A 141,760-nucleotide genomic window follows, 5' to 3' on the forward strand; every position below is an offset into this window, starting at 1 on the left:
GGTCTTCTACACCTCCCTCTCACCTATCCCTCCCTCCCTGATCAACCAGTGGTGTCCAGTTTCTACCACCAGGGCCAGGACCCAGACCTCCTGGCCGCTTCTCAAGCAGAGAGCTCTGAGCCGACTTCCCTTAACCTGGCTCAGGCAGAGGAATTCTTCTAACAAGGTCTCAGTCAGCCTAGACTGAAACACTTATCTTTGAGACACTGCATAAAGAGGACATCAAAGGAAACCACCAGGGACTAGTAATCTCATCAGACCAGTTTGCAAGGTTCCTGGGACTTCTCAGAGATGCCCAAGATAAGCGCTGACAGGGGGGAAAACTGGAGGCTCTGGTCCCAGGGTCTATATACAAAGAACTGGGGAGAATAGCCCAGCATGCTCTCAGTCTTCCTGGTGGGCCTGGGATGACTGGAATCACCTAGAAGGGAGAATAAGATTCCTGAGCAGTGAGCGTGCTGCTTTACTGAGTACCAGCTCTTCCTTCTGGCTTTTCTCAAGCTTGGGAGAAGTTTAGCAAGGAAAGAGGATGGGAGGAGTGGGGGTGGGACTGGAGCTGGGAATGCTAGGTCTATGGAAAGAGAGGCCTGAGGCGAGAGGGAGGAAGGGGGATAGAAAACAACAGAAGTCTTGGTGGGGAAGGAGGGGCTTCGGGGCAGGAGTGTCTCAAGCTCCTCCTGGATGGAGCTGGAGGAGGGGCAGCCGGGAACCTGGCTTCTTCCCTCTGACATTCAGAGCTGACCCGGGAAGTCACTGGTTCCTACAGTATTCCAAAGACTGAGGACCTAAAGGGGCTCCACATCCCACTGGGACAGCTGCCAGGTAAGTATGGCAAAATACAGGATACATTAGCACCTGGCTCCAATTCCCAGCAATGGTTCTCATCACTTTAACTCCCTACTAAGAGGGGAGCCTTGCCCTAGGAGCCTTAATGGTGGCTCACTGTTCATATCAGCGTTCAGCAGGGAGCCAGGGTGGGAATCTGCAGTAATGTGGGCTATCAGACAGTGACTTCCTGCCCTGCACAGCTAACAGGGCTGGGCAATCAATCCCTCCTGCAAAGGGCTGACACCCAGTGCTGGCTTCTGTTAGAACCTATCTGGGACCAGGATCCCAAATCTTGCGGGTGTCTAGGGCTCCTGTCTTCTTCTGAAGGCAACCCTGAGCTTCTCTTAAGAAAGAGACACCAGAAGTGGCAGGGCCCTTGTATTATGAAAAATTAGCCAGGTGAGTGTTTCTAGGTACAACTAAATCTTCCTTTAGTCCATGTTTTTAATCTCAGCAGAGGTTTAATCTGGATGTGTTCACGGTTAGAACGAAGCTGCTTAACCTGGGGTGGAGGAAGGGGGGGGGGGCTACAGAGGAACAGAAAACAACCTTCTCTCAAAAACTCAGAGAAGGAGCACGCGGAAGCATGAGGGCGGGGGTCCTGGAAGAGTCAGATCAGGCTTGGAAAAGACAGGGAAGACTCCTGCTGGAAAAGCAAGGACAAGCAGGTGTGTGATGGATCTTGCACCAGAGATGAGGAAACCGCTGGTCTCCACCTGCTCACTGACAAAAACGAAGTGGGGGTGGGGACAAGGGTGAGGGTGGGGATGAGGGTGGGGGTTGCTTCCTCCCCGGATACGGACACACACACACACACACACACACACACACACACACACTACAGGAACTTTGTGTGTCTTTCGTTCGGGGCTTCCTCTGACATCATGGGCCCTCGGTAGTCTTTTCCTAGAGTCTTGACATGTGGTGGACGCTGATGCTGCAGCTGCTGCAGCTCCTGCTACAACTGCTGATGGCGCAGAGCCAGAGCCTGGAGAGGCCCTCCCAGGACCCGATCCCCCTCTTCCGACTCACTCAGCAGGGAGACTGGGACAGCCTGGACCGCCACCCCACCGACTCTCCCTGTGTGGGACTCCCCGCCGCGGGAGTCACCACCCTGAACCTGGCGAACCGCAGCCTGGAGAGCCTGCCCAGCTGCCTGCCGCGTACGCTGCGCAGCCTCGACGGCAGCCACAACCTGCTGCGCGCCCTTAGCGAGCCTGTGCTCGGCCTCCTGCCCGAGCTGCGCGTACTCACGCTGCACCACAACCGCATCTCCGTGCTACACTGGGGCCGTGACACGCCGGCCGGGCTGCGTGAGCTCGACCTCAGCCACAACCTGCTGACCGAGCTGCCGCCCTGCGCGGGGCCGTCGGGGAGCAGCCTGCGCTCGCTTGTGCTGGCCGGGAACCCACTGCGAGCGCTGCGGCCACGGACCTTCGCATGCTTCCCAGCGCTGCGGCTTCTCAACCTCTCCTGCAGCGAGCTGGGCGACATCGCCCAGGAGGCATTCGCGGGGGTGATCGGTGGGCCCCTGGCGGCGCTGGAGCTCTTGGATCTGAGCAGCACGTGCCTAGAAAGAGGTGAGTACCATGTGAGGGCTACACATGTGCCTCTGGGGAGGATGGAGGTTAGGGTTGCGTTCTTCCAGAGGTGGCCCCAGAAACCAGCTGCGTGTGCCCAAGTGCCCCACAATCACAGAACTGCTGATAATCTCCAGATTATATATGAGGAAACTAAGGCAGAGAATGGTGGCGTGAGTTTACCAAAGTCTCAAAGGTCTAGCGTGCCTAATGTCCCCAGATCCAAGCCCAAGCATTCCACAGGCAGATCTCAACATCTTAGCCACTGCGTTCTGACTAGATGAACGCTATGGAATGACGAGATGAAGTTATCATTGTGGCCCTTGACAGGCGAACTTAGCCTCAAGCATGCTGAGGAATTCATTGATTCCACCGTCCCACCGCCCTCATTGTTTCTTTGGATGTTGGATCCTTTCAACCGAATGTAGGAGGGAGATGTCTTTGATTCAAGAGCACGATTTTATTGGTCTTTAAAGATACTTCATGTGTCTGTAACTACTGTTCATCACAGCCGTGAGAGGAAGAGTGGCAGGGGGCTAGAAAGAATGAGAAATTCAGAAAAGGGGATGTTCTCCATATATTGGGAAATTACAAAAATTGAGTTCCTGGCCCCTCCTCCAACCCTGTGCCCTCTTGTCCTTTCTTATGTTCCTCGAAAGCTCTCAGCTCTTGGGAGGCATTAGAACTAAGTCTGGCTACTTTGCAAGTGGAGTTTAACCAGAGGCTGTGACAGCAGCAGGCTTGGAGATAATGTCCTGGGTACAGACTCACACCTGCTGTGAGTTGTAGCTGCGAGTTGTCCATTGCTTCTTTGTAATCTTAGCCAACCTGGACTGTAAGAAGGATTAGGTAGAGCTGAGAAAGAGCCTTTCCAGCTGCCCTACTAGTGACCCCACCCCCAACCCCATCACTCACTTCTTTATTGCTGGTTCTGGTCCCCTGGGCCACTTATTTCCTTATTGCTGGTTCTGGTCCTCTGGGTCATTCATTTCTTTATTGCTGGTTCTGGTGCCCTGGGGTTTTGTTCCTTGCTGTAATGGATAATTTCCTTTGACTTTAGTTGAGTCTGGGTGGATCAGAAACCTGCCAAAGCTCAAGTCCCTCTACCTGAGAAAGATGCCCAGGCTGAAGACACTGGAGGGAGACATTTTCAAGATGACTCCCAACCTGCGGCAGCTGGATTGTGGAGAATCTCCAGCACTTACTTCTGTTCACACAGAGATCTTTCAACACACACCCAATCTACAAGTCCTTCAGTTCCAGAAGTAAGTGAACCTAAGCCCAGCTTTTATTACTGGACTGATTTTGCCCATTAAACTATATTGAATTTTTATGACATACTAATCCTTACTGTTTCTGCCACTGCTCTTCCAAATCCTCTTGGGTTTCTGTTCTCCCTCATCTTTCTCGTAGTATCTTATGAAGGTCTCAGACAGTCTCCACAGCCATAATTAGCAAGGAGGAGCCAAGGACACCAGGGCTCTCCACTGGAACCCCATGATGCCTTTTCAGTCCATCCCAGGGTATGAGTAGGGTTGGGATGGAAGACGAGGGGTAGGAAGGCTTAGCATGCAGTAGGACCTGGAGTTGCTCCTTTTATTCTAGTAGCAGGCACTGGCTTGGCTTCTCAGAGTAGTAGGACACTGAGGAAGACCCCAGGCCACCTCCTGTCAGTGGGGCCTACATCTGGGACTTGCCATTTGATGTAGACACATCCTTTTTCTTCCTTGTGTTTTGGTAGGGATGGGAATTAGAGGAGCTTCCAACCCACGGTCCAGCCTTGTCTCCCCTCTTTGAGTTTACAGGTGGGTGATAGGCTAGTAAACCCCATCTCTCAGTCTTCCCTTGTCTTGCACAGGGTATAGAACAATTAATTCTCTTTGGGATCTGGGTACTTCAGCCAGTCCCTTAATGCTCTCAGCCCTTATGGTTTCTGTTGAATCAAAGCCTAAACAGCTCTGTTTGAAATATCCAGTTATTTAACAGTCTGTTCTGAATCACTGACCTTTGTAAAGACACTGAACCTTAGTTCTGCTGCGAGGTTTTGTGTTCCCTGACCCACTTGTACCTAGCACTTTTCCTGGGTCAAAGGCCTACCTCTCAGAGTCCAGTGAGAGTAGCTCAGAGGCACTAAAGGGCTTCCCATATTGTGGATAAGGGTGGTGTCCTGGCTAGCAATCCCAGAGAAGCCTAGGAGTGAGTCTTCCTAGCTCTCCTTTGCTCAGTGTGGGTGCCAAAGATGGAACTATGTTTCCTTAAGAGGGAACAGTTGTCCTTCATCCAGGAACCAGCTACTGAGCACATGTGGGGAGAAGGAAGACACTTTGTGGTTCTTATTTCTTTGAGCTTGTTAAGAGTACAAAGATGCAAAGGAAAAGGAATCAAGCATTGGAAAATGATACAAAGTGAAACAGAAACATTACAGTGGTGCTCTCCCTGGGGCATTTTACATGGGAAAAGCAAATGGGAGCCCTTGAGTCAGTTTCTAGAGTATAGTGGTTGTGTGTAGAATCGATAAAGGTGGGACTAGAGTAGAGGCTTAGAAAGGGGCAAGCGCAAGGACCTGAGTTCTAATCTCCAGCACCGCAGACATGATGGTGCATATATGCAATGCCAGCATAGGGGGTACAGAGACAGGTAGACCCCTGGAATTGGCTGACCGGCCAGCCTCGGCTAAAGGCAAGTTTCAAGTGCAGTGCAGAAACCTTGCTTCAGAAAAATAAGTTGGAAAGTGATTGAGGAGAACATCCTGATGGCAACCTCTGACTTCCACACATACATTCCCACATGCACATCAACGTGCCTATCCCCCACCCAACCCCTGCCACACACACACACACACAGTGGAGGCGATGAGGATGATGGTGGTAGTAGTGATGGTGGTGGTGGTGACTGTATGATAATAATGGTAGTGGTGAAGCTGCTAGTGGTGGTGAAGATGGCAGTTACGACAGCAATGACAATATGGTTCTGACTTCCAAGATGTTATAAAGCAGGTGGTGGTAACGGTCCATCAGGCTGAGTAAGAGAGACTACGATAGAAAGGATGCCATAGCTCTTTGCAGCGCATGTTGCCCATGATGAATTACAACTGAATGTGAAGGGTAGGGAATTAAAATCTAAGAGAGTCAAGAAGCTCAGAGCAAGTGAGGAGCCCAGGTCAAATATTGTTAGACTCCAGGGAAGGAACAGGAGAGAGCCAGGAGTGGATCTGCCATTGCTGGGCGTGAGAAACTGTAAATATGCCGAGTGGAATTCTCCACCATTTCTGCAGGCATGGCTGCCTCGTTGTGATTGCTCATTATCACCTGTTAAAAGCCAGACAAAGCCAATAGGAAGCATCTGGAATTAGATCCCAGCCCACCCCAAAGCATACATAAGACCCTGTCCACAGGGAATAAAGGCTTGAGAACTTTCACCAAAGCTCTTCTGGGAGCATCTGTCATGTAAGCTGTAACACTCTAGGGAAGAGAGTTCTCTCCTGAAGCTTTCACTGCTCAAATCTCACCTCCTGACCTCCTAGCCAACTCCATGTACCATCCTGCCCAGCCAGAGCAATGGTGGCTGCAGAAGAGACCTGGCGGCTGGCCCAGATCTGAACTCCACCTCCCTGCTCACTCCACTCACCACTGCTGTGTAGCATCTCTCTGCTCCGGAGCCACAGGGGCTGCCTCTATCCAACTCCCCTCTCCCTTTCTGAGGGCACAACTCCTTGGCTACTCCAGCAGGGCTAGAGTCCCGAAAATCTCCACAGATAGCATCCGGTACACAGACCAGCATGTAACCTCCCAGGTGGTAAGAGGACCATGGAGAGAAGTCCACACCCAGTTGGGCTCTCTATTGATCATTGTCTTAGTTAGGGTTTCTATTGCTGCAAGGAAACACCATGACCAAAACAAGTTGGGGAGGAAAGGGTTTATTCAGCTTACACTTCCACATTGCTGTTCATCGCCAAAGGAAGTCAGGACAGGAACTCAAGCAGGGAAAGAACCTAGAAGCAAGAGTTGATGCCGAGGCCTTGGAGGGATGCTGCTGACTAGCTTGCTCAGCCTGCTTCCTTACAGAACCCAGAACCCAGGGATGGCACGGTCCACCATGGGTTGGGCCCTCCCCATTGATCACTGAGAAAATGATTTCCAGCTGGATCTCATGAAAGCATTTCCTCAACCGAGGCTCCTTCTCTCAAATGACTCTGGCTTGTGTCAAGTTGACCCACAAAACCAGCCAGTACAGTCTTGTAGCCCTACATGATCTGTCCCCGTGAGGCTGCCCAGACCACAGGAACCAAGCCACCCCAAGAATCATGTGAATGAAAAGAAGGCGTGCGTAAGCTTCCAAATTTAGGTGACATCCTCTATGTAACAAAGGCAACTCAGAAACTATTCCCTGGGTGAGCCTCTTGCAGATGACTTTTAACTGTCAGTTCTTTACATGTTCCTTTTAAAATACATTTAGCGGCTGGTGAGATGGCTCGGTGGGTAAGAGCACTGACTGCTCTCTCAAAGGTCATGAGTTCAAATCCCAGCAACCACACGGTGGCTCACAACCACCCGTAGTGAGATCTGGCGCCCTCTTCTGGTGTCTGAAGAAAGCTACAGTGTACTTATGTATAATAATAAATAAATCTTTAAAAAAATAATACATTTAAAGTCAGGTATGGTGGTGCATGGTACCCAGCAGAGGCAGATAGATCTTTGTGAGTTCAAGGTCAGCCTGGTCCATTACATAGCACCTTCAGATCAGCCAGGACTACGTATCTACCCTGTCTCAAGATAGATAGACAGATAAATAGATAGATTGATTGATTAACGTTGAGATGTGTATTTTAGAGCTCCAAAGGGAAGCTCATATCAGTTAGTCAATAGAAATGGCCGTGGTTTCAATCATTCTCAAAATGCTCAAGGATGCTGCTGCCATCTGTGATATCCTCTTTTGCTCTTCATGTTAAATGTCAATGCTGGCTGTGAGGCTAACAGTAACCAGGCTGGGCCCCTGACACCAGGCAGGGCTGCAGGGCTGCTGGGCTGCAGGGCTGCAGGGCTGCAGGGCACTTCGGCTGCAGAGCCAGTGGGTAGAGTGGCTTCCTGCTGACTCAGCTTTCCTCATAGTTTCCTGTGAGTGAGCTGACATTCCGGACTTGTTCAGCTGTGTCTTTCCTACAGTGCAAGGAAAAGCCTTGGCTGGTGTAGTCCAAGAGGCAATCAGAGTAACTGGTGTAACTCATAAGAGGCAGTCAGAGAAGATGAGGGAGTGAGAGTTAACTGGTACACGAATCAAGGCATTGTATAAGTACTGGCATTGTGCCATCAACTATGGCCCAACTCCACTGCTTTCTCATTTCTGACTACATCACATTTGCTAATATCCTGCTGGCCTAAGTATGTCACCCGTTTCCAGGGGCCTAGAAATACACACTAGCTTGTGATGTGGAGAGACGCAATCACACTGCAGAGGTGTGTGCTTACAGAGGAAAGAGGACCTGTGGCCATTTTTACGAATCGTCCACCATACTCAGCCATGGCAGACCCACTCTCCATCTTTCTTCTCCTCTTTCTTCCATGGAGTCCAACAGAATCTTTGTCTGGACTCGTTCTACTCTCTGGCTGTTGTGAACTGCCCTGGTACTGTTTGTATTTTGATGTTAATTCTGCTTCCTCAAGAGGGGCTGCCCCCAGGAGTGGATCAGGTACTCAGGTGATTTCATGTGAACCTTCCCCCCCATTTTTAATGGTCGAATAAAGGCTAAAGCCTGTGATTGGGCAGTAGAAGGGAAAGGTGGGGCTGGAAGTTTTAGAGAGGGGAGAGAGGAAGGAGGAGGGGGAGACGAGGAGACAGAGGAAGACAGACGAGGTGGAAAGAAGATGGAAAACAAAAACAAAACAAAAACAAGTGGCGGGAGAAGCAGCAAGTAACAAGGGCTCTCATAGCTGGGGAATAGAGTAGTATAGCAGTAGATCTACCCAATCGAGGCATGCAGCTTATGAATATTATAACAGGGTTGTGTGCTATCTGCATGGGCTTATTGGGGTTGGAGACCTATTACAACATCTGGCTCTCATGGGCTTATTGGGGGTGGAGACCTATTACAACATCTGGCTCTCATGGCTTGCCCAGTAGAGTTTCACTAAGAGTTTTGGATTAAGGGTGTGTATAGCTCACTGGTAACATGCTTACCTAGTATGTGTGAGGCTCTGGGTTCAATCCCCAGCACTGCTATATAACAATAGCATCTACTGTCTACTTTTTGTGCAGATATTTGTATTTACACACACATTCATCATCACAGACCCGTGAAAAAGCACTCGTCATGGAGATATTTTCTTTACTCGGATATGAAATAATAATGACAGAGTTTGGTTGGCAATATAGGAGGTCTAAGCTCAATTTAGGTTCTATTCAAACTTCTATCACTAACAGAATTGTTTTCTCCATAATACTGCTGTGTCTCTAGAAACATATTTTTTTTCTTTTTCTTTCTTTTTTTTTTTTTTTTTTTTTTTTTGGTTTTTTGAGACAGGGTTTCTCTGTGTAGCCCTGGCTGTCCTGGAACTCACTCTGTAGACTAGGCTGGCCTCGAACTTAGAAATCCGCCTGCCTCTGCCTCCCAAGTGCTGGGATTAAAGGCGTGTGCCACCACCACCTGGCTATTTTTTTCTTTTTTAAAAATCTAATTATTTGGGGGATAGAGAGATTGCTCAGTGATTACCAGCACTGGCTGCTCTTCCAGAGGTCCTGAGTTCAATTCTCAGCAACCACATGGTGGCTCACAACCATCTATAATTGGATCTACTGCCCTCTTCTGTCATGCAGGCATACATGCAAATGCAGCACTCACATACATAAAACACATAAATAAATATTTTTTAAAGATTTAATTATTTGTTTTTATGTCTGTGCACCACGGACATCAGAGGATGTGAGATCCTCTGGAGCTGGAGTTACAGATAGTTGTTAGCCACTATGTGGGTGCTGAGAACTGAGCCCAGTCCTCTAGAAAAGCAGCCAGAGCTCTTAACCACAGGGCCACCTCAGGGGAACATTGCGAACCTAAAAGCATGATTTAACTGACGTGTGTGTGTGTGTATGTGTCATTTCAGCTGCAACTTGAGTTCCTTTGGTCCTTGGACTGTGAATTCCTCCCAGATCTTGTCCGTCAGTCTCTTTGGCAACCCTCTCATTTGCAGCTGTGAACTAGCTTGGCTTCTCGTGGATGTCAACAAAACCGTCTTACACAGGTAACTCATTTACCAAGTAGATGGCTGTGAGGCAAGAATCAGCCTTCCAGAGCTGGAGCTGCCCCAGCTTGTGTCTTGTCCATCTGACCATACGAGCACTCACCCCAGTGTAGTCATGCTGGGGGGATGGAGGCTCTGCTTGGAATGCAGCTAGCCAGAAAGGGCAAAGAACATGGAGAAATGGACTTAGAAGCGTTTAAAAGGAACAGGCTGCCAGATGCTTACCATTTCCACTCTGTTCACTGGCCAGCAGTTTATGGGCAGGCCACACCTAACTGCAAAGGGGGCTGGGAAATGTAGTCTGCATGCCCTGTGGGCCAAACAAGAACAATTGTGCCATTTTTCCATTTTACAGACAAAGGAATAGAGCCCAAACAAGTGAAGCACTTGATATATTAACTCATGTAGCTGGTGGATGTTGCAGGCAGTATTCATCTCCATCTCCACCTATGCTCTTAATGACTAGGCCCTTTGACCACCCAAGAGGCAGCCTAGCTCTTGACCATTCAGCCTGAGGCCAGTATGCTTACGGAGCTTTCTCCTGGCAGGAAACCAATTCTAAAGGTATCTCTTGGCTTAGTAGAGCTTTTCTCTAAGATACACCAGGGGATCCATACCCAAGCAGGTGTGAGAAGATGGGTGCTAACAATCTAGGGATATCACCGATCGTGAGCACTCCTAGACCATCCCCACCAGCTAATTGCTCCATTTTGGTTTCAACCATCCTCAAAAGTCCAGCTGTGGCGTGGGGCTCCTCACTTCCATTCCCTACTTCATTTCCAATGGTTATCGCCAAACCCCTTAAGAGCCAGGGGCTAACCATGATGTTAAAAAAAGATGTTGAGAGCACAGGCTAAAGCCAGAAAGTCTGGCTCTGTCCCACTTCCTACTGTAGATATGGCTGTGCTCTGCCATTTGCTAGCTATGACATCTTGGGTAGTTAGCTCCTTCTTCCTATTTCCTTTTTTGCCCAGAAGGGATGACAGGACTTCCTTCAAAAGTTTCCTGGGCCAATAAAACGATGTTACTAGGCAATATCAGATAGAGATATGTTGGCAGAGGAGACACCCCACATTGAAGATTCAAAAGCTTGAAATCCAGGTATCTCCTAATGATTGGTTTCCCTTACAGGGCAGCTGATACCATGTGTGAGCCTGCTTTAGGATCCACGGGCCCCTTCTCAGGCCCTCTTTCCCTCTCCCACCTGTCTAATGTGTGCAGGTCAGACCAAAGCACCACCCTCCTGCCTTCAAACCCAGGCCGCTCCGATCATTCAGTTTTTGCACCACGGACACAGGGGCCTTCCATTGGACCGAGCACGGCCCTGTCTGCTCAGCCTGGAGGAAGTCAACAAAATATCACCAAAGTCCCTTCCCTCACCATGGCTTCCTCCACACAAGGATCATGGATGTATAAAGATACTTCAGAGGAAACTGCCCAGTCCACTAACTCTGACCTAGTATATAGTCCTTCCAGGGCTCTGCCTGGTGCTGCCAGTTCAGGGGCAAAGCAGACTGCCACACATATCCTTGAGCCTAATATTTCATCTGCCTCTACCCCATTAGTCAGCAAGTACCTTGAACCCTTGCCTACTTCACCAAATCCCAGGAGCTTACCTCAGACCAAGCAGAGGACACAAGCCATGCCCAGGGCTCTCCACACAGACCCTCCACAGGGTGAGATTCCAGTTTTGCTGTTAGATGATGACAGCGAGGAGGAGGAGACTCGGGACCAGGTGACAGCACCTCGCCAGGACGTCTCTTGTGAATACCACCCCTGCAAGCATCTGCAGACCCCATGCGCAGAGCTGCAGAGGCGCTTCAGATGCCGCTGCCCTGGTCTCAGTGGGGAGGATACCACTCCAGACCCTCCCACGCTGCAGGGGGTGTCAGAGGTGACTGACACATCAGTGCTCGTCCACTGGTGTGCCCCCAACTCAGTGGTGCTCTGGTATCAGATCCACTATGTGGCAGAAGGAGGATCTGGGAATCAGTCAGTAGTGGACATCTATGCTACTGCCAGACAGCACCCCCTGTACAAGCTGACACCAGGCACCACCTACCATGTGTGTGTACTGGCAGCTAACAGGGCTGGCCTGAGCCAGTCACAGACCTCAGGCTGGAGGAGGTCATGTGCCACTTTCACAACCAAGCCCAGCTCTGTGGTCATCTTCTGGGGACTGTGTACCGCCAGTGGCCTGTTACTGGTTAGCACCCTGGTGCTGTCTGTGTGTCTCTGGAGGCAGCGCTGGAAGCCACACAGGCAGTTCTACGACACACACTTGGTGGCCTTCAAAAACCCAGCCAGAGCTGAGGAAGTAACTCAGTGGTAGTGACTTCCTCGCCTGCACAAGGCCTTGGGTTTATCCCCAACATCCTAATCAGACACATTTGAGGCCTTGATTTTCCTTCCAGCAACCAGATTAAACAAACCAGCCTTGACCACCTGCAGAGGCTCCAGAACTTCAATTATCCCAGTGTCTCCCATTTGAAATACATCTGCATGCAGAAACATGCTGATGCCTAAGGACAACATGAGCTCCAAATTCCTTGAAGCCACCACGTCTCAGGCTCACACAGAACTACACTGTGTCCTCCTCTGTTGAAGGAATGAGTGTCACCCTTCCTCCTATAGTTGTTCTCACTATGCCTGTCTAACTAGCTCCTGTCACTCTGTGACATCCTTTACATTGGTCAGCACTCCGTATATCCCTCAATACCAAGTGAGATACTACACGAAGGAGATGGGATAACAGAGAGAAAGCAGTTGTAAGAAGAGACAACTCCTTTGGAAATGCCATCTCTAAGTTTCTTGCATGGACGTTCCCTTGTGGCCCGATTTTAGCACAATGAGTTCTGTTGGCCTTGAGCTGATAGCCAAGGTAAGAGCTATTGTTGGTTTCCTAAGGCCTTCTGGATCCTTACTTGTATTTCAGGGTGTGAAAAAACATGTATTTCCAGATTTACAGTTAAAATTGGCCTTCTGGTAACATTTGTGAGACACAGGCAAAGGCTATTTGCTCCCAAGGTTTTCTGTATTTCACCCATGTTGGTCTCAACTTAGATCCTTCTGCCCCTGTCTTTCCAAATGGTGGGATTATAAACATTTGGAGTGGAGGCAAAATTGAACTCACAACAGTGTTTATTTCTATTGTAAGGGAAAGTTGTTTGAATCCATCTCTCATCTTCAAAACAGGCTGCAGCACAAACACCATGCTGCAGACAGCAAGTATATCAAAGCTGAACCTGAATATGAATCACACTATACATTTCTAAGTGGGTATCCAAGCATGTTTTCAACATTCTAAACTGTATCCTTATTCTCATCAAATATATGCCCAGGAGAATTTGAAAGATCTCTCTAAATCCCACTTAAAAAGTTACAAAGGCAGTGGAGTGGGAGTGGGTGGGGGAGCATCCTCATAGAGGCAACAGGGAGCGGGGGAGAGGGCAGATATGGGATGGGGGTTTGTGGAAGGGGAACCAGGAGGAGGGATATCATTTGAGAAGTAAACGAATGGAATGATTAATAAAAAAATTAAAAAGTTACAAAGGCCAAAATGTGAATTAGTATTAAGTCCTAAGACATATAATTAAATGGCCTCAGTATTTCTAGCCTACTCTCAAGACTGAGTCTATTCTATGGAGACACTTAATAAATTTGCTAATTTGTATACATAAATGTATATTCTAATATTCTCATTTAAATAAAATTCTAGTATGTTTAATGGACAGGATGTATTTTGTAACAATTCAATACAGAAGATCCTGAGGGCATCAGGACTGAAAGAGTAGATACAGAAAAAGTGTGTTGACCAGAGCTAGATCAAACCCTTCATACTAAGGATACTATGGGTCAACAATAACCGCAATAAGCAAATATAATTAAATGGAGTAAACATCTAATTTCCTCCATAGCACTCTGCCATCTTTTTGACATTTCTCAATCACCATCCTGGATGCTCCAGCAGTCCTTCCATCTCTAGTCTCAGCAGCTCTCAGTTAGAAAACTGTTATGGGAGAGTTGAGGCAGAGGCAATGGCCAGCCTTGCCCATCTTTTCTCTTGCCCCTGTGATTCAGTTGTAGAGTTTAGTATGTTCTAAGACTGGTTGGCTACATTACTTCTCTACTGCTGTGACAAAACACCATGACCAAAGCAACTTACATAAGGAAAGGGTTATTTACTTGTGGTTTCAGAGGGTAAGAAGCTGGCAGCAGGTAGGAACGGCAGTTGGAGCTAAAAGCTCAGACAGTTCAAATCCTGTATCACAAGCAAAAGCAGAGAGCAAACTGAGAATGGCATGTGGCCTTGAAACCTCAAAGCCTGTTCCCAGTGACACACTTCTCCTAAACCAAATATTCACACACCCGAGCCTGGAGGCATTCTCATCCAAACCACCACAGTGGCTAAGCTGCTGCTCCGGGATAAGAAGTTAGGACCAGCAACAGAGTTACACAATGCAATAAAGCTTGAGTTTCTGTCCCTTAACTTCTATTTGCACACAGTTCCACAAAATGACTACAGGCTTACTGTATAGTAGCACGTTGGGGAATGTTTCTGTGCAGTGTATTCAAATGCTGAGTTCTGTACCCGGACATCATCTGGATGCAGTCCAGAGTTTGGTATTGTCATCATTACAAAGCATGTTCTGACTCGGTATTTTGTAAGATATTGAGATATTGTTCTCCTTTACCTCTGATTGGTTCAAGAGCTGATCAGCCTATGGCTGGGGAGGAGAGTTAAGGCTAGACTTCCAATCTGAACGAGGGGGTCCTGGGTGGAGAGTGTTGAGTGGCCAGGAGGGAGTTGCCATGAGGACACGGATAGGGAGGAACAGCCAGGGTGAGGCTAGGAAGGTAGGTAATGGGGCACGTGGCTGGGTGGTAGGCAGCATAGCAGGGTTAGAATAAATCAGAACCCTGTCCAGCTATAGTGCAAGAAGTTTATCAATAAATATTCCAGGTCTCCTTGTCATTATTTCAAAGCAAGGGCAGGTGCAGAAAAACTTTTACATCCACATGATACTTAGGTTAAGCTAAGGAGAGAGGGCAACCAAAGGCCTCTAGTATGTGGAGGAGCCTCTCAGCTCCTGACTCTACCTGTACCTCACTTCTCTAAACACACGGGTAGAACAGGTCTTTATGGTCAGACGGTCTGGAATCAGTTTTACAACACAGGGACAAGTGCTGCATCTAAGTGCACGTCACAGATCGGGGAACTTATATAGTCTCATCAACACACACCACAGGACAACCCAAGTGCAAGGCATTTTTTCCAGCTCTTTTATTTCTTTTTTATCATGTTAACAATAGAAGATTCCCCAAAGTTTAAAAAAAAAAAAACTTTGAAAAATAGAAGTTTCATACTATTTACATGACATATGAGCACTGGTTCCAGTATCATACAAACATCCCATTACAAACAGGGAGAAGGCATGATGTCATTCTCTGCCTGTAAGATGCAAAGCGTAATACATGCGTTCTCCCTTTGACTCCTGCGTTATCTGTTATCCTGATACATAAACTATTTGGTACCTGAGAGGCTGGAAGACTACTGGTGAACTTCAATGCCTTCTGTTTTGTTTGTTCTTTTTTGTTTTCAAAACTTACTGCATTTTAAAGCTCTGTACACCTTTACAGTACCCACAGCTAAGTTTATTCTCACTTTTCAAATGATCAAGTATTAATCACATGAACTGTTAATGTATTTATAAATTTAAAATTCAAGCATAAAAATGTATAGACATGCTGTGTATGGTGTGTATCCAATCTTAGGAAATTCCCTCCTGCTTTCCTTTGTTTCCATGTTACCAACTATGTTTTTAAAAAACATAAAAAAAATACCAAGAATAATTCATCTCACAAATTAATCAAAAACCTAAGATTAAAAATTCTACATTATAGTTTTATTTGTATTTAAAAATACACTGGAAATTCTGTATAGGCCCATGATCGAGCTCATTTTCGCCGTACATGTCTTCAGTTTTGAAGACATGGTTTGTCTGACAAGACCTTTTGCAAGCTGAGCACCAAGGTCAGGAAAGTCCTGTAGCTTTCGCTGGCGCTGCTGCCGATGACCAAGTTGCTTCCTTGCTGCTGGATCTGGGTGCTTCTCATTTGCCCTTTATCACCTGAACAGTTTTCCGACCATAGTGATAATAACTGTATGCTGACGCAGCTGTAGTGAATGCTGTACAACACCTTGAAAAGAGAGAAATGGGATTCAGCTGTCAAACTCAAAAACACCGACCGCGGAAATCATGAAGCACACATGTGAAAAGGAGCTAAAAAAACAGGGCTGTGTGGTGAAACTGTGTAACTACAAAATTGAAATTCACGGCTTCCTTTAAGACCTCATTTACACTGGTGATGCCAAATAAAAGCCATCTATAATTACCGAGGGAGGCCTAAAGACAAGTAGTACTAGTGACCATCCTTTCCCACACACAACCCTAGGTGTCCGATGTTCTTCCACAAAAGCACTCTCATACAGACATGAATGGCAGCAGCAGCTGTAAACAGACTGGAGCGATATGGCTCAAACTGGACAGTTCCTTCCGAAGGCTGCTTGGGGCCTAAAGTCATGCAATACCCTGAAGCAAAACCAGGAGATCAGGTTGGATCTGGGTGCAGTGTGAGAGAAAAAGATCCTCCATCAATAACCCAAAATACAAAAGGGGAAAAAAAAACCAACCCCTATATTTTATGTAAGAAAATGAAGTTTAGACTGTATCATTTTAAAAAGTGTTTAGTATAATTTACTTTGATTAACCAATCAACTTTGTTTAGAGCTCTAAAGTGAGTTTTAAATATAATTAAATGTTTACCAAATATCACTAACCGTCAACATGGCAGCCTATTTACAACCTATTTATTTGAAAGTTTGAGTTTGACACATTTCAAGATATTCACAGCTGAGGAATTAGATTCAAAGGGCTCGCCCTGTGTGCCCTCCCACTGCACCCTCCACTAGGCTGGGTCTTTAATACCACTGTCCAGTGTCTCCTGAGCACCCAGCTCTCCTATCAATATGGCTCAAATGACACTTCCTTCCTGCAGTTATTTGTCCCTCTTCTTACTTTCTTTTCCTCCAAAACTCCTAACACATCAGCAATCCTTCTCATCCCTCTAAGTTGTGACTGCTAACTTCTGTCTTCCATGCCTTACAGTAAGACTAAGATAGTGCACGTTGGTTAGTTGTGTTACAGTAAGACTAACACATTGGTTAGTTGTGTTAATCACTATCTACTGTAAAAAGCAGCTGCTCTGATGAGTGTTAGGAATGTACAGAGCAAACAGAAGAGCTATATCACACTCCCGACTGCAAGGCTCAGGGATTAACATGCAAGCAGCAGAGGAAAATTATAAGAGCCAGAGGTAGTGGGCATTTGCCACAAAACAGTATTTATTGGACATGACAAAGACACTGCACACATGAAATTATAGTAGCCAACTGCATGCACAAACCAGCTAAAAATTCTGCATGGACACTGCAGGAACTCAAAGTTCAACTCCTTTTTGAGGAGCTATTGGCAACTGGTGGCTGCTGAGAGAGAGAAAACTTTCTTTAGGACTATGGCTCCTGAGGCTGCCCATGCTCCAGTGTACCTGTGCACACACAGTAGCACTGAGTGGACTCAGTGCACAAAGTCAGGAAAAGGAGTGGGGGAGAGAATAGAAGGGAGAGAAGGATGGTGTCCATCGCTTGTCTACCTCATGTTCATTAGTATTATGCACTTCAAAAGCAAAGTCATTCTAGACTTACCACAAGCCACTGTACTGATATTCTCAGAATAATTCTAAGTTTATCATAGTAAATTTAGTAACTTTAGTAGTTTGAATGTAAATCTGAAGTAAACTTACCATAGTATCTGAAGATAAATGCTGTCAGCATAATTGAAAACTGGAGCTGCCAAAGAAGCTGCCACCAAAATTAATTGGACTGCTGTATTTACCTTAAAAATAAAGGCATTATAAGTCAACATTGTCAAATGGACCCTGCTTTAAGCTTTTGAGGCAAAGGTATTCTCATCATGATACACTAAGCATTCTGGATATTGACTGGCATTATCCATGCCAAAGATGGCATTCCCGCGTGAGAATAAATACCAGCTCAGAATCACTAACTGACCTACCTGCCCATATAGGTACCTGTCAACTATCAGAAAGCATCACTCCTTGAATCCCACAGCAGTTCAATGATGCTATACAATTCTTTGCCCTTGTCCCTAGCTGTCCTCACACAGCTCTGTAAACATCAAACAATGAAGTGGCTTCTCCTTAGGTGAAAGGACACAGTAAGCACTAGAGTAAAACCTAGAACCCAGACTTCCAAGGCCACTTATCTTGCTGCCTGAGTGCCCTGTGAGGTCAGACAACTGAAATTCATCTATTGTTGTGAAATAAATCTTCTAGGGAAATAAGCACTGTTTACCCTCACCAGCACAAAACAGAACCAGAAAGAGTCAGAAGACAGCATTCTATGAAACAAACAGAGCATCGGGCAGTTGAGAAAGGTGTACAGAGACACCCCCTAGTTCTGTTATTTATTCTGCATGACAGCGATCACACTTTGACTTTAAAATAAATAATGTGTTTTTCAGAACAAATGTTTACTGGTGCATTTGTCCCAGAACATCAAGTGACTTTCTATAAAGGGCTACACTCAAACTGCTGTACCTGACACAAAGTCACATGAAGCCAAAAGCTCTGTCTTATAGTGGTAATATTCTATGCAAGGGAGCCTAATACAAAAACAATGTCTCAAAGATATCTGTTACATCTCTGTTATAAGAAATGCAACCGACGGATGGCTTCAGTTAACTTATCAAGGCATTAATATCTTTTCTGTGCAAAGGTTGATATACATTTATGATCCTGAAAAAGACTTAGCAAAACACAATGGACAACTTAGACTATCTATTACTGTCTATTCCCTTTTCATCTAATACTCTTTAAAAATAAAAGGGTTGGGGCTAGATAAGGCTTAGCAGGGTAAAGACACAGGAAATCCCTGGAGCTAAGGCAAGCTCAAGATTCAACTAGGAGACTTTGGCTCAATCAATAACTGTGGAAAGTGAGAGGAAGACTACCAACCCAACATCAGCCTACACACACAATACTATACTACACACAGGCACCTACAATAAAATGGATAAATGAAAGATAGGAAAAGCACAAGAAACTCTTCATAATTTTGCATCTCAATCAAAGAGTACTTACGTCTCACTTTTCACCTGCCCTATGATTTCATTCAAGGTTTAATTCTTAAGACCATCAATAAGGATAAACTGCACATACTAACAATCTGAAAAAATTTAGAAGACAGACATGACTCATTTTCTAGCCCCTCTAATTAATGCATTTAAATTTATCTCATTCTCAAGTTGGTGAGATGACTCAGTAATCAAAAGTGCTATAGCCAAACCTGAGTTCAACTCCCAGGCCCACAAGATGGGAAGAGAGAACTGACCCCCACAAGATGTCTCTGCCCTCCACCCATGTGCACGTACATACTTAAAAACAAACTTTTAACAGTGTTCTCCTTCTAAGCTGCTCCTGACTGACTTATATTCATGTCGTTATAAGAAAAGCTTACAAAGGTCTGACTTCTTTAAAGGGCTGCTGCTATGAGTATCTTACCTTGCTGATGAATGTTGGTTTTAACCTAGCCGTGGCATAGCAAGGATTGAAGTACTTAGCTAGTGTTCGCTGGCAAAAAAAAAAAAAAAAAAAAAAAGTTGCAGTTTATCATTCAGGTTTCTAACAAAGTCACTAGTGCTTACCTTATGCCTCGCCCCAGTGTATAAATATCGTGCTTACTGAGTAAAATGAGCACTATTTACATACTTTGTTGTTATAATGAGACTGTTAAAAATAAGATTCTTCAAAATGTAAATTTGTCAAGTGCTACACAATTTGTATGGAGTCACTCCCACACAGTTTGCTTCATCACATAGTCACAAAAGAAATTTATATTACTCTCTTCTACAGGTTAAAAAGCAAGATAAATAAAATACATCTCCATTTTCCCTGAGAACCAAAAAGGTAATGCTATACTTATGTGCTCAAATATTTACAGTCAACGAACAGTACGTAAGCAAGCTATTCCATCCTTCTATGATAGATCCTAAAATCCACTTTTAGACTGTCCATGGTGAATAAGTGAAGCATTAGACAACCTGGAGACAGGAAACACCTCTAACCTCTGTTGGGGCCTGGCTGCCCTGAGCTTCATACACCATCAACTGAAGAACTAGACTTAAAAGAGAAATCAGGCTTGTGTTTGCTTGTGTTTTCATTAGGATCTCACTGTAGCCTTGTAGCCCCTAGAGTAGTCTCAGCCTCATAGAGATCCACCTGCTTCTGCCTCTGGGATGCTGAAATTAAAAGCATGTGTCAGCACACCCAGCCGACAAATCCAGCTTTTAAAATGGACTAGTCATATGTTCAAATTGCAAGGTATTTTTTTTCTAATTCCTGGTAAATAAATTAAGAAATAACTGCCATAAATAGCTCTCCTAAAGTGAAACTGCATTCAATAATTAAGTTAGAAGTAATCCTAAAGGAATATGCTCTGAACCTTACCGGTGTTGGCAGAGTTCGGTATCTGACATAAAACACAGCAGCGATCAACATTACATCTCTTGAAATTATCATGTAAGTGAGTGGGACTGAAAAATCAAATATAAAATAATTTTAATGAGTTTAAAAATTACTAAGAGATATTATGACTGCATTAACGACTCATTCAGCCTCACACTATTCGATGTTTCACTTAAGTAAGAGTTTGTAGTAAATATTTATTGATTGAGTCCCCTACAGTGAAACCCTGGTCTCTCCACTCCTTCTTGTAATGAGAACAAACTGCAGGCTCTGTGACTTACCTACCTCTAGAATTCCAATCCACTCACCACGTGTTCTCTAGTGCATCTGTCTAAAAACTTGAAGTGTGTATGTAATAGTGTGAGCTACACCCAGCAGCCCCACACCCGACTCTTCTCAGATTTGAGTGTCTGAGAAAAAGACACTGGAATCCAATGAAAAGCAACAATAAGGCGGTTAAAGGCGCATGTCAGAGAAGTTGAAATATCCTGGAAGTCTCAGGATTTCTTGTCTCTGAATTTTAGCCTATTCTCTAGAGTTTTACAAAGTTTCCTGAAATAAAAAAAATTTCCACTCTTGCTGAGCTAGCTCCTACCCAGACATCTGTTCTTCTCCCTGCCCAACCTGTCAATCAATTTTACCACAGGCTGAGTCTTCCTTAGCCAATGTGCTTAGACAAGAGACATTTCAGATTCCAGTTTCCTGAGCTCTGGAATATTTCAGCTGGGCATTACTAATCCCCAAACAATCCAAAACCCCAAACTGTCATTGGGGATCCACAACTCATATTCCTCAGATTTCCCAGCACAGCCCCAGAGCCAGGGCCAACAGGAGGATGTTTTAGATGGGAGGTGAGAGAACTTACTTTAGAGCCTTCTACCATACAAAGTTACAACCATAACCCTATATCTTTTTCAAAATAAATTTAATGGGAAAAATCCTGAATTCAAATCATAGTTCACAGATATCCCTTTCATGGTATTTTCAAACAGCTCAGAGGTAATCCGTGGGTGTGTTTAGGGCCCTCTCCAGTTCTGACATTCTATTGGCTCTGCACCTGCAACTGCACATCAAATTGAATTTGCCTTGGCTTCACCCTCTATTACAGTGCTGGTTCAAAGAGAAAAATGTGTCGAGCAGAGAATGTGCCAGGCTATACTATAAAACATGTAAACCATGATTTATAGATGCATTTTTAAAAATCATTAAACAAATGTTTCTACAGTAAGCACTGGCTGATAAATTAACCACAATCAATTTAAAATGCAGCCAACCTCTGCAAATCAAAATCCATGACTGTAAGGAAGCTGTGCAAGGATGGAGGTGGATGGAGGACTATGGAAGTCTCTGGAGGACTATGGAGGGTTATGGAGGTCTCTGGAGGACTTTGGAGGGTTATAGAGGTCTCTGGAGGACTATGGAGGGTTATGGAGGTCTCTGGAGGACTATGGAGGGTTATGGAGAACTATGGAGGTCTATGGAGGCCTATGGAGGACTATGGAGGTCGATGGAGGTCTACAGAGGACTATGGAGGTCTACAGAGGACTACAGAGGACTACGGAGGACTATGGAGGTCTATGGAGGTCTACAGAAGACTATGGAGGTCTATGGAGGGTTATGGAGGTCTATTCTATGGAGGACTATGGAGGTCTATGGAGGTCTACAGAGGACTACAGAGGACTATGGAGGTCTATGGAGGGTTATGGAGGTCTATGGAGGACTATGGAGGTCTACAGAGGACTACAGAGGACTATGGAGGTCTACAGAGGACTACAGAGGACTATGGAGGTCTATGGAGGTCTATGGAGGACTATGGAGGTCTATGGAGGACTACGGAGGTCTATGGAGGGTTATGGAGGTCTATGGAGAAATATGGAGGTCTATGGAGAAATATGGAGGTCTATGGAGGACTATGGAGGTCTATGGAGAACTATGAAGGGTTATGGAGGTCTCTGGAACTCAAACTTGGGCAGTGAACTGCTCTTGCAGTCAGTCCAGCACTGGAACCTGGCAGCGCCTTTTGGAACGATTTTACTACCTGAAACCATCTGGTGAGCCATATCCAAATAAAATACTCCATTTTCCATAAATATTCAATTTTAACTTATGTGCTATTACTAGCATGATTTTAAAAATATTAAGGTATATATTTACTACTAATAAGTTAGAATTGGGGGCAGGTGGGGTGGGGGTTGAGTAAAACAGGACACAAAGAAGGAATCTTCAGCCTAATCTCCCAGTAACTGATAAGCAGACCAAAAGGGTTTCAAGACATGAAAGAGTTCAACAAGACTGAAAATTACACTTACTAAGCTGATACACAGAGCTTCGCAACATAGTACATCAGAATCTCCATTCACTGAAGCACATGTTTGTAAAAATCTGACTGCATATAGGCTGGAAGACTAAAGTCACAGAGCATAGTCTCTTGACAACACTGTTAAGCTTGAAATCGTTAACAAAAGACATCTACAGAGCTTTGTGCATGCTATGGTTCTGACATTCAGCCACATTCCCAACGTAAGAAATAATTATTAACCAGATAGACAAGAAAATGTTATGAAAGCAGGAAGATATTCTGCACGGACAATGACGGGAGCACTAACACACACAATAGGGGAGAGAGACACAGAAGCAGGAAACACAGCTCAACCCAGCTTCAGAAAAGCTAGACAGCCACCAGCAAGGGGCCCATCGATAAGGCTGTGCTGTCAATACCCACAGCCATGAGTACTGTCAAAACCTAAGAGCTGGCTCATCAGAATGGAAAGATATGGTAAATGCAAATAAACACACGATTTTGAAGTTTTAAACTTCAATTTGGTAATTTTTTATTGATTATATACTAGAATCACATTCTAAACTTTTTGAATTACACTTAAAGCTTTATTTACTGTGTAAGCCTGTGTGGTGGGGGCCATGGCATAGCAGGGCAGAGAACTGCTCTGTGCCTCTGCTCTCTTTCCACTATGAGGCCCCAGGACTGAACCCAGGTCCCCAGTCTCGGAGGTGCCTTTACCCACTAAGTCATCTCACCAGCCCAGCACAATGACATTAACACAGTGGGCTAAATAAAATATTATTAAAATTTTAATCTATCTACTATTTTTTAATATGGTTACTAAAGAATGTTTCATTACATATGATTCCTTTCTTTTTTTAAATATTTATTATATGTAAATACACTGTAGCTGTCTTCAGACACACCAGAAGAGGGCATCAGATCTCATTACAGATGGCTATGAGCCACCATGTGGTTGCTGGGATTTGAACTCAGGACCTTTGGAAGAGCAGTCAGTGTTCTTAACCACTGAGCCATCTCTCCAGCCCATGATTCCTTTCTTAATCTATTAGAAGAACTGGTATACAAAAAAAGGATCAAGGGAAACCCAGAGAACAGAAGGGAGGAGAGTGGCAGTTAAAGAAGTAAACAATCCATGACTCTTTCCAAAACCCATATTTGGTTCGTTAGAAGTCATAGAACTGGCAAACATGTGGCAAAACTAATCAAGAGAAAGACAGAAGGAAACAGGATTCAAGATGAAATTAGGGCATTACTACATAACATAGCATATGCCTTATGGTACCAACAAAAAGTTGCTACAAATAAGAAACTTTCCCCCCCTTTGGTTTTTGAGACAGGGTTTCTCTGTGTAGCCCTGGCCGTCCTTGAACTCAAGAGATCAGCCTGCCTCTGCCTCCCAAGTGCTGGGATTAAAGGTGTGCGCAACCACTGCCCGGCAAAACTTCTTAATAATATAAATAAAATGGGTTGGGTAAGTACCTAGGAACAAAGAATCACAACTTGCAAAATGTACACAGGATAAATTATTAAACTGAATTACTCTAAAACAATTAAAGAAAAAATAATCACATTTCAAAACTCTCTCCAATGGCTTCAACAAATTCTATCAAACATCAAAATTTTAAAAAACCAACATAATGTCACATAAACACAATCCAAGAACAGAAGAAAAAATTAACCTGTTTGATGAGGCTACTAGAGACAGGGACCCAGAGAGAATGGCTATCACCAAGAAAAATCACAACACACTCTGGTGGTGGGAATGCAATCACTATAGAAATCTGTAGGAGCTTCCTCAAGAGACAGAACCACATAACCCAGCTACCCCGCTCTTGATGACACAGCAGGACTCTAGTCAGCATACAGAGACATGCATGTTTACTGCTGTGCTATTCACAAAAGCCAGGAAACGGAACCAGCCTAGATGTTCATAAATGGATGGATAAACAAAATTTGTAAGCAATTAAACAAAAAAGAGATTTATGACATTTGCAGCAACATATTAGGCTAAAAAAAAGCCAGACTCAAAAACAAGGGTTTTCCACGCCTTTAATCCCAGCACTTGGGAGGCAGAGGCAGGTGGATTTTTGAGTTCGAGGCCAGCCTGGTCTACAGAGTGAGTTCCAGGACAGCCAGGACTACACAGAGAAACCCTGTCTCAAAAAACCAAAAAACAAAAACAAAAACAAACAAACAAAAACCCATGGGTTTTCTCTTGTGTCAAACTTAAATTTAAGATTTTTACATGAATGCAATGCATGTTTAGGCATGTATTTGAGTATTTACATACATGGGCCATAAAGCTAGAGAGGAGCTCCTTGAAAGAAGAAGCTCTTAAGCAAGGTGGGTCACAGGGCAGGTAATAATAACATGTGTAACAGGAAGCAGAGGGGGCTAACCTGAAAATGAAAAGGATTCAGGGGAGGCAACGGGACAGGAATGACTGAGAACAATGTGTAATTTAGATGCCATGATAAAACCCACTATATTATAACTTAAAACATTAATTTAAAAACCAACAAACATTTTTTTAAGAAAAAAAAATTTCAAGCTACAGCTTGAGGATTTAGCTCAGTGTCGGATCATACCTATCAAGTATAAAGCTGCTGGCAGAGCAAAAATCACAAAGAGCACCTCCCCACACAAAAAATATGCCAGACTAACTCATGAATCAAATGAGAAATCTCAACAAAATACAATCAAGCCAAATCCACCAATATCTCCAGAATGCACCCTGGCCAAGCTAGATTTCCACCAGGAACCACAGGTTGTTTTAACCTTAAAAAAAACAATGCACCCAGCTCATTAACAGCAGCTTAAGGGGGAGTGGCGGTCCGGGGGAGACCCTAGACCAATAATATACCAAAAAAGAGTTCTCAGTGTCCCATCATAATAGACACTTGGCAAAAATTTCCAAGAAAAACTATTAAACTTGAAGAGAGGATCTCTAGAGGAGTCACCCCACCAAGTGGCTGCGGAAAGCCTTGTCTCAGCCAGGGTGAGTCAGCTTGCTCCTGCTCAGCAGGAGAAACTCAGGGCAGTGAGGAAGTCAGAGATAATAAAAGAAAGTCATTAACAGGGCCAGTGTATACTGGGCCTGGAGACAAGGCAGACTTTAGCATAGTCAGAAGGAGAATGTTGCACTAGACACTGGCTAACATTAGGAAAAAGCTGATTGTCGACATATCAACTAATACACAATAGGCCTTCCACTGGTAAGAACATTAAGAACTATCAAATACTTGAGAATAAATCTATCAAAAATGTATTACTGTCTTGAAGAAAATTATAAAACTCTGAAAGACATCAGAGGAAACCTAAATATTGTAGATACGTGACATATGTGACGCAGAAGACTCTTGTAAAGAATGCCAAAAGTTCCAAAGACAGCTATAAATTCCATGCAACCAAATCAATCAAAACCCAACAGATTTTTATTTACCATGGGGAAATCGTTTTGGAAAAAGCCAATTCTAGTATCATAACTGGAAACAGCTAAGAGTATCTAACTAATATGCCTGGAGCACTTAGAAAACCAAAGACATCAAGCTGGACGAACATTACTACACACTGTCTACCGAACATCAGTGATGGACACTCAAGGACCATATGTAGAACCAGAATGAGACATCATTACAGTCTGCCTACCAGATACAAACAAAGGACACTAATGGACACTAAAAGACCAGAATGAGACTCCATTACACTTCTTCCAGACACCAACAATGGACCAGCTTCTGTTCTCAAACCCTGCTTCTAACTCTTGCTAGGGGATGAGGAAGAAAAACTGCTTGAGAAATACATACAGTCTAAGCACAAAATGAAGAACCAAAGAAGCATGTACAGTGAATGCTCAGAGTAAGAGACCATGAAGTATTCAGATAATGCATTATATATGTATGATTTGAAATTGCACAGTAATAATGTACATTTGTACAGATATCTTCATAGAATCAGAGTTCCCATCATGAATAAACTGTACTTAATAAAGATAACCATGGAGGCTGGAGAGATGGCTCAGCAGTTAAGAGCACTGGCTGGTCTTCTAGAGGACCTGAGTTCCATTTCAGGACCCACATGGCAGCTTACACCAGTCTCTATCTCTAATTCCTCTAGACAAGGGGACCTGATAACTTCTTCTACAGCACCAGGCACCAAGTGGGCACAGACATACATGCAGACAAAACACTCACACATACCATATACATTAAATAAAAACTGAAAAGAAAAATCAGTGACTTACAAAGACTTTAAATCACTTCCAAATATCTGGCCACTAAAACACAATGCATCACCAAAAATTTCTAGAGTATTATGAATCGTGTATTATTATCTCAATTAATTTTGAACAAAGTTATTTAGTGTAACAAAGATACAAATTCTGTAATAAGCAGTGTGACTGTGATAAGCAAAACAGTTTATTTAAAATTGAGGAAACAATTTAAAGTTAAAAGTATATTTTGGAAGAAAAGCCATTTCTTTCAAGAAAAGGCCTAAGCTCACTACCATTGTTCTTCCTTGTTATTTAACGTACACATGACAGTGTTCTTACCTGGAATAAGATCTGCATAGGTCAAGCTAATATATAAGATGCTGATAAGAACTTTATCAGCAAGTGGATCAAGAGCACTTCCCAATGCTGATTTTTGATTGGCCCAGTTTCGAGCAATAAATCCATCCAACTGAAAATAGAAGTGTTTTTTAAATAAACATCATAATTCAAGCAGAATAGATCATTTGAAGCTTAAGAGATACCAAAAAAAACAACTATACTTTCAGAAAATGTCAGTAAAATCTCATTTCTTATTCCCAAACATTCTTACTCCTTTAGTTTTTAAAATAGCAATTAGTCTGAAATGAATTTCACATTTATACTATTGTTCTTTCTCCTTCACGGTGTCCTACTGACTTCTCACTATTTCTATAACGTTCCCATGTGGGATGAACCCAAACATAGACATAGAAATGAAGAAACCTCACAAAACTCACAGAAAGCGGACTGTCTGAGAGGGACCAGGACCTACTCTTTTGAGCCCAAGTGGACACCTTTCAGGACTACTTTTTAACTGTGACACTCAAGCTTTCACATCCGTTTTACTGTAGTATCTGACTCTTGTGGGTTCTTTATTTCAGTGTGTGTGTGTGTGTCTAAGCTACGTGTGTGCGGTGTCCACAAAGTCCAAAGGAGACTGTCAGATCCTCTGGACTGGAGGTACAGACAGCTGGCAGCTGTCTGATGTGGTCTGTGATCTCAGGCCCACTGAACTGGTTCAAGTCCTGGCAGAACCATCTCTCTTATCTAACTCATGGTAAGATTATTTCTCAATTTTAAAATTTATTGTGTTCAAAGGATTAGGCTAGAGTTCAGTGAAGAATACTGACTAGCCAGCTTCTGTGAGGCTCTGGATTTGATGACCTGCACCTCAACACACACACACACAATTTTAGTACCACTATGAATTCAATGTTCTGACTATGCTTTTATTACCTATATTTGAGTGAAAAACTCATCCTCTGTACCTACCCTGGGTAAAATGCTAATACTTAAGTATCTTTTGTTGATTTGTTTGTTTTGTTTTGTTTCTTAAGATAGGGTTTTTCTGTGTAGTCCTACCAGTGTTGGAATTTGCTCCGCAGTTTGGCCTTGAACTCAGAGATCCACCTGCCTCTGCCTCCCAAGTGCTGAGATTAAAGGTGAGCTCCACCACTGCCTGGAGCTTTTTTCTCTTTTCTCTTTTCTTTCTTCCTTCCTTTCTTTTATTGAAACAGGATCTCACTATTACGTAGACCAGGCTGGCCTTTGAACTCACAGAAATTCTCCTATTTCTGCCTTCCAAGAGCTAGGATTAAAAGCATCACCATCATGCCTGGCAAATTACTTTATTATTATTATTATTTTAATTAAAAACAGTAATTTAAAGCACAGATCACACTTAGTTGACAAGCTTTTTACCATAAAAACTGAATCTCCAGCCTTATTTGAAAAAGGGCCAGACTTGAGTCATTGGGGCCACAAAAAGAACCAAAACCAGGTGCTGCCTAGTTACATGGCACAGACGGAAGTGTCCTGTTTACCCAGGCTCTGATGTATGGAACTCACTTTATTTAACTTTATACTTCAACAAATGTTTGCAATTTCTACGAAAACTAACTTGTTTGCAATTAGGCATGATACCCTTTAAAGACAGTACGTCCTCCTCGTTGCAAGTATTCAGGAAGTTCAAGGAGACAGGCCTACAGGAGTAGATAAGAAATTGGCCTAGGCCTGGGGATGATCCCTAGCCTAGCACAGCAAAAGAAAACCCATCCACAACAACACAAACAGAACAGCAGAGAGAACTAACTGGTTCAAGTCCTGGTTTTGCATTCCCTTCTTGCATTGACCTTGAGCAAGGCTGGTTGCCTGGCCTTCCTCCTGTTTAAACAGATGTCACCCACCTACACAAGCCGTGGCTGCCTTCAGCAAGTAATATGATTAATACTTGTCCAGTCTTAGAGTCCTCAAAAAAGGTAGTTACTATCTACTCCAATCACAATCAGAGCAACCTATCAGCTTTCTTCCTCTTCCCTTCCCCTTCCCCTCAGCCTCACCCTCTAGGCTCTTTTTTTTTTTTGTCTGTCCGTTTTGTTTTTCAGAGACAAGTTCTCTTACTCTGTAGCCCAGAATCCACTATGTAGTCTTCACTGGTCCAAAACTTGCAACTATCAGCCTGCCTTTGGTGTTAGGATTATAGGCCTGCACACCTGCTCAGCTATTTTCTTAAGTGAACTAGACATACAATGTCTGCAGCAGGGAGCTAAGGGCTTGGAGACCCCGCTTTCTGTAGTTTGTTCTGCACAGCTCACTTTCACCATCATCTCCCGTATTCACTGTTCCTCTAACTGGCATCGTCCTTTGCAAATGTGTACAACTCCTTCACTGCACCTCACCCCTCCCTCAACACCACAGCCGTGTACTTCAGGCCTACATGCAAATGGATAATCACTGCTCAAGAAAAATACAGAAATGGCCCAACCTCACAAACTCATGACTGCAAACCTATGGGCACTCAATTCCTGGCCACCCTTCATCTACTGACAGCATCTATCTCTTCTTATCATGCTTAGATATTAGGTTACCCATGACCCACGTCATTCCTACTAAATGCTCTCATTCTAGCCCACAGCCATGTCTATTCTCTCCAAGAAGAAAACAGGAAAAGACAGCCAGTCCTCCTCCTGTTGCACCTAATACAGGGATGGCCCAGCTCAGGCGTAGACATATTGACTTCCCTACTTGAAGCCCATCCCTGTTTGTTGTTTTCTCCTCTTCCTCCTATCTCTCTGTACAGTCTTTCCCTCTTCCACCGTGTCTTTTATCACTCAGCTAGTGCAAAATATTTCCCAATACACCTATTTCTAAAACAACCATTCCTTGGCCCTCTTTCTCTGTTCCCCTACAGAGCAAAATTTCCTTAAAAGCAGGGCCAGCCATTACCACCCCTACCTTGCTTATTAGCTTAGGCCAACCTTGCTCCTTCCTCTAGAAAGTTCTCCTGCAGATCACCCATGTGCCATCAGATGACCTCAGCACAATAGCAGCTTTCTGGTCACCATCTCTGGGACACCACCCTGCCCAAGCTTCCCCTCTTGCTCTCTCCTATCCCCTCTCCCCCAGGCTTCTGTTTCTTTTCTACTGCCCACCTCTCTCTCCCTCTCCCTCACTTAAACACTGCCAGCTCCTCTTCTCATGTCCCCTGCCCTACATTACTGTCTCAGCACAAGCAACAGGCATTAGAACCCGTGTTTTCCCCTAAACTGTCCTGTCTCGTGTTCCCCATGCCCCAAAGTGTTACTTGTGTGTACCTTGGTATACCTGTTTCCCTGCCATCACCTGCCCAGTAGATCAGCATAGCAGTACTTAGCTCACTCCCCACACATTCAGATCCCGCCGTTGCCCTGTTTAAAGCTGGTGAGTGCAGAAGAATCAAAGGCTCCACAGAAATGGTCCACAGTATGGCACCAGCTAATTCTGGTTTCTATGCCCACCGGTCATGTCACACTTGTTAATGGGGCTCTTCCTTCACTCAATGAGGCCATTTCATGTGGCAGGTGATTCCTGCCCCACAAAACCCCCACAAATTAACAAATATAAAAAGTGAACCCAATATCTGAAAACAAAAAACTTTACAACTTAAAGCATTCTTTTTTGTTGTTTTGTTTTTTGAGACAGGGTTTCTCTGTGTAGCCCTGGCTGTCCTGGCACTCACTTTGTAGACCAGGCTGGCCTCGAACTCAGAAATCCGGCTGCCTCTGCCTCCCGAGTGCTGGGATTAAAGGCGTGCGCCACCACGCCCGGCTTAAAGCATTCTTATCAGTCTAAAATTCCAGGGCAGACTTTCAGCCCTCCCCAGTAATGGGTGGAGACCGTCAGGGTGCAGTGGGAGAGCAGTAAAGAATGGGGAGAGATGGTGAGAACACGACAGATGGTGACAAAGGAAAACAAACATCTGTCAAGAAAGGACAAGAGTTCCTGTGAAAGGCTGTACCTGGGGCACACTTAGAAACGTCATAAGACAATGCAAATGCTTGCCTCTGTCCGCCTTCAAAACCTTCAGGTAATTCTAGCCTGAACACTACTGCTACTGCTACTAGGCAAGTGCTGTCTCTGTGAACCACAACAGGAAAAGCAAACATTTTACTTTAGAAGACGAATTTTGAGCCGGGCGTGGTGGCGCACGCCTTTAATCCCAGCACTCGGGAGGCAGAGGCAGGTGGATTTCTGAGTTCAAGGCCAGCCTGGTCTACAGAGTGAGTTCCACGACAGCCAGGGCTACAGAGAAACCCTGTGTCGAAAACCCAAAAAAAAAAAAAAAAAAAAAAAAAGAAAACGAATTTTCTAGTATCATTAAATAAATACAGAGCAAACTGTCAAAAAGAAAAAAAACCCAAATAGGGTTGAAGACATAGAAACTGTGCCTCCCAGGCACTCCCTGAACGAGAAGATACTGTTTCCATCTCCACGTGCTCACACTGTCCTTAGCTCTAGTGTTTCCTCTGTCCTTCTCCACCTCTCCCAATGGTGTTTGTTTGTAGGCTTGGAATTTTATAAATCATTTCAAATCGTTTGTGAAAAGGTAAATAATAATACAGCCATATATGATGGTAGTGGTCAGTCAGAAAAAGTAACCAAGACTTCTATTCTAAAATTACTCTCCCAATTTTATATCACACTTTAACTGGCAAGAGTGATCTCAGAGAGAGTCCCTCTCCTTGTGCACATGCTTAGGAAGTAGAAGAAAGCATGTCCAGTCTCACCTCAAACCAAGACCTTCTCTGCACAGTGGTCACAGCTGAGCAGCTGGAGGCCAACCTGACACGGGCCTGCACCGGCTCTCGGGCAGGGCACACCCTGGCTCCCTGGGACAGTAATGAACACCTACCACGTGCACATCAGGCTACTTCTTCCACAGCACACACAAGCGTTCCAGGTCTGCTCGCTCTTTACTTACTTCACAGCAAGCACTCAGCCTGGAGCATTTCTAAGGAGGTTTCTCCTTTGGAAAAGTTAAACACCAGGGCTAAAGATTACCTTCTCCTGGAGTTCTCTAAAACCTTAACACGATCCCTTAAATCTTATCAAGCAGTCCCACATGGATGCTAAAGGCAAGTCCTTACACAAAGTACTAGATCACACTCATGCTGAGAACATCCTTCCAGAAAATGCTAAGGCGAGGCTACAACGGGAGTTACAGACAGCATGGGATTTGAAAGGGAGAAAAAAGCAAATATATTCAAAACTTACCAAATCCGTTAGCCCAGCTAAAGCAAAAACACCTAGTGCAATATTAAAGTCTTCTTCAAGAATCAGGTAGCCCAACACTGGGGCCAGGCCAATTCTTGTCATTGACAACAAATTTGGGATTGTCCATGGATTTTCATACTGAAAGACAAAGACAGCACAATTTAAATAAAATGCTATAAATTCATACTTTTAACTATATACCTTATTAACTGATGAGTAAGAAGATAAACTTTAATTCTTGTAAGCACGTATATATAAATATATTCATATAGAGAAATTTTAAATGTAAAAGATGAGCATGCCTTATTCACCATATAATCTAGCTTCTAATGACTTCATTAAAGCAAAAGATTTGAAAGATCTTCTAAGTAGCCAAACAGACTAGAATTTTGTCAGTAAAACAACAACAACAACAAAAAACCCCAAATTGTCAAATCCAGGTACTCTCGTCAAAAGCTGCTAAATCCAAGACAGAGATAGATAGAAATGGAGAGTTCTATAAATCTGTCAAAAGCAGCAATAGAGATGTTCAGACTCTCCCTCAAGTAAAAGCCTGAGGCAGTCTCAAGCTCCTGCCTGGGATTTCTGGTTCCTTGAAACTTCCTGTGGAGCAAAGCTGTTAGACACTGGCACTACCAGAAGGGCTCCCGGCAACGGCACTGAAGGACATGTTAGACACTGGCACTACCAGAAGGGCTCCCGGCAACGGCACTGAAGGACATGTTAGACACTGGCACTACCCGAAGGGCTCCCAGCAATGGCACTGAAGGACGCCACCACCACCAAAGAGAGAACTCATGAGCGCACTCCAACCTCTAAGCCAGCAAAGCTGCAGCACCTGTGCCACACGGTACACAAACAACAAGAAAATATCTTTCCCTGGAGCCTCAACTGTTTTCTCCATTAGTCAAGATTCCACCCCCTTGAATGTTGTCTTTGAAGAAGCATTTTAGCATCCCTTTAAATCAGTAAGTCAGTAACCAACTTGCCTAAACATTAACCTTTTTAGAAAAAAAAAAAAAAAAAAAAAGCAGGCTGGTGAGCTCACTGGGTATGGGTTCTTACGGCCACTCTGACAACCTCAGTTCCCAGAACACACGTGGAGTGTGAAAAGACAGTCCAGGGAAGCCGAGATCATTGTGTGTGTCAGTAGCAAGTATGTTTGCATGAACCAAAAGAAAAAAGTGGCAGTGCTCACTTCTCAAGATCATCTTTAAACAGCTCATGACCCACCTACCTCATAAGAAAAGGCATTTGATACTAAGAACCCAACAGAAAGCGTGTCGGTGTAGAGGAATAATACGGTGGTTGTTGGAGGCAGGTGGAGAATACTGTCACTGAAAATTATAGAACTTCAAATTCTATAGGGACAATGGCCAAATCAGAAGCTGGAAAATTCTATTCAAGTAGGACTACGCTATATAGTTGTATGAAAACAAGCTCATTTCACCCAGGTTCAAAGATTAGAAATGTTCCCGAAATTTAGAAAAAGTATCAAGCTGGTGAGCCAGCTCGAGATTTGCCCTGACCTTTGTATGTGTAATGAAAAGAGTAAAGCTATTGACCACACTGTGGAACAAAGTCAAATACTGACGCAATATTACAGCAACTCACAAAAGCTGGGAAGAGAGAAAGGTAGCTAGCTCAGGGCTGTGTTAGAAAGCAAAAGCCATCAGACTGTGGCGGCACACGCCTTTTACTTGGGCACTCAAGAGGCAGAGGCAGGTGGATCTCGAAGTCAGAGGCCAGCCTGGTCTATAGATTAAGTTCCAGGACAGCCAGAGCTACACACAGAAACCCTATCTCAAAACTAAAACAAGCAAGCAAAAGCTAAGAATGAAGAGCTCCAAAGTTACTCTAACACACTGATAGAGCACGACTAAATAGAAAGCTGCACGCAGCCTCCTCACTCCCCTTGGTAAAGACACAACACAACTACAGCTGGCTACCGGGCCAGTAAGTGCGCCTGTGCCCTACAAAAAAATGTTCACGGGCTAGCATGGTGGTGGTGCAGGCCTTTGATCTCAGCACTCGGGAGGCTGTGGCAGGTGAATCTCATGAGTTCGAGGCCAGCCGAACAAGTTCCAGGACAGCCAGGGCTGTTACACAGAGAAGAGCTGTCTCGAAAAACAAAAACCTACAAAAAGCTCATTAATATCTAGTTATTACATTTGGACATTTGTGAAAGTCGACAAAGCTTAATCTCAAATTACCCAACCAGATAACCTGTGGCATACTCGGCCAACTGTGCTGGGAAGGGCTTCAGCCAGGTTGAGGGCAACTTCAAAGCATCCGGCGTTCAATCTCCAAGAGTTTTAAAGCTAGGCCTGAAGCTGTGACCCCTGCCGGGGTGTGGCCACCTCAGCCCATGCTGTGTAACTGAGGAGAGCAGGGCAGTACAGTGGCCGCTGAAGACCTAACAATTGAAGATGTAATAATTGCATGGCTTGCTAACATGACATCAAAAGCTGGGCCACACTCATGCTCTGGTGTCACCTGCTTGGGAAGTTATCTTATCAGGCAAGGTGAACAAATCCTTCTGTTACGTCAAGAATAGTCTGAAGCTTTCTATAATACAAAGTTGAAAGATCTTTTCATTACAACCTAAGCCTCCTCCGTGCTACTGTTTAAGATTACTAAAGGCCAAAGGATGCTGTAAATCTGCACAAACGGACAGAAGGGCCGTTCTTAAGGTTCCGCCGAACTTAACCTATACCCTGAAGATTCACTTCAAAAAATTAAAAACAGATTAACTAGACGGGCGATGGTTGTTTTTACCTATGCAACGTGCAGACACCCTCCCAGCAACGGGTGTGCACAGAAGAGGATTACAGTGGGTTCTAACTTGGCCAGAGACTGTACCCGGCGGGGGACCCCTGAAGTTCACCAAGATCGAACGCCCTGGCTGTCCGTAACTTCCCAGAACACGGGGTGAGTGTCGCGACAGAGCGCCGAGCCCGTCACCTGCGTCCCGCCGACCCTCCCTCGCACGTACCGAGCTGGCGGCGCTCGCCGGGACCCATCGGGCGCTGGGGGCCTGCGCGGCGGCACCTCCTCCTCCGGCGGCGGGCTCCGGAGCTGCCTTCCCCGCGCCCGAGCAGTGGGTCCGCGGGCCGGCGCCCGGCAGCCGCAAGGCGAACGCGGCCGGCCGCAGCCGCCAGCGCTCAGCCAGGCAGCCGAGGCAGCAGGCCGCGGGCGGCAGCAGGGCCCTGCGGGAGCCGCCCCTGCCGAGCCGCGCCCCCGGAGGCCGGACGGCCACGCGAAGAGGGCCCCACGCGCCGCGCGCTACGCGCCAAGCCAACATGGCCGTGTGGCCTCCACGGAGTCCAAGAGTCGAGAACTCAAAAGCCCCTGGCACCGGCCGCCAGCTTCTCTAGAGAAATCGAGCGGTGCCGAGGCCGTATGGACAGCTCCATACTAATTTCTACACTCTGGCACTTTCCGCTTATACAGGTGGCCTGAACCGCCAAGGGAGTCCGTTTTCACGACGTTTTCACGACACCCAGCCGCTCTGCTCACCGGCGCCCCCGGGCGGCAGCGGCGAGCACGAACAGCTAAGGCCCGCAGGTTAGGAAGACCTGACTAGTGAGCAGAGCCGCTTGTGCCTGCAGGCTAAGAAGAATGACAGGTAGGGAAGACCAAGAGCGAGTGCCACGTGGCCACAGGAAGCCACTTACATCAGGTCCTGCCTGATGCCAAGTGGCCCGCTGGTGTGCATGGCTCTGTATTATCACTGGGGATGTAAAGCATTAGTGTTGGCATCAAAGTAGCTAAGTACCGACTCTACTTCCTTAGCACTAAATGCGTATGAATAGAGTAGCAAAGGGAAATGTCAATAATAGCAATCACCAATTGTTTACTTGGGAAGTGCTTACTGTATGCGTTATAGTGTCATTATTTATCCCTCAACAACTCTAACATGCCTTCTGTATTTGCCTTTACTTTTACAGGTACACAAACCCGTGGACAGGAGAAACCTGCTTATTCTAAGTCTGAACTAGTAACAAATCAGTTCACTGTTCTAACCTTACAAATGCTCCTACCATTTTGTTATAGCGTTGAGCTTGAACCCAGGGCCTTGAATCCAGGTCGGGCAAGAACCAAACCAGTGAAAGGCCACCACGTGGTGATGTCTTGCAGTCTTTCCACGGTTCTTCAGCCCAGTCTGTGATGGCACACACTCACCTGGAAGTTGTTCGTAAAGCCCAAATCACATTTGATGATTGTAGTCTTAAGGAGCATTTTATCAAGATCATCTTTATTTTGTTTTGGTTTTGGCCAGAGGCCTGGACTTTTTTTTTTTTTAATTAAAAAAGGAAGAAAGAAAGAAAAAATGAAGAAAAGGAAAGAGAAAAATCTAAGCAGTGGTATGAAACAAAGAGAAAAAGAAGTAAAAAGATAAATCCAGGCGGTCGTGGTGCACACCTTTAATCCCAGCACTTGGGAGGCAGAGGCTGATAGAGCTCTGTAAGTTCCAGGTCAGCAAGGGCTACACAGAGAAAATCTGTCTCAAAAAAACAAAGTTAGTTTCTGTTCATGAGTTACAACCCCTTGTATATATAGTCTTAGCCTTTAATACAGTGGTCTGATCGGCCCATTTTGGGATGGATGGGTCAACTGATGGAGCTGCTTGCAGCTAATCTAACCAGCTGACTTTGATCATATTTATAATATCAGCTACCACTTGGTTCCTTCAAGTCAGGGTTTAATATTTCTATGGTATTCTATGGCATATTATCCCTCATTTCATTTTCATTTTGTATTTACTATCAGTTAAATATTCATTGTAAAATATTAGGATTTGCTCTATTTTGGTTACTCAATGCACACTGCTTTTTGTATGTGTGTAGGTGTTGGGGGCAGAGGCTGATGCTGAATGGCTTCATCAGTTCAGGCTGGCCAGGGAGCTTCAGGAAACTGCCTCTCTCCTACCTCCACCCAGCATTAGGGTTACAAATGAGGCATCCTTGGCTTTTTACATGAGGATCTTACTCAGACTTAACCAACTGAGCCATCTCCCCAACTCAGCTTTTGGGTATTTTGGTTTTTTTAGTTAAGTAAAGTTTAGTTTAGTTTCTTTTTTTTTTTTTTTTTTTGGTTTTAGTTTTCTGAGACAGGGTTTCTTTGTGTAGCCCTGGCTGTCCTGGAACTCACTCTGTAGACCAGGCTGGCCTCGAACTCAGAAATCCACCTGCCTCTGCCTCCCAAGTGTGCCACCACTGCCCGTAAGTAACTAATTTCTAATCAGTGTCTGTTAAATGCTAACGTGCTTATTGGCTATATATACAAAGAATGCTTTGGGTAGAGGTCCAGTTCCATTTGAAGACTCACAAAAACATGATGAATTCTGATTTCATTGGTCCTGCCTCCTTGAAGCAGACCACAGGAAACCCCTCAGCATGGAATCCAGCTTTTTCAGGCCCATGGCTCTGTATGTGCTTTCTCTTCTGAGGAGGCCCGATGAACAGTGCTTCTTGCTGCTGCTGATGCAGCAGGCGAGCCATCCCTTCACCTTCCGCAGACACTCTTCCAGGTACAGGGATGGCATCCATGAGGCACAGAGGCAGAACACCTTAAGCACCACGGCGAGAGACTAGTTTTATTTTACAAACTACTGAAGTTTTTTTTTTTTCAGAGATTTAAAAAAAAAAATAAATAAATAAATCAGGGGGCTGGTGAGATGGCTCAGTGGGTAAGAGCACCCGACTGCTCTTCCGAAGGTCCAGAGTTCAAATCTCAGCAACCACATGGTGGCTCACAACCATCCACAACGAGATCTGGCGCCCTCTTCTGGAGTGTCTGAAGACAGCTACAGTGTACTTTTATATAATAAATAAAAAAATTAAAAAAAAATCAGCAGCAGTCAATCTTCTTCTTCTTCCTTCTTCTTCTTCTTAGATTTATTTATGTGAGTGCACTGTTACTCTCTTCAGAGACACCAGAAGAGGGCATTGGATCCCATTACAGATGGTTGTGAGCCACCATGTGGTTGCTAGGAATTGAACTCAGGACCTATGGAAGAGCAGTCAGTGCTCTTAACCACTGAGCCATCTCTCTAGCCCCAGAAAAGACTTCTAATTAAGTCAATAAATTTCCACTACTTTCAAATGAGAACCCAAGTCAGACCCACTGCCCATAACCATAAAGTTAAAAATGAATGAGGAGTTTTTGTGACCTGAACAATTTAGGAGAGCCAAAGTTTAATGTTTTAAGTAAAAGTTCACCTGAACACATACTAATCTGTTTTTGTATTAGCTGAATGCCTGCTAGACATCTGATATACAAAACTAAAAAACACTACTAAAAATATGATGAGTCAAAGCATATGCTTATGCTATTTAGATAAAATAATGGAAACATTTACTCTGCTTACTCTTCTGGATAAACTATGGATACGCCTTTTTTCTGTTATAGGAGTTGTGTCATTTTTCAGAACTTTTATTTTCAGTTTTGTAATTAAGATGATTCTGAACTATTTTAAACCACAGGAAGCCCTGATGTGGTAAAGTCTTTCACATAGTTTGAAGCTGGTAAATCTTTGGGCCTTTCTTCAAGAGATAACCTTGGTCATTCAGTGATCCAATGAAGTTTTCAAAATCAGCAACCTAAAAGCAAACATTAAGAGTCAGCGCATTCAGTAATATGCCAAATATGACTTTCACATTAATCTCTACCCAGAGAGCTTCCTAGGCAAACAAACAAAAACAGTCTATGCTTCATATAGTACTCCATTAAATAAAGAATACTTTGTCTTAATTAAAAGCCCAACTTAGACTAGCTTTTGAAATTGCATGATCTTACATCTAAACTACTTGCCACATTTAAAGTGCAATTACACTGGTTTCCGCTAGAACTCCAAAGTAGGAGCAGCAGGGGATTCACCAAAAGAGAAACCAGAGCCATGACAATGAGTAGCCACAGGACGCTCCAGACAGAGCGCAGGTGTTCCTATAAAAAAGTCCCTCATCGGAAATGCCAAAACCTTTGAGAAGAGGTAACAAAGAATCTTAAAGCTAAAGAGTGACTTTGTTCCCAGGCATGGATATGCCTGCCTTTAGTCTTAGCACTTAGGACTCAGAGGCAGAGAGGCTGACAGAGACAGACAGAGGCAAACAGAGACAGAGACAGATCTCTGAGTTCATGGACAGCCTGGTCTACAGAGTTTCAGGACAGCCAGGATTGTACACAGAGAAAACAGCTAGAAACAAAACAAAACAAAACAAGTGGTTTTGTTCTATTAATAAGAACCTCAGTATTTAGGTCATCATACCTGAATGTTTAGTTCTTTAGCAATCTGACGAAGTTGATGAAATTGAAATATGTTGTTATAAGTTCTTTCAGCAATGCTGTTGAGAGCAGAAATAAATCTTTTTGCTGTTGACCTGTTGCTCATCCCAGAGCCATGCTGGGATCGCTCAAAGTCCAGGTTTCCGAATTCATCTGAGTAAGTTCCTAGCATGCTTAAAGATAGAGAAGAAAGGATTATCTCATATGGCAGGGCTACAGAAATTTTTGGGCTGTGTTTCCAATTCATAGTGGAAGTCTGGGAGTGCTGTGAGACTTAGCCACTTTGAAATTCATTAGGATATATATAGATTGACAGAAAAGTATTTTGAACACAATTAGTGATTTTTTTAGAAGAACAAAACCACATCCAAAACCTTTTGCCAGGAGGAGCAATAAATGCCTGTAGTCCCAGTACTCAGGAGCTAAAGCATAAGAACTCCCTTGAGTTTAAAGACAGCCTGAAATACATTGACAAGTACAGGGCCAGTTAGGGATATGGAGGGAGGAATCCTATTTCAAAACACTGAAACAAATTTGTAAATATGAAATGTAAAAATGTAGAGTTGAAAAGCAGTATTATAAATACCAAAAAACATCATTTCTGATTTATAGAACTAAAATTTGTGAACACAATATTTTAGGTTTTCCTGGGTAAAGGCGTGCTATTTTTTTTTTACCACAGCATCTGCAAAGAAAAAAATGTTTAAAAGTCTAGGGGGGCTGGAGAAATGGCTCCATGGTTTAGCTCACAGTCTGCCCTTGCAGAGGACTGGGGTTTAAGAGCACCCACATGACAGCACGCAAGCACCTCTAACTCCATGGGATTCCATTGTCAATTCTGTCCTCTGTGCAGGCAAAACACCCAGACCCATAAAGAGATCTAAAAATGAACACTCTTGAGAAGCACTCAGCTCGTGCAGACTTGCAGTGGTGACAGTCAGACACTAACCCCACTTCTCCTCTGTTCTCTATTTTTACAGAATAACCAAGAAAGAGAAGTAGGCATTGACAGTGAGTTTTGGCTGGAGTCTGCAACACCCTTTACAGATAGGATTACCTGCCCTGTAATCCAGCTCTACTGCTGATTCCCATCTGTACAATGGGACATCAAATCCCACAGGCAGTTTAACAACTGTTTACTCGGGAATTATCAAATATGTATTGGTCACCCACTAGGACGTGCAGGGCAGCGAACAGAACAGATCTTAGCCCTGTCCGTAAGGAGTCCTTAGGGATGACCTGGACAGTCACAATCTGTTCCTTGAATAGATGAGAAACTCTACAGACCGAAATGTGCATAAAGTAAGGCAGGAGCACATGACAGAAGAATGAGGTCTACCCATTTCCTGATCCAGTACACATTCTGTACTTCCTTCAGGCTTAAGCCACCTGAATTAAGCAATAAATTAATGTTCCTTTATTGCTGGAAATGCTTTGAGTTACTGACAGATGGTGATTGTATTTACCACAGGCACCCTCCCAGCAATCCTATGCCTGGGGAATTATAATTATTCCGGTTTACAGATGAAGACGACTTTGGCATGAAGACAACTTTGGCACATAAGGATGAATGACTTCCAAATGTTACACTACTAATGACTGACGCCTGCGATTTTAATCCATGCTACCTTGTTTCCATTTGGGAAAAAAAAAAAAAGATTTGAAAAATATCTGCCATACTTCCCCAAAGTGAAAAAGTGCTTTTTTTTCCCCCAGAAAGGGAGGAAGGAAAGAGGATTGGGAAGAGAGATGAGAAAGAAAAGGAGAAAGAGAAAGAACAGATTCCTACAAAAATTAAGTAAGGGGCAGCAAAATGACTGAGCAGGTAAAGGTGTCAGCCAGGACTGACATCAGTTCAATCCCTGGGACCCATGCAGAGGAAGAACTGGCTTCCAGAAGTTGTCTTCTGATGACCACACGTGTGATGGAAGCACTGCCTCTCCTCACATAAAAGCATTAGTGTCAATCTTACCTGTGCTTCATAATTTCAATTATATCTTCAGCATCTTCTCTAGTTGCTTCCTCTCTCAATTCTAACCTTGCCCGTGCCTGTGAAAGAAAACAACTGTCTTAAAAGACAAATATTTTCACCATTTGTGCAGATGCTTGTATCAAAGCTTAATCATTCATTGTATAAGGAAGGCTAGGTATTGACTATCATTAAAATACATTGTATGCATGCAGGCAGTTCTCAAAGAATAAAAAAAATTAAAAAATTAGAAAAGTGTACAAATAGCTTAAAATACAGCCAGAATGTACTTTTACCTACTAATATTTTTCTGAGTGCTCATTTCAGGAGATTTGGTTATGAAAATGTTGCCTTTTACTATCAGGAAATCAGTTTAGCTGAACTAAAATAACAGAGGAGTCAACCATATTTTAGGATCAAAAGAACCTTACCATCCGATGCAGCTAACTTTCACTGCAGTAGTACTCGGAGCATCGTGCATTGTGACACACAGTGCTGCTCTCAGAAAGGCTGCCTACACCTACAGACCTGTCACATAAGCAGTCAAGACACGCGGCGGCAGACTCCACATTCCTATATGCTCAAACTAGAAGCCTGGGATTCTAGGTAACCTCCCCACTTCTCAGACACTTTAGAAATCTACAGTGTCATTTAAAACTATAAAAGTTGCTTGGTATAACTGGTCCTTTGCCTAGAAAGATCTCTGTAGCTTTGATATGTTACAGAAGTGACTAAATCTTCAAAAAAATAAAATCTTTAATTCACCCACTTTTGATGTAGAAGGATGATAGTGAAGAAAACCGAGAAAAGGAGAAATCATTATGTAACACACACACACACACACACACACACACACACGCACGCACCCTCAACCTCTCTCAGTGCTGAAGACTGAACCTAGGGCCTTGCACACATTGAACGGGCACTCGAGGCCCCTGAACCACATCCTATCGTTATCTCTTTTCACTTTACAGGCCTCATACAAAGTCAGCATCCTGACTGACTTATAACTGAGCTATAGGTTTGTGTCACCAGGCTGAGCTCTTCTGTTCCTCTAGCCACAAAAACCCTGAGTGCAAACAACGCACACCTCTGTCAGACGGATCAAAGACTCCAGCTGCCGAGTGGTGATGGGTGAGCTGCCCACGCGCTGGCTCTGCTTACGGAGCTCCAGGTAGAAACCCTGAAGGGCCTGAGCAGCGTCCGTAGATAACCTTGGGTGAACATACTGCCGTGCATAGCCAATGTACTTCCTCAACAGCTGATGTGGAATCGGATCTGTCTGTTCTCCAGGAGCCACCTAGACAAGGATGAAAAAAATGGCTGAAAATTTCTAGCTTGTTTAGGTAAATAAAAAAGTTCTAAAACTCCCCCAAATAAACCACGCAGTATGGCTACCGTTCCAGTCACCTTAGTTAGCTCAGCGGTTCTCAGCCTCCCCAGTGCTGTGACCCTTTAACACAGTTCCCCATGCTGTGGTGACCCCTTCCCCCATAAACTTATTTTGTTGTTACTTCATAACTATAATTTTGCTACTGTTGTGAACTGTGATGTAAATCTCGGAAATGCAGGATAGCTGATATGTGACTCCCAAAGGAGTCACGAAGTGACTGCCTCAGATGATTCCAAAGTATGCTGTAAATGTCGAGGTTTATGAATTCTATTGGGCGGGGATAGATGCTGAGGTTTAAGTCCAGAGCAAGCCCTGTGTGTGATAAACACATATACCACTGAGAAAGACTTACAGCCCCCATCTCACACATTAAGTAGAATGAAACTAAATATTTAAGAAACATGTATACCTTTAGTCTTTCTGATAATGGTTTCTCAGAAACCACTTCAAGTACAGAAGTATTTGAGTCTTGACTGAGCACACGAGTGACTGTGGCACTGCTAACCGCTTTCTGCTTCCCAGCTCTTATCGCGATCACATGTTCAGAAAGTAAGTGGTCATGCTGTTCATTTGGCGTATCTAACAAGATAAAGACCAAATCGAATCTGGACAGTAGGGCACTCCCCATCCTAGGAAGCAGGAAAGAAACAGTATCTGGAATCAGCCTTACTAGGGTTTTAAACAATTTCCGATTTTATGGTGATAAACAATGAATACACATTCTACAAGCACGTCTATAGCTTTTGTTAACTACAGTCAGGACTTCCTAAGCTAAGTGGCTGGAATGAACAGAACAGAATGTACACACTAATACAAGGCGGTTCCAACAATCTACACAGTGAGCATGTGTAGATTCTCCCCACTCCCGTAACACTGACACCTGCACCTGAAAGCTTGGCCAGTTCCATGTAGGCTATCAGGGCAAGCTCACTGTCTTCAGGACTTAATAGGTACGTTTCTGTGCATTACTGGAGACCTCTGACTTCTATGAGCTACTTATTGATACAGTCAATTATCCTTCCTTACTGACTCACAGCATACACATTGGAAGACACTTACTTTAAATTCTCAGAAACTGTTCTGGCTTTATTGTAGTGTCCTCCGACTGGATTTGCAGCAGCAATAATGGAAGTTCTTGCAGGGAGGCTGCAGACCACCCCAGCCTTCGCAAGGCTGATACTCTGCTGTTCCATGGCTTCTAACAGGGCTTGATGTTGGTTCCCCATTTTATCAAATTCATCTATTCCACAGATGCCTACAAGCACAGTAGAAAAATAGACAAGAACACCGTTCTCTGGTCAGCTGCCAAATCTGTAAGGCAGAAGTTGCTGTACAATGACTATTTCCATTTGATTCTAGAATTTACAATTGCCAAATGTCAATGAGGACTGCTATGTTTTACAGCAAATATTGCATCAGTCTCATTACAAAACCATGTGCCACTACTTATTCTCCACCCTCCATGGGTAGCACACAATGTGGCAGCCCCATACATGAAGATATGCAAGTCTTAAAATGGATCAAGACTTAACCAGTTAGGTAAGATACAAACATCTAAGAAATGTACTTCCTAAACCACTGGGTAGTAGAAAAGGCAGATGGACCTCTGAGTTTGAGGCCAGCCTGGACTACAGAGAGAGTTCCAGGATAGCCAGTACTACACAAAGAAACCCTGTCCTGGAGGGGGAAAAAAGAGGAAAGGAGGAGGAAGAGGGGGAGGAGAAGGGGAGGGGGGAGAGAAGAGAGGAAGAGGAGAGGAGGGGAGGGGAGGGGAGGGAAGGGGAGAGGAGAAGAGGGGAGGGGAGGGGAGGAGAGGGGAGAAGAGAAGAAAGAAGAGAAGGCTGTGCAGGATTATGTGGTAGCTCTCTGAAACAGAATACAGTTAAAATAGGGGACTAAAAGGCTCACAGAAAAGGTGCTCCTTGAGCTGAGTCTTAGGCAGGCTGTGGGCAGCATGATTTGGGCACAAGAGTATACATAGAAGACTCAAGCATAACAGGAGGTACTGATGGCGCAGGCGGGGACACTTAACCCACAGCACCACTGGTGATGTGTACCGAGGGCTGAGTACCAGGGATGTCACTCCTAAAGCACGAGTCCCGGGCTCCTCACCACACCTTGTGCTTTCTGTTAGGGGTCTCCAGTTAAACTCGCCTGTACTCTACGGCCACCAAATCCTTGCCAGCTGAGCACATAGGAGAAATAACTGCTCATTAGCTTGTCTACATTTCAAGACCTATAGATCTATTTTTTCAGGGCTGGGGCTTGAACCTAAAGCACCTTAGAGTCGGGGCTCTCTCACACTCTTCAAGTCAATCCCAGTGCTACTTCTAGGTTCCTACTTCCTGGAACCAGTTACCCACTGTGTTGTGTTTACTGTGTTACCTCTGCAATCGTGCTCTCTTCTCTGTAGTCACTGGAATTACAATAAGCCTTTCCTCTATATCTATCCTCTCATCTGGCAGGGTCAGTTCTGTGTATTGATCAATTTTGTTTGTATTTTTCAAAATAGATTTCTCTGTGTAGCCCTGGCTGTCCTGGAACATTAAAGGCTTACAGCACCACCACCAGGTGATCATCAATGTTTTATCTAGTAGCCCTAACTTTTTATTTCATGAAATTCATGTTCTCATTAAACATTTCATGGATAATTTTCATTTTTTGCTTGGATTTCAGTTTTGCTCAGACAGGAAACTTCTACTGCACTTTTTTTTTTAAGATTTATTTTTATTTTGTGTGTATGAGTGTTTTACCTGAATGTATATCTATGGATGATGTGTTTGGGTACTGAGGCCAGGATGACAGTCTCAGACCTCCTGGGCCTGTAGTTAGAGACAGTTTAACTTGCCATGTTGGTGCTGGGAATTGAACCTGAGTCATCTAAGAGACCAGCCATCTCTCCAGCACCTGACCCATGGTTATAAAGCACAGACTTCAGGCAACTATAACAATCCTCAACTCTTCTGCCTGTCTGAATACAAATATTAAGTCACAAAACTTAATGCTTAAACTTTTTCTGGGCATTTCATCAGATACTAAAGGAAAATACTATTTTTTAAAATTAATTACTTATTTTACTTTGTATGCATTGGTGTTTTGCCTGCATGTATGTCTGGGGGTGTTGGATCTCCTAGAACTAGAGTTGTAGACAACTGTGGCCTGCCATGTGGATGCTGGGAATTGAACCCAGGTCCTTTGGATTAGCAGCCAGTACTCTTAACTGCTGAGCCGTTTCTCTACCTCCTGGAAATACTATTTTTAAAAGCTTTATATTTTGCTCTTCCCTCACAGTCTTTGTAAAACTTCTAACAAGACCCTGTTTGTTTCTAGAACTCAGTCTGTTGATCTTTCCTTTGTATTCTTCTGTTATACTTGTAAAATCCCTTTTTACCTAACAGTGCTGTCTAGCCACATCATGTTTAGTTTATTTAAATATATGCAAGTTTATTAAAATATATACACATGACACTAACTTAGCATTTCACATCTTAAATCCCATTAGCTGTCTGTATAGCTAACCTCTAACTATCTCCACTTCTAATGAATAAAGTCTGGCAGTTTCATTTCACATCTTAAATCCCATTAGCTGTCTGTATAGCTAACCTCTAACTATCTCCACTTCTAATGAATAAAGTCTGGCAGTTTTACAGTTAAGCATCCTTATCTGCATGCACTATTGCCTTTTCCTGACATCTTAGCAGGCACACTGGAGCTTCTGATGAACACCAGATGAATGCTTGCTTCAGTAGATATTTGTTGGTTATTATTTGTACACCAGTGCTATGTTCTAGGCATGCAGAAAAGCACCAAATTCTTGCCCTAGTGAAGCTTACATTATATGTGGCCCACAGGAGGCAGCCTATTGAAAATGTGGTGATACTTGCTATGAAAAGAAAGGTGGCCAAGTGAAGGACTCTGCCACTGAAGAAGGCTAAGATGAAGTTAAATACAGTGGAACTATTTAAAGTCACAGCTCTAAACTCATGGGGCAATCTTTCTAGAACGAAAGACAGCATCCACCTTCTTTCCTGTTTCAAGGTAACTAGAACTATTTTGAGCTAAGTCACAGTAATGCTGTCAACAAGCACTCACTGTACATATACCACTAGGCAGGAGGAACGAGAGTTCACTGGATAATCCAAACCAACTCCATTCAGAACTCACAAAACTCCAAACAAATGGTCACAAATGTAATATGGTTATAAAGTTGGAGCTGTAGAAACTATTCATATTTTATCGAATCATTTAATTTTGACATATTTTATAAGATTCTGAAAATAACACCAGTTTCAGCTGTATAATAAAAATAGAATGATAGTACTGTATTTTCAATTATTATTTGATACTCATTATCAATTCACTGGTTGAGACAGTATTGTAGGAATAACTCTCAAACTAAAAGTTAATTCATTGAAATGAAGAGCTTGATCAAGAGGAGGTGGCCCATGCCTCTAATTCCAGCACTTCGGTGGTAGAGGCTGCAGAATGTCTCTTGAAGCAATCTAACCTGCACAGCACGGCAACTGTTTCAAGAAGAAAAAGGTGTCAAGCCCCAGAATCTTTAGTCCCTTTGCTCTCTCACCTTGGTCACCAAGTACAAGGGCACCAGCTTCCAAAGCAAAATCTCCAGAGGAACTGTCCTTTGAAAGAGTCACAGTGAGACCAGAGCTGGTGGTGGTATTTCCACAAACATACACACCACGTGGCGCCACGTTGCATGCTGCCTATTTAAAACAAAGCAAAGGTTTAAAAATCATTCAGAGGGCGAAAAAGACGGCTCAGCAGATAAAGTCTTTGCCATGCAGCTTGAGAACCTGAGTTTGGACCCCCAGTCTCCTTTTCAAAGCTGGGCATAGCAGTTGAACGTTCATACATTCATAATCCCAGCACTTCCGGAGTGGAAACAGGCAGATCCCAAGGACTTGCTGGCTAGACAGTTTACCCGAAACAACAAGCTCCGAAGTTTAGTAAGAGGCCACATCTCACAAAATAAGGTACAGAGTCACAGAGGAAGAAACAAACCTGACACCACGACTGTCTCCATACAGTAACACACACACACACACACACACACACACACCAGTAAAAAACAAACAAAACCACTGACCATCATAGTCAACAGCTCAATCCCTACACTTACATCCCACTTTCTTTGCTAAGTCCTTTTAGGTTTTGATGTATATTTATGTGTGTGTATCACAAATGTACTGATGCTCATAAAAGCCAGAAGAGGGCAGTGGATCTCCTGGAGGTGGAATTAAAGTGATTCTGAACCACCTGACATGGGTACTAGGAACCAAACTTGGGTCCTCTAGAAGAGCCAATGGTCTTAATTGCTGAGCCACTTTTACTCCCTGAGACAGGGTCTCACTATGTGGCACCAAGGATGACCTTGAAGTTCTGGTTTTGCAGGAGTTACCACCACAGTAGTCATTCTGTGTGTGCCAGGCAAGCCTTCTATCCACTGAGCCATACACTCAGCCCTCTGTTAGTCTGTTTTGAGAATCCTGACAATGCTGATACTGGGGTGGTTTCCTATATAGGCTATTCCAAGGGCTCAGAACAGGTTAAAGCAGGCTCTTCTGGACAAAGAGACCCAAACAAGGATGCAATGTTTTAAAGGAATTAAAATGATTGGTTTACTATTCAGCCAAGGGGAATAAAGATGACACATGTAAAGAAAGGACGGGATGCCGATGCAATGGGAAGATCACAACGATTCTGTCTACACATCAGGACCACCTTGGGGAGCTACATATATACAAGTACTAGCTTCGGGCTGCCTATACCATGTTCAAAGAGTTTCAAACATAACTGCAAGACACAACCAGAGTGTTCAACTGCTGGATGAAGATTTATCAGCATTGACTGCAACTCACCAAAGGGCCAGATAGACCTTGGTAAGGGGGGGTGAAGGGCATTTTTAAGAAGAACACTGCATCAAGCCTACTAGGTATCACTCTGAGAAAACCACAGCATTCTAACAAATAGCACCTTCTAGGGCCATTATGAACCTAAGAAGGAAACAGCAGCAGGCTCTAGCTGGGACAGACAGAACCTTCTTTGGTGGCTAAAAACTGATTGACCAAAGAAGCTGCTTTGCTTTGGATTTAGAGAAACAGTGGCGATGTATTCAGACGGCTCCTCCCCTTGCCTTTACCAGAATCCTCTGGAGAGTAATAAGAAGCTCATGTACTTAACATGGAGAGAATGCATGACCCAGCTTTATTCCCTTCACTGTCTGGTCACTGATGTAGTCACAGTACAATAGACTAGCATTACCAGGTATAATAATGGTGTTGTCAGGAAAATAGCGTTTCATCATAGTTAAGACCTTCAGAGACCAAGATGCCTATGTAGTCTGTGTGGCAAGAGGCTAGCTTGAAGTGAAAATAAGGCCAGACACACTGTGTATTATTCACACAAACCTCTATACCCCTAGTCAAACTAGTTCTTCTACAACCCAAACATGTCACACTTTGAGAAATGTCACCTGCCAATAATATAAGCAAAAGGCAAAATACCAAATAACTGATTTTCTACCTGTAGCATCTGACTCTTCCCCAAGCCTGGATCTCCAACAATCAGGACATGTGGGTCTCCTCGAATGGGAATTCTGTTTTTGTCATCTGCATACTTCTGGCTACCGCCAAAGAGTGCTAACGTCAGACCTGCTTTGACGAGCTCGAGTGGAAGGAGAGAACAGAGAAAGAAACGTAAAGATGACTAGCGAGAGGCACTTGTGTCTACGGCACAAGGCACTCCTGCATGTGTATGGCACAGGGCACTCTTACATGTCTACAGCACTGGTTTGTCTAGGAATTATCCCCTTTGCAGTGCTGATGGAGCCCAAGGCTTAGTGCCTAATTAGTCAGGTGCTCAGCCCTAAGCTGCACCACCAGCCAGGATACTTTTTAACGTGACTGAATTTTATTGCTTTACAATGAAGCTGAGAAGCAAAGCTAAGCAAGTCTGCAATCCCAGCACTCGAGATACAGACACAGGAAAGTTATAGGTTCAAGGCTTTCTGGGGCAACAAAGCAAAAGCTGGCCTAAAAAAAGAAAAAAAACGTTTGTCTAGAAACAACCTGCTATAACACAAATGATTAAAAACAAAGACTGAGGGCTAGAGAGATTGCTCAGCAGTTAAGAGCACTCTTCCAAAGGTCCTAAGTTCAAATCCCAGCAACCACATGGTGGCTCACAACCATCCGTAATGAGATCTGACGCCCTCTTCTGGAGTGTCTGAACACAGCTACAGTGTACTTACATATAATAAGTAAAACAAAGACAAAGACAAAGACGAAGTATTTAAGTCAACAGGATCTTAGCAATTGCTAAGAACAACTATGTAAAACCACAATCCACTCCACAGTGAGAAACACCAAGCACCTATTGGTGTTTACTTAGTGTCCAGTCACTTTGAAAGGTGTCCATTCCAGTAACTGTCGACAGTTTCAGGGTTTGCCTTCGACATAAACTTACAGATTAGTGGTTCTCAACCTTCCTAGTGCTACAATCCTTTAATCCAGTTCCTCATGTTATGGTGACTCCACCAAAAAATGACTTCAGTGTACAGTACTTCATAATTGTAATTTTGCTACTGTTATGAATTGCAACCCACAGGTTGAAAACTGTATAGAGAATGATGATTCATATTAAAATATTAATGACTGGTAAGAGAATCTCACTACTTTAAAGTATTAAAATTGACAACAATGCACTTTTTAAACTGAAGTAATATACTTACTTCATGACCAAAAATGACAGGACAAAGTGAGCTGAAAAACAGAATACAGCCTTTAAATTCTCACTTGAATTGTATAGGTCCATTACAAGAGCTATTTTACAATCTGCTTAATCTCCTTTATTTAATATCAAAGGGGAGGCAAAGTTTAATCTCCTCAGCCCCATAAGTTTTATTCTTATAGTAAACCTTTTCAAGTCTTATTTAATCTATAAAGAGAAGAATGCTTTAAAATCTATGCTCCAAGGGAATGCCTGAAACCATCTTAAAGTAACTCAATGCACAGCTAATCGGACGGACACTTAAACTACACTATCGTGAGGTCCCCTACACTCCCAGGTATTTGTTTTATGTGAACAGACATTTGAGACCTGTATAGTAAAGTCACTGAAGGGAGAACACTAATGTATGAGCTCAGCACAAACAGTAGTACTCAAAGGTGGTTTAAAATTTCATTCCTTTTCAGTTCAATTCAGAAGAGTCAGATTAAGAATGTGAATATAAAGAAATAAATCTATGGGCTGGAGAGATTGTTCAGCAGTTAAGAGCACTGACTGCTCTTCCAGAAGTCCTGAGTTCAATTCCCAGAAAGCACATGGTGGCTCACATCCATCTGTAATGGGATCTGATGCCCTCTTCTGGTGTGTCTGAAAACAGTGACAGTGTACTCACATACATAAAATAAATAATATTTTTTAAAAAGAAGAGAAAAGAAAGAAACCTCCAAGGACTAGGGAGATGGTTCAGCCAGCAAAGTGCGAGCTGTGAAGGCGTAAAGCTTTCAGACTCCCAGCACCACATGAAAAGCCAGGCAGAGTGATGAACTGCAATCCTAGCACTGGAAGGTGGAGACAGAAGCATCCTTGGTGCTCACTGCCCAGCCCAGTCAACCTCTGAGCTCCAGGTTCACTGAGACAGGCTCAAAACATAAGATACTTACCAAGAGAAACACAAGGAACATACTTGATTGTCAACATAACGCATGCACACATTTTCATGTACATATGTATGTGCGTGCACACACAAACATGGTATTTACATATATACATTTTGTAAGCAAGGGACAAACAACGGGAAAGAACCAGGAGTAAACTATGAACCTCCTCCTTTTTCAATGAGTGTAAACAGAAACTGGTGCCCCTTGGAAATCATCTTTACTATGTTCTAGTCTAATGGCCACCCACACCCTACCAATCACCTGAAAGTCTATCACAGACTTTCCCATGGGTGCAGAAGCATCCTCAGTACACACAAGGGCAGAGCAGAAGTGCTGGGCTTTTCCTCCAGTCTAGGTCCCCATAGGCAGCTAATGGCAACTACCTGCTCATCAGGGCATCCCAGCCCGGTTTCCCTTCTCTGTATTACTCCTGCCTTCCTGCTATTTCTAAGTTCTTCTCCCAAATAAATGGCATTTAACCAAATCATTGCTCCCAAAGGAATCTAAACTTGCCATATATTGGTAATTCTAACACTGTCTTCTCTGTTCTCTCACCTAGTGTTGGTCAATGAACTTTTTCTTAAAGGCCCAGGATGTAAATAATCTCAGCCTTGTAGACCATATAGACTCAACTTGTAGTGTAGAGGCAGCTGTTAACAACATTCAAATCAGTCAGATTGGGGGATGTTTCACCAAAAATTTTCAAAACAATAACCTGCCTCATTTGCCAATCTTCTGATAAATAAAGTGAAGGGTCCTAGAAAACTCTACTTTGGATGATGAAATCACAAACAAGAAGACAGAAGGGAAAAAGGCAAACTGGTGGCCGGGGACAAAGGGCTGCTAAGAGGCAACTTCACTTATAACCAGTAAGGACAGCAGAGAGGTGTCTGAGCTTCAACATGTCTGCTCCTTGGGCATCTGCTCAGACAACAATTCCTATGTAGCTTACATCTGCTGAGCCAATCACAGCACTAGCTGTCACAGAGTAAGTCGGGATGCCTATTTGGAGGGGAAGTCTTGAGAGATTAAGGACAAGAACTCAAGTAACTCAAAACTTTCCTCAGTTGGCGAACTGACATACTTCAAGCAGAGAGACAAAGCCTCAATTCTGAAGCCCAACATCTTGGAAAAAGGGAGTATGACAAGACCAATTTCTTCACAGACCACATTCCAAGTCTTCTTCCTTCACTGCTCCTAGGCATGGTAAATTCAGCCTCATGATTTTCCTCACTGTTTCAAAATTATCCCCAAACTGTCAGAATGCCAAAAAATACTATATTATGACAAGCTTGTGAGAGATGGTCTTCATTTACACTAGGTACCGCTTTTTTCTGAAAAGGCATCAGTATAAACACCCATTGTCAAGTGGATGGTTTTGTTGCTGCTACACAGTCACAACAGTGCAAAGGCAGCTACGAACTCCTATACGTGACTGAAGGTGGTAATGTTCCATAAAGCTTTACTAATGGACACCAATGGCATATAATATATGGATTCCACATAATTTTGTGTTATGAAGTACTCTTCATTTTTCTAAACCATTCATAAATATAAAAACCTACAGGTCCTAAAACAAAACATAGCAAGCTAGATTTAGCTTATGGAATCATTTGCCAACCATTCTGTCTATAAATTTTGACTAGTAACAAGGGCACGCTGACATGCATCCCTAACAAAGCCTCAGGTAATTTAGTACTTACTTGACAATGAGCTTGAGCAGGTTCTCTTCAGCCTGGATCTCTCGGATGGCATACAGGTCTTTAAGGGAGAACTCCATGAGTGTCCCATGCTTGCAACCATCCTCTGCAGTCTGTGCTTTCTGCCCCTTGCTGTTGCTAACAGAATTTGCTTCAATGTACAAAAGGAACATGCACTTATCATTCTTATTGCGAGAACCTGTAAATTCAAATATTAAATATATTATTTTCATTTTCCACACAATTGACTAGAGTGTTAAACAAGATTTATAACTCAGTGACTTTATTTATTCCCTCACTTGAGGCTTTTTAGAGACAAGGCCTCAAGACTAACCTCAAATTGTGACTATCCTTGTACCTCAGCTTCCTAAAGAGCGCACTTTCAAGCCTGAGCCACCAAATACTTCATCACACATAACGAACAAGGGATTCCCTGAATTATTTGAGATGCAGAAATATCTTATACGAAGACAAAAGCTAGCACATCACTGTTGAGAAAGTTACAGCGTACCTTCTTCAGAATTGGAGACTTTGACAATTCCAGTAACAGTCACTGTATCTCCTGGGACACAACTATCTACAAGATCGTGAACAAGTTCACATTCTATCGTCCGAGGGATCCGACCAGCTTCTCTCTGTGCATCAGACATCAGCTCCTGGATTCTAAGGCAATTCAAAGTTCTCAGTTAGAATATATCTTAATACAGTTATTTCTTCAACTCAGGATGTGTAGGATACTGTTCTAGATAAAGGCAGGCTGCTTTTTAAGGAGTTCAATGGTACATTAAAAAAAAAATCACGTTAGCAGTTTCCAATTCAGAATGGCAGAATGAATCTGTGTATTCATTCACCTAGCTCCCCTCAAAAACTAACAAATAGGACTCACTCTTTCTGAAAACACCAAATACGAAAGTAGTGGCGGGTGAAGCAAATGAAGTTCAGAATGCGCAGACAAAACTCACAAGCAATTTCCTTAGTTACTGAGATGCAAACATATCTTACCCAGAGGAAAAAGCTACCACATCACTGTTGAGAGACAGCTGTTGAGAAAGGTCATAGAGAAGTGGCAACCCAGGCTCTCAGCAGAGTCCCAGGAGGCTAAGGAAGAGTTGGTGCAAGGTTACATGTGGCTACAAAATTACTATCTCAATACAGTAACAACAAAGCACATGTTTCTAAAAATGATATTAAAGAGCCACTTTAATTTAGAAAGTGTGCAGAAACATGAAAGGGTAAGGCAAATAGAAGGCAGTGGGAATCCAGGGGATGCATCTGACAGGAAGGCCAGAGAGGAAATAGTGGACAGTATACAAGACAGCTCCAGGACAGAAAGTGTGGCAGGCCATGGGGATAACTGAATATCCCTTCACCACTTCATAACTGCACAGAGAAAGAGATTAGAAGGTGAGGGAGGGCACCCTAAAAGGAATGAGCATCAGAATAGCATCAAACCTCTCACTAAGAGCAGGGAAAATTACACACACCCAACTCGGGGGCTGTAAGTCTTTTTATTTATTTATTTATTTATTTAATTTTTTAAAGAAATGGTTATGGGCTGGGCTGGCCAGATGGCTCAGCAGGTAAGAGCACCGACTGCTCTTCCAAAGGTCCTGAGTTCAAATCCCAGCAACCACATGGTGGCTCACAACCACCCGAGAGATCTGATGCCCTCCTCTGGTGCATCTGAGGACAGCTACAGTATAGTTATTTATAATAATGCATGAGTGGGGCCAACCAGAGCAAGCAGAGGTCCCAAGTTCAATTCCCAGCAACCACATGAAGGCTCACAACTACAGTGTACTCATCATATACATAAAATGAATAAATCTTTAAAAAGGGGGGGGTGGTTATAGAATATGACATATAATCAAGAAAACCTAAAATCACTAGATGAAAAAAATGATGATGCTGGAGAGATGTCTAAATAGTTAAGAGCACTCACTGCTCTACCAGAGGACCCAAGTTTGTTTCCCAGCACTCTGAACTGCCTGTAACTACAGCTCCAGGGGGCCTGAAGCTCTTCTTCTGCCCTTAAATGCCCCTCTTCTGATCTCCATGGGCGCTTACACTCACAGCATAACTCACATAAATAAATCTTTAAAAATACAGAAATAATGCCTGACTCTTAAAACAAATAAAGCAAAACAAGCCAATAATAAATGGTGTAACATGCTCAACAGAAAATGAGAACATGTCATCAAATAGCCCACTTCTATGTGATCCTTTCTCTAAAACGTCAGTGTTATCCCAGTCCATCATGGAAGGTGCAGTGCATCACATCATTTAGATAGGAAATGAACCACTTCTCAGTAGCAATGGGAGGTATCACTGCATCCTCTCTAGAATCCAGTAACCAACCAATTTCAAACCATTTTAAAGCACAGACTCATCAGTAATCATTGCCACCATAGATTACTTAGCAGAATGAGAGCTTCTCTTTCACTTAATGTCTGAGTACTTACTTGATCAACTGCCAGTCCAGTGTAACTGTGAGAGGAGAGCTGCACAGCGGAGCAAATGACCTCCCACGGCACACGGGCACAGGACACTGCAACAGAAGTCATCTAACTCAGCTTCTGGCAAGCCATGATCACATTAAGAAAACTCGGTCTACTATCTTCAGGTGTCATCGCTGGTCCTTTTCTAGCTGGCCCTTCTCATCCTCTGTATTCACTCTGCTATGAGTAGCCAAAGCTCCTGACTTACCTCCCTACTTATCATGGCCTTACGGCTTCCTCTGTCCAGGCAGTCTCCCAGTCCTTGGGCTCCTTGACTGCACCACCTCCTTCAGGCCATACGCTTTGACCCAATCCTCAACTTTTGAAAAGCCTTTCACTAAGGATCTTCACTAACCCTCTGCTCTCCTCTAGTGCCCTGTGGTGGTATGAATAGGAATGGCCCCCATAGCTTCATGTGTTTGAATGCTTGGCTATGGAGAGTGGCACTTTTCAGAGGTGTGGCCTTGTTGGAGGAAGTGTGTCACTGTGGAGGTGGGCTTTGAGGTCTCCTATGCTCAAGCTGTGCCCACTGTGGCTCCAGCCTCCTGCTGCTGCCTGCAGACCAAGGCATGAATCTCTCAGCAGCTTCTCTAGCACCATGCCTGCCTGCATACCGTATTCCCCACCATGATAATGGACTAAACATCTGAAACTGTAAGCTAGTCGCAATTTATAAGAGTTACCATGGTTGTGGTATCTCTTCACAGCAATAAACGTTAACCCTCCCTTGCATTGTTTGTGTGGTACAGTTACCTGACAAGTACTTCTCATTGTACAAGCAAGTTGTGTTCAAGTTTTGGTGTGTGTGTCTCAAGATGCATTTATAAGCTTAAGGCATTGCATCATATATACAATAGTGTAACTCCCTCTCAGGAGCTTTCTCTCCTGGAATCCAGGCAATCTGTGATTGACTCTAATCAACCATGACAGAAATGGAATTGCATGACTTTTTGAACTTGGCTTAAGGACAGTGCTCTGCCTACCAACTGATCTCTTTGCACAGCAGATGTCAATAGCCATGAGTAGACTATAAGCTCTGAACTGCCATAATGTGTGTGAAAAGCCAAAACCAACCCATAAGAAAGATGGGACGCCTCACTCTACCAGATCCATTTTGTAATGGCAACTCCACAGAGACTCAGAGGAAGAAACACCCAGGTGAGGGTTCCTCCAGCCTTCTAAACCAGGCAACCACAAAACATAATGAAGTCTTGTGTTTTGAGTTCTATGTGTACAGCCATTTGCTCTGCAACAGTTCTGTTCAAAAGCACTGGCAAATCTTTCTGTAACTGATGCGCCTCCTCTGTAAGGAAGACGAGAAGATACGATCAATTAAAGAACATATCACCTTTGTAGGAAGAGTATATTTTCCATCTGGCAGAGGAAAGCTCTGAATCTCTCCACATGCAGCACACTGAAAAGCCATGTTGGTGCAAAGAGGCTTGATGTTGCTGACCCGGACCACAGTCCCTCGTATAGAGATGTATTTCCCATAGCAAGTTGCTCGGATATTCTTGAGGTGTGTCAAGGGCTCATAGTTGTATACTCTAAAAATAAAACAAGAATGTGTCTCTCCATAAACTTATAATATATAGAGTTATATTTTCACAAGTTCCTCTTAGGCACAGTCACAGAATTCATCCCTCTTTATACCAGAAACCTCACAAGTTAAATTTTATTAAAAATGAAAATTGCTAAACCCCATATATAGCTGTCTAGAGAAAAAGTAGGAGAACTTTCTCTTTAAAGAAAAGGAAGTGTGGCGGTGCTTGCCTTTTATCCCAACACTTGGGGTAAGAGGCAGTCAGATCGCTGAGGCTGAGGCCGGCCTGGTCTACAGAGAGAAAAACTGCGTCTCAAAAACTGAAAATAAAAAACATATTCCAGCGCTGGAGAAATGGCTCAGCAGTTAAGAGCAATGACTGCTCCTCAAGAGGTCCTGAGTTCAACTCCCAACAACCACATAATGGCTCACAACCATCTGTAATGGGATCTGATGCCTCTTCCAGTATGTCTGAAGACAGTTACAATGTACTCAGATACATAAAATAAGTAATTGTCTAAAAAAAATCCAATTTAAAAAAAAAGGAAAATGCTACCTATGGGTTTCTGATTTTTGAAATCAGAGATCCACCTGTCTGTGCTTCGTGGGTGCTGGGACTAATGGTCTGCAACTGTTATAAAATATCTTCTATAAATTTTGGAAGAGAAAAATGAAACCCTGAAGTTTGAAGAAGTTGTTTGTTGTTGTTGGCATTTAATGTTTTGTGTGTGCACCATGGCATGCACGTGGAGGTCAGAGGACAACTTGGGGAGTTGGCTCTCTCATTCCACTATATGGGTTCTGTAGATTGAGCCCAGGTGATCAGGCTCAATGGCAGTGCCTCTCATCCACTGAGCTCTCAGTAACCCAAGGTTCTTGTTCTTAAACCCTTCCCACTACTCTAACTAATGCGAGAATACACTGAATCTAGTTCAAGGAAAGAGATACAAATGATCAAGAGATACTTGGAAAGATTTTGCTGTCATTAGACATCAGGGAAAAGCAAATTAAAACTGTTTTGAGATCTCATCTCAGTCAGAATGACTATCTGTCAGGAGTCCTTATACACTGCTGATGGGAATGTGAACTGGTAATCAATACAGAGATCCCAATTATCAAATGACGCAGCTATAGCACTACCGAGTATTCCTGAAGGATTCTGAGCAAGCACACCAGAAACTTGTACACTCGTATTTACTGCATACTGTTCACAACAGCCAACAGAAGAAACTAGCCTAGATGTCTGTAATGGTTAAGGTATATAATGGAATTTTACTAAACTGTAAACAAGAATAAAATTATGGTACTTGCATGAAAATGGATAGAATTAGAGATCATTTCATTAAGCAAAATATGTGAGACAGAAATACACATACTGCTTGCTTGCTCACACATATGAAATATAGATTTATAGACACACAGACAGAGGACATGAACATAAAAAGTCATGAGAGTTGGGGAGCAAGTCTCAAGGGAGAGAAGAGAGAAAAACAATAGAGGGTAATGGAATCTCTGTGCTATGAAGACAGATGTGGGGACAGTTGGAAGGGAGGAAGGGGGTCCCCCAAACACTGAGAGGGAAATAAGAGTTGGGGGAGGGGTGCCAGGAAAATAAAAACAAAGTAACATTTTGTTTAAATACATATAAAAATGCCACAATGAAACCCACTTGTTGGTACTATAATCAAAAGGTTATTGAGAAAAAAATAGCATCATGTTTCTCACCTTGCATAAATATGTGGCACATTTACCATTGTCTCTCCACCGTTAGACAATCCCTCTTGAGCTTGTAATTCGGCGGCATGCCTTTCAAGGTCCTTAGTTAATACCTTAGTCAAAGATTGAAAAATAAATAGTCTCTTTAAGTAAAATTCTTATAAAACCCAAAGTTTATGAACATCCCAGAAAAATAAATAAATACTATCCTGATAGTATTTAAAAGAAAAATATTTGATTCTGACTATTTATTTTCCAGTAGATTGTTTTACTTGAGATTTTCTTATGCCTGCACCAGAACACTTCTTCATCCCTACTTACTTACTACTTTTGTCCCACATAAACTTAGCATTAAAGAAACCTTACTGTAGGAGCTAGAGAGATGGCTCCGCAGTTAAGAACTCTTGCTGCTCTTAGAAAGGACCAAGGTTCCATTCCCAGCATGGTGGCTCAAAAACCATCCATAAGTCCAGTTCTAGAGGAACCAATGCCATTTTCTAACTTCTTTGAGCACTAGTCACACACGACATATACATACATATGAACAAAATACTCATACACATAAAATAACAGCCCTCTGAGACATTATACATTGGGTTCCACTAAACAAATTCTGTAGGGCCTAAGCCAGAGCAGGAAAGACAGAAAGGAATTGTACATGTTAGAATAAAGTGATGGTGTGGTTGCCTGACTAGAGAAATAATGGATGATTGGATGAGTCTGAACAAGAAGCAAGATTATCAGTGCAGGGGTTCTAGCAGTACACATAATTGTGTGGTGATCTGTTTGCTGCACCTGGATACCCTGACTTCGCTGCTGTGTCCAGACTCTACATACCCCCTTAAGACCTATCGTAAGCCTACATCTCCCTCTGGCCTTCCCCATTGTGCCCAGCCCCTGAAGGCAGCCAAGATGCCCATCCTGGGACCTGCTGCCCTTTACCTTGAAGCACTTATGTGGGTGCTTCTGTCCCTAAGAACAACCGATACAAGCACAGAACCTACTGGTACTTCCAGTCTACATACAGGACTCAATGGGGAAATAAGTGATTTCTCCCGATACCAAACTACACCTGAGGTAAATCCTTTTGCTCCAAGTTCCTAAAACCATGCCTATTTTATATTTACAATCAGATACTTTCTCAAAAAGGAAATACAACATCTGTATCTTTAATGAAATGAAACTAATTCAGGTGACTTGTACATAGGCTGAACTTACCACCTCTTAGGGGGAAGACTGCAATCCTTAAACTCTAACCAACATCTGTTACCAAATGCTAAGTACCTTTCAAAAGGTATAAACACTATGATATCTCCTTTTAAAACTTTGGCCAAATGTACCTGATGTATTGCCAGCCCCATACACGCCAGTGTTTTCTCAGGGGCATCTCTTAGTGCGTTTTCTATATCAGGTATCAAGTTAGTTATTTCATCATCTTTTGCCAGTTCTTTAAAATCCACCAAAATGCTTCCTTTTCTTTCTATTTCATCCTATAAAAGATTAAAATTTAAACATAACAATTGCTTTTTTGAGTCAATTATCATAAGTATCCATTTAGTATACACTTCAGAAAGTATGTAATAGTCAGACAGTAATAGTTCTAAGTTTTATTACATAGTTGTAATATTGTAAATGTATTTACATATATACACTTAACAAACTTTTGAAGTTGGTATTTTTAACACCTCCCCAGCTGCACTGCTCACGCTCACTAGCTCCTCAAACATTGTCCAGTTAGTTGTCACATAATGGTGGACTGCCAAAGTTGGTAGAAAGCTCTTACCTTATCGTATAAGTCGATATGCCTTGTGAAAAATTTCTCAAATGCTTGAATCTTCTCAATAAAAGGAGAGTTATTACTGTAAACTAATGCAACAGGTTCAGCATTAGCACCAAGAGGCACAGATGGAAGCATTTTACACTGAGACAGATCCCTAGAAACCCCACGCATTCTTCTTCCTTGCCTACTCCATCCATGCTATGATTGCGTTTGCATAAATACTATATGAATACTTGAGATTCTAAAAAAAAAAAACTAATGTCTAAATAACCTAAAATATATATAAAACCCCAAATATCTGAGAAACTTTCTGAGTCTTAGACTCCTCAAACGGTTTATCATTCAAATGTCTTATTCAAGTCTAAGGAATGCAAAGTCATATACATGAACGGAGTTAAAGATAATCACTATCTTTGTAAAGTAAATTCTACTAGTTCAAACTGCCACTTGCTAGTTATTTCTGAAGGATCTGGAGACAGACCAAAGCTTAACTGTAATCTCAAAATTATAATGCCACTTTTTAATATTTTTACAAAGTTGTATAGTATCTTTACATTTCTCTGTCACAGAAAGTCTAATGAAATGCAGCTGGGTCAATTTTAAGCAAAGTATTCCTTGAATTCCATCTTTAATAATCTAAAAAAAATCACTTTAGAGTGGTATGAGCTAGCTACCAGGGTGATGATGAAAATGGTGTAGCTGATGTATCCTAAAGGAACAAAGGATCTCCTATGAAACACACCTATCAAATTAATAGGGAGGGGAAACGAATTCATTCACACAATGAACATTAAAAGTCTGTCACAAGACAGGATCCTTGACTACAAGCACTACAGTACACTGGAGAGGGAAAACCCACAGCTACAAATAAAGGCAAGAACAAAACCATGCCACATAAGAGATATGATAGACGTCAATACCGTAAGAAAACAGAAAACCAACATCTGCACACTTTACAAACATCAAGTGCCATCTAATCCTTGGCAAGAAGCCTATTACTATTTCCTGATGTCTGACTGTCATCTTTGCCCAAATTCCTATTCAATCATTAGTTCATCCAATTGAGGACACTGGAAGGTCTGGAAGGTGACAAGAAACTATTCTCCTCCTCCTCTTCTTCTTCTTCTTCTTCTCGTAAGATTTACTTTTATATGTGTGTGTGCATGTGTGTGTGTGTGTGTGTGTGCGCGTGCATGCGCATGCTCGGGAGAGAGGGAGGTGGAGAGGGAGGGAGGGAGGGAGGAGGGAGGGGGGGGGGAGAGAGAGTGCACATGCCATGCATGTAGGTATCTACAGAGGTCAAAAAGGGTTTCAGAGTGAGTTTCCTTTTGTGAACCAAGGTCAGGCTCTCTAGAAGAACAGTAAGCATGTTTAACTGCTGAGCCATCTCTCTAGCCCCTTGTTCCATGGCATCTTTGCGACTGCACAGGATAGTATAGTTCTAGCCTCCAGGAACATCTGATCTATCCTCAGTTACTAGGGACAATCAGCTTCATTTGTCTAAGTTCTCATCACACAGTAGGATGTCTTTCAAAGTGATACAGCACAGCTTTGGAAGGGTGCAATGCAATGAATATGTCACTGTTGCTCTGCCTCTCCCTTTGAGCTCCCACTTCTGATAACCTTGGCATTTCTTGGTTGGTTCTCCCTCAGTCACAGGAATCAGACTGCTGTGTTGAGTCTTCCATATACATATCCAATTCCTTGTATGAAATCTTTTGAAACATTCACCAGTTCCTGTTTTCCTGATACATTATATAACAATAATGCTCAAACAAATGCTTGTAAGAGAGAAAGGCATATAGCAGAAAGCCCAGTGCACAATGGTAACATGAATTGTAGTGTCCAAAGATGAATATATAACTTAAACTCCACCTTCAGAGAAGTAAAGCTTCCAGCCCTTATACGGTATAAACTGATCCAATGTTGACTGTTGAAGTAACAGTTGTGAGGCTTGTGCTGAAAAAGTAGAATACGATGTTAGTAAAAACCAAAGCACTGGCTATTTTTCCCTCCAACTAGTTTCTCCTTTACAGGAGTCTATTAATAGACTTTAAATTAGATATTTCAATAAGAATTATAAATATTAACCTTCAGACTTGAAGTTTGAGTTAAACTATCCTGCTATCTACTAGGCATTATTATTAATAGGCATTATCACTATTTCCATTCCTTGTATTTTTTTTTTCTTTTTACATTATGTTGCCTGTGCACACTAGTGGGCCCACACATGCCATAGTGCATATGTGGAGGTCAGAGGGCAGCTTATGGAGAGTCAGTTTTCTCCTTCCACCATCTGGGTTCCAGGGACCTTACCTACCTCCGGCATCTACCGGCCCTTGAATTGTCTCTTTCCTGAGAGAAAACAGATCGATCCCTGCGTGCACGTACCAGAAGCGTGCTTTCCTGAAGCTTCACTCAGGTCAACTCTGTTTTCTCTTTCTCTCCACCTTCCTGAGAAGTTCCCACCACCTCTTCCTCTTTTCCAGCTTTGGAATCTTCCTCGTCCAAAACCTCTGCCTCTATATGCACCACTCATGTCTTCCACAAGTCAACAGCACTCCTAAAAAATGTATTAACATAGTAAAGGGGGGGGGGGGCGGAGAATTAATGTACTGTGTTTAAGACCAGCACTTAGGCTTGCAAAGTTCCATGCTGCAGTATAAACCTTATGTGTTGTATAGTTAATTCTTTTAATCTCCATCATGATTAAGGTACACCATATACATTTATTCAGTACCAGTTTTCAACAAACCACCAAGAGAAAAATCAAGGCAGTTAACTTGAACCTGTTTTCTGTGTGGAACTAATATTGGGCAGTATTGGCTGAAAATAATCCTCACTAGTACAATACTAGGGAAATAACATAGCTCAATCTTCGTTGTATTACTTTCTGTGGCAGGCTAAAACTGTTCCGAAAGAAACTCCACTTAAAAATTCCTATCCCACAGATACAAACTATTGACAGATTCATACGCTGTGCTGTAATTCATTAGGAGAACCTGTTCTAACCCTAAGAGGTTTTAATAAATAAAAGATTCGCAAGTATGCAAACTAATAAAAATCAAGGTTGCTTGTGATAGCCCTGTGATAAAAACTCAAGTCTTCAGGATCCTCAGGATGAGGCATTCCATCGCAACACTACGTTCCACATCGATCTAACAGGATAACATACTGAGAACGGTGGCGATTCCAACATCTACATAGGGAAGCAGCCTGAGAAAAGTCGTACGCAATCCCTGACTCCCCGTCTTCCTCGCGTCCTGCTTTCAGGAGCCCCGGAGCCTGCGACAGAGCCGTAGGCGGTATACACTCTCACGCAGGGCTCCGCGGACACTCCGTCTCCGGAGCCGCCCGGTGCCCGCGTCACTGCGCGCCAGAACGCCAGACGCAGGGCGGGGAAGGCCGAGCACAAGCCCAGAAGGCAAACTCCGACCTCGCTTGAAGTTCTTTTTTGGCGCGTCTATGACGCGCTTATGCTTAAGGAAGCCACGCGACTGGGGGGGCGGGATGAAGTGTAGCCAATCAAAGAGTTCAGAGAGACGGAAGTCGCCAGGCTTCCGGAAGCCGACCGGAGGTCGGGAACGGAAAGCGGAAGCGGCGTGCAGCACGTGGGGGCGGTGCCGGCGGAGGCGCAGGTCCCTCCTGGTAGTGCTGGGCTCCTAGCGGCTGGAGCAAGAACGGAGGTTGAAATCTGCCTGGCTTCCATGGAGGCATCAGCAGCGGAGCAGCCGAGCTCACCGCCCCGGCATCTCGGGGACCACTGCATCCATGACGGCGACTTCGTGGTGCTGAAGCGAGAAGATGTGTTCAAAGCAGTGCAAGTCCAGCGGAGAAAGTGAGTCTGGTTGCTGGCCTTGGGCAGCGCGCACCACCACCTGGATAATCACTCCCTCCTGTGCCCCATTCTTGACTCTTTGAATCCCCCGCTCCCCAGCCCTTATTGCTGCCACTCAGGTCTTCCTATCACTGAGGCCTTCCCACTGGGATCCTGCCTCATCCTTAGCTTACGGGATCCCCTTTGCACTGTTCTCATCCTACAGTACTCGCCTCTACCTTTCATTCCCCAACTTTCTATTCTACCTTCTGCGCCAAATTCTCTTCCCAAGAATTCCATTCTTGATACTCCCACCCAGGAGGGTGCTTTCCCGAGGATTCTTGGGGGGGCAGGGGGAGAGCCTCGCTATTCTTACAGAACGTATCCAACCTTTCACATTCGTATTATATCTGACTCTCTTCCCAGCTCCCCACTTTCTTCTTAAATCCAACTTCCTCAGTAAGAGAAAAAGGGAGATAAGAAAGATCCCTTACACATAGTATGGCTTGCAGGTAGACAGTCTTATTCTCTGGACCCCAGTGGGAAAAATCTGTCTACTGTAAGAAAAGAGAACTTACTACAAGGTACATGGCCAGCTGAAGCCCAATAGACATACCGGTGCTTGCTGATGGCCTGCTGAAGCAAACACTTTCCTGCCTCCCAAGTGGTGGGATTACAGGTCTCCTTCACCACACTCAGCTTGCTTCATGTTCTGATACAACCATTTGAATGTCCTTTTTATAATGTGTTTTGTTAGATGATCCTTTTTTGTTACCAAGGAGACATACCGTATCTTTAGTTCTAAAAAGTACTCTTTTTGTTAATTAGTTTGTTTGATGGGCTACACAGAGAAATCCAGTCTCAAAAGAAAATCAACAAAAAACCAACCTAGTATTGTTTTAAATTGTGTGTGTGTGTGTGTGTTTGTTCGTGGGCTTGAGTATGTGAATTCCTGTGCCCTCATCGGCCAAATGCTTTGTATTTCCTGGAGTTGGAGTTAAAGCCAATTGGGAACCACACAACTTGGGTGCTGGGAACCAAAGTCAGATCCTGTGGAAGAGCAATAAGTGCTCTCGAGTGCTGGGTCATTTCTCCAACTCCCTAAAAAGTCAGCTGTAAGCTCTTTTTACTATCCCTGTTCTTAGGAAGCCACAATCCTAATTTTTTTGTTTTATTTAGAAAATGACCCACTGAACCCAGCTGCATCCCAAGCCAGACTCCATATCACCAGTGATCATGGCTCTCTGCCACTCTTATTCCTTCCCAGGAAATAGGCAGCTTCATTATTTATCAGATCACCTCCCACACTGTCAGTTTGGGTACTTGCCCCCCCCCCGCCCCCACCACACACACACACATACACACACACACACACACACACACACACACACCTTTGCACATAAAATAGGCTGGCAGAGGCGTAAAGTGTTTCATTAACACCAACATGATTCAAGGATGAGGATAAGGGGTACAAAATAGATGTTAGTTACTGGAAATCCAGCAAAGAGTAAGAATTAGGAGTCAGGAGCACCTCCAGAGGACATGTGGTTCAAGTGGCATTTGATGAATGAGGGGAGATGACTCAAAGGGTAAAGCTCTTAACCACATAAGTATGAGGTGCAATGGCACATATCTGTAATCCCAGCGTTCTTACAGCAAGATGGAGGCACACACAGGAGACTCTAGAAGTTTGAGACCACTTGCCTGACATATATAACAGTGAACAAGAGAGATCTTGCCGGGCTGGAGAGATGGCTCAGTGGTTAAGAGCACTGATTGCTCTTCCGAAGGTCCTGAGTTCAAGTCCCAGCAACCACATGGTGGCTCACGACCATCCATAATGAGATCTGACACCCTCTACTGGTGTGTCTGAAGACAGCTACAGTGTACTTAGATATAATAACAAATCTTTGGACAAGAGCAAGCAGGGCTGGAGTGAGCGGGATCGCAGCAAGCAAAGGTCCTAAATTCAATTCCCAGCAACCACATGATGGTTCACAGCTATCTGTACAGCTACAGCTTACTCATACACATTAAATAAATAAATAAATAAATAAATAAATAAATAAGATAGACAGACATAGACACACCTTGTCTCAAAGAAAGATGGAAGGCAGGAACCAGTATCTGAGTTGATCTTTTGACTTCCATATGCATGCTGTGGTACCCAAACATGCATATATGTACATAACACATGCGCATGCCCACACGGAGGATGAGAGTAGTTACAGTTTTTTAAGGATATGACATACAAAGATATGGCGGGATAGAGAACTGAAAAAGGAAAGATGAAAAGAGTGAAGCAGAGCACAAGCAGAGTTCACCAGGTCAGGACAGGCTCCGAATTCAGAATTCTGTGCATGTGAGCTGGGCTCTGAAGCTTCCTTAGGTACAAAGCTTTTCTTTACGTCAGTCATGCCATGTATATAGAAAGTATCTGCAGACCTGTATGAATCCTGCAGCTTTAACTCCTCACACAAACATGTATACAGTTGACATTGTGTGTTATGTTTTTAACTGGATACACATCAGTTCACCTCAGAATTGGAACCCACAACAGACCAAAGTAATGACTGCAGCAGTGTCCAGTTTGGTGAACCAATGTGTGCACACACAAGCACACGCACACGCACGTACACACACACACACATCACCCAGCAGCAACTGTTTACTCCTTTTTAATCTTGTTAGATAGGAGACCCTCAAGAATCTTCCAGGCTTTTTTTTCTCCAGACATGTGACTGTTTGCTTGCCCCCTGAGACTGGTGAGTGTCATCTTCCCTCCTAGAGGAAATATTTCAAATTGGAGGGAGTGTTGTAATTCAGAGGAGCATCCTACAACACTGTAGCTAAGGCCAATGTGGCCTGGAACTTGGCATCTTTCCACCTCTGCCTCCTGCATGTTGGGAGAAATGCGTACCACCACACCAGGTAACTGACTCTTGACCAGTGTGTTTCTCTGGGCCTCAGATGTCTGTCCTTGGCGTCTGAGGGTTGCTGTGAGAATGAAGGGGTACACATTGCTGGCATCCAGTTGTTACACAGCAGGTGCTAGCTTGCTTTCCGTGAAAGGAAAGGGGTTCTGTCATGTGCTTGTCTTTGAAGTTGCTCTAAGAGACAGATCTCTGATAGGAAGGCTAATGCGTGACCCTTGGCAGTACTTCATTAGTTCTACATCCATTTCCAATGTGTAGATTGCCAATAATGTTTATTCTGATACAGGCTTTTTGGATTTTTACTTTTCTAATAGAGTAGCCAATGAGACAGAGACCAGGGAGTTTTAAAAATTGTTGTCATCTCAAGTGATTTTGTTGGGGATTTTCTAGTGCAAGTTGCATGGGGCATCACAATACACACGTATGGCCTGGGGATCTTGTCAGTCATTCCTGTGTTGGGATCTGCAGAATCTGTGAATGTAAGCATCCTGGGTGACGATTCAGAGTGCAGTGAGACTGTGTCTCACAAAAGGCATGTCGTTTTCTTCTAAAAGTCAGTGTTTTCCTGCCTTCTTTATAAATGTTTCTGTCTGTCCCCAACCTGCTTCTCTCTAGTTCATTTGTCAGTTTGTCCTCACAGAAGTAATGCTGTTAACCGTTTATCATGTAAACTCTTGGATTAAACTAGGATTAGCACACTTTTCATAGCAGAAGTGCAAAAGAAATCCGTTAACTGGTTGCCTTTTCTTCCTCAGAAAAGTAACTTTTGAAAAACAGTGGTTCTACCTGGATAACGCCATCGGCCATAGTTACGGCTCAACATTTGACGTGAGCGGTGAAGGCAGTCTTCAGCTCAGGAAGAAGCTGGAAGAGCCCATGTCAGGTACACCGCTGGGATGAGCTGGGTGCTCAGCAGACTTCCATTTAATCTGGACACTTTCCAGGAAACTTAGCTAAAGTAAGGGCTGGTCCTATGAAGCTAAGCCAGACGTGAGGAGCTGATGGGCTGGGCATGGGTAGGAACTCAGGACAAGAAGATTGCAGTGCAGGCACGTAGGTGGTGTGCTCGCCCAGTACACTTGAGGCCCGGGTCCATATGCAGCACTCCATAAGCTGGACAAGTCACTGAAGTGCTCAAGAGATGATGTTGGGGAATCAAAATTCAAGTTAATTAGGTAGCAACTTTGAGGGCAGCCAGTGCTATGTAAGACCTTATCTCAAAAAGGATCTTTCAGGATGCTAGAGAATTAGCCCAACAGTAAAAGTACTTGTTGTTCTTTGAGAATATCCAGGTTCAGTTCTGAACACCCACATGGTGGCTCACAACCATCTGTTATTTCAGTTCCAGGGATCTGATGCCCTTCCTGAGTTCAGGCACCAGGTATGCATCTGGTAGCCATACATGCATACAGGCAAAACACTCAAACACATAAAAATAAATATTCAAAAAATGTTTTTTCTTTTTGAGAAAGGGTCTTTACATTAGCCCTGAGCTTCCAGTGTATACCATGCAGGCCTTGAACTCACAGAGATCCTACTGATGGGGTTAAAGGTCTGTGAAGTCAGGGCAAGCAGGATGGCTCAGTGAATATAGGTACTTGTCTGACAACCCGAGTTCAGTGATCCCTGAGACATGGTGGATGGCAACTGTTTCCTCTGACCTTACATACACCGTGCCGTGTGTGTGTGTGTGTGTGTGTGTGTGTGTGTGTGTGTGTGTGTGTGTGTGTGAGCCTTTACACATACACAAATACATGTAAAATTAACTAATTAAAATGTAATCTTTAATAATAATTTTATATCAAAAATTATCATAGAGCAATTTCTTTCCTTAGAGACCAAAGAAGCAGGCACTGATAATCGAAATATAGTTGATGATGGAAAGTCCCAGAAACTTACTCAAGATGATATAAAAGCTCTGAAAGACAAGGGCATTAAAGGAGAGGTAAAAACGGATTCTTTCTCTTTGTTTGTATGTAACAAATTTGTCTATAATGTCGATTTTGAGGTAAAAATGGAATGTCAGTTAAAATGTGTGTGCAGTTGAATACATTTGGATGTTGTGTCTTAGTGCAAGAATAATAGACTGAGTGGCTGCACTCAAAGTACTCGTGGAAGAGAAGTTATCAGCTCGGGTTGTTTGATTTTGGCTGATCTTCCTCTCTAGTCTCCCTTTCTTGGCAATCTCTCTTCCTTTAGCTTGACTTAAAGGAAGTTTGTGAACAGGGCCCTGGATTTCATGCCCAGCACCAGGGGGACAAAAGTCTAAATGGAGTTGTGATGTCTTTGTTCCAAATCCTGAGTAGAGTGTAGAAATGCAGAGCTGATGCACGCGGACTCCGTGAACGACGGCCTGGAGATGAGGCCTTTGGCTGAGTGCAGGGCTAAGAAGGTGAAGCTTCAGGCAATGTGCTTGCTCCTTTCTTCCAGGAAATAGTTCAGCAGCTAATTGAAAATAGTACAACATTCCGTGACAAGACAGAATTTGCCCAAGATAAATATATTAAAAAGAAGAAGAAAAAGTAAGTCACATTGCTTGAAATGGTTGAAAATAAGTACATATTTTCTATTCACTAAGTAATTATTACTAAAAATGAGATGTTTTAAATCTTTTTAATTCATATTGCTATTCTGCTCTTAATTCCCGTAGATATGAAGCCATCGTTACTATCTTGAAGCCATCTACCCGTATTCTTTCAATTATGTATTATGCCAGAGAGCCTGGAAAAATTAAGTACGCTTTGTTTCCTTTCAAAGTATAATTGGGGGAAATATGTCTTTAAGCGAGTCATGATTTTAAGTAAAATGAAACGCTTGCTCACCTGCATAAAGTGCCCTCCTTCCTCATAAATTGTAAGTCCTTTTACTGTCACCTCAAGTAAACAATAATCGTATCAACATAATTCTTACAGAACAACTGGAAAAGCTGTTATTAAATGTCAGGATTTACTTAGCTAAAAGTGAGCCAATCTTCCTTTTTTTTTTTTTTTTTAGCCACATGAGATATGATACACTAGCCCAGATGTTGACGTTGGGAAATATCCGTGCTGGCAATAAAATGATTGTCATGGAAACGTGCTCGGGCTTGGTGCTAGGTGCCATGATGGAACGAATGGGAGGTAAGATGATGTTTTCAAATTCAGTAAACTACCTCGATGCGAGAAGAGAAGTCCAAGAATTGGAAGTTAGAGAACCAGACTGAGTTGCTTTAAGAACAGGGGGGTGATCTCAATAGGCCTCCATGGCTCCTGTCCCAGAATCTTTCTGTGTGCTCCATTTCTCCCCACTGAGGCTATGTTGGTGCCCTGTGATGTTGACCTTTCCTGCTTTGATGTCTGTGGGGATGACTCTGGAACTGCAGTTGGCTAATGAGTTTAGTAAAACAGCTCGTATTTACTGTGTTGTCAGGACCTGAGGAGCTGAGAAGCAGGGAGACTTCTCAGGAGAAACTCTCTTTTTATTTTGAGACAGGGTTTCTCTGTGTAGCCCTGGCTGTGTAGACCAGGCTGGCCTCGAACTCAGAAATCCGCCTGCCACTGCCTCCCAAGTGCTGGGATTAAAGGCGTGCGCCACCACGCCTGTCCAGAGAAATTCTCTCTTGGAATTCACAAGCTGACCTGTCTGATTTCTCTGATTCTGTAGAAAATAAGAGCTTGCATCCACCCTATCTGGGGATGAACAAGGAAAAAGCAAATAGGCCCAAATCATCTGACCTCTAAACAAGATCACGGGGTCTCTGGAAATATATTCTCTCTGTAGGGATTGGGATATCAGCGAGCTTGGGGACCACCCTCTCGCTATGGGCTTTGGTATTCTCCACCCTGTAGACATGGGAGAAGAACCGTGTGAGGACTTGGGCTTCGGAGTCTAGATTCCCCCACTGTACAGATGTTTGTTTGTTTGTCTCTTCAGGCTTTGGCTCCATTATTCAGCTGTATCCTGGAGATGGACCCGTTCGGGCGGCAACAGCTTGTTTTGGATTTCCCAAATCTTTCCTCAGCGGTCTTCACGAGTTCCCTCTCAACAAAGTAAACAGTCTCCTCAACGGGACATTTTCTGCTGAGATGCTGTCCTCCGAGCCTAAAGACAGCACTCCAGTTGAAGAAAGCAACGGTGAGCTTGAGGGGAAACAGACTGCTGAACAAGCGGATGAAGACAACATTGTGGATGCCGCAGAAAACAACGCAGGAGAACAGAGGCCAATGGAGATTGTTCCTGGGGACCCAGAGAATAAGGAGCCCAAAGAAAAAAGAAGCAAAAGAGATTATGTAAGCATGTCAGGAGTCATTATTCTTGTGATAGCTTCAGAGCCTCGGTGAGCTTTAAGTTGTAAGATTTGGGTTGACTTTAAAAGGTTAGGTCCCCAGGTCTAACTATCAGAAACACTTGGGGAAATGTATGTCTTTGTACATGGCTGTGTGACTTAGTCTTTGGGCTGGAGTGGCTGCTTCAACAGTGGGGGTTGCCATTTGAGAACAAGTTCCTTGTGTGTCCTCACTTTCCATATAGACCAGCCCCTCCTGTTGTCTACTGAACACCACTGCTCCTCTCTTAGAGATCAGGACATTTTTGTAAATCTGGCTCAGTGCCATCAGTACATTGGTTTCTTGCTGTTCTTAAAGATTCAGGAAAAGCAAAGGAGACAAGAAGAACAGAGGAAAAGACATCTGGAGGCTGCTGCTCTGCTGGGAGAAAGAAATGCAGATGGGTATGTTGATCCAGGATGCAGGGCACTTCACGGTGCTGCCACGGTCTGCTCTGAATGTAGCACACTTTCCACTGTCTGCCTTGATTCTTGTGGGAAATGAGATGGAGATTTTCTCTTGGTTGTTTTGGGGTTTTGGTTGGGGAGGGGGTTGTTTGGTTTTAAAAAAGGTTGGATCTGGGCAGGAAAGATGGTTCAGCATTTAAGAGCATTCACTGCTCTTTCAAAGGACCAGTGTTATGCTCTCAGCATTCTGCCCAGTGACTCATAACTACCTGTAACTCCAGTTTCGAGGAGATCCAACACCATGGTCTCCTTGGAAACCTGCACACTCATACACATACCTACATGCAGGCATATACAGTCATAACTTTTAAAGAATAGTTAGTACCTCAAAGCTTTTATTTTAAGGCTAGTAAAAATAAGTACTTGCTTGGTTGATTGGTTGGTTGTTTGCTTTTAAAGAAAGTCCAAGTCTGGCAGGGAGAGGAGTCAAAGAAATCTCCACCTTCAGTAATGACTATCAGATAGGACTGTAGAGGTTGGGGGGGGGGGGGTCCATTAAAATGGCTATAACACTGGATAATACAGAGCTAATGAAAGATTCTATCAGAGGCTAGAGAGGTAACTAAGTGGTTAAAAAAAAAGAATGCTTGGTGCTTCTACAGAGAACTGGTGTTTACCCAGATCACAGCTCACAATTGTCTATAACTCTAGTTTCAGGGGACCTAACACTCTTGGCCTCTGCAGGCAGGCACACACACACACACACAATAATACATCTTTAAAGAAAAAGAATACCTGTCAGTGGGAGGTGGATTTGGGGATATAGTGTTAGATTTAATTCCTTATGATCTAAAAGAAAAAATACAAGAATATCCAATATATATTTGTCAGGTAGCACAAACACTTATAACCCTGTTTCTTAGAAATAAATAGCTCATGATTTCATTCTGCTTTGAATTTCTAGAATGTTGTGTAGTGCCCTGTACTTGTATGGCTCACACTGGCCTAGTACTCCCTGTGTAGATCCAGCCAACCTGGAACTCAAGGCAGTCCTCCTGTCTGGGCCTGAGTATTAGGATTTTAGCTATGTACAATCATTCCTAAATTACATGATTTAAAATGTGCTCATTTTAAATACATCTAAAGCCCATGCTCCTCTTGGAGGGCATAGAATAATATTCTCTGTTTTCCTTGCAGTTTGATTGTGGCCAGTCGTTTCCACCCCACGCCCCTGCTGCTGTCTTTGCTGGACTTTGTAGCCCCGTCAAGGCCGTTTGTGGTCTACTGTCAGTATAAAGAGGTAATGCTGAGACGAAGTGGACAGAATTCCTACATCTAAATTTCGATCTTTGTACTGTAGCTTGAAATATATCTAACAGGACTCTGGCTTTGCCCTTAGCCTTTGTTGGAATGCTACACAAAACTTCGGGAGAGGGGAGGAGTCATTAACCTGAGGTTGTCTGAAACCTGGCTCAGAAATTACCAGGTAAGTGTTCTCACTGCCAGGCCCAAGAGTTGGTCTCTGGGATTGCTGGCTTCTTGGAGCAATGCTGTACGTTGTTTAAATAGAGTCACGGCTTTACAGTGGCAGTGGTGGAAATGTCTGCTTGTCACTTAGAAAAATATCCTGGCTTCCTGGCTACCTGGCTTTCTGGCCTGCTTTTTATATCAGATACACATTCTGTAACTCTAGTCCAGAGGTATTTAAAATGCAAATACCTAATTATAGTACCCTCAAGGCCTTGCTATCTGTAGAGGTGGTAACTGCAAATGAAGTGACCCTGTCCTGTGCTGCCACGTACATAGACTGAGGTATATGCATGTTCATTCTCTTCTCATTTCCCCCCTCTCTGGCAGAGTTAGATATCAGAACCAGGATCTCAGGGATGCTGGGCAGGTATTCTGCCACTGAGCCATGTCCTCAGATCTATGCCAGTTTATTAGGGAAAGGGGGCCTTTTAAAAAGAAAGAGCGAGAGGAAACAGGATGAGCTAGGTGAGTGCTTGCAAAAGAGGAGAACAGCCTACAGCGATACTTGGAGAAATTCTCAGGCAGGCTGGTGAGAAGCCAGGAGTAAAGACTGCTCCACTGTCAGACCTCCTAGTCTACTCTTGTGCCTGGGCTCAGTTTGATTGCCCTCCATATGATCCCTGCAGCAGATCCTGAAGTCACAGCAGCTGGAGGGGCTTTGCTGCCTGAGTGCTTCACAACCAGTTCCTTCAGGAAGGGAGGCAGAGGGGGACACTTTTGGGTTACCTTGTGGCCCACCCTGCTGTTTGGAGTCTCTTCCTACCACAGAAGTCCAATGTAACACTGCCTTTTTATGTGGCGAAGGTGGCAAGTGAGAAGAGCCCTTGCTGAGATTAACAGATAGCAGGGAAGTAGCCAGCCAGTGTTGCTTCTCCATACACCCCAAACCCTGTTGTTGGCCCGGAAGCTTCCTAAAATCAGAAGGAAGACCTCCTAGTCTACTCTTGTGCCTGGGCTCAGTTTGATTGCCCTCCATATGATCCCTGCAGCAGATCCTGAAGTCACAGCAGCTGGAGGGGCTTTGCTGCCTGAGTGCTTCACAACCAGTTCCTTCAGGAAGGGAGGCAGAGGGGGACACTTTTGGGTTACCTTGTGGCCCACCCTGCTGTTTGGAGTCTCTTCCTACCACAGAAGTCCAATGTAACACTGCCTTTTTATGTGGCGAAGGTGGCAAGTGAGAAGAGCCCTTGCTGAGATTAACAGATAGCAGGGAAGTAGCCAGCCAGTGTTGCTTCTCCATACACCCCAAACCCTGTTGTTGGCCCGGAAGCTTCCTAAAATCAGAAGGAAGACCAGTGCATAGGCCAGAGTGCTGCAGAAACCATTCACACTCCCCTCCCACACAAACTAACATACAGTCTAAGAGAAACGGAGCCTCGTATGTTTGTTTAAAATAAATAAATCCCCTTGTTGTTACACTTCCTTCTGAACGTACTATCCTATGAAGAAGCAGTCTTCTTAAAACTTAGTCATTGTAAATCATCAAGCGATTTGTCATCTAAATTCTGATTTTTATTATATTGTTGACATGGTTTGTAAGAATGCAGAAATACATAAGTGTCGTTTTTTTTCTGTCTTGGATAGGTTCTGCCAGATCGAAGTCATCCCAAATTGTTGATGAGTGGCGGTGGAGGGTACCTTCTGTCGGGGTTCACTGTTGTCTCAGACAGCCTTCGAGCAGACCCCAGCTTCAAGTCCTGCACAGGCGCTTTAGACCCACACAAGGCTGAGGAGCCAGCAGCTAAAAAACAGAAATGCATGGAATCTGCCTCTTAACTCTTAGGAGATTAATGTTGGTTCCGAGGCATTCTGCAGCTGGTAATTACACTGTAAGTGTCATCGCTAAAATGTTTTCCTGTCCTAAGAGTGTGTGTACACCTGTTCCTGGGAAGAAGTAAGCCTTTCGTTGCAGAAGGATTAGTCAGGACTGCAACTCTGATGGACAGTAATGGATTGGTACAGCAGTCCTGTATCACAGCAGACTCAGTACTTAAAGGATTTGCAGATTCCTTGGGAATGTCAACACCTTGATAATGTTGATGTGTAAGTCTTTGTTTATATTTTAAGCAAAGATGATAATACAAACTAGCCACAACATGGTGAGCAGTGAAAGGAAATTTCCTCTCCTCCACTCTTCCTCCTAAGCAATATGGATGTGTGTGCCTGTGAGATTTACAGTACCAAAACGTCTACCCTGTGCCCTGCAATGGAAGAAGCTTTTTTTTAGATACTAGATTTTGTTATTTTAATAGTCAACGGCCTGAAGAAGATCCAGGTATTTCTTTTCTTGCCTCTCCCTTTTTGGTACATTGAAAGGGTGGTGGGTGCTCCTTTGCGGTGAAAGCGGCTCCTCTGTTCTGGGTGAAGTGATTGGAACTTCTGTGTACTATTAAACAATTGGGTTTTTCTCTCTCTCTAGACACAGACACACAGAAACCTGTATCAGTGTTGGTATATATACATACACATAGATGTATCTATATGTCAGCATGGACAGAATGTACTACCTGTGGTGGGACAGAGAAGGAATACACGTTTATTTGAACTGTGGTAAAGACTTGTGCAGGACAGAGCAGTTCTTGGTGTGTTGCTGTTACTCCTTGTCAAGTATGTTTCAAGTGCCTTCTGGGGATTTCTCACACTGGTCTGTACACGTCTGCTGGTGTGAGGTGGGTGTCCTTTATCTGCTCTGAAAGAAGTGTAATCAGATTCCTTAACCATCTCCATTGTAAGGAATAAAAATGTCTAGAGTAATTGAAGGCTCTTGTTCCCTTGAGAGTCTTGTCCTGTTCACTAGGACTTGTGCGGTGTTCTTGTCATCATAGAAGCCTGGCCAGCGTGGAGCATCTTGGAAGATAAAAATGCTTTCCTAATAGCTTGTGCTGTTCTGATAAAGGCTGCTGAACTTTGGTTTTTATTCCTTTTTCTCTAAACAATTGCTTTTAAAGAATAAAATTTTCCTACTCTGAGCCATAAGTTATTAATGATACAATGCTGCATTTATTACATTGAGCTGACGGTGACACGTCTGTGTGTGGTGAACACACTGGAATGTGACACATGAAGTCACATTTAAGGAGAAGGTAAGATTGGACAGATGAGACTCTCCAGTAGGGCTGGTCACTGTTAAAAATGATCTCAACTGGTGTCCAGGACTTGTTCCATTCTCTGAATCATTTAATCTGCCCTCCAAGGTTGGGGTCTAAGGTCTGAGCTACTGGCAGATCACTAGCAAATAGCTTGAAAAAGAAAAAATAGAAGAGGGGAGATTTGAGGGAGCGAGCTCAGGTTGAATCAAAGTGTGAACCCATGAAAATAGGAGAGTGTTTGCATGCTGTTTGGAAATATTGATTGTGAACACTGAAGCAGTACAAATGCTAGAGACACCATCCTAAACCCCCAGCATTTGGGCCTTCATCTTATGATGCTTGGTGTGCGGTGCCAGGACCTAACACCTGGAAGTAGCTCTAGGATAATATTCATTTTTACTTAAAGAAAATAAAAGATTACATGAGCCAGCAGTATGGCTTAGTGGATGAAGGTGCTTGCTGCCTAAGCCTGTGATTTGAGTTCTTCAGAACCCACATAGAGGGAAAGGACAGAGCCAACTCCACAAAGCCATCCTTTGATCACACACATTGTGGTCTGTGTGTGTGCTCACACCCACATATCATACACGAGTTAGTTTTTCTTAAATTACAAATTTTATTTGGACTTAACTATGAGCATAGGTCAGATTATAAGCCTGGACAGCTACTTAACAAGGAACAAACTGTTAGCTATCCTGTTAACATGTATTAGGTACCTACAGCCTGTTGACCCTTTATCTTTGTTTCATTGGGATAAATATTTTAACCAGATCTGAGGTTTTCAAATAGGGGTTTTATAACACTATACTGACCCCAGAGTTCACAGTTCAGTGTCCTCATCCCATGATGCTTTAAGTTCCAGGACTAATGTAAAGCCAAACACAGTGATCCCAGTGTTACATTGGTAAAATGGGAGGCAGAGACAGGAATCCTTCAGAAGCTCAAGGCCCAACTATCCTAGAATACAGAGTGGCAAATCATGAAGAGACCCTGTCTCAGAAATGAAGGAGCAGTGACTGAGGTAGTCCTCTGACTGTCATGTGCCTGTCATCGGCCATAGCACATGCACACCCACACACATAGTACACACAAAAACGACTTTTAGAAATCACAATTACATTCTGCCTTAGAATTTCTATTGCTGTGATTAAGACACCACAACCCAAGCAAGCTAGAGAGGAAAGGTTTTCTTCAGCTTAGCTCCCACAGCACTGCTAATCATTAAAATAAGGCAGGACAGGAGCTCATGAACACAAGAACTAGTGGCAGGAGCTAATGGAGAGGCCATAGATGAAGTGCTGCTTACTGCTTTGGGTCTCGTGGCTTGCTCAGCTCACTTATAGAACCCAGGACCACCACCCACAATGGGCTGGATTCTTCCCCCATCAATCACTAATTAAGAAAATGCCCTACAGGCTTGTATACATCCATCAGTGTACTCATCCTAAATCATCTGGTTTATCATGGACTACTGTGGTGGAACCGCCATTTTTTGCCAGTAGTCACATTGTCGAGGGCTCCAATACATCTCTTGATCCTTCGACTCTGGGGAGGTTATCTGTATTGGTGGTGGTGTGGTTTGTTTCTTTGGCGTATTGATTATTAATACTGCTGAGACAAAATACCTGGTCAGAGCAAATTAAGGGTTTATTTTGTCTTGTAGTTTAAGGGAGAGGCAAATATGGCAGGGAGGAAATGGACCAGCATGAGGATGCTGGTCGGGGCACTACTGAATAAGGCAGCAACAAGTGCTGCTGTCGGCTTGCTTTTTACCAAGTACAGGATCCAGCCCTGGGGATGTTGCCACCTATGTTTAGGGTGGGTCCCTCACAGACAGACTCCCCCAGAAGCTTATCCCTTTGGATATAGATCCCATTGACAATATCCATCAATATCCATAGCAAGTCTACCCCTGTCTATTCACCTGGAGTTTAGCACTTTTTATTTGGGAAGAGTTTTCTGTTGTGGATGTTGTTTGTTTGTTTGTTTGTTCATTTGCTTTCTTGAGGGTTTGTTGTTTGTTTTGTGATACAGATTTCACTATGTTGCTCTAGTTGGCCTGGAACTCACTCTGTAGACCAGGCTGGCCTTGAACTCATAGAGATCCACCTGCCTCTGCTTTCCAAGTCCTGGAATGAAAGGAGAGTACTGCCATGCCCAGCAAACAGAGCACTTTCTAAAATGCTTCAGTGTGTGTTTGTGTGTGTGTGTGTGTGTGTGTGTGTGTGTTTATGTGTGTGTGGGGGGGGTACTGAAGCACACATAATCAGAGGACAGTTCTAGGGAGTTGGTTCTCTCCTGCTACCTAGTGAGATTTTGGGATCAAACTCAGAATATCATGCCTGTATGTGATCATATCTGTTTGCTGAACCATCTCACTGGGCCTCTAACTTGTCACTTTTAAGCTATAACTTTGCCCCCAGGAGTTCCTGGCCATCTCATAATACAAAGATCTGTTCAGTCCAACATCAGCAGTCTTTCATATCTCCAGAACTTTAATTTTACATTACTTATTGTGTATGTTTATACATGTTTCTGTGCAGGCATGAGTGTTACTGTCCATGTGAAGGTCGAGGACGTTTGAAGGAGTTGGTTCTCTTCCTTCCACTATGTAAATTGTGAGAATTGAACTCAGGTCATCAGGCTTGAGAGCAAGAGCCATTACCTGCTGAGCCCCTTTTCTGGCTCTCCACCACTGTTTCAAAGTCCAAGTCTCAACTGAGACTCAAGGGAATCTCTAAACTATGAGCTCCTATAAAACTAATACATATGCCTTTAATCCCAGCACTCCGAGTCAAAGCCAGGTAAATCTGAGTTCAAGGCCACCCTGGTCTATATTGTGAGTTTCGGGTCCAGGTCAGCCTGTCTCCCCACCCCCCTAAAAAAAACAAAAGAATAAAATCTCTAAAACAAGATCCATAGTTTTAATACATGACACAGAGTAAAACTTCCTTATTACAAAAGAGATCACACTGAGCAAACAGCAAATCCAGCAAACCCTGCTGGCCTGTGTGTCTAGCATTTGAGACGCAGGTTAAACTTATTTAGGTTACAGAAGACTTAGGTAGCCCCCACCCCACCCCCACTGCCTGTAGCACACACAGTCTCTTGAGCCAACTCTACTTCATGCCTTCAGCTTTGCTCCCCAAATGTCCCATAATGTCCCATGGTTCTGGCATCTCCATCATACTAGAGACTCCACTAAATCTTGGATTTGAGCTTCACATTTTCACACAGTGCCATCTTCTCTCTCTGCTGGGTCTCTAATGCCTATACATTGCCTGGCCTTGACAGCTCTCTAAAACTAGAGTAAGCACACCATGATCTCTTCAATCGTGCATCTTACATCCTGCTAGCATCACCATGGGTTATGTTGCCATGTCCTGCTGTCAACATGGGGTGGAGCCTGGCTGCATGGTAACAGACACAGCAGCTAACCCCGCAAAGATGACCTAGGAAGTTGCTGTTCTGGAGCAGAGAAGCCCCTTTAGCATCCTAGGTTCAGGCTCTCTTCTTTCATATAAATTTATACTTTCAAAATATGAAGCTTCAGTGCGTGGGTCTTGCCCTCTTGGCAACATCCAATTTCCCCAGCATTAAAGGCGGTCCTCTTTACCAGTTACTCCTACTTATTAAACACTTGCCTTGGGTGCAACAGTAAACTTGTTCCAGCTGTTTTCCTTGACAGATTGGACATATTTTGTATCTTTCTGCCCAACCTGTCATTCCTTTTCACTGTAGAGCCAGAAAATAGTAGTAACTGATAACAATGTCACGACAAAAATATCCTGTCTTGGGACATCTTCCATCAAAGAAGTCAGTTCATTTTGTTTTAATGCAGAAATTACCAGTATGTGGCCAGATCCTGTGCCAGAATATTGGGCCTCTAGCCCAATTCCTGATTCCTTCTTCCCCTCTGAAATCCCATAAGCTAAGCCTCCACTTTCCATGTTTCTTGCCATGTTCTTGAATCCCATACTCACACTAGAATGCTTCATTTAGCTCTGTTAATAAATTAACACTGATTAAGAAGAGGCCAGCATCTTCTGGAAGAATTTCCTTAGGTCAGTCCATGAAAGCTATGATCCAGCCAAGAGTCAAGTCTGCATCTTATGCTGACAGCCAAACTTGGTAATGTGTAGAAGCCAGTCAGGTGGCCCTGGTTTTGAAGGCTTGCATGAGTCATGGAGACTAAAGCTTGGCACTGTGTGGTATGGCTCAAGTCCCCAAACAAGCCCAGAAGAAGCCACTTGTGGAAGTGTAGTCCAAGTGCAGTCAGAGTCCTAGGATTCAAGTGGTCATGAGAAAAGTTGAGGCTAGGCACCATGTGATCTAGTCAGAGTCCTTGAAGAGGTCAGAAGAGGGTATTGGTAAAGGTGCAGCCATTTGCAAAGACGCCAGCATTTTGGAGATGCCAGTACCATGGGACAACCACTAAGGACAGCAGCCTGGGCCTAAGAAACAAAGTGTGTGTGTGCTAACAATGGCAGAACTGGAGAGATGGAGCCCAGAAGGTTGTGAGTGAATTCCAGAAGTCCAGCACTGAGTTTTTTTACACTCTTGGAGTTTGATTTTGCTTTGATTTGATTGTGACTGTGCCCTGACTGTCCTCTCTTAAAATAGGAAAATAGTTAACTTTTTTGTTTTACAGGAGTCTACAGTTAGAGACTTTAGAATTCTAAAGAGACACAATAGACACCCTAACTAAGTTTTAGAGAGCTTTGGATATTTTAAGAGACTGAACTTTTAAGGTGTTTGGATTTTGACGCTCTGGATCTTTTAAATGTTGGGATGTTTTGTATTGCAATGTTGATATTAACATGAGATGTTGGAGATTCCCTGAATGGTGGACTAGAAGCTATAAGCTGAAATAAACCCTCTCCTCCCCAAGTTGCTTTTGGTCAAGGTGTTTTATCACAATAGAAACCCTAACTAAGGCAAGGGGTAAAGTGCCTTCTCACAGTCCTTTTCTACCCCCTGTGAGTGACACAAAGTAAGACGTGCTTCTGTAGAATATGTAAGCCCACAAGCCAAATGTAGACCACAGCTAGTTTTTCGTATGGTGGTTTGAATTAGATATCCCATATTCTCAGACATTTGCATACCTGGTCCTCAGTGATACTATTTGGGAAGGGTCAGGAGGTATAGCCTTGCTGGAGGAGGTGTGTCACTGGGGGTGGGCTTTGAGGTTTAAAAGCTACTAGTAATGCTCAGCTTGCCTTCAATATTTGTGGTTTGAAATGTGAGCCCTCAGCTGTCAGCTTTCAACTCCACTCTCCCATGCTCCCCCACTGTGATGGTTGATGGGCTTTTGTACCAAACCACAAGCCCAAATACCCCTTACCTTCTGTCCTAGTTAGCATTATCATTGCTGCAATAAAACACCTAGGGAGGTTTATTTTTGCTTGCACTTCTACATTGCTGTTCATCACTGAAGGAAGTCAGGACAGGAACTCAAAACAGAGCAGCATCCTGGAGGCAGGAGCTGATACAAAGACCATGGAGAGGTGCTGCTTACTGGCTTGCTCCCCTGGCTTGCTCAGCCTGATTTCTTATAGATCCCAAGACCAGCAACCCAGAGATGGCACCACCCCCAATGGGATGGGCTCTCCACCACTGATCATTAATTGAGAAAATGCCTTGCAGCCATTTCTTGTTTCTTTTAAAGATTTATTTATGTATATGAGAACACTGTAGCTATCTTCAGACACACCAGAAAAGGGCATCCGATCGCATTACAAATGATTGTGAGACACCATGTGAATGCTGGGAATTGAACTCAGGACCTCTGAAAGAACAGTCAGTGTGCTTAACTGCTGAGCCATCTCTCCAACCCCCATTTCTTTCTTGTTATGTTAGATTTTTTTTTTCAGGACTCCCTTAGCAAAGTACTGTAAGCCAAGTATAATTAAACAGAAATTACCAGGTTTGCGTGTGTGTGTATAGGCTTTTCCTCAGCTGAGACTCCTTCCTCTCTGGTGACTAGTATAGCTTGTGTCAAGTTGAGACACAAAACTAGACAGCACACCTTCAATAAGTTACCTTGGTCATGGTGGTTTTTCACAGCAATAAATAGTGACTAATGCAACCTGCAAGATAAAAATGGCTCTTACGCCGGGCACAGTGGCGCACACCTGTGATCCCAGCACTCGGGAGGCAGAGGCAGGCGGGTTTCTGAGTTCGAGGCCAGCCTGGTCTACAGCGTGAGTTCCAGGACAGCCAGGGCTATACAGAGAAACCCTGTCTCAAAAAACCAAAAAAAAAAAAAAAAAAAAAAAAAATGGCTCTTATGCTAGTAAATGGTTAGAAGAAAGTAAAACACACACACACACAACACACACAGCTCAGCCTGTGTGCTTAGCACTGTATAATGCATGTCTGATCTATAACAGATTAATTTTCATAATATGAGTCTTGATTTCTTAAGACATGAACTACCAGAAGCAAATCCTAACATTAGAATGTGAGGATATATAGTTATATGGAACTACTTCCAAGCTTACCAGTAAGCACTCTACTAAAGTGGGAAAGGCAGCCAACAAAGGATGCATTATCAAGCAGGTTGCTACTGGGACATTCCAGAAGGCAGTATAGAATGTGCCACAGAATGACCTACTCGAGAGGAGGTGAGAGCTGACCTGTCTTATTATTCTTTGAATTGTTTGCATAGAAAAAGATACGCGGATGTCTCAACACCCACCCCACCCCCTGCACCGCAAAGTGGTGTGTTACTTGGACAGAGAGTTACTGTGGATGCAATTGGTTACGATGAATTCACACTGGAGTCAGACAGACCATCAGTACTACAGTACATGACTGCTGTCCCTTCACATCAATAGTGCCATGTGCGGAGATGGAAAGTTGTAAAGAGAAGGTGTGAAGAGAAGGAAGAGTGGGTGGACTTTGATGTGATCCTGTCATTACCAATACCGTTACCTATTCCACAGCCAAGAAATGTCAGGGACCATCAGAGCTCAAGAGGCAAGGAGGAGCCTTCTCTGCAAACAGTCTGCAGAGGCACGACCCTGCCAACATTGTGATTTAGGATTGCAGGACAGTGGGGGGAAGGCAGGCGGCCTTCAACATTCATGAGCTCTGTACATGTTCCCTTGGCCCTTTCACGCTGCTGGTCCTTATCCCATATGCAGGAAGAAAGACCCCAGAAAAGAGACAGTAAGAGGCTCTCTTGAAATGTGAGCCTGTGTTTAGAACTATTTACACAGCACCAGGTGACTTGGTCCCTATACAAAAAAATCTCAGTTCATTCAGTGTTAATTTGGAACAAATCTGGCTAAGTTAGTACAGCATTCCTTGATTTAGCAAAGGAGGAGACCTTCTGGTCTTCCTGTGTTAATAAAGATCACCTATGACCCTCAGACATTTTTACCACCTTCCAGAAAACAGGTTTTTACCTGAACAGACAACAATAAAAATAACCCAGTTGAAGCTGCCACTGGTAAGAAATGAGATGATCAATCACTGAGGAAAAAGGAGATTGTCTGATTGTCTTGGAACAAGAAGCTACAAAGATGATAACAGCAGTGGCCGACATTACCTACGTCATTGATTCCCAGGGTGGGGGAGGGGCACAGTACTGAGTGGCTCACACAAACTCTTGTTAGAAATAACCTTGTGAGAAAGATGCCTTTATTTTATTGAACCTGAGAACTAGAACTTGGGAAAACAACCGACTATAAGCCACACAGCTCAGACTCAACAGTCAGAGCTCAGTTCGCATACAAGGTAGAAATCAAGTATGTCCCGAGAGAGGTACCAGGGATGTTGCACCAGATGTTCATATTCCCAAACCAGAGAACTTTTTTTCCATTAAGGCTTTTCTTTCAGCCCGTCCCTTGACATTCTACCCCCAGAGCTCTCCAGTTTATAAGAATCTAATTATTTGTATTTCTCTTGAGATGGGTTTGGCTGGCCTTGAGCTCTGGGGCTATTCTGTTGCCTTGACCTCACAAGTAGCTGCCTATAGATACAGGCTATTGCAGACAGCTAGTGAGGAGATAAGGCTGCATTTCTGGTTTGTACTGTCCCCCTTAAGGACAGCCTTTTATTTTATTTTTTCTAGCTTTTCTCTGTCCTGATCATGGAACCCAGAGCTTTATACATGCTATAGCCTTCTATAGTGAGCTGTTTCCTTTTCTCCTACTTTGCAGAATTTTAAAATATTTTGGGTTGATGAAATAGCTCAGTGGGTAAGACACTGGCTACCAAGCCATTTGACCTGATTTTTTTTTTTTTAATCTCAGTAAACCAATTCATGAGGGTTGTCCTCTGAAACCCTTAACACACAATGAATAAATAAAAATTTTAAGTAATACATTTTCTTTTAAAATGGGTTCTTCAAGCCTATATGATCTCTATTAGCCATATTTTATTCTCAATCTCTTTCTTTAGATCCTGCAGTATTTACTTCAGAAACCTTGCTTTTTCCTGCTAAAGACCAACAAATTCTATCTTTGAGAATATACCTAGAAGAATGGGTTTCAAAACCACTCTTCCTAACTAACCCAAAGAGCTAAGAACCAAAAAGGACTTTGTTTCAGGTAAATCTTTTTATTGTTAGTGTTTCAACAACAGTAACACGGTCATTGTCACAGACATGTGAAACATCTATTTTGCAGGAAGAATACGCTACAAGTCACGCTAGTCACATGGCATTAGCATTCTGGCAAAGATAAATGATATTTCCAACTGCATCAAACATTTAATAAACAGTAAATTCTGCTTTCTGCCTGCGGGTGAATCAATGGTGTCCTTCAGTGAAAGGCTCGTCTCTCCAACTGTCAGCCCCGCTGGCTGAACTTTTCCGCTATCTTCTGGAGTTCCAGATCCATCGCAGCCAAGTTCTCCAGTTCCTTTTTCTGGGAAACAGAAAAGTGGAGCATTGATGACAAGTCACACTACCATACTACTCCAGTTCAGGAAGCTCTAAAGAGAAAGGGGAAGCTTGGGTACAGTAGAGGCTTCCTGAGTCAGCCAACATCAGGGATCTTCAAAGTGGGCTTTCATGATGAGTAGGTTGGGTAACCCAAGCAATTGCCTAGGAATTCCTGGGTCCCATATAAAATCGCTGACTGAGAAACCCTAGGGATCAGCAGTCCATGTGACTCTGATGTACTCTCAAGCTTGAGACATGATCGAATTAGGTCAAGGCTCCGAACGGGAGGTCGGCATGGGCATGGGAATCACATGGCAGGCATTAGGTGCCCCAGCACTAAGGTGTACTACACACCTAGACAGCACAGGTACTCATCGGACAGAAACTCAGGGGATTGATCCCAGAAACAGTAGATTTTCAAGTTTTCTAAACACTATAAAAAGAGAGGACAGCAGTGCAGGGATATGCACCATGGCTGGAAATCAACCCTGCTCTATGACAGGGGCACTCACATTCTCACAGTGAATGTCCCACTCATCTCTCCCCGTTATCAGACATGTTGATGCTAATAACACCAGCCTTGATCAACATAGTCTAATTCTAAGCAAAAGCCTCAAACCATACCTCTTCCTCCGTCAGAACTCTCTGGTCAGCCCTGGCCTTTTCATCTTTTGCCTCCTGGTGAGGCCCCATCTGCTCCTCTGAGTCGTAGAAGTCCGGAAATTCGTCTGCCTTCTTCCTGTAGTGAAGCAGCTGGTCCAACTCGGCCACTCCATCGTATTGCCGTTTCAAGTCGAGCTGAGGGGCCCTGGCAAAGCTTCTCTTCTCATATCCCCAATTCACATCCTCTGAGAAGGGCCTTCTCTCCCACCAGTCATAGTTGTACTCTGGGAAGAAATTCTTCTCAGTCAAGGTCACCCCATTTCTGTCTTCACCTTCATCCTCAAGAAAACTGTCATCTGGCTTGCCTCTTTTCTCAAAGTCACTATTCTTCCACTGGAGAGGGTCAAAGTACGGGTTGAACAGCGCCCCTAACCTCTTCCTCTTTTCAGTGATGGGATAGGGCTCATATTGTCTGTCTGGAAACCTCACTTCCTCCCTGCTTTCTTCCGGTCCTAGCTGCTCTTCCTGCTGCCACCATCTCCCTTGGTCCCCTTCCTCGCCATAGTTGAGGTAGTTTTTCTCCTGCTCTTGCCATTTGCTTTGTGGGTACCTTTTTGCCGTATCTATTGGGCTTTCGTGAACAGGGTAGTGCCCTTCATCCAAGAGCCTTTTCTCTTCTCTGGCGTCAAGAGCAGAATGGGCTCCTGGCTCCCGCCCCCTGCCTCTGTGTTGGCGTTCATTTGCCCCCTCGTAGCTCCTCTCTTCCTCGTTTTCTTCACCGTGTCTGTTTGCTGTGCTTTCCAGTTCAGAGTCGGGGTGGTTTCTCTTGTACTCCCTTTCCTGACTCTCCTCACTCCGAGGCCTTGGGGCTCTGTCCTCTTCGCTTCCTCTGCCCCGGTACTGTAGTCCCCGAAGGCCCTGGAAGCCCGGATAGCTTCTCAATTCTTCCCCATATTCAGGTTCCTCTTCTGAAGCCCTGTAATGAGCTAGATGGTGACTCCTTTTTTCCCCTAAACGGGCTGTGGCCACATCTGCCTCCTTGGACTCCTTGGGAGAGGGTCTCCTTTCCTCAGATAGAGGATGCCCTTCGTAAGAGAACTTGTTGGACCGGCTTCTCCCGTGGTGGTGTCTGGGCCTGCGTTTGGTTACTTCAGAGGCTGAGTCTTCCTCGCCTTCCTCCGATTCTTCCTGGCTCTGGCTCTGGTCCTGGTCGGTAAGCTCCTGGGGTTTCTCCTGCCTCCTTGTCTCCTCTCCACTCTCCTGGCTGCTTTGCTCCCTACTGTGTGTCTTCTCCTCCAGCTCCATAGAGTGTGCATCTGCTCTGGCCACTGACTCCTCTTTCATCTTAGCCGAAGCCTCGCTTCTTTTGTTGGAGAAGGTGTTCGGCTTCTCTCCAGAATCTTCAATGTGTTTCTTCTCTTCACCAGGATCTTCCCTGTGCTCCCCCATTGGGTAAATCTTGCCTTCTTCTTTCTCCCTCTCTTTTCCCACCCTCTCTTCCGAATGGTATATCTTTGATTCTTTGGACGCTTGTTGGTTGGAGGAACGGAGGCTCTCTTGATCATCCACTCCCTCTCGGCTGTGTCCTCCTCCTTCTGTCCACTTCTCATCGCCTACCTTCGTCTGGCCTTGAGAATCTTCTATTGGAGCTCCTGCACCCTCCCTACTGGAGGTCCAGCGGGTTTCTGAGGCATCGGCTGGGTCTCTTAGCAACCGTACTTCAAACTTCGAGTTCTCGTTTTCACCTTTCTCTTCACCTTTGACCTCTTTTCCACCTATAATGAAAATATAGGAGTAAGCACAACTGCAAAAGTGCTTGAGGTTCAAGTACCAGCCTCAGTGGTCACTACAGATCCGAGGACCCTGGAAAAGAGGAACATAATAGAGGATGTATGGAATTCTTTGAAAAGCTGATGGTATGGAAGGAAGCTCTTTGACTGTGTTTAAATCTAATGAGCTCTCTACATGTTTAAAGGTTTTAATAACACCTATTATCTCTATTTGTAACTGCCAATGGTCAAACTGAAACCCATATATAGCTTTAGAAAAGACTGGAAATTAGAATCAGAAGAACTCTTACAGTTCATCTGGTTCAGCCTCCTTGTTTTGCAAGTATAAAAGACACTGAGACTCAGAATGATATAATTCAGGACCACTCAAGTGTTTCCACACTTGAGTAGGGTGGAAAGGTTAACATTGCATAAATGAATGGCTCTAACTACAATTTAACTAAAAAAAAAAAATTACCAGACTTTGTTAGCTAATCAATTGTGTGGACCCTATCCAACAGGAAATGACTGCTCAACTTAGCTCAGTCATGGATTGTGCATTTCATCCTATAATGAACTGTGAACTTCACAGTGGTCCCACATCATCGGATCAGGTAGTGATGCCTGAGCCCCATTGGTTTCTTACTGTATACTTAATGATGTTTGTACAGCAACAAGATAGCCCAATGATGCTCTTCTCAGAATCACTAAATAATGCCTGGCTGTACCTAGTGATAAGAATGGAAAGTCTCTCTCTCTCTCTCTCTCTCTCTCTCTCTCTCTCTCCACTCAGGTCTTCCCAGGCCACACGTTCTTTGATGTTGAGAATAAGTTTCTGTGTTTTCTGAGTCAGTAGCAGATGACATAACTGGCATTTGCTGCTCTCTTCTGTCTTTCCCCAATGTCAATACGCCCTTTACCACATCCTCCACAAGATCCCTATGAAGAGGGATCTGGAGCTCACACTGTCTTTGTTGTTAGTTGAGGAGGCTTAGGTTTCAACCTCTCTCACCAAGTTCAGATAGGAGACTGGAAGCCAGGGCCACCGGGCACTAAGGATCAACACCAGCACCACCCACGGTGGAAGCCGCTAGCTCTTTGTCGCTGTGGAGCCTTGAGATGTGACTTGAGCAAACTGAGGCATGATAGACACACCAGATACCAAAGACTTCACACAAAAAAAAGAATTGTTAAAGTAACGTTTTCGATAGATTGGATAATATTAAATATACTGAGTGGATAAAATACATTAGATAAAATGAGATGTACTATTGACGTTAATTTCATTTGTATTTTTTATGACTTTAAATATCTTCACTAGAAAATTTGAAATTATATTTGTAATTCATACTCCTTTTCTTCTGAACAGCACTGATGGACCTATTTGTTTGCTTTTAGACAGGAGTTTATTATATGTTAACAGGAGGGAGCTTAAGAGAACTCAAGCAAGAAAACATAGAGGAACAGATCCCATGAGTCAGTTTGAGCTGATATTTACAGAGGACAACATTTATCTATTTTACACAATATTCAAGAAACCATAGCTGGCTTGTACCTCTCTATTAAAACACAGCTTGACATGGTAATAAGGCTCCCATGTTTACAAGGCTGCAGGACTGTCTTTGGACTTGTATATACAGACATCTGAGCACCCATTTGTCTGTCACAGTCCCTGTGGCATTATAAGAGCCAAGGAGGATGCCAGGAGGGTTATGAGTTCTATGCCAGCTGGGACTACAAAGTGAGTTTAAGACTAGCCTGAGCAACAAACCAAGACCTTGTCTGAAAAACAAAAAACCAAAAAGCCCATGATATTACATGCAGTGCTGGGGCACGGCTAATTAGTGGAGTCCAAGCAAACAAGGAGACTTTGGGTGGTACCCTTGACTCTTTGTGCCCCCTTTCCAAACTCCTGTGGTGAAATACTAATCAATGCTATGATAATTTGGGGAGGAAAGCCTTGGAAGGTTCTTAGGCCCTGAGTGGAGCCCTCATAATAAGAGCAAGGTCTTAATAAGGGGACACATAAGAGCCACAGTCTCCCTTCACACAGGAGGGCACAGTGAGAAGAAGGCCCTGCAGCCAAGACATGACCTTTCTTAATCCAGGAGGCCATCCATGGTAAGAAGATGGCCAGACAGCCAAGATGTGGGACCTTACCTTGATCATGTACACAAGCTACGACAGCGGTGAGGAGTTACTGTCTATTGTTTAACCCTGTGTGCCTACGGTATTATCTGTAGTGCTCGCAGCTGATTCAGACAGACAGATGCTGATGTCACTCACAGCAGAAGGACAGCAGAAGCCACATGCTCCTCTTCCTACCCGATTTAAGGTGTGAGGTGTCTTAAGTGTGAAGCACAGAAGTATTTTTATTTTCCTTCTGTGTTAAATGTGTGCTGCCTATAGCAGCTTGTGTCTGGAGCTGAACACCTCCTCCTAAATTTAGCTCTAAGCCCAGCAGGTGAGACGGGGGAGGGCTGAGTAGCTTTGGAAGTCTTAGTCAAGCTGCAACACCAAAGTGTGACACTCATTCTTGCCTCCAGGTTAAATGGGGAGCATATCTTATCCATCCTGTTGCAAAGTTGACCAGATCAACTTAGCCTTAGTCAGCCCTGGCCAGAAAAAATCTTGTACCCAGGGCTGGAGAGATGACTCAGTGGTTAAGAACATTGACTGCTCTTCCAGAGGTCCTGAGTTCAATTCCCAGCAACCACATGGTGGCTCACAACCATCTGTAATGGGATCTGGTGCCCTCTTCTGGTGTGTGTGAAGACAGCTACAGTGTACTTGTCATATATATATATATATATATATATATATATATATATATATATATATATATATAATAAAATATTTTTATTTATTTATTTTTTTAAAAAATGTTAATCCAAAAAAGAAATTTTTTTAAAAAAATCTTTTACCTGATAAGAAACTGGACTAGCATCTTTAAGTACCCTCCCCCCAAAAGAAATACTCAAACCAAAGCCAAACCAAACAAACAAGAAACAAACCCTACCATTCATCCCTTCTCTCCAAATACTTATTTGCTCACTGTGGGCAGGAGAGTGGGAGATGAGGCTTAGGGTGGAACACAGACCAGGCAGGCCATTCCTTCCACTCAGCTCAGCATACAAGTCTGCCTATCAGGTAAGGAGAAAGAGAACTAGGGCTAGGAGACAGAAAGCTACAACAGTAGAGGAATGGTGTGGCCCAGAACTGAGTTCCCATTGACCTACACTACAGAGACAACATCTAATTATCAGATGTCACTGTAAACAATCAAAATTTTAATCAGGGTGTGGTGGTGCATACCTTTAATCCCTGCACTTGGGAGACAGAGGCAGGTGAGTCTCTGAGGTCAAAGCTAAACTCCTGTTTACATAGTGAATTCCAAGCTGGCCAGAACTACATAAGTAAGACATAGTGAGATTATGTCTCAAAAATAAATATATAAATAATTAAATGGAAAGAAAGATGATTGATAGATAGGTAATAGATAGATAGATAGATAGATAGATAGATAGATAGATAGATAGATAATTAGCTTGATATTTAAGTCAGTGGTAAATTTCTTAAAAACTGGGCTTGTTCCTTGCCACCACCAAAACAAAATCAAGTAAAAATTCAAAGTCTTAACTTCCTTTGAAAGTTTGCAAGACCTGAATTACAAAGTCTGGTGACAGAGTGTGTCGTTCTTCCCCAGAGGATGAGAGTCAAGGAGCAGGCACTCCTGAGAAAGCCTCCCCCACCCCCTCTAAGGCTGCTATGCTGCTGCTGCCGCTGCCACCGCCGCTGCCACTGAGACCAGGCCCGTATTCTCGAACTGCTGACCCACAGAGAGGCACACACTGTGCTGCTTCTCGGCCACTCTTAGTCTTGCTTGCTCCTTCATAGCTTCGAGTCTAGCCTGAGTGGGGCTTGAAACTGCAACCCTGAAGGGACAGGTCCATCTTCCAGGCCGTTTCTGACTCTGTCTAGGCAGTGTCCTTGTTAGAGATTTGAGCCTGTTATTTTGATCTCTGGATCAAGAATCAACAGACAGATCCCAGGGAACAACTGGCAAGTTGGAATTACCTGAGCGCTAAGCACCTGCTTTGGGAGACAAGTAGAGTAAGGAATCCGGTAACTTTCCTCTGAGCAATCATGGTTACCTTATGTGACAGGCCCTTCCTTTTGACCCCATCTGGTAAATGAAGTCAGGGAAAAGGTGATGCAAAGTGGGTTGGCCCGGAGAAGTAGCATTTGCTTCCTGGGGTGACTTAGAACCCCCTAGCTATTCAAGCAGAAGATAAATTTGAGAAAACTGAAGCGTCTTGCCTGGAGGGGTGTAGGGAAGCATCCATTCACTGTTTACTTGAGCTTAGACCACCCCCATACCTGCCACAACTCTGAGGCAGATTGAGTTAACCCAGGCTACTCTGTCGATTGTCCATGCTTTATGCATGAGCCCCATGTGCCACAACCACAAGAGAGTTTGCCTTGTAATAAGAGACCTTTATTTTTTAAAGATTTATTTATTTATTTATTTATTTATTTATTTATTTATTTATTGTATATGAGTACACCATCTCTGTCTTCAGACACATCACAAGAGGGCATCAGATCCCATTACACTTGTGAGCCACCACATGGTTGCTGGGAATTGAACTCGGGACCTCTAGAAGAACATTCAGTGTTCTTAACCACTGAGCCATCTCTCCAGCCCCCCCGTAGATCTTAAAGGTGAAAAGAAAGCGCTCACTGTGCCCAACTTGCCTAAGAACTGCAAAGCAGTGGAAGGTATTCTCAGGAGCAGACTTTGTTTGAATCGGCTTACCTTCCTAAAGGACAAGGACTGCATAGTTCCATTAGAAACTGGTAACAGCAGATACTGCTTATGTCACTGTTTAAACTGTGTTTCCCACAGCTCTTCAGTACAGAGAAAATACTCTGCTAGCCTCAGAGCAGTTTTTCAACCTTGCTCTCCTCTCGCCTACCAACACTTCCCCAATCACCTCCTTATCTACCCCCAAGCAAGCGCTTCCCACACCTCGCTCCTCCCAAACGAAGACTCTTTTAAAATATTTTTAAAATATGAAATCAAGGAATTTAAGGGCTGATGGACAGCTCAAAGACCACACAGTCAATCTCAATTCCCTTTTCTGGAAAAAAAAAAAGGGGGGATCTTCCCCACTGTCAGACAGCTACGAAGGGACCTGCTTATGTCACTGTTTAAACTGTGTTTCCCACAGCTCTTCAGTACAGAGAAAATACTCTGCTAGCCTCAGAGCAGTTTTTCAACCTTGCTCTCCTCTCGCCTACCAACACTTCCCCAATCACCTCCTTATCTACCCCCAAGCAAGCGCTTCCCACACCTCGCTCCTCCCAAACGAAGACTCTTTTAAAATATTTTTAAAATATGAAATCAAGGAATTTAAGGGCTGATGGACAGCTCAAAGACCACACAGTCAATCTCAATTCCCTTTTCTGGAAAAAAAAAGGGGGGGATCTTCCCCACTGTCAGACAGCTACGAAGGGACCAGAAATCATATCACTCACTATCTCCCTAGGTACCATACTAGTAAATCAACGCTGTCTGTCAAATTATACCACAAGGATGCGTCTGCAGGTAAGGTGGAGGCTGGAGGGAAAGGATTCACCCCAGGCACAAAGATCTTTCTGAATTATGGGACACTTACTCTTCTTCAGGACTTGCCGGCACTCAGGGGTGATCGTTGGAACACTGGACTTGGATAGGGCATTTGAGAGGACTTCGATAATGCAGCGAGTCACCTATGAGAAGACACAAAAGTGGGCGGGAAAGCTGGTGTGGCTGAAACACAGCTTGACCAGGAGCTCCTGTGACTGGCAGCTTGAGCATGTGACTAGAACTGATGTAGGATGCTCAGGGCAGGAACCCAGACTTACAGGACCCTGAGGAAGCCTCCCAGGCACTACACTACAGACTGAAAGAAGGCATTGGGTGGTGATAGCCCAAAGGGAAATAGAAACCCACTTCTAAGCAGCTTAGAGGGAAATTGCCTCTGTCCTCAGGAAGACTAAATCCCGCCCCCAGGATGGATATATCTGTTTATGACAGGAGGGCCATCATTTGTCCCAGTCTCTGAAGGATAAAACTTTGTCCTTTCAAGACATGAGGGAGGGAGCTGTCAAAGGGAGTGAGACAGTCTAAGGTGTACATGCAAGTCAAGACTCAAGACCAACATGTCAACTTACCATTTCTTCATTGTGATCCCTGTTATCCACCGGAGCTGAGCTGACAGCTTTGAAGGAGAAAATGGAAAATGTCTTGAGTTGTTTGTTTGGTTTTTTGTGGTTTTTGGGGGGTGGAGGCTGAATGAACCAGATTTGTAGAATTGCCCAGCTTTTCTTGAGAGGGATGCAGAGTGAATACTTAGCAGAACCCATGGTTGGGATGACGTCAATGATCATCATTTCCTAGTTGCTTGTACACATGTGTGCAAATGTACATACATGTGTGCATACCTAAAATACACTGCTGCTTCTCTCAGAAATGTCTTGAGCATATTTGGAAGCAAATGCTGCCTTACAGCCAATAGAAATCAGATCCAGACCACAAATGAGGGACCTTCTTAGTTTTCAGCATTTTACCAAGTATTGTGCTGGTTACACAGCCATCCTATATTTGTGAAAAGTGTCTTAAGCTGTGCACTCACTCTGCAGTTTCCTACATTCTGTGCAATCGTAATTCTTTTAATGGAAGCAGAATCAGGTGCCCTCTGCAGTTCTTTCCCTCTGTCTACACCAAGTGGTTATGGATCTGTAGCTCTCTCTATTACTCCAGGTCCCAAGAAAATCTCCTCCCTTATACAAAAGCACAGGTATTAAAAGTCAGGTGTGGTGGTGCACATCTCTAATCACAGCACTTAGAAGGCAGAAGCAGGGGTGTGAGTGAATTTGAGGCCAGCTTTGTCTCCCTGACTTCCAGGACTGCAAAGAGAGACCCTATCTCAAAAACAAACAAACAACAGCAACAACTAACAAATAAAAACAAAAAAAAACCCCTCCAAAACACAAAATAACAACAACAAAACTCTCAACAATAACAACCACCAAACCCATGGGTATTAGATCATTACTCACACAAGACCTTTGCTTACATGATCTGCTTTCACTGTGATGGTTTTATGAGTTGTTTACAATTGTATAAACACCTAGAAGTATCAAGGTCTCCAGCACATTGTTACAGTCAGGATATCCAAGATGGCATTTAACAACTGGTATATGACAGTGTGTTTCAAAGGAAAAAATAATGCTCAAGATTTTATGAGACTCTGCCTGCCTTAAATCAGCATTTGGAGTGTCTTTGTTGGTCAGAAAATAGCCTGGTGACCAGCATTTGCCGGTGCCACATCTTCCTTCTCCCAATGATTGCTGCTTTTGTTATTTTACCCTTTGCTTTCCCTTTGTTTAATCCTTTCTGCTAGAGAAGCTCAAAGCCTTTACAAACACTCTTATTTCTACAAACAATCATTATGCTAGGGGAAAAAAACTTAAAGAGGAGCGATTCCTTTGGTCCCCAGAATAGAAGACCTAGCTGGGGCAAGAGCAAAATTCTCGAGCATCAGACACTAAAGCTACTCAAAAGCAATTTATTTATAATGAGCACCCTAACCTTTCTTCCAAGCCAAGCCTGTTCAAACACCTACTCACCCTACCTAACCCATTGCCTGTCAACCCAGAGGAAAAAAAATACATGAGACTTGGGGCAAATGTCTCTCATTTGCTTACTTTACTAAACATCCACCCCAATTGTTTTCAGGGTCCCACTGTTATCCAGCTTTATTAGGGTCACTTAAAAATGTTTAAAAAGTTCTTGATAAGCTATGAAGAAAGGCTCAGGTTCTTCCTCAGAGACAGGTCAAACAAAACCTGACTGGCCAACGTTTGCACTCGGGGTTCTTATGCCTGGCTCTGAGGGTTCTGTGGGTTTTCCTTTTCTTTAGTGCTGCAGACTGAGCCCAGATCCTCACACATGGCAGGTGATCACTCCCTGACCGAGCCCCAGCCTAGGGCCAGTCTTTCATGTTCCAATGACTGCTATTTTGAGAACACGCTCACTTTGGCACGTCTCTTTTTTCACCTCAAATCTGTGAAATCCTCTGGAAAGAAGAACTATGAAAGAATTACTCCCGTAATGACTGAGAAGTCACCCTTTCCAAGTTCAACTTTCCAGACCTTCTGTAGCAGAGCAGATCCACATATATAGTTCTGCCTGTTGTTCTTTTCCAATATAAAGTGGGTACTTTAACTACCCAGACTGCCAAACTATTAACCCTTGTCAGAGTTGATGGACAAGGGATGTCTCATTGTCCTAGACAATTAGCAGTTTACAAATTACTAGTATAGAGCATCCCCGTTTCCCCAAGGGAGACTCCTCAGACTCTTCTTAATAGAAAGGAACTAGGGTTTGCTTATGGAGCTGTGTTGTGAGCCTTGGTGAGAATGCTAAGTAATATGTATTTCTTCCAATAGAATCTGTGAGAGCAAAGAAGTGACTAAAGATGTATTAGGTACCCAAAACTGGTTTAACTTATTTCTGTAGCAAATAAGAAATACATTTGATGCTTATGGAAAAGTAAAATAATCAAATGACAAAAAAATATCCAATAGCAAATCTGAGAATAGCTCCTGAAGCATCAGCATCCATAAGACTATGAAGGTTTGATTCGTATGAAAATCACAGCTGCAAAGTAGGCTCAGCATGTTCTTCTGCTGGTAAACCATGGGCACCCCAAATTCCACCAAACTTGCGAGTCAAACAGGATCTGCATAGCAAAAATACCCTTCTCTTTCATGTCATATGGATATGGATTTGGTTTATTCATATTAATTTTTAAGGTGCACAGTACTTACACAGACAGTTGTGGATCTCCTTCAAGAAGCTCGAAATGGTAGAAAATTAACCAGATGACTTCCTGGGGTCTCAACCATGATTTTACTAAATAACAAACTACTGGAATCCCCTAATTGCCAGATTTGGGGAGGTGAATGCTAAAATACATGGTGTGTTTCTGGGGTGATGACCATGCCCTAAAATTGGTAGTGGAGATGGTTATAGTCAAAGTGAAGCAGTAGGCTGCACGATGAGTGAGTTGTCGCCTAAAACAGAAGAGATTTGCATAGCTTCGGTTTTTTACTACTAAATATTCCTTCATAAGAGGTATGAAATGTTTAACCACCACCAAAAAGTTTAACTAACCAGTTAAACGATTTACAAAAAGCTTACTCTTTTGTAATCTAGAACACAATGTACATTGTGTACAGTGTATCATTGTGTCCTGTTCAGCAATATCTTTCCAAAATACTTTGGACTTGAAAAATTCTAAGTTGTTCAGTTTGTTTCCTTTTATCAAATTAAGAATATGATATTTAAAAAAATAGTTATTTGTAAAAATGATTTTTAAAAATGAGAACATTATGAATGCAATAACATAAATTACCATTGGCTTTTATTTTGTCAAACATTGGATGAGAGATTCCTGTCAATCAAAGGCATATATATACATATATATATTTCATATAGACATATGGATATCTCAATTCTAGTTAGAAATCTCAGTCTCAGAACAAAACACTTTTCCGAGGACATTCACAGAGACAAAGAGCTGCTAGCGTAATTTGGTGTTATACTTATTTTTCAGTTTCCCAACACAAACACATCTTTCAGGCTATTGGAGACCATTGAGTAAATTTAGAGTAGTTTGAGACTTAGCAACGCACTCATCCACACACAACCGTCAAATATTAGCTACTTCTGTTTCCATTCTTCAAAATTGACTAAAACATTCATTTTGCTACTCCAAAGATAATTTCATGGGTGTAACACCGTCTTGTTATTTTTATTTCTAGAGCACAAAAGGAAAGAAATATCTAGTACAGCTTCCATTCATAAATTAAAATGTGAATTACCTCTCTTTAGAAACATAAATACAAAGTGTAAATATGTTAACCCTGTAAACAGACACACGAAGACCTGCACACACATATATGACATGCTGAGGGAAATGCCTTAAATGCACTCGGATCTAGTTCTAACTCAGTGCCTTTAGAATAATAGAGGAAACTCTGTAGGGCCAACTGCATGCATTCCCACCCCTCTGTGGTCACGGGGCTGTGAAAAGTCACACGGAGAGTCAGGCTACAAAGGCTCTCTCTAGCTTTTTGTATAGAGCCTGACATCTCTGCAGAGAACACAGAATGCGGCTTTGCTTCCAAGGGCTGCACATCCCTGGCGGGGAAAGCAGGAAAAAGCTGGACAGCTCTTGCTTCCCCTACTCAAAGCCAGGCCAGGCCAGGCAAGGCAAGGCAAGGCAAGGGATACAGGGAAGAGGAGAGGCGAGATAGAGAGTGAAACCCAGTGCCACCAGCTCTAGGAGCTGTCCGGGGTGCTGAAATCCCACTCACCGGCCAGAGCCGCTGCGCCCAGGAGGCTGAGGAGCATAGCCGGCTGCATGGTGCCGCTCGCCAGCTGAGTGTAGGAGGAGTTCGGCGGGTGCGGGCTCCGCAGAGCAGCTGTGGCGCGGTGGGCGCAGGCCTGGCTCTTATGAAGGGCAGGCGGGGTGCAGTACCCGGGGGCGAGCGGCGGGCGGGGGCGCCCCTCGCTCAGCCCTGACGTCACGGAGCAGCCCCGAGGCGGCGCCAGCGGGCGGAAGCACAGCCAGTGCGTGTGGCCTTGCGCAGGGTCCCAGCAGACACCGGCAGGGATGCGGGGACGTCAGGTGCTGTAGATGTCAGGCAAGGAGGGAAAGGGTTCAGCTCATATTGTCGCGCCTGCGCTCCAGCTCCTCCGCGCACACCTCCGATGCTGCAGTTTGAGGTTGTGGGATACTTGTGATTCTGAAGTGTGTAAATGACGGGGTCAGCTTTCTGTTTCCTCTGCCAAGCTGAAGAAAATCCTTGCTTGGAATAAACACACAGGCGGTTCTTAGACCTTAACAAGAGAGTAATGGCTGTAAACCTAAGTGTACAACCACGAATGTGTAACCTGCTCTTGGTTGAGATGTTTGGTTTGTGTATCTGTGTATCCCATCTATGGCTCTGTCTGTCTTCTCTGTCCATGGAATCTCCTACCCGACGTACTTATTCAGATTGACTTAAAAAAATCAAACAGGCCAAAGGATACACTTCAAAATTATCTCTCAATTTTTTCCAAGTTCAGTTTTCTCTGTAACCACTTTCTGTGGCTTAGGCCTAATTTAGTTTGGAGCATACATAACTGGTGCTATTTCTTTACCTCTCCCCACCCCTCTCCCTCCCCCTCCCTTCCGTCCCCATCTCCCTCTCCCTCCTCTCTCCCCTTCCCTCCTCGCCCCCTTCCTCTCCCCCTCTTTCTCTTGATTGGTCACTTACCCAGCTCTTCTGATAGACATTTATTTAAGCTGTCACCCTTTGGCCCTTAGTCACTCTTTTACAACAGGAGCATAGCTTGGGGTGAGTTAAGGAGCTAGTACATCCTTGAAAACCTGTTCCTCTTTGCTTGCTTTTAAATAGAGATAGAAACACATTTTAAATTATGTGTGCAACAGAGATTATAACATCTTCCAGGTTATTTTTGACATGGATTCTGTTAGCCTGATAAGGAATTGGGGAAAAGAACTGGGCAATCATCCTGCCCAGAAGAGACACAATCTGCTCCGATAACAGATTTCGAGGACCAGTGAAACTTGACGTGAGATCTTTTTGGTCAGGTGATAAAAGTTTTCAGTTCCTTTTCCTGAAAAGAGTGAGGCTCAAATTCTCTTTGAACATGCTGAGAACATAGAAAGATGCCTCCCCCTGGAAGGTTATTTACCAAAAACTGCAGCCTCAGAGTGTATGTTTTTAATTTTTCATTTATGTTTTTCTACATTGCTGGAGAGAACACAGAGGCACGGGCATACCAGAAAAGCACACTACCACTCTCCTGTATCATCAAGCCCAGGCTTAAAAATGATAGTTCTGAGACCCTGGTAAAATTTGAAAAGGCATATAGATTACATCCCTCTCTGGGAACTGTACACAGAGACACAGGTGTAGGCAAAACACCCATCCACATAAAGGTAAATAAATCTTTTCAATTTTTAAAAAGAAGAAAGTAAAATATGAAAATGAACAAAGCCTATTGTCAGAGAAGGACTGGAAACTCTTGCCCACCTGGGCTACATATAACAAGCAGAGAATGTGTGAGGAGACACAGAATATTACACCAGAGAGGCCAGTGCTTTGTAAACGACCTGCAAAGACTCACAGGCCTTATGGCCCAGTTCTTTTTGACTGGCTGCTCTCCTTGGTTCACTACCCTATTCCCATTTTCAGTAATGATTCCTTTACAAACGTATTTAATTATGTATTCATTGAGATAGGGTCTCACTGTGTAAAACAGGCTGGCCTAGATGCACAGAAATCCACCTGCCTCTGCCTCCCGAGTTCTAGTTCTGTTTTTAGCCATGCATCACATTTCAATGAGTCACCCTGTGTTTGTTCCCCCAACCCCCACCACTATAATCTGTGCTTGTAACTGTGCTGGCATGTCTGCTGATTTCAGGGAGAGGTCCTTGGAGAGTCAAAAAATGTCATTGTTTTTAGAAATGCATATTGAGGTTTCTAGTCTCAAAATTTGTGGGAAAGTATAAGGAAAAGAGAAAAAAAGGAATCACTTTCATATCTTAAAAATTAATATACATACACACACATACATACAATTGTTTTTTCCAGACAGGATTTCACTATGTAGTCCTTGGTGTCCTGGAACTCTAACTCTCTCTCTCTCTCTCTCTCTCTCTCTCTCTCTCTCTCTCTCTCTCTCTCTCTCTCTCTGTAAAACAAGATAGCTACAAACTCACAGAGATCCTTCTGGGTGCTGGAATCAAAGGTGTGTGCCATCATCACCACCTGGCTTGATTTTTTTTTTTAATTTAAAGATGGGGCTTTATTGTGTATAGCCCTGACAAGCCTGAGACTATGTAAACCAGGGCAATCTAAAACCCACAGAGATCCTCCTGAGTACTGGTGTTAAAGATGTGCACCACTATGCCTGGCTAAGTAAAGAAAAAAAATATATAAACATTTGGGCAATTATGATGAACTGTATACTAAAATAGCATACCATTTTTGCATTTTTCTAAAGTCTGAAATTCTTTCAAAAAAATCAAAAATCAATGTTTGAGGCCTAAAAGAAAACAGTGAACATAGGAAACAGTGAACAGGAAATAGGAGATTGTTTGGTGTGATGGCTCAGCATAAGTTGAGGCCAGCCTGGACTGCATAGTGAATTCCAGGCTAGCCTAGGCCAAAAAGAAAACAGCAAGAGAGGGGGGAAGGTACAGTCTATGAGAGAGGTTCTCCCTCTATTGTTGACATAGCACAGGGTTAATGCTACTCTTTAAATATACCAGGGATTGGTAGTTACTTAAAGCTGCTCTCTCCTTGAAGTATTTGTACACTGGTTTTCCAATACTTCCCCTCTCCTCTTTTTCCCTAGAAAATCATGGGATTAAACAATGTTAAAATCATCTTTTGGCTTCTCAGGTTGGTCTTGGGCTGGCTAAGTTGGTTGCTCATTAAGACAACCTTGGTGACCTTGGTGAAGGAAAGCTCTTTTCTTTCTTGGCCAAGAGCCAGTCTCTACATTAAGTTTTAGATCTCTCTGTGCTTGGGTGAAGGACGCTGGGAGCGGACTGCCAGGATCTACATTGTTGCCATAGAAGAAAAAGAGGGGGAACACTGTGATGGTTTGTATATGCTTGGCCCAGGGAGTGGCACTATTAGGAGGTGTGGCCTTGTTGGAGTAGGTGTGTCACTATGGGTGTGAGCTTTAAGACCCTCATCCTAGCTGCCTGGGAGCCAGTATTCTGCTAGCAGTCTTCAGATGAAGATGTAGAACTCTCAGCTCCTCCTGCACCATGCCTGCCTGGACGTTGCCCTGTTCCTGCCTTGATGATAATGGGCTGAACCGCTGAACCTGTAAACCAGTCCAAATTAAATGTTGCCCTTATAATAATTGCCTTGGCCATAGTGTCTGTTCACAGCAGTAGAACATTAACTAAGACAAACACTAAAGGGAACCGTGGCTTAAACTCTGAAGGGGGAATATAAACACAGCTTTTAATGATATCGTGGCCCACCTATCCTGGGAATCCTGTTTTGAGATGGACCTTTCCTAACTCCCCTATAATTTCATCTTGAAAAATAACCCAGAGTTTGTATGTATGTGGATGTTACTCTAGAGACTCCTGGACCCTGATGCTTACTCTGTTTCAGGTCTCTTTACTCACTGACCCAGGACTCACCCTCTCCATACTGCCTCATTTTAGTGAGTCTTATTATCTGATGGTAAAGGCCATCTTGTGGTTCTCTTTAAGCTGCTGGCCATTCTCAGTCCTTTATACTCCCATACAACGTTTTCAATCCATTGTCAATTTTCACTTAAAAAAAGAAACCCTGCAGGGATTTTAACAGGAACAACATCATGCCTTTACATCAATATAGGAGCAGCTGGTATCTTGACAATATGGGAAAGGCTTAGCTGTTTGGTTTATTCTGAATATAATCTTATCTCAGATAGCACAACAATGTACCAGGGAAAGAAGTCATGAGGAACAGTATTTTCCAGGAATTCTCTCAAAGAACTGAGGAGGAACAAACACAGCTCCAGGGACCAAGATTTAAGAAAAATCACGATTTTGCCCACGGCTTCTGAAATGACTAGCCTGGAAAATGAAACCAACAAAGGGAATTTGATACTGAAAATAATACACAGGGATTAGAAAAACAGAGAGAACAGGGAATGAAGTTGAGAAAACCCAGAAGTTGGCAAATGCAGGTAGCTGCTACCTCCCTGGGGATGGAAGGATAGAGCCACTCTGCAGTCCAGAAACAGAGGCCGCTTAAGAAGGCAGGAGCTGGGGCCTGGGCAGAAAAGGCTTCTGGGTAACAGCTGGCAACAAAGGATGCTGTCACTGCCAGAGATGTAATGACTTCCTTTCAAGGAGGGGGAAGGGAAGAAATACTTAGCTTTTTCTTCTTTGCAAGGCCAGTGCCTCTTAGCAACCGAAGCTACCTGGAAACCAGGGGAAACCAGGGAAAGCATTTACAAGGGCCAGTCTCCCCAGCAAGACAGGTCAGATCAGAGAGAAAATTAGAAAGCAAACAGACAAATAGCAAATACATCAAGCCACCTTGGAGTCTGGGCACTATCTTTGGGTTTCCCAATTCACTAATCCAATTCATTTGTTTATATGACTTGTTGGCTGCATGTCAAGCACCATGGCTTTGGTAAACTCTGTGCTCAGTCCCAGTGTTAGTGGAACAAGGCTGGGGATTGCAAGGGAGGGCCTGGCCTGCTGGGGGATGGTGCATCCATGGAAACTGTCGCCTTGCTGCTGTAATTCCCGGTGTTGGTAGCCACCAGATGACCGCTGTTTATCTCTTATGACTTTGATTTCATCAACCTCCCCTCCCCACCGCCACCCCCACCATCCCCTGCCCAGAATCCCAACCATGTCCAAAAGAACTTTCCCTGGCTAAGTTTGATTCTAGAATACATACTGTCAGGTCAGATTCCTGATGCATTTCTCAAATAAGAAATAATAAGCCAATCCCAGTCTCCAAAAATCCACCAAACTGTGGATCATGTAACGTCATACAACTTTCATGTGGTTATATATTAATAAAATGAACATTTCCCCTAGAAATGTCAGGAGGTTAAAGCCATACATCATGGAGCACAGTAGGGAGTGTTGCACAGTTGAGCTTTACATAAGGAGATATGTCAGACAATTCAGTAATTCTTTAATGCAGTTGAGAGAAAGCAAAGCACAGACAGCAGGCATTGGGGGCTGGTGAGGTGGCACAGTGGGTAAAGCCCTTTGTCACCAACCCAAGAGCCTGCATCTAATCTCCAGGACCCACTTGGTGGAAAGAGAGAACAGACTCCTATTATGTTGTCCTCTGGTGTGTATCATGTCGCTACCCCAGCTGCCAAATAAATAAATGGACAGTGAAGAGGAAAAGGAGGAAGAAGAGGGGAGGGAGGAGGAGACAGGAATGGAGAGATAACTATGCTTTGAGTTTGATAAGTTTGGCGAGACCTTCATGCTTTTCGTAATTTACTTCTTGATGTTGCTAGCTATGTATTTTGTAAACAGTCGTGAGTGGGTAGAATGAGGGATGTTTTTGTTCTTGGTGTATCTCCCTCAATAATACACACTCATTAGGTAGAGTGACTTGGTTTATTTTTTATATATGCTACAATAAGCTTTTTAAATTAATGTTATAGGACCAAATGCTTAGTTAGCTTTCTAATACTTCCTTTATAGATGAAAAAAATGAGATTAAAATTAAAGACACAAAATATCCTATCTAGAACTATACAGTGGTAAGAGGCAGGACTAAAATTTCTGTCTTAGTTAGGGTTTTATTGCTATGAACAGACACTAAGACCGAGGCTACTCTTATAAGGCCACCATTTAATTGGGGCTGGCTTACAGGTTCAGAGGTTCAGCCCATTATCATCAAGGCAGGAACATGGCAACATCCAGGTAGGTATGGTGCAGGAGGGGCTGACCGTTCTACATCTTCATTTGAAGGCTGCTAGCAGAATACTGACTTCAGGTAGCTAGGATGAGAGTCTTATAGTCTACACCCACAGTGACACACCTACTCCAAATGGGTCACACCTTCTAATCATGCCACTCCCTGAACAAAGTATGTACAAACCATCACATTTTCTTTCTTTTTGTTAAATTAATCTTAAGAATTTTCTTTCTAAAAATTTAACACATTGACTGGGTCATTAAAGTTTAACACATGTACCTACCCATGTAGTTGTCATCTACATCCAGAACATTCCCAGAACTCACAAAGCTCCCCAATCCCTTTCAATCAACACCTCCAACAAACAAAACCCCTCTTCCAGTATCTAGCATGATGGATTACTTTGGTATGTCTTAAATTTTTGTACGAATGGCAATATATAGCTTGTGCTCTATTGTGTCTGAACACTTACAATTAGTGTTGCATTGGTGTATCAGTCCATGTTTCCGTGTATCACATTATTCATGATCTTTAATTTCTATGTAGTACTCCATAATATGGTATGGAACAATTTATACAGCCTGCAGTTTGTGGGTACTAGGGTTGTTCTCAGCTTAGATATACTACAAGTAAATGTTTTGAACACTTGAGTGTGAATTGGTCACATCAGCTCCAGTAGACACTACTAGCTTTCTGAAATGAGTATGCCAGGAACTGGGGTTTATATGGGGTGGGGGATAAATATCACATGATTCAAACTGCCGAGTTGTTGGCCATCTTAGTTCCAGGACACGTTGAGGCCAAAGCATGTGTCCCTTCTTATATTTATGTAAAACTTAGACAAAGGTTAGCCTTGCTTACTCGGTGGTGATGCCCTCTTGTCTCTACAAGACAGGAAAATAATAAACCACGTGGAAAGGACACTTTTTTTCAATTCAAATCACACTCAATTTTCTTAACTTGGTATTTTTTTCCCTAGAAATCCTAGCAGAAAGACCAGGTCAGTGTAGCCAAGAGAAAGGACACTTCAATTTTCTTTGACTTCAAGCTTCAAAGACTTTACATCTGCACCTATGTGGTGATTTGGGTTAAAATAAGTCTGTTGAGTGGTTCATGGCTAATGAGAGGCCGGGACATTGCCTAATGATGAAAAGGGGACAGTTGGCAGAACTTGAGATAAAAATGGGTGCTGTTTCCTTAGTGTATCCCAAAAGTTCAGCAACATGTTGTGTGTGTAACACGGGGTTGAAAATGTTCACATGTTGTATAAAGCAGATAGGTACACAGCAAAGCAGAAAACAGTCTCAAAGATAGGATTAATGCAGATTGGGTGACCTTGGAGTTCTTCCTGGCCACAAAGCAGAAGGGAGCTGGCAGTAACTGTAGTTCTATTTACTCTGCAGTAAGGGACAAGAGATGGCAGGATTAAAGGCTAGACTACACAGTGAGTTCAAGTGCAGCTTGGGCAATTCAATGAGACCTTGACTCAAACTAAAAGTAAACAACAATCTGGGGTATATTTCAATGACTGAGCATTGCCTAGTATGTGTCAGGCCCTAATTTCAATTCCCAATCAGATTAAAAAGAAATCTAACTGGATTTCTGATAGGAAAACATGTTTGTGGCACATACCTCCTCTAACACTCTAATACTGCTCTACTGCTGAGTAATGGCAGGCTGAGACCTTTGTCCTGCTCTCTTGGGGGAATCTGTCTACCTCTTAGTATCACCTTCTCTGTGTCCCTGGTGCCTGGGTACCTAGTCTCTTTACTCCGTTCCTATGAAGAAGCACTGGATATAGCCATCTTCCTAAGGAGTTTTGATATTCTGCTTCTAAAACCACCATTTAAATATGTGGCACTCCCAGCACCTAACACAACGGATGGCCATACCGCTAAGTCATGCCACCTGTAGGCTAATTAGGGGCCATTGGTGCCCCAGCAGTCCTGCCCTGATGGTTTTGGAGTTGTTTTTTTCCTCTGTCCACTGAATTCTGTTGGCTAGTCTCTGCTCTCATGCCAAGGAGCCATGAAATAAGTTGGCTCTGCTGGATGAATATGAGATTTGATGATTTTGCTCTGTGAGATGGCTCCCTCCTTCTGGTGTTTTTGGAGACTGTAAGGAACAGCAAATCCAGGCAGCTCTCCTCTAACAAAACTGCATTCTGAGACTTAATGTCCAGAGAAAACTTCACATGGGAGAATCTCAGCTTTATATACCCATGAATATTTTATTTCCCAATAATTCGTAATGGCCCTTAAGGAGCCATTATTGTTAAGTAAATGTCCATGACCTAAGTTCTCCAATGAGATAATTGCCCATGTTTTTGTTCTAGGTAACAAATATGCTAATGTAATTTTTACTGAAGGATCACCCCCACTCCTGTCTGCCTCTACCTTCCTTTCCTTTCTTTTACCTTTCCTCATAAGTCTAAAAAAATAGTAATAACAATTTTATATTGCATTATAAATGTGATGCCGTCTAAGATGGCACATCACCAATGTGCCTGCTCACCTCAACACAATCTATTCGACCTTTAGAAGACATATTATCTAATGAAGCAAAAAAAAAAATATTAGAACATCTACTGAATTGGGCCTTTCCTGTCTCCACTCCATTCCAGAAGCACAGTGGAAGCAAAATTCATAGAATTTACAGGACAAAAAAAAATCTTTGTGGGATAGGAAGGGTTGAGTGGTGACCCAGCTCTAGATCTAAGTGGGAATAGCAAGGTTTATCAGACTCAAGTCTGTTCCAACATGTGCCAACTTTCAGCCCAGAGGCAGAAAAAAAAAGTAAAGAATTTCAAAGCACCTGTCCTGTGAGGTTTTTATGTCAGCTTGACACAAGCCAGATTCATCTGAGAGGAGGGAACCTCAATTGGAAAAAAAAAAAATGCCTCCATAAGATCTGGCTGTAAACAAGCCTGAGATCATTTTCTTAATTAGTGATTGATGGGACAGGGCCCAGCCCATTGTTGTAAAAGTATCTTTTTTCCCCCTGATTTAATTGTCCTCTTGGTCTGCTAACTTAGGCCAAGTCCTAGAAGCTTCTAGCCTCTGCTCACTCTTATCTAGACCTAGAATGTTTTCAGCCTCTGAGATTTATTGTTGAATAAGCTCACCCTTTCTAACTCTTTCTGAACTCTGACTGGCTGGTTCAATTCAGCTGCCCCAAATTCCTCATTTTCATACCCCTTTTACATTTCTCTTGATTCTTTTCAGTTAAAGTAAGACACCAAGACGAGTTTGAGGGATGAGTGAGAAGTAATTCAAGAAACTATGTCCTACTTCTTTATTATACTGTTCTTATAGATGCCTATAAGTGATCCAACTTACATCATCTACCAGTCTTCAAGACTCTAACACCACACACATACCAAATACAAAACCAAAGAGGCACTTGGCACAAAGTGTGCTGTTACAAAGTGCTAGTAAGTACCGGTAAGCAAAGTTAAACTGTTATTCCCAGACCTCAGGGTTCCCACAGACCATCAAAGACCACCAGGAGTCCAACTTGTATGCAAAAGTAAATAGTCTTTATTCAAGCTTGAGCTCAGATTTCTCCATCTCCAACACAGTGGATGGGTGTGGAAGGTGCTGAGCTGGTGTCAGCCTTATCTTTGATACTGTTTAAGTTGGGTAAGGGGCTTTCTAACTTGGCAGTTACTTGATGGGTTGACTTTTTAGAAAGCATAGCTTGCATGAAATTTTAGCTAACATCATGAACTTTGCTATAACTTGAGTCATTTGTCCTGGACATGACATTGGGCATTTCCTCTTATCAAGGGTGGTGTGACTATTATTTGGCACAGGTGTGTGTGTGTGTGTGTGTGTGTGTGTGTGTGTGTGTGTGTGTGTGTGTCTGTGTCTGTGTCTGTGTATGTGTGTGTCTTGGTTCCTGGAACAAGCTGTGGTTTTTCCAGTTACCAAATTCAAACTGAGGACAGGCTGGACATAAGATGAAGTTTGAACCCAAAGTTGAATTAGCTGGCTTGGTCCTTCAACAGTCCTGGAGCCATTCAAAACAACCTACTCTTGAAGAAGTCCAAGGCAGAGGACGTCTATGAGTGTAACTATAGACTCAATGCAGGATCCAATGAAAGATGCATTTTAATGAATCTTTATGAGATCCCTCACTTATAACCAGTGAGCCATGGACCACTCCTTGGGCTAACTTCTCCGTAGCTCCTCCTAGAGACAGTAACGTTCATGCTTGAGGTACAGGAAGCTGCTGAGAAGGACAACTCTGTGAGTTCTTTAGAATGGGTGGTCTGGGAAGCCTTTTAGAACACCTGAGAGAATGAAATTTTAATCTTTGTACCTTGGTGCTTTCTGGTCCAATCTCAGTGATCAGTCTCTGGACAGGTAGTTCACATCGCATCAGGGCTAAGGAGATGTCATCTTGTCATATCACTTGGCTGCTTTGGCAGTTCTTATCTATCCACCAGGCACTTGGGCTCAGTTATGCCTGAGTTTCAAGGCCTCCTGCAGCCTCCATTAGAAGAAATGCAGAGAATTCAGCATCAGACCACATTTGCCTAGCCTGGAATGTGAATCCTGGTGACTCATCTCCCCAGTCACTTCCACTGTCATCAAAGATTCCGTAGTGTGTAGTTAAAGAGTGTGAGGAATCTCAGATCAAATCCCATTAAGGCCACTTATCCGAGCTGTGTGATTTTGGACACAGAGCTTCACTCTGTGACGTTCTAACTCCCTTATCTCTAAGAGGAGGATAAAGAGGAGCCCAAATGAGGGAGCAAATGAATTAGCTTTTATAAGCTCCTACTCTGTTGACATGTGGTAACACTCAAGATGTGGTGGCTTCATCGCCACTGAAATATAATATTTTGAGATATGGTTTCATATGCTAATTCTCAGCTTTTAAAGTCCAAAATTCAGTGGGTTTTTAAAAAGTTTTTTTTGTTGTTTTTTGTTTGTTTTTAAATCTTGCAGAGTTATGACATACTGCCACAAAGCACCAGCATTCTGCATAATGAATGGTTTCTGCCGAGATCCAGCTCAGCATCCAGGTAACCAAGGAAGGCTGTAAGGTGGCATCAGCAGGGGCAAAAGCTGATGACTTTTGGCAGGTTTAACTCCTGTTGATAACATCAGGGGAATTAAGAAAAAAATTGTTACTTGGGCTCTGTTTGCTTTGACTCCTGGGCCTCTTGCTGTCTAGGCAAGAAGATCAGAGTTCCTTAGCTCTTTGTGAGCCAGAAAGAAGAAAGAAAGAAAGAAAGAAAGAAAGAAAGAAAGAAAGAAAGAAAGAAAGAAAGAAAGAAAGAAAGTAAGTTAGGCACACATATTGAATGAAGCAGAAAAAAGTTAAAATGCCACTTTATTATTGTTCTTAGTTTTTATACCTTCTTGGGATAACTGATCACATGGTTTTTAAAAGTATTTTTACATTCCATAAGTTCATAGTAAGTTTAAGACAATAGTTCATGTCATAGGTCATCAGGTCTTAAGAAGTTACAACAGAATTGTTTACAGTCTTTCCATTAAGACTAATACCTGACAAAACATTCATTATCTGTTTTCTAGTTCCTCAAGTTCATTATGTTTAAAGCAATAGTTTGTATGTCACAAGTTAACACAGACAAATCATATACCTTGTCAAGAGACAAATCATATACCTTGTGTCTTATTATTTTGAAGTCTTGTATAGATAAACTAGTCCATCATTTATTTTCTGTCCTTGCACCTACAATAAATTGCCCATTTCCAGTTTATGACCTTTAGTTACTAGATTGTAGCTTCATTCCTAACCTAGATTGTAATTTTGTTTCAAGCCTGTTTTCTTTTTCTAGTGCAATTAGCCAATGGCACATGAAGGTTTACAGAACTCTATTTGTAGCTTTTATTCTATAGGGGGCTTGACTATTTGTATCAGTTTAGGAGTTCTATAAAACCATTATCAGGAATTATGAGATAATCAATTTGTCTACATAGCATTACAACATAAATGTACATCTTCACAATTCTGCAGGAAATCTGTCCATCAGAGTGGGTAAATACCCATAAAATCATTAAGCTACGTAATAGTGGCAGGATAGGCATATCAGCATTGAGAAGCAATCCTGCGGTGAAGTCTCTTGGGACTTTTCCTCCAGAGTGCACCAACAGCAGCAATGAAAACAGTGGGCCATTTCCAGAACGCTCACTTGCTTGCCATAGCTGTTCCTAAATGGCTTCTGACAGGCTTCCTCACTTGTCTTTCTGCCTTTGTCCATGTCTCCTCACAGTCTATCCTTCCCATGGCAGTCAGACAGAGTGAACTAGAATAATCGATCAGTTTCCTCCAAGACAGAAAAAAGTAACAACAGAAAAATAACTCTAAATAGCTTTAGGAAGTTCCTAAAGCTGACAAGATGCACTAGCCCCACCCAACCCCCAAGTATATAAGCTCAAAGATTGCTGAGAAGTGATTTTTAGATAAGCTGAGCAGACTAGAAGAGACTTATACCAACCAAGCTACATAGAAAGGATATTCCTCAATCTTTTTGGCTGCCTGCGGGTTGTATAGTGTGTTCCTGGTTTCCAGCTTTTGTGGACTGTCACTGCTGCTGGGATGGGTTTTGTTGACACAGCTATCACCAAAACAGACAAGTCATTTCTGTTCTCGTAAGTAACACACCAATACAACTCATTGGCTCTCCAAATTTGGACTTTTGACATCCTTGCTTTCATTCTGTTGTTGGTTCCTTAACTGAGGTGAATAAACATTTTTTTTAATGTCTCCCAAGGAACAGTGTCACACAAGGTTCTGTCACTTACTCCTGTGCTCAAATTACCTCAATTCAAAGGCTGTTCCTAACCCTTCAGGATTTGGTTTCTATCACCATTCTCATTTCCCATCTCACTACCCCACTCTTCACTGTCTTCTCCACCATTCCCTCTGCCACAGGTCTTTTGCACTTAATCTGCCCCCATACAGAGCAAGAGGCACGTGGATAGTAGCAAGCAAAGTGAGAGGGTTGATTAAGAAATGATATACTTGCAAGAGAGGAAGTGGCTCTATGGGATTTCAGCAGGGCAACTGGCCCTCTCTACAGAATTGAGACCTCTATGTTTCCTTAGTGAAGGGTTTGGACTCATCTGTACAGCATAGGTGTCTCTGCACAGGCTTTGTTCCATGTAGTTCTACCTATCTCTCACAGCTATTTTCACTTAGCAACTTAAACGTCGACCCAGAGGTGTGAGTTTTAGTATTACAATGAACCAGGTCACCTTCAGACTCTGGAGTGCCTCTGTGCCTCTGAGCCAATGGTGGGTCTCAGTGGGTCTTGGGAGGGGTTCAGCCTTCCTCAATGACAACTTTAAAATTGTTTAATTTAATTGATGAATGGTGGTTGTGGTGGTGGTGGTGAGTTTGTGTGTGTGTCTGTGTGTCTGTTGTGTCTGTGTGTAGTCACTTGTGGGGGGACTTTTACAGATCAGAGGACAACTTTCAGGAGTTGATTTTCCTCTTTCATTATGGATTCCAGGGATCATACTCAGGTTCTCAGGCTGTGTGGTGAGTGCCTTTGCCTGCTGAGCCGACTCACTGACCCTGGCAATGTATTTTTATTACATGCTACGTTTATGAGACTTTGCACAAAGCCTTCCAAGCTTTACCTTTTGCTCCACTCTTCTGCCTCATCACCATATTATAATGACTTTTTCTTGGGTCTGCTGCTAATCGGGAGTCATCCTTACAAATAAAGTAACTATTAGTAACTTTATACTTTATACAATGTGATATACTAGACCCTAAAAGTTCCAGCTTTGGAAGCAAAAGAAGTCCATAAATTGATCATCTAAAAAAGTGATTTTTATGTAATGCTGTCAAAGTCCTAGGAGTCTTAGTTAGGTTTTTTACTGATGTAAACAGACACCATGATCAAGACAATGCTTATAAAAGACAACATTTAATTGGGGCTGGCTTAGAGGTTTAGAGGTTCAGTCCATTATCATCAAGGTGGGAGCATAGCAGCATCCAGGCAGGCATGGGGCTGGAGGAGCTGAGAGTTCTACATCTTCATCCAAAGGCAGACAGGAGAAGACTGACTTCCAGGCAGCCTCCACAGTGACACACTTCCTCCAACAAAGTCATGGCTCCTAACAGTGCCACTACCTGGGCCAAGCATATTCAAACCACCACACTGTGTTAAAGTAAATGTTGGATTATTTAAAATTCCTCAGTAGCTTTTGGTGGCATTTGCAATGTCTGGATGTTCTCTATAGCTTTTCCACAAATACCACCAAACAGAATATTTCTCATTTAGAATTTTTAAAAATTAAAAACCTATAGCAATGAATGAAAGATTGTCTGAGCTGGGCACGGGGGTGCATGCCTTTAATACTAGCACTTTCCTAAGAGACAGATCTCTGAGTTTGAGACTAGTATGGCCAATGTAGTGACTTCCAGGACATTCAGGACTATGTAGAAAGACCCTAGGAAGGAAGGAAGGAAGGAAGGAAGGAAGGAAGGAAGGAAGGAAGGAAGGAAGGAAGGAAGGAAGGGAGGGAGGGAGGGAGGGAGGGAGGGAGGGAGGGAGGGAGGGAGGGAGGGAGAGAGAGAGAGAGAGAGAGGAAGAAGAAGAGGAGGAGGAGGAGGAGGAGGAGAAAGAGGAAGAGGAGGAGGAGGAGGAGAAAAGAAGAGAGAAACAAAACTGAAAATAAAGAATTCCTGGCTTCTTCTACCCCTAAGGATGAAAATTGACTGAAATTTTTGAAAAAACCACAATGACATAAAAAGGTTGCTCTACTTTGAAACTGTGCCTGGAGGCAGCCCTTGTTTCAGGAGGAAACATAATGGTCTCCAAGAAGCCACAGGCTTTGAGGGAAGCAGAGTTACAACACACAGCAGACATCTCCACAGGCGCCCCGGAATTCGCCCCAGTTTCTCTTACTTCCCTTGTTCTCTGTTTCACTCACAGGTATCATTACACCTCTGTCTTGGCTGATAAGTCAGCTCTCCCAAGGAAAAATGCTTAGGGGAACATGGCAACCCTGCCATGCTACCCAGAAAATCCCAGCTTTATAAATGTGTCTGGTTTTGTTAACTTCTCTGAGGACCAAGGAGCCTTGGTGAAGCAGTGCGTTCTGCAGGGTTCTGCAGCTCCCCATACCCCCACTGAACGTTTTCTAGTCAGACCACTCTGGGTAGAACAAGGGGAGACATCTTTGTCCTTTAGAGGCTGGAAAGCACAGAGAATATGTAAAATGAGCACCTGCAGGCTGACGTTTTCCTTCAATCCTCAGATCTGCCCTTCTCCATTGTCCTGAGATTCCAGACCTATGCTACCACACTCGGCTTCTATGTGGATGCTGGCCATCTGAACTCCACTTCTACTTTTGCAGCACCCAGTTTACTGACTCACCAGCCCTCTAATATGGTTTCCATTAAAAGTATAGATTATCTTCAGAAAATTTGTGATGATTTAAAACTCCAAGTTATAAATAGGTGTATGTAGGTTGTCCTGGCCAGTTTTATGTCATCTTGACACAAGCTAGAGTCATCTGAAAAGAGGAAATTCAATTGAGAAAATGGTTCTATAAGATCCAGCCTTAGGGCATTTCTTAGTTGATGATTGATGGGTGAACGTCCAGCCCATTGTGGGAGAGGCCGTCCCTGGGCTGGTGGTTTTAGGTTTTAAAAGAAAACAGGATGAGCAAGCCAGGTAAGCAGCCCTACTCCATGGCCCTTGCATCAGCTCCTGCCTCCTTGTTCCTGCCCTGCTTGAATAGTACCTATCCTGACTTCTTTCAGTGATGGACCGCAATGTGGTAGTGTAAGCCAAATAAATCTTTTCTTCCCCAACCTGCTTATGGTCATGGTGTTTCATTAAAGCAATAGAAATAAATCCTAACTAAGACATGGGTAGGCACTTGATATGCCCTGATCAGATACTACATATACACTTCCAAAGCTTTATTATACAAATTTCAAACAGAAAATATTTGAAAAAAATATCTGCATACACACATCTTAGATTTTACCATTAATAGTTCACTCTGTTTGATGGTCTCATGTCTGTCCATCTGGGATGGTTAGGGATGTCAACCTGATAGAATTCAGAAGCACCTGGGGATATGGGACTCTGGACATACTTATGGGGGTTATCTTGCTAAAGCCTGTCTTTAAAAAAAACCAAGAAAGCAAACAAACTAGACTATTCATTAATATAAGATTACATGGAAGACCTCAGATGTGTCTTTAAAATCATCCAGGAAACGTCAGTAGGAAGTCCATGTTCCAGACAAACTGAAGAAGTGTTTTCACACTAACCCACACCCCAGCCTCTCCTGGACATTGCCAAGTTGCCCATTTGTAGCCAAAGCTCAGTTTAGGCAAATACTGCCCTGTTCTTGAAGGAAGCCCATCTCTTTCCCCTAGAGAAGAAATTCCATTAAGCTCATGGTTCTGGGGATGTAACTCGGTGACAGAGTGACTGCTCAGGTGGTCAAGGCCCCGAGTTAGAGCCTAACACCACAATGAACAAGTGCTCATGAGTTTCTTGACAAGAGTCTTCGTGTTCAGCAAACCATTAATCTTACCCAAACCGTCAGATTCAACCGCCAGAACCAGCTGCAAGCGCACTGAGTGCAGGTTGTACTGTCTCCTGGTAGCCAGCTTTGCTGAATGGAAGGAGTAAGAGTCAGCTAGTTAGCACTCCTTCAGTGTGTGGCTATACGCTATTGGGCACGGTTGAAAGGTCAACCCTGTAACATGGCGGGCATTTCTGAGCAATTTATGCCAGTGAGAATTTTGGTTTTGGAAATGGCAGAGATATGTTTCTGCTGATCCATTCTGGAAGCTTCCCGCTGGGGTTTGGATGCGCAGGGAAAAGTGAGGACGGAGGACAAAGTGAAATCAGGTTATCCAATGCTGGGGGTGACTCTTCCGGCCCTTTGAGTCCTCAGATCCTGTGAAGTCTAGCCTTAGTTCTATCTGGCAGTATCTTTCTCTGTATCCACGGACATTATCTAGTAGCTGAGGTCTGCTCTGTTCCTGAACACTGCACTGTAGTGCTTGAAAAATGAGTGTCTCCCAGTTGCTGCCTTAACCAGCCTCATAGGAACTGGTGTTTTACATCCCTCTCTCTCACTGCATATGAAGAACTGCAAGGCTTGCTTTCTGCCTTGGCTGCCAGACTCTCCCAGTAGGATTCATCTCTACTTGGCCATTTGTTTAGTAACATCATCTTCTTGGCTTCCAAACTCTGTCTCAGCCCCCTCCCCCTCCATGAAGAAAAAGGACTTTCATTTGAATTTGTTCCCTGGGGTCTGTTTCTGAGAGAAACATAAACTAGACTCGAAGGCAGAGAAGAGGACCCTGAAGGGCTTCCCAGCTGTTTGTTTTACACCTTGCAATCCTGAGGCAATCAGAAAGCACTGCCAAACACTTACCCTAACCCACGAAATTCAAGGGCACCTTTTCCCTGTAACAACTAAGCTCTAAGCCATTGGGAACCACTGTCATGGTGTCAGCTGGGGCCTCATATTACTAAACCACACATCACTATCTGCCATTGTGGAATCTGAGAGCCATCAGCAATACCCTGAAATGCAGAGGCACAAATCTAAGTTTCAAGTCAGCTCTGACCCAGTCTGGTGGCTCTCAGCCTGGCACGCTTTCACATGCAGCTCTAAGTGCTGACAGAGCCTCCAAGAAGAGACTTTAACACTCACTCTGAGGTCTGAACAAAGCCAAGTAGTCACACTGTGCTTGATTCTCCTTTATTATTTGGCCAGGTGACATGAATATGGAGAAAGAAGCTGGTTCCTCTTTAATGAGGTGAAAGCCTTTGCAAACTTGGCACTTAAAATAGTATTGCTGCTTGTCTGGGGATAGAATACATTAGGGGAGAGAATTGAGAATAAAGGATGCTTTAATGGATAATGACTGTAGGCTATGCTAACCAAATTCAAGGATATCTAATTTAGTTTACAATGGCACAGAGGAGGGCCAGAGGGAGGGACATCCTATCTGGACTGTCTCTGAAATGTGACTGGCTATTCCTCCTGTCCAGCATCCATATATCTTACCAGGTTTTAGAAACCTGGCATCTGTCCATCTGCCCAATTCCCTTAGCAACTCGTTTGTCCTTTTATTAAATTCAGGCAGAGCTCATTTCTCCCCATGCAACCCAAAGCCTTGACTGACAGAGAAATCAATAGCCCATAATAGAGCCTCTTCTGGGCTCTTGTGCAGGGAGGATGTGGGCTGTGATGAGGTCCTCTACTAAACTGCTTAGTTTATACTCCTGTTGTAAAGTTCTGTGATTTTACATGTTGTGCTGGCCAGTTGAGACTCTCAGCTAACAGAGATTTGCCATACTTAATGGTGATGGAAGAGGATATGGAATGACATCCTTATAAAACCGGAGATTTGGTCCAGATAAAACCTCATAGTGTCCTAAGTTACTGTGTGTGTGCACAGGGTAAAGCAAATGGATGTACCCAGAGAACATTGCTTTGGTGTCAAGGCCATGAAAGGCCATGGTTCGTATTATGGTCACAGGTGACTACATCATGCTGATGCTAACAGCAATCTAAATAGTTCTGTAACTCATTAACATAAATGGGCTATGGGGCTTTGTACACAGTGAGTCATTTTCCTCTATCCTCCTCATAAGCAAGGGAAAGGTCACACTGTATCAAAATGCAGGGGGAAGTAAGGTTAAAAACTTATGGATCAGGAAATCTTTCTTGGTTGATGATAAATAAGCCAATGAATTTGGAATGTGGTTTCAAAAGAGCCTTTTTAGATGTAAAACTTAAAGATTTGGTTTGTTATGTATTTATGTGTGTTTGTCTGTGTGAATGCACGTGCATGTGGGTATCTGTGGAGGCCAGAAAGAGGGAGATCACCAAGAACTGGATTTACAAGTGGTTGTGAGTCACCAATTATGGGTGCTGGGAACTGAACCATGGTCCTCTGAAAGAACGGCCAACACTCTTAACCGCTGAGCCACCGCTCCAGCCCTCAGTATGGTTTTGAAAAGAAGAGAGGACTACTACAGCTTGAAAGATGCTTCTGGAGTAGTTCGATCACATGCAACCACAAATCTTTGCTTGGATCCTTATTCTAATAGTGAGAGAACAGAGGGACTTTCCACATGGACCAATGATGTTGAGGGATTGACTGTTTCCTTAGGAATATTAGTGGTACTGTGGTTGAACAAGAGAAAGAAGCTGGGTGTGGTGGTACACATACGGAAGCAGAGCACTCCAGGTAGGGTGATTAGGAGCTCAAGGATGTCTTCAGCTACGTACCAAGATTGAGGATAACCTGGACTAGCATATCTCTATCTCCCATTCTCAGAAGCTTTATCCATAGGGTATATCTGCTGAACTTGACTATGCAATCGAGCAATGCCTGAGATTTCTTACAATACACTCTAGTGCAGGGCTGCATTATATCTTGGTTGCTTGAGTACCTACTCCCAGCCCCACATGAACCAGGCGTACTGGGCAGGCCTGTTATCCCAGCATTTGTGAAGCAGAGGTGGGAGAATCATCTTGAAAATTTGGGGCTCACCTGGGCCCCAAATAGAACATAGAAAGAATGTTTCAAAAACAAACAAACAAACCGGCTGGGGGGGTGACCCCAATTTGTCAATAAAGAGATTTTAAACATTTGAAATGTATATATGTTTACATCTAAACATAGAGTATATATACACATACATATATATGTATATACACATATGGATGTTACAAGTAAAATAGCATACAAGTGCTACTCAGAGCCCAGAGCTCACATAGGAACTGCATTTAATGATTCAAGTTGAGCCTTTTGGTTTTACAAAAGAAGTTTTAAGTAAACAAGCTGTAATTTGCTGGAGTATGAGCCTGAGAAGTTTGTATTATGCAACAAACTCTGATTATATAACAAAACTGCTTTAGGGAATGGATCCTGTGAGATGCCTGCCCCTTCTGTCTCCATAGCACTCAACCCAGGGCTGCAGAGTAAGTGTTTAATAAACGTGGGCTGATGGACTAAACTCAGGAAATGAATTGTTATGAAGAGCAGTTTAATTCTCTCTGCACTTAGTCCATGCTGCTCAATCAATTTGCAAACCAGGCTCCCATATCCACCCTCTTTAGGGATTTGTCACAGTGTTTGAGCTTGCAGGGGATTTGGAAGTGTCCTCACTTGGCAGAGGCAGAGATAAGGGCCCGAGGGGTTATAGGGCATCCTGCTTGCTATTGGTATGTTGTTAGCTCTCACCTGCAGTTGGACAGTTCTTAGTGGCTTTCAGAGGGCACAAACCTATCTCCTGCTTGCTTGTAACTTTGGCTGTCTGTGGTTTCAGCTAAGGAGAGAAAGAAGTTGTTGGAATGCTTCACCATGATGCTGAACGAAAGACATGAGTATAAAACTCATCCCCTTGATTAACCTTTGCTATGTCTGGCAGAGGTCTGGCCATCGGGAGCTTTCTTTCTACTAGGGAGGAATGTGCACGAGCTAGGATCTGAAAGGTGCCCTGCCATGTAGGATTACTGGAGCTAAGTAGTTAGGTAGAGCCCTGGTGATGGAGAAGGAACACAATGGCTTTGGAGGTTCAGGTCCAAAAGGCATAGAAAAGGAGAGTAAGTGGCTTTGATCCAGCCTGGCCTTAGAGTCATGCTTCATTTTGTTGCCATTCAGGATCCTGGGAGGCCTCTGTGGGGGTGATTTGGAAAGATCCTGTGTGTGTTAGTGGCGACAGGAAGGGAGGGAGGGAGGAAGATGAGAGAACTGGGCCAGGGAGAAGCTGAAGGGGTCCTAGACAGATAAAGATTCCAAACAGGTGGTGGCCATTGAAACAAAAAAGCAAATGTAAGCATTTGTGGGTTTTGTTTTGAAAAAGTCCTTCCTATCCTTTATAGAAGGTTCTTTCAAAAGTGGCCTCCAATGAATTGTGTCTCTGTATTCATTCTCTTGCATAGTCCTTTGTTACAATGCCTCAGAACTTGACCCTGTACCTTACTTTGGCTCATGAAGCATTGGTAAATATGATGCAAGTAGAGTCTTAAACAATGTTTTGTATAGTGGGAGTGGAGAATGCTCTTGGAAATTGCCAGTCACCCTCTGCATGATGGTCTGGTCGACAGCTGGCCGCAGTGGGTAGACTTGCATCTAAGGTCATCTCCAAGTGTCCAGCACTAGTGGATCTGCCAGATGAATAAAACTACAAAAGTAGTCACCAAACAGCTGCTTAGCCAATCCTACCAGAATATGGGGATCTCCCCCAACTCCCTTTGAAACAGGGTCTGTGTAGCCCAGGTTGGTCTTGAACTCTCTACCTTCCTGCTTCAGACTCCTGAGTGTTGCGATTGCTGGTGAGTACTACCTAATGCATGGCTCTTCACTGTTAAGTTGCACTTATTTAGTATTATTGTTACTTTATGTGGACTAGTACGGGCGCACTCCTGCTATGCCATGTGTAGGGATCAAGGGACGATTTTAAGGAATAGGTTCTCTCCTTTCACCTTTATGTGGACTCCAGGGCTCAAACTCAGACAGTCAGACTTGCGTGGCAAGTGCTTTACCTACTGAGCCACCACTCTGACCATCTTCAGTTTTTTAACGTGGAATTTAAATTTTGTTCTAAGTGCATTATCAACAGCAGCTGTGAGAAATGATATATATCCTGCATATCTTGCATAAATATCTGCAATTCTTACAGCATTTACCTTATCCACGTTGTCATGCAAAGCTATAGTATAGTATCACAGCTAGGATATTGCTATTTGTAGATGATGTTGGTCAGATTTCTCCATTTGCTTTGTACTCATTTGTGTACCTTCAGTTGGGTGCAATTTTCTCATATGTAGGTTCTATATCCTGGGTAGAAGAGGCTATGGAAGTTTTCAGTGTGAAACACTTTCATGGTATCCTATAGTTTATGAAGAGTTTGGGCACTATTTGCATGCATATATACTGAACATCTATTGATAGAAGTCTCATGAAGCCTGGGACATAGCAATGGTTCACTAATTTAAAGACTGGAAAACTTAGGCCCATGGATGCTTGTGCTCATGCATGACCAAATCTCAAACCTAGGCTCTCTTGTCTTCACATTCCAATGTCTTATTAGGTCATACCTACTTCCTGGGTTTAGACAATGGAAACAGAGAGAAGAGGTGGTCAGAGAAAACTACGATGAAATGAAGAGCTTGGTAGGTTGGCTGGGTGCACAGGTATTTATTTGTTTGCTTATTTTAATATACAGACCTGTAACTCCATGACAGAATATGAAAGGGGAAAGATAGTAGGCTGGGGATGTTAGATGGAAGGGAGGGACAGGCACTATAGCATCCTTGCAGGGATAACAGCACACTTTACACCAAAATGTTCCCACAGCTCCTTTAGAGCCTTGCAGCAGGCACTGAAGATCTCATGAGAGGGGGGTGGGACTTGTGCAGGCAACTGGAAGATTCTCACAATTTAATATGCAAGAATTACAGACTCATGAGCTAACTCAGGGAGTTCCAGGCACCTGACAGTAGGCTCCAAGGCTGAAGAAAAGCAGGGAGTGGGCACGGATGCTGTCTTGTGTCTTCTGCGAATGCACCACCCACAGAGACAGCAGGGAGAAAGATTTGCTTGGAATGCCTCGAGGCTTCTTGGTAAAGTACTATCTGTGATGCACAGCAACCAGGGATTTAAGGATAAAGAGAGAATGAGGCCAACACACTTCATGCAAGCAGAAGGGCCTGCCCTGGTCCACAAGCCTATCTTCTGAGAGAGAGAATGGCTTATGCCAATGTGACCTTACTCACAAGGCTGAGTTCTCCCATGCATCAGGAAGGTGATTTCCCTCTGGGAGAAACAGAGTCTGTGAGAGCTGGATGTTATAAGTGACTGAGGAAAATGGAAAGCAATAAATAAACACATTGAGCCCAGATGTGGCAGAAGAGACAGTTTGACATTTATTGGGGTTTACAGAAACCTTCAGCATGCTAATGAGGTTGATCTGACCTGCTTCATTACACCTCTGTTGAAGTATTTCTAAAAGTTTATTTGTTTAATTTTGGGAGTACACTGTTACTCACTTCAGAGACACCAGAAAAGGGCATTGGATGCCATTACAGATGGTTGTGAACCACCATGTGGTTGCTGGGAACTGAACTCAGGACCTCTGGAAGAGCAGTCAATGCTCTTAACCACTGAACCATCTCTCCAGCCCCTCTGTTGAAGTATTTTAAGGTATTTACAATTCTGACATTTTACATACAAACCCTTTCCAGACATCTGTAAAGCATGAGGACATTTTTGTACACCTTGTACAGTAAGTAGAAATCTTTGAGCACTGGGTTTTCTGAACTGGACTGAATAGGCTAGGCATGGTGATCAAAACAGGCAGCTCCCAGTCTTTGTTCTTTTGGTGAGACATGGAGACATTCAAACCACACGTTGCCTTGTATGTCTTTGGGGCAATTAAGTTCATGATGCTGAGGTCATATATAAAGTAAATGCCTCCTGGTGGTTCAGGGAGGGGAAGAGAGGCAGAGAAGGGATGGTCTGGAAAGGTCTCTCTGAGAGAGGGACCTCCCAGGGGAAGTAGCTGCATATAAGAAGGCCATTGGGCATAAAGGGCAGCATCCCAGACCAGGGAGTAAAGTATGAGCTGGGACCATCTTACACCTGCTAGCTCCATGCTTCACTTTCGCCATCTTTGAAGCAGACATCTGGGAATGCAACCATGCTATCTTAAACCATGCTGGCTAAGGGGGTGACAAGTGACAGAGGTCACCACCAACTGCTTCTGGTTTTCACCCATTTGTTTAATTACAAAGGTGATGTACACTCTCCAATTAGAGTTTCTTCCTCTCAATTTTTTCCTTTTACTGAAAATAGATTTTTTTCCTCACATAATATATCTTCATTATGGTTTCTCCCAGGTCCTCCCCACCTTCCCTTCCACCCAGATCCACCTCCTTTCTGTCTCTCATTAGAACAAAACCAGGTTTCTAATGGATAATAATAAAATAAAACAAGATAAAACAAAAACTAACATATCAGAATTGAACAAAACACTCAGAAGAAAAAGAGCCCAAGAGAAGGCTCAAGAAACAGAGACCCACACATTCACACACCCAGGAGTCCTATGAAAACACTAAACTGGGAGCCATCCTAGATATGCAAAGGACCGGAGGGTAAAAAGAGAGGAGAAAGTTAATATATAAGTAAAATAAAAATTAAAAACAATAAGATAAATTTTTTTTAAAAATCCCTGAACAACAACATAATGAGACAAGGGCCCTCCAAAGACGCTGCTGTCTTTGCTTCCGGTTGGCCTTCTACTGCTCGGCATGTGGTTTGGCTTTAAGACTAGTTTGTTTCCCCAGTGAGACTCCTGTGGAAGAAATTAAAATTTCAATTGTAAGTGGTTATCAGTTGGAGATTACTTCTGGGTTAGGAATGGAGCCGCGTGTCTCTTCAACTCTAGGACGCAACTGGAGCAGCTTCCTGTAGATGTTATGCACGCTGCCTTACTCTCTGTGAGTTCCTATGTCCATCAGTCATGAGGATATTGAAGGCCTGGTTTTCTTGTTGTCCACCATATCTTCTGGCCTTACACTCTTTTTGCCTTCTCTTTTACTATGTTCCTCGTGTGTGTGTGTGTGTGTGTGTGTGTGTGTGTGTGTGTGTGTGACTATATCCTCATGGTTTTGCTGTCTTTATAGCAAAATCAGCTTAGAGCTGGATCACGTGGTGACCTGCATCCTTTCTTCACCTGCCAGTTCGGAATGCTCGCCTCTGTTTCATAGCCAGTGTCTCTGGCAGCAGCAGCTGGGCTCAACCCACTCCAGCATCACGCTATCTTTTCTGTGGCTTTAGCCTTTTTGCAGAAACATGGAGCGACTCTGGTTCCTGTCCTAGCACCACTTTCCCCGACAGATGACTGGTCCTTGCCCTTCTTATACCGTGTCTCTTTGTGGGTCTGCTGCCTGCCACACTTCTTGAAGAAAGCCTTATGGCTTTTAGGAATGTTCGCTGTATTTGCAGGAGTACTACTGACACAGAAAGAGAAAAGAAAGGAGGCTAAAAGTGGAAGCCCATGCCTCAACTTTTATGTTGTCAGGACTGTTGATCTTTTCTTGTTGGCACTGCTCTCTGTTTTAGGAAGAGCTTCTCACGCCAGTTACAAAACAGCAACCTATAGTGCCATCTGTAACTTTCGTAGTGCTGTTTTCCCATTTCAGTAGTTAATCCTTAAGGAATTTATATTTTGCATGCAAATTGAGGTGCAGATCTCACCATTAGATTATTAGATAATTCATTTTTAATTTTTTTACATTTAGTTATTGTATTTTATGTATATGAGTATTTGTCTGCATATATCTATATAAATATATAGATAAAGAAATGCGCCACATGTCTGCCTGGAGCGTGTAGAGGTCAGATGACGGTATTAGAGCCCCTAGCAGAATCTGCAGTTACTAGGAGTTGTGACCCAGTGTGGATGCTGGGAACCAAACCCAGGTCTCCTGCAACAGTAACACGTAATCAGTGATCCAGCTCTCCAGATCCTAGACAACTCATTCTCAACCAGGATCATGAAATTGTTGTTTGTTTGTTTGTTTGTTTGTTTGAGACAGGGTTTCTCTGTGTAGCCCTGACTGTCCTGGAACTAGCTCTGTAGACCAGACTGGTCTCAAACTCAAGAGATCTGCCTGCCTCTGCTTCCCAAGTGCTGGAAATAAAGGTGCGTGCGCCATCACTGCCCGAAGAAATGTTATCTTTAACAAATTCTTAGTTTCCAAAAGTATTGCAACCTATCCTTACTCACTTGTTGAATCCTCAGATCATTCTCTGTTGTCCTGGACTACAAGGCTACAGCTTTTGTGAAACTCATCTATACTCTGTCGTCTGGGGACCATCCTAGGGCCACACAGGACTTCCTCTGTCTGGATGCTTCAAGTTCATTCCAGGGTAGTTTCACACGAACTCTGCATACACTTTTTCCTATGCTGGATGTTTGGTCTTTCTGCCATGCTTTTTTTTTTTTAAGATTTATTTTATTTCATGTATATGGGAGTACACTGTAGCTGTCTTCAGACACACACCAGAAGAGGGCATCGTATCCCATTACAGATGGTTGTGAGCCACCATGGTTGCTGGGAATTGAACTCGGGACCTCTGGAAGAGCAGTCACTGCTCTTAACCACCGAGCCATCTCCAGTCCCTCTGCCATACTTTTAAAATGTTTTATTGCCATCTATTAGCTATATATGACAATGGGTTTCCACTATGACACTTTCATACATGTACATACTGTATTTCAGTCATGTTCAACCCTCCCCGTTACTGCCCCTGTGCCTGTCCATCCTCCACTATCCTGTCCTCTTGCTATTAGCTCTTGTCTATTTTCTCTCTTTGTAGCCCAGGTATGGTTATTGGGGTTATTTACAGGACTGTGTCTACAAACACATCAAAGAAGACATATATATCATTTTCCTAATGTCATATTTTTGCTCTTTTTTCATGTTGGTTGTATTTCTAATGCTTTGCAAAAACTTTGTGTGTTAAAACCCCCTCTACATATTCTATGTATTTTTCTTTATTTTGATCTTGTTATAACTTTAAAACTTTTCCCACCTTGTTGGAACATAATCAAAAGAATGACCCATGGTGAATAATACTTTGGGGAACTGTAAGAGAAGCTCCAAGAAAAAAGGCAGAGGGTCTTTTATCTCAGGTGCATTTTGTTCCCTGGACTGTTCTTGGACGTGATTTCGTGCCTCCTGTGACAAATATTAACATTCAGTTTACAAGACATGTTTATTCGTGTTGGATGTCAGAACAAAGCTATAGAGCCCAATCTGGTGAAAGGATGTGCTAAGAGCTGTCCTCGGTGTGCCCTGGATCTGGATACGTCCTTGTGCCTTGCCTCATGTTTTCCCAGATATAATCTATATGTGCCAAGCAATTGTGTTTAAACCTGTCTGTCTTCAGAAAGTTCTGGGAAATGGCTGCTCTGTCAATATTTAGTAGGTTCCTACTAACATTTATTTATATGTGTTTTTGAACTCAAACAACCTTTCTTGGATCATTGCTTTCTTTATTACATTTGTGTATAAACGTGCACTGAAACTGAAGGAAGGCTGTCTATAGTATTAGACTATAGTCTGCCCCATTCTTTCAGGTCCAGATCCCAGGTACAGCAGACAAGATCTGCAGAGGTTGTCAAAAGTTGACACCACCTGAGGGCTTATGGTTCTTTTAAAAAAATGTTTGCATGTGCATGTATGCACAAGGGTGTGTGTGTGTGTGTGTGTGTGTGTGTGTGAGTGTGCACATGCCCATGCATTTACACCAGTACAATTTCACAGGTCAGAGGACAACTTGCTGGAATCAGTTCTCTCCTCCTGCTATGAAGCCATGGGGATCAAACCCAGGCAGATCATCACACTTGGTGGCAAGAACCTGTTGAGCCATTCTGGCCAGTCCATAATAAAGATGTGTGTTTTTAGACAAGTTCATAAAAAACTTTTTTTCAATGTTTAGGATTTTACTTATTTTGAGCAATTCTTAGAAAGATTTCTCCATTCTAAGACATCCCTCTCTCCCCATATGTGTATGTATACTCTTTCTATATATATATACACATTGCATATATCTCCCACATTTTTTTTATTTAAAAATTTACCATGAAACCATCTAGAATCTGTTTTGCTATAAGAAGTGAGATAGGGAACCCAGCCTTCTACTTTGACTCTCGCTCTCCCAAAGCAGGGGTCCATCATTCTGAACATTGCTAACAGCTCTGTCTTTGCCTTATGTTTTTGTTCTCCTTACTGTGCTGGTCATCAATGCAGGACTGTGTGCATGCCTGGGAAGTGGTCCTCATGAAGCTACATCCCCAGCCATGCCTAACTTGAAATGCCACCTTTATTACATATTCAATTTGCATATCTGCTTATACATATTTATGGGCTTAACTTTTTCCTTTGATGTATCTATTTTTACATTGGACCTGCTTCAACTGCTAGACAGAAAATATTCTCCTCTTTGATAAGGCTACTCTTTTATATTGCCTGGCCATTCGTGTATGCTTTTCTTTTTAAAATAACTTTCACTGTAGCAACGAGAGGCAAAGGTAGCTTGAAACATAATGTATTCTGCGCTTTCTAGTCCACCTTGTAATTGCCCACAAGCCCTCTCCTAGGATAGTCTATTCTACTGCATCTTGAACTTCAGCAATTTCGGGAGAAGAGGTGTCGTCCCATTTTCCCAATTTTTGATGCATATGATGCCACCTACTCATTTTTATTAAGTCAGCCTTTTACATCTTAAGCACTTATATTGAGCTGACCCTACACAACTATGTAAAAGCATGGATTAGATGTAGCACTTGTGTTTCCCTAGCATACTGAATGGAATAGATTAGCAATGAAAGAAATGATAGCCATGTGTTTATCCAGTGTGTGCTACCAGCACCTTGAGAAAACTGGTCAGTGCCAACTGCTCCCATCAGCTCGACAGATGGAACCTCTACTTAGAAGGCACCACCAGGCTGTTGGTGACTCTTGCAGCTCGAGATTTCACAAGTGGGCTCAGTCTGTGAGAATTATTAAGACACTCACACATAGGATATATGCGCCTTTGTGTGCATCTGTGATCCAGTATAACATTAAAAAACACCTTTACAAGCTTAAAAAGAATGGATGTTTCTGTACTGTTTTGAAATTGCTGATAGTAGGATCAGTCACATGTGCCCTAAAAGAAATCATACAGGCTTATGTGTATCTGAGTGCAGGCTAAGCAAGTGCAAGGTGCTGGTCAACTGCTGAGCTTGGGTCATCTGAAGAAACAAGACTGAGTGCAGGACAGGAACCTTAGATTCTGCTCAAAGTTCTCATCTTCGGGGATTTGATGTGGAACAAAGTGGCCCTCACTAAGGCTCTGTAGATTTGTAAAATGTCACTGCTGATATTGTAAGCCCTCCCCCCCCCCCCAATGAGATGATAAGATGCCGTGACCGTACCCTCAGTGATGAAACAGGCAACATTGCCAAGGGCCTGAGCTGCAGGATCCTTATCTCTTAGTCTTTATTAAAGGTTTACAGAGATAAATGGAAAATGTCACCCTATCCCCACAGAGATCAAATTAAGAGGCAGGATCACAGAGAATCAAATATCTTGTACTGGCCTGTCACAAACACTTACTCCGATTTATGTAAACACATGCCATATCTGTGCTGCCCCAAGGCAACCCTGGCTTTTACTCTCCACGTCCCAAATTGTCAGGCTTCCTCTTGCTGAACACCTTCAGCACTGACTCCCGTGAAGCTTAGACATTCTTTGATACTAAAATCTATCTTCAAAATAGAACCCACTACTTCCCAACATGAAGATTCAAATAGTTTTTTGTTTGTTTTGTTCTTTAAAAACAAGCAGAGAATAGCCCAGATTCCCTCTGTTGATAGCCATGGAAATGAATTGTAAGTATTTCTGTGGCTGAATAATTTTCAGTGACACTCTTCAAGTAATAAAATAATAAAACCTGGAACCTTCACATTTAACCTGCAGGTTTGGGTTTGGTGTGATAATTGACTGATGTGCACACATCTTGGGATTATTGTATGGATTGTTGAACAGGAAGGAGGGGGAAAACTGGAGCCACATCTGTGGGCATCTCTCAAGGTCCTATTCACATTTGATTTCCTACCACATGAGACCCCTTCCATGGGTACCTTGATATTTCTATGTGGGATCTCTTACCTGTGACCTTCCCTGAACTGGAAGCCTGTACACACCCCTGCTTCTTTTTAGGCTCCTTTCCATTCAAGAATGGTCCCCAGGAAACCTCCAGTGCACCAACGCTTAGTGTGCACTTGCTGGCTGCCTCATTTGCACAATCCACTTCCTGAAAAGCTTTGGAATCTTACACCAATTAAACTTCACCCTGAGTTTCTCAAAATTTAACTGCAGAGTGTCGCCAGCCAGCTTTTGCATTCCTCCAAATGAGGGAAATAAGCCTTTCTCCTGATGTAATTTGCTTGAAGAACTCTGTGAGGCTTCCAATTACTGTCCCGAGTTCCCGGTGCCAGTTGATGTAATTCTCAAACCAAGGTACAGGATACAACCCGCAGAGCAGAGCATCTGCCAGTGCAAGCCTGAACTAGCTATTTAAAGAGCTCCCTGTCAGGCTAAGCACCTGCCTAGGGGCAGGCACAGGTGACAGCAAAGCCCTGCTCTGGGCAAGCATTGGCACTGAGCTCAGGGTACTGAAGGCGAGAACAGGGTGGGGATGAGGGGCAACCCTTCAGAGGGTGCTGGCAGTGGGCAGAGGGCAAAGGTAACAAGGACAGGGAAAAGCTGCCTGGGCAAGGGATTCCTTATTCCCACGAAGCACAAATCAGAAAGGTCACAGTGTGCACCCTTACACATTTGGCTTGTGTTCCCACATCCGCATGAGTGGATGGTTCAGCACCATCTCCTCCCCTCCATGCTGCCATCTAGTAGAGATGATGAAGCCCTTTGTGTGTGAATCTTAGCTTTGTAGATGGAATTCTGGTTTTGGAGCGGAGCCAAAGGTATGATTAAGATGTGACACACAGACTGTTGGAAGTGTATTTAAATCTTTACATTGCTTTAGGCCAATCAATTGGTCCTCGGCTACAACTCGGTTCAATCGCTACTCTTGATTCAGCACAGAAATGTATATCCTTAAAACACTCATCTCCCAGAATCCTGTTTTCTGAGGCTTGTTCTCCCAGGAATAGACTGAGTCAAGGATGCAGATATAAGAAGTTTATTAAGAAAAGGCCCTAGAGACACCAGTAGGTGAGTGGGGGGAGGGATGAAGCCAAGCAGGGAAGTGATTTTCCTGCCAAAGTCCCAGCTCTGGCCAGGTCCCCAGGACAGCACTCAGGAGCACAGACTAAGGCAAGAAGCTGGGCTAGAACTCAACCCTAATTGAGTCAGTAGCAGCCTTGGCCAAGGTAAGCAAGAGGTAGCACACCAAGATGCTTACTGGCTCCAACACCAGGTTGCTGAAGCTAGCCTCTAACTGCAAAGCTTACGGCTAACAGCTGGAAACAGAAAGATGCCAGAGAAGCCCACATGGACCCATGGACTCTGGGGACCAGGCAACAGCACTTCCCCTCTAGCACTGCCCATATTCACATCAGCAGCAGCTACGAGTCTTTCATTACAGTCTGCTCCAAGAGGAAACGAATGACCTCTCTTGACAGTCCTGGGGTGGGCTCTTCATCATCTACAGAGCTGCCTTCTTGCTCTAGTGGGTAAAAGCGTGTGTCCCTGGAATGTCGCTGTAAGATAGAGCAGCCATCCCGGCTGAAGATGACCTGGGCCATCTGGAAACTGCGGAGAGCATACCTTTGGCTCTCCTGGCCCTCGAGCTCAGAGATTGTCCGAGACAGGCACTGACACACAGATGCAGAGAGTGGATCCCCAGAGCCTGGCAGTGGATGGGCAAATGCTTCATAGAATCTATCCAGGGATTTCCGAAGTCCATCCTCTTCTTCATTGGTCTCCAACTGGCCTTTCGAAGAAGGATCAAGCCAGAAGTTCTCAGAGTCCCAGGAGCCTTTTTGCTCAGTATTTAGAGAATTGCTATCTGCAAGACAAAACACATTCTGATACTCAACACAGGCAGTCAAAAGGATCAGAAAGTGGGCTGGTGAGGAGGCTCAGTGGGTAAAGGTGTTTGCTACACAAACCTAATGTCCTGAGGTGGATTTCATAATCAAAGCAAGGTGGAAGGAGAGAACTGACTCTTGCAAGCTGTCCTTTTACTTCCACATACAGACACAGCGTGTGCTCCCACAGCACCATGCACACATGCAAATAAAAATTTTAAGACCAGAAATCAAACCAACAGTACAAATGCCTTTCTTCATCTCAGTACACTTACTACTCCCAAGACACTGACTCTTCGCAGGATCTACTGACTTCAGAAGCATTTCCCATTGCCCTTGGGCTATGCCACATGCTTGCTCTCGTGAGGAATATTGCCTTAGCTAGGGTTTCATTGCTGTGAAGAAACACCATGACTATGGAAACTTCTATAAAGGAAAAACATTCAATTGAGAGTAGCTTGCAGCTTCAGAGGTTTAGGCCATTATCATTGTGGCAAGAAACATGGTGGCATGCAGGCAGACATGGTGCTAGAGAAGGAGCTGAGAGTTCTTCTATATCTTCATCCACAGGAAGCAGAAGGAGAGACTATGAACTACACTGGGTGTAGCTTGTACATATCAGACCTAAAAGCCTGCCCCCACAATGACACACTTCCTCCAACAAGCCCACACCTACTCCAACAAGGCTGGCAAGATGGCTCAGAGGGTAAGAACACTGACTGCTTTTCCAAAAGTCCTGAGTTTAAATCCCAGCAACCACATGGTGGCTCACAACTACCTGTAATGAGATCTGGCATGTCTGAAGAGTGTAAGCTACAGTGTACTTATCTATAATAATAAATAAATCTTTGGGCTGGAGCAAGCAGAGGTCCTAAAAATTCAATTTCCAACAACCATATGAAGGTTCACAAAAGAAGAAGATGGAGGAGGACACAACCCCATGTTTTTAACATTCCTGGTTCCCTTAGTGCTTACTCATGATTGGTCTCCTATACTATGTCAGGGATAAAGAAGGAACCACACTGCTCCAGTGTGTTATTGGGGTTTGGGTACCATTTTTCAAGATGAATCACCTTGCACATACTTGTTTTATTTTTAAGATTTTATATATATATATATATATATATATATATATATATATATATATATATATATACACTGTAGCTGTCTTCAGACACACAGAAAAGGGCATCAGATCATCAGATCTCATTACAGATGGTTGTGAGCCACCATGTGGTTGCTGGGAATTGAACTCAGGACCTCTGGAAGAGCAGTCAGTGCTCTTAACCGCTGAGCCATCTCTCCAGCCCCCCTTGCACATACTTTTACTTTGCATGTTTCTTTGTGCAGCATGGAGATTATTTATTCTTTGTTTCTAACAATGTGCTTTGAGTTTATAGACTCTCCCCACTTCTGACTCACTCTCTCAGCTTCCTGCTCAGCTATTCTTCCTGCTACCATGTGTCCCACCATGATGGACTTGTCCTTCTGGAACCATAGACTAAAATAAATGCTCTCATCTATAAGTTGCTTTGGGTCATGGTATTACAAAACATAACCCATTCTGGGTGATACTGAAAACTCACTGAGAATGTTGTATCTGAAAAGGGACATAGACTAGCTGGTGTAGGAACTAGGCATGCACACATACATGTGAAGAAACCATCTAGACACCTGGAAGAAGCTTATGGAAGAGAGCACCTGCATCGGGTATTTTTTGGTTGCAACATAACAAGTGTTGCTGGACTCAGGGGTCACAGCCTGCAGCACTTTAACAAGCCATGTTTAGTTACTCATCCTCAATAAGCCAATTAAATGAGCCAAAGTAATAGTGAAAAGCAGAAAAGAGATTCAGTCAATGTGGCTACCCAACCCTCAAGGCTACCTCTGTGGCCCTGACAAGGGGGTAGGGTTTAAATAAAAGGATGCACAACTGAGAAGTCTGTCCCTGCCATAGTCCCACCCATCACTGCCTGCTCTCTGAGCTGTGTCTTGCTAATTTCCTCAGGAGACAAGTTCCTCTTCTGGATGACCCCCCAGATGTCAGTCATTTATCAGCAGAAGATTCCTAGATAAATTTCTGGGGTTCAGTCTTTCAACAGTCAGATAGGCAAAGAAGGGGTTACAAGTGTCCCTCTAAAATATATTCATTTCTGCCAGATGGGCTGTCAGCAAGCACCAAAGTTCAGGGGTGTAAAACAGCAAAATGTTAGCTCTCAGGTCTGTGGGATGTGTCACATGAGAAGTATATACACATATAATCAGATCTGTTCATCCGACCCTTACCCCAGAACTCAGTCTGATAGATCAGTTACCTTAATATAATTGGCTATGATGCTGGTAAGAGTATGATGAAGCATTATACCCAGGAAGCCTGTTATTTCGGTTTGTATTTCATTGACCAGGCCTGATTTCAAATGGACATGTGGGAAATTATTGTGTAGGGTCAGGCAGAGAATACTGGTGAACAGTGATTTAGCAGGTACCTTCCCACATCATATTATTTAAAATCACATTTCCCAATTTAACAAGAGCCAAAATGAATGCAAAAGTATCAACTGTTCCAGAAACACTGACCACCGAGGAACCAAGCAAGCACCTAGAGTACGACTTAGCTTGATTTGCAAAGGCTTGGGCCCAAACTAATGCTTTGTAAAAGTCCAGCACCAACCAAGAGCTGCTTACAGGTTTTATAGGTTGGATAAGTGTTGAAACTCTATGGGACCATCTGAAGGTGGAAATTTCCATCACTATTTAGACATAATTGCAGGAAACAGTTCAAACATCTCTTCTTAGCAAACAGGATCTGTGGGTTGACCAGATAGCTGTTTTAGTTGCCATTCTATTACTGTGAAAAGACATCATGACCAAGGCAACTCTTAAAGCATTTAATTGGGAGCTTGATTATAGTTTTAGAGAGTTATTCCATAATCATCATGACAGGGAACAGACAGACATGGTGCTGGAGCAGTAGATGAGAGCTTTACATCTTCATCTGCAGGAAGCAGCCACGGATGGGCCTGCCATGGATTTTTGAAACCTCAAAGTCTATTCCTCCCCCCCAACCCCCACATGGTACACTTCCTCCCAGAAGGCCATACCATCTCCAACAAGGCCACACCTCTTAATCCTTCCCAAACAGTTCAGCCAACTGGGGACGGAGCGTTTAAATATATATATGCCTGCGGAGGCTATTCTCATTTAATTCCACCATACATTTACCTTCCCAAGATAAGAGGTAGGGGCTTTAAGAAGCTAGCAGAACTCAGCACATCTAACCATTTCAGAAGTAAAACTTTAAATCCTTCTATTCCTACACACTCCTATAGTTTCTAGGCAAAGACTGCTAATAGGCTGTCATAATACAGAGTAGAAATGTGATTTTGTTGTGCACACATCAGGTTTACTAACATGTATGAATGTATGTATGTATGGTGCTCATAGAAAGCCTTCTGCTGAAACTTGCTGGGTTGGGGTCTGTCTCACTCTACTCCGGACAGTCATCCTTCTTTCCCCCTTTCCACAGTGGACATCTCTTCTGTTCCCTTGCTGTTCTTCTGTAAAGTGCTGGAAGGAGTGACACCTGGTCACTCTTCTTGACTCAGCATCTTGAGTCCTCTTTCTGATTTGTTCCTTTCTTCCTCCCATATAACACCACCACCTGCACTGGAATTCTAAAGCAACTTATATCCTATTAATATTATTCAAATGAATCATAAAACATGAATAAGCCTGAGCCACCTTCATGCCTAGCAACCCTGCCACCCACAGTCTATGTTTTAGGTTTTGCAACAGTGTGGATATCAAGATATTGAATCCCAATTAACAAGGAGGATGGCTGCCTCTGGGTCAGGAGCTTTTGAAGCTGGGCAGTCTCCGTGGGTACTTGTTTACATCTAAAACCAAAGCTGGATGAATCGTGCAGAGGGAAGTGGCATCTGCTGCCACCCTCCATCTTAAGGATGAGCAGATGCACTGCTCAAAGGACAGAGCCCTGTGACAGGCCACTGCTGAGGAGGAAAGTAAGAGCCAGAAAAAGCCAAAGATATATGTGCGGAGACAAAGCCCACATGAGGGCCAAGGCAACCGAATCCCACCCGTGTTCTGAATTGTAAATTATCTTACAAAATTATATATTAGTCTTAAGAAATTAAAATGTTCTGGAGCTGGAGAGATGTCTCAGTGTCTGGAAGTACTTGCTATATAAACCTGATGACCTGATTTCGATCTCTGGATCCCATGGTGGAAGGAGATATGCTGCTCCTGAAAGCTATCCACTGAACTCCACATACATGTACATATGTGTATCCATGAACACATGCACACACACTCACACACATGTACAATATGTATCCATGTATAAGCACACATGCACACACTCACACACATGTACATATGTGTACCCATGTACATACAGGTACACACTCACATGCATGTACATATGTGTATCCATGTACACACGCATGCACACACACTCACTCACACACATGTACATATGTTACCCATGTGCACACACACTCACATGCTTGTTTGTACCTGTGAGAAATCAGTTTTGTTTGTTTGGGTAAATATAGTTAGCTCAGCAAGGAATCCCTGAAAAATGCAACCTTAGCTGAATGTGGTGGGTGGCACACTGAAACCCTATCTCAAAAAAAAAAATCTCTCAAATAGTTTTTAAACTTTCATTTCAGGGGCAGAAGGGATGGCTCAACAGTTAACAACACTGGCTGTTCTTCTAAGGGGCCCTAATTTAGCTCCCAGCACCCACATGGTAGCTCACAACCATCTGTAACTCAATTTTAGAAAATTTGAAGCCAACTTTCCCTGGCTGTCCTGGCACTCACTTTGTAGACCAGGCTGGCCTCGAACTCAGAAATCCACCTGCCTCTGCCTCCCGAGTGCTGGGATTAAAGGCGTGCGCCACCACGGAAATTATGGTACATTTACACAATGGAGTACTACTCAGCTATTAAAAAGAATGAATTTATGAAATTCCTAGCCAAATGGATGGACCTGGAGGGCATCATCTTGAGTGAAGTAACACAATCACAAAAGAACTCACACAATATATATTCACTGATAAGTGGATATTAGCCCAAAACTTAGGATACCCAAGATATAAGATACAATTTGATAAACGCATGAAACTCAAGAAGAATGAAGACCAAAGTGTGGACACTGTGCACCTTCTTAGAATTGGGAACAAAACACCCAGGGAAGGAGTTACAGAGACAAAGTTCGTAGCTGTGATGAAAGGATGGACCATTTAGAGACTGCCGTATTCAGGGATCCATCCCATAATCAGCTTCTAAACGCTGACACCATTGCATACACTAGCAAGATTTTGCTGAAAGGACCCAAATATAGCTGTCTCTTGTGAGACGATGCCGGGGCCTAGCAAACACAGGAGTGGATGTTCACAGTCAGCTATTGGATGTATCACAGGGCTCCCAATGGAGAAGCTAGAGAAAGTACCCAAGGAGCTAAAGGGATCTGCAACCCTATTGTTGGAACAACATGATGTACTAACCAGAACCCCGGAGCTCTTGTCTCTAGCTGCATATGTATCGAAAGATGACCTAGTCGGCCATCAATGGAAAGAGAGGCCCATTGGACTTGCAAACTTTATATGCCCCAATATAGGGGAATGCCAGGGCCAAAAGAATGGGAATGGGTGGGTAGGGAAGTGGGGGGCGCTATGGGGGACTTTTGGGATAGCATTGGAAATGTAATTGAGGAAAATATGTAATAAAAATATTAAAAATTAAAAAAAAAAAAAGAAAAAAAAAAAAAAGAAAATTTGAAGCCTTCTTCTGGCCTCTGCCAGTACTGCAAGCACATGCAACAGACATACATACATGCAGGCAGAACAGCCATACACATAAAATAAAATAAAATAAAATGAAATAATAAAATAAAATAATCTTCAAACTTTCAACTCAGTGGATTGCTCAAATCCCATCTTGGTCATTCAGAAGCCCTTGTGAGAAGAAAGGAAAGCAGGGGAATGGAATCCTAGGTTTCTTGTTGTGAGCGACACGTTCTCATGTTGCCTCAGCATGTACCGCTGTGCCCGGTTTATGCTGTGCTGGGGCTTGATCCAAGGCTTCTCAAATGCTAGGCAAGCACTCTACCAAATGAACTGCGTCCGCAGCTCCAACACGGCTACTCTGACTATGACTTCCTTCAGCAGAATCGGGTTAAAGGTAAGCTGCTAATTAAGATGCTGCCTGAGCTTTAACCTGTTATAACACAAATATAAGCATCTCAAAAGGCTTTGTTTTTACTCATGTGTATACATGTGTGTCTGTGTGCAGATATATGCACATGTGTACAGGTGACTGTGGAAGCCAGAGGACTTTAAATTCCCTAGAACTGACATTATAGGCAGTTATGAGCCACCTAGGGTTCTCTATAAAAAGCATTATAGGCTCTAAGCTACTGCTTGAGAGCCAGCAAGATTGCTCAGTGGGTGAAGGTGCTTGCTGCAGAGCCCGACAAGCTGAGTTTGATTTCCAGGGTCCACAGGGTAGAAGGAGAGAACAAACCCCCACGAGCCCTGACCTTCATAAGCCTGCCATGGCATGCATGTGTGTCCACAGCCACAATCAATTATTAAAAAATTTAAGTCAGAAGCAGCCTGCTTGCAGGCTCCTCTGAGATCTTCCAAAGAAGCAAGCCCCGTTTTGCTTCCCAGGTCTGACTTTCCTTAGAGCCTTCACCTGCTGACTTTAGTGCCAAGACCAAAATTCTCAGACTGAAATCCATGCTGCCTGCCTGTCTGTTCATGGCTTTCATATGTCTTCTAATAAACTGATTACCCCCAATCTGTCTTGGTGGAACCCCTGGAGCCTGCACCCAAGACCTTTCACTCTTGAGTCTCACCACTTGAGACTGCTATTTTAGACAGATGTTACCATTCTTTATATATACATTATGGGGGAAATGATGCTTGAAGTGTGGCAGATACAGTTAGGCTATTGGGGAGACGGGTCCTGTGTCCTGAAGAACTGAAAACCAATCCTTTCTCCTTAAAGAGGAATGGGACCCTCTCACATTTACCTAAATTACAATGTTCAATGACCAGACAAGACCCCTGTGGTGCATCCAGTTGCAATGTTGACAATAGCAAGACCTGTTCAAGAGAATGTGACATCATTGGTCTGTGATATACCGTGTTTCTATATTCAGGAGGGGTTTGGCTAGATGCAAGGTTTCCTAAATGTATTGCTATCCACACTAATATGTCCCACTATTTGGGAAAATAGGCAGACATCCCAATGCCATTGGAAGTAGTACCTCAGGGGTTCCCCAGGCTTCTGGGAACTTCTAGTTCCAGCCAAACTTGGATTTGTTGCTTAACACCAAAAGAACTTCAGGGTCAGCCAGTTACTGAGGTAGAGTTGGGGTTAAATACGGCTATTTTTTTAAATAGTGTTAGCATAGGATTAGGAGAAAGAGAGGCTCTCAGAAGAAAGCAAGATGGACCCAAAAGAACGGGAATGGCTTCTCGGAGAAGAGCTGTAGACAGTAAGTCACATCCAAGTATGAGATGGGCTCTCCAGGGAGAGCATCAGATCATCTTTGTTTAACAATTATCTTTACAATCGTCATACATTGTGGTTTTGTGGGGTTTAAAGTTACTGTCTTTAAAAGATTACTAAGAAACTTAATAGGGTCACAGAATGATTCCTGGAGGGCAATTGACCAGAGATCACAGTTGATGAACTGCCCAGTATGCAGGAAGGTAGGACTTCTCTAATGCAAACAAAGTCAATAGCATTGCTTGGCATTTCCAGAAAATGTCCTGAGGAAGGGATAAGGCCCTATGCATCATCATATACACTCAGTATATTCATCGCTAATTCAAATACAAAGGGCATTATCATCTCTGTGTCAGCAGCCTTATAGCACATGGTAACTGTGCAGGAATTCTTGCTTCTCAGATGGCAAGAGGCTCAACCAGACTTCCAGGGTGAGAGGCTCCTTGCCTTTCCCATGTCCCCCTAATTTCCCTGTCTTTCCATATTGCTTCAGATCTGTAGGTACAGATCTAACTGTGAACAAATATGCTATAATGCACCCAGCGACCAATGCTCTTATTTGTAAGACTCAGAATCATCAAAAATTGTCTTCGGTCCTAGGATCTTTTGGGTATCCTCCTTAGTCACAATCACAGCCCCAGGGGATGGCATTGCCCTTTTAGAAATTGTCACGAGGCATCAGTGCTGAGATTTGGTAAATACTGTGGATGATCAGGAAGGAAACATAGCCTGTGGTAAGAGGTAAGGATTCGACACAGAAAGGAAAGGACTGCATTGTGCTTCACAAGCTAATTTAGGGAACAAAACACCCATGGAAGGAGTTACAGAGACAAAATTTGGAAGTGTGACGAAAGGATGGACCATCTAGTGATTGCCATATCCAGAGATCCATCCCATGATCAGCTTCCAAACGCTGACACCATTGCATACACTAGCAAGATTTTGCTGAAAGGACCCAGATATAGCTGTCTCTTGTGAGACTATGCCAGGGCCTAGCAAACACAGAAGTGGATGCTCACAGTCAGCTATGGAATGGATCACAGGGCTCCCAATGGAGGAGCTAGAGAAAGCACCCAAGGAACTAAAGGAAACTGCAACCCTATAGGTGGAACAACAATATGAACTAACCAGTACCCCAGAGCTCTTGTCTCTAGCTGCATATGTATCAAAAGATGGCCTAATAGGCCATCACTTGAAAGAGAGGCCCATTGGACTTGCAAACTTTATATGCCCCAGTACAGGGGAACGCCAGGGCCATAAAGGGGGAGTGGGTGGGTAGGGGAGTGGGGGGGTATGGGGGACTTTTGGTATAGCATTGGAAATGTAAATGAGCTAAATACCTAATAAAAAAATGGAAAAAAAAAGCAATCCTCACACAATCAGTTGTGTGTAATGCCAGGCAACAATATGGACAGACTTCTAAATGGTCACCTTGCAAGGTGGATTTCAGGTTTGGCCTTGCAAAAGTTAGCTCATGGTCAAAGATCTGAAACTAGAATGTCTTTGTCCTGACAGAAGAAATGCTTGTAAATCTAGGAGAGGAGCCATGTGATCCTGGGCAAATTACTCAACATCTATGAATCTCAAGTCTCCACCTATAATGGCAGTCTATAATCTAGACAACAGGGCTGCTCAAAGCACCGAGTGAGCTATTAACATAAAGCCTAATACATACCAACTGCTCCAGGAATAAAAGATACTCTGTAATTATTGCTATAGTAACAAAAGCAGAACTGTTACATCTGAAAATCAGGGAGTTTGTCATGTAACATCTAGAACTTTGAAAGATAAATTGTGCATGCCCATGTCTGTGTTCTAGGCTGAGAGAGGTTGTGGTAAGGAAACACACCCTGGAAGCTGCTGGCCCATGCTGGGAAGGAATGAGTCACAGGGGACATTACCCAGCTCCCGGCAGAGGTCCCCAGAGCACCCACTGCAAAACAATCGTGATCCCAGTGTGGGTGGAAACAGCGGGTGCCTTAGCGTGTGGGAGAGCCACACACTGAAGCTCAGGCTGTCTGAGCCCTCCAGCTGTCCCCAAGCCACCTCCCCCACAAGACCCCAGGATGGCACCGGAGTGGGTGAGACTGAAACCGTCATGGGGAGGTTTCCTCTGTTTCAACCCCAGCAGCTAACTCTGAACTTTGAATCTGTGCTCCCAAGGATTCATATGGGGTATAGTCCAGGCAGATGGGAGTTAGTTAGAGCCAGCAAAGAAGCAAGATACATTCTTTGGAAAGGGAGTGGGCTGGACGGGAGAGAGGCTCAGTGGATAAGAGTGCCTGGGCTGTTGCAGGAGCTGAGTTCTGTTCCCTGAACCCATGCTGGGCAGTCCACAATAACCTGTAACTCCAGCTCCAGAAGATCTGGTGACCTCTCAGGCCTCAGAGGGCAGGCAGGCAGGCTGACAGGCAGACAGACAGACAGACAGTCAGAGAGACAGACAGAAACACACAGACAGTAAATACATACATACACACATACATAACATACATATATAAATACATAAAAACACAAACAGGAGAAAGGTGGGCAGAGAGACAACTGCCACCTTGGCAAGTGTGACAGTTAATACTGTCAGCCTGACAGGGCCAAGGAAACAAGCCTTGGGTCATGCTGTGAGAGGTTATCTTTATTTTTAAAAAGCTTTAAAGATTGATTTTTATGTGTATGAATGTTTGCCTGAATGTACCATGGGTGTGCCTGGTCAGAAGGGGGCATCAAAGTCCCTAGAACTGGATAGGATGGTTGGGTGCTGGGAACTGAGCCTGAGTCTTCTCTGCGGGAGCAGTGAGCAGAGCCATCTCTCCAGCACTGGGAAGGATTAGGTAGCAGCATTTCCTGCTCCAGGGCCCTACACTTTGTTTAAAAAAAAAAAAAAAGGAGGAAGCTGTCATCTTCCTGAGGATGCATAGGAGAAGCTGGAGTATCTCTCACAGCAACAGGAAGGTAACCAGGGTAGCAGGCACTAGCTCCCTGCGACCCCTTCCCTAACCTCATGAGGAAAACAAAAACAAAACCAAAAAACCCAAACCCTCCAGGACTGACAGAAGGCCTGCTGATGAGTCAAACTGTGGAGAGTTGACCCTCCCCAGCCCCTCCTTCCCTCCCCTCCCCCACTCACCATGACTCTGAGGAAGCTTTGAGCCCTCCTTTCTGCACCACAGAAGCTTTGGGAAAGCCCCAAACAGCATTAAAACTTACATAACTCAACCTAGGAAGAAAGCATTATGGGTAAGGGATAAACCAGCCGAGGATGACTAAATGACAGAGAACACATGCAGGCTGCAGGGGCCTACACGGGCCTGGCATGTATTTGTGTTCAAAATGTTTCTGACACTTTTTTTTTTAATGTTGTAGTTTGTTTTAATGAGGTCTTTACTGAGTTGCAAAAGCTGGTCTCATGCTCACTGGCGGGAGTTCTTGTCCTGCCTCAGCCTAAAACAACAGGTGAGAGCCACTTTTACTTTACACCAGTATGATGTGTGTGTGGGTATGTGTGTGTATGTGTGTGTGTATGTGTGTGTGTGTGTGTGTGTGTGTGTGTGTGTTGGGGGGTGATGTCAAGCGTCTTACTCTTTCACTCTACACCTTATTTTTTGAGGCAGAGTCGTTCACTGATTATGGAACTCACTGATTTCCTAGGCCTGTGGGACAATGACCTCAAAGGAGCCACCTGTCTATTCCCCTCCCCATACTGAGTAGAGTGACAGCCACCTCAGCACCCAGCTTGGATGCTGTGAATCTGAACTCAGGCCCTCGTGGAAGGAGAGAATCAACTCGTTTTTAACGTTGTCCTCTACATATGCACGGTGGCCCACGTGTGAG

At 43.5% G+C, this 141,760-nt stretch overlaps 7 protein-coding genes and 1 long non-coding RNA gene across 17 annotated transcripts in view; 4 read left to right on the top strand and 4 right to left on the bottom strand.

Moving 5' to 3' along the window:
- Positions 1-743: 743 nt before the first annotated feature.
- Positions 744-13,030, top strand: Lrrn4 (leucine rich repeat neuronal 4). Its single transcript, XM_021156973.2, has 5 exons — positions 744-822; positions 1,728-2,408; positions 3,469-3,673; positions 9,506-9,643; positions 10,775-13,030. The coding sequence occupies exons 2-5, from the start codon at positions 1,748-1,750 to the stop codon at positions 11,973-11,975; spliced, it is 2,205 nt and encodes a 734-aa protein (XP_021012632.1). The 5' UTR covers positions 744-822; positions 1,728-1,747; the 3' UTR covers positions 11,976-13,030.
- A 1,873-nt stretch (positions 13,031-14,903) lies between these two features.
- Positions 14,904-35,811, bottom strand: Crls1 (cardiolipin synthase 1). Of its 5 annotated transcripts, none has more exons than XM_021155261.3 (7): positions 35,333-35,811; positions 32,338-32,475; positions 27,106-27,235; positions 20,231-20,316; positions 19,286-19,354; positions 17,507-17,598; positions 14,904-15,844 (listed from the first exon to the last, which is right to left on the bottom strand). In XM_021155261.3, the coding sequence occupies exons 1-7, from the start codon at positions 35,639-35,641 to the stop codon at positions 15,757-15,759; spliced, it is 912 nt and encodes a 303-aa protein (XP_021010920.1). In that variant the 5' UTR covers positions 35,642-35,811; the 3' UTR covers positions 14,904-15,756. The 5 variants fall into 5 exon arrangements, with proteins under 5 accessions (XP_021010920.1, XP_021010939.1, XP_021010945.1 ...); XM_021155280.3 differs by lacking the exon at positions 35,333-35,811 and adding an exon at positions 34,575-34,710; XM_021155286.3 differs by lacking the exon at positions 35,333-35,811 and adding an exon at positions 33,151-33,258.
- Positions 34,715-37,414, top strand: LOC147005807 (uncharacterized). 2 transcript variants are annotated; one of them, XR_015046155.1, is made up of 3 exons: positions 34,715-35,268; positions 35,791-35,965; positions 36,288-37,414. XR_015046155.1 is itself a non-coding variant. In XM_085833923.1 (3 exons), exons 1-3 carry the CDS (start codon positions 35,102-35,104, stop codon positions 36,325-36,327), a joined length of 321 nt encoding a protein of 106 aa, XP_085690049.1. In that variant the 5' UTR covers positions 34,715-35,101; the 3' UTR covers positions 36,328-37,414. The 2 variants fall into 2 exon arrangements, 1 of the variants encoding a protein (XP_085690049.1); XM_085833923.1 differs by having other exon boundaries at positions 35,791-35,904.
- A 1,359-nt stretch (positions 37,415-38,773) lies between these two features.
- Positions 38,774-64,366, bottom strand: Mcm8 (minichromosome maintenance 8 homologous recombination repair factor). The gene is made up of 19 exons (XM_021150651.3): positions 64,083-64,366; positions 63,299-63,470; positions 62,783-62,866; positions 60,911-60,993; positions 60,468-60,617; positions 59,137-59,240; positions 57,217-57,415; positions 55,833-55,918; positions 53,882-54,033; positions 53,374-53,569; positions 50,737-50,767; positions 49,530-49,670; positions 47,569-47,710; positions 44,046-44,241; positions 43,396-43,615; positions 42,684-42,893; positions 41,597-41,673; positions 39,608-39,797; positions 38,774-38,942 (listed from the first exon to the last, which is right to left on the bottom strand). The coding sequence occupies exons 2-19, from the start codon at positions 63,444-63,446 to the stop codon at positions 38,850-38,852; spliced, it is 2,502 nt and encodes an 833-aa protein (XP_021006310.1). The 5' UTR covers positions 63,447-63,470; positions 64,083-64,366; the 3' UTR covers positions 38,774-38,849.
- A 157-nt stretch (positions 64,367-64,523) lies between these two features.
- Positions 64,524-76,881, top strand: Trmt6 (tRNA methyltransferase 6 non-catalytic subunit). Of its 3 annotated transcripts, XR_015046158.1 has the most exons (12): positions 64,524-64,745; positions 68,416-68,543; positions 69,496-69,605; positions 70,091-70,182; positions 70,311-70,394; positions 70,655-70,779; positions 71,573-71,928; positions 72,283-72,368; positions 73,569-73,671; positions 73,771-73,857; positions 75,486-76,176; positions 76,321-76,881. XR_015046158.1 is itself a non-coding variant. In XM_021150692.2 (11 exons), the coding sequence occupies exons 1-11, from the start codon at positions 64,615-64,617 to the stop codon at positions 75,675-75,677; spliced, it is 1,494 nt and encodes a 497-aa protein (XP_021006351.1). In that variant the 5' UTR covers positions 64,524-64,614; the 3' UTR covers positions 75,678-76,881. The 3 variants fall into 3 exon arrangements, 2 of the variants coding, with proteins under 2 accessions (XP_021006351.1, XP_029330567.1); XM_021150692.2 differs by having other exon boundaries at positions 75,486-76,881; XM_029474707.2 differs by lacking the exons at positions 64,524-64,745; positions 68,416-68,543; positions 69,496-69,605; positions 70,091-70,182 and having other exon boundaries at positions 70,388-70,513; positions 75,486-76,881.
- An 8,646-nt stretch (positions 76,882-85,527) lies between these two features.
- Positions 85,528-99,026, bottom strand: Chgb (chromogranin B). The gene is made up of 5 exons (XM_021156555.3): positions 98,687-99,026; positions 94,475-94,521; positions 93,937-94,030; positions 86,508-88,261; positions 85,528-85,866 (listed from the first exon to the last, which is right to left on the bottom strand). The coding sequence occupies exons 1-5, from the start codon at positions 98,733-98,735 to the stop codon at positions 85,789-85,791; spliced, it is 2,022 nt and encodes a 673-aa protein (XP_021012214.1). The 5' UTR covers positions 98,736-99,026; the 3' UTR covers positions 85,528-85,788.
- Positions 99,027-129,522: 30,496 nt separating this feature from the next.
- Positions 129,523-141,760, bottom strand: part of Shld1 (shieldin complex subunit 1) — a 131,597-nt gene continuing 119,359 nt past the window's right edge. For all 3 annotated transcript variants that reach the window (XM_085833950.1, XM_021155846.2, XM_021155845.3), the window contains exon 3: positions 129,523-130,366. In XM_085833950.1, the coding sequence (XP_085690076.1) occupies positions 129,924-130,366 (443 nt within the window). In that variant the 3' untranslated portion in view covers positions 129,523-129,923. The remainder of the gene's footprint in view (positions 130,367-141,760) is intronic.
- The window catches only part of LOC147005808 (uncharacterized), a 2,280-nt gene continuing 440 nt past the window's right edge, over positions 139,921-141,760 (top strand). The window contains exons 1-3 of the long non-coding RNA XR_015046160.1: positions 139,921-140,013; positions 141,293-141,382; positions 141,541-141,760. The exon at positions 141,541-141,760 is cut by the window's right edge and continues 440 nt beyond it. This is a non-coding gene — a long non-coding RNA (uncharacterized LOC147005808). The remainder of the gene's footprint in view (positions 140,014-141,292; positions 141,383-141,540) is intronic.

Source organism: Mus caroli, unplaced genomic scaffold (genome assembly GCF_978045245.1).
Source record: "Mus caroli unplaced genomic scaffold, Mus_caroli_1 scaffold_2, whole genome shotgun sequence".
NCBI lineage: Eukaryota > Metazoa > Chordata > Mammalia > Rodentia > Muridae > Mus > Mus caroli.

Bases quoted from the DNA above. Each gene is read 5' to 3' on its own strand.
- Lrrn4 (XM_021156973.2), top strand. From the start codon at position 1,748: ATGTGGTGGACGCTGATGCTGCAGCTGCTGCAGCTCCTGCTACAACTG. The intron at 2,409-3,468 runs GTGAGTACCATG...CTTTGACTTTAG, and splicing joins CAGCACGTGCCTAGAAAGAG to TTGAGTCTGGGTGGATCAGA. The intron at 3,674-9,505 runs GTAAGTGAACCT...GTGTCATTTCAG, and splicing joins CAAGTCCTTCAGTTCCAGAA to CTGCAACTTGAGTTCCTTTG.
- LOC147005807 (XM_085833923.1), top strand. From the start codon at position 35,102: ATGGTTGTTTTTACCTATGCAACGTGCAGACACCCTCCCAGCAACGGG. The intron at 35,269-35,790 runs GTGAGTGTCGCG...CCGCTTATACAG, and splicing joins GTAACTTCCCAGAACACGGG to GTGGCCTGAACCGCCAAGGG. The intron at 35,905-36,287 runs GTTAGGAAGACC...TTACTTTTACAG, and splicing joins CGAACAGCTAAGGCCCGCAG to GTACACAAACCCGTGGACAG.
- Crls1 (XM_021155261.3), bottom strand. From the start codon at position 35,641: ATGTTGGCTTGGCGCGTAGCGCGCGGCGCGTGGGGCCCTCTTCGCGTG. The intron at 27,236-32,337 runs GTAAGTTTTGAA...TTCTATTTTCAG, and splicing joins TAGCTGGGCTAACGGATTTG to TTGGATGGATTTATTGCTCG. The intron at 19,355-20,230 runs GTAAGGTTCAGA...TTTTTTTGCCAG, and splicing joins ACCGAACTCTGCCAACACCG to CGAACACTAGCTAAGTACTT.
- Mcm8 (XM_021150651.3), bottom strand. From the start codon at position 63,446: ATGAGTGGTGCATATAGAGGCAGAGGTTTTGGACGAGGAAGATTCCAA. The intron at 59,241-60,467 runs GTACATTTGGCC...TCTTTGACTAAG, and splicing joins TGGGGCTGGCAATACATCAG to GTATTAACTAAGGACCTTGA. The intron at 57,416-59,136 runs GTGAGAAACATG...TTTTATTTTTAG, and splicing joins GTGCCACATATTTATGCAAG to AGTATACAACTATGAGCCCT.
- Trmt6 (XM_021150692.2), top strand. From the start codon at position 64,615: ATGGAGGCATCAGCAGCGGAGCAGCCGAGCTCACCGCCCCGGCATCTC. The intron at 68,544-69,495 runs GTACACCGCTGG...TTCTTTCCTTAG, and splicing joins GCTGGAAGAGCCCATGTCAG to AGACCAAAGAAGCAGGCACT. The intron at 73,858-75,485 runs GTAAGTGTTCTC...TGTCTTGGATAG, and splicing joins CCTGGCTCAGAAATTACCAG to GTTCTGCCAGATCGAAGTCA.
- Chgb (XM_021156555.3), bottom strand. From the start codon at position 98,735: ATGCAGCCGGCTATGCTCCTCAGCCTCCTGGGCGCAGCGGCTCTGGCC. The intron at 94,031-94,474 runs GTAAGTTGACAT...GTCTTCTCATAG, and splicing joins GGGATCACAATGAAGAAATG to GTGACTCGCTGCATTATCGA. The intron at 85,867-86,507 runs GTATGGTTTGAG...TCTGTTTCCCAG, and splicing joins GAGTTCTGACGGAGGAAGAG to AAAAAGGAACTGGAGAACTT.